Genomic DNA, 143,258 nt, shown 5'->3' with positions numbered 1-143,258 from the left:
GGTTGCGTCTTTTGGCTCCACACGCTCCAAGAGTGTGAACCCAGTTTTCGGGTGACAATGCCACTCCAGGAAGGGCCATGTGGGGAAGCACCAGGTTGGGTGTCAGGAAGCAGAAGGGCACAGGGGGAAACCCCAGGCAGGAATCTTTATTGCTGTTTCTATGAGAAAGCCAAGGGCAAGGCAGGTAAGCAGGCTGATATTGACTCATTGAATAACTGTGGCCAGCTCTGGGGCATCGGGGCTGTCTCTGGTTGTGCGGTTCCTGGCCCTGGGACAATCACAGCCGAGAGACGGTGCCTCCCACCATGTAAGCCAGGCAGAGGAGTGGTTTGGAGCCTGGGCCCTGGACTGGTGAGTTTGCAAGTGGAAGGCATGTTTGCCATCTCTAAGAATGGGCTGGCACTGGGAGGAGGGTCTCTCCCCCAGTCAGCGAGGCCCAGATGCCACAACATCAAGAATACAGAACCTAGGCTTCCCTGATGGCACAGTGGTTAAGAATCCGCCTGCCAATGCAGGGGACACAGGTTCGAGCCCTGGTCCGGGAAGATCCCACATGCCGCGGAGCAACGAAGCCCGTTCACCACAACTACTGAGCCTGGGCTCTAGAGCCTGCGAGCCACATCTGCTGAGCCCACACACCGCAACTACTGAAGCCTGCGTGCCTAGAGCCCGTGCTCCACAAGGAGAAAAGCCACCACGATGAGAAGCCCACACACGCACAGAAGAGCAGCCCCCACTCTCCGCAACTAGAGAAAGCCCGCGCGCAGCAATGAAGACCCAACGCAGCCAAAAAAAAAAAAAAAAAAAATACAGAACCTAAGAAAATGTAGTTAATACACTAGGGTGAGCTCTGGACTCTGGAGCTGAAACAGGAGGGAAGGGGGCAGGGCACAACCTCTAAAAGAATGACATAGCCCTTGAGGTTAGGCATAACCTGCCTAGAACCAAACTGGTCAAGACGTGGAAGATTTGGACTTCCAGTAGACCTTGAGCCTCATTTTAAACTGATTGTAATGCGCTAGCATATGCTAAATGACACACCTACAGGCACCATGACAGGTCCGAGGCCGACCATAAAGGTCAAAATTGGGCAATGACCCAATTCTGGAAATCTCTTCCCCTTCCCCCAAATAGTTGGAATAATCCTCCCACTCATTAGCCTATGAAATTATCCAACCCATAAAAACTAACCACCCCATATTTCAGGGTCTCTCGACTTCTGAGATGGCCCACCCTCTGTCTGTGGAGGGTGTTTCTCCCAGGGCCGCTCTCACTTGCCAGATGACCCCACGCCCTGGCGTCGCTCTTGCCTTTTGAGACAGACTGCATTCTGTCTATGCATTGTGTATCTCTCTAAATAAAACCACTTCTTACCTATCACTTTGTCTCTCACTGAATTCTTTCTGTGACCAGACATAAAGGACCTGAGCTTCATTAAGTCCTGAGACCAGGTGTGTGATCTCAATTAAAAGACAGTGGGTTCGAGTTCCAATCTGGGTTGTGGGTTTCAGAGCCACACGTCCCGGGTTGGATCCCAGCGCCTCTGATGGCCGTATCACCTCGGAGTGACAAGTTAGATCAACCCTTGGACTCAGTTTCCCCATTTCCTCAAGCAGAGACGTGATCGTAGTAACCATGTCCAAGTGATGTTAAGGGGAGTCAGCAGATTGGCCCACACGGAGCTGAGAACAGGGCCCGGCGTGCGTGAGTGTTCAATAAGAGTTTCCTCTTTGATACTTACCCAGGATTCCCCTGGCCCTGCTGGAACAGAAGCTGGTGGGAAAGTCCGCTTGCTCTCATGACTAACGGACTCCGGGAGCCATTTTTATGGGATGAAGAATCTAGTTTGAAATCCTTCCGTATTTACAAAGTTGCTCCATCCTTTTGGGAACAGGCTTTGGGATGTTTCCCAGTTTCAGAATGTCTTAAGAGACAACAGCTGAACTTGAAGCCTAGATTACAAGTTTCATTTTTTTTGTTTACTTTTAATTAGAGTAGGTTATTTACTTATTTTTTGCTTAATCTTGGGAATAGCCAAGATTTTTTGAACCTTTAAAACACTTCGGGCTAGTGTCTTCAAAACACTAGAAGATCCCCTAGATTCTTTCCTGGGCTGTCCGGGTGTCATTTGACTTTTTAATCCTCAATCCTTGTCTGGTTTGAAGCTCACCTCGCTGTCTTCGGGTCACTGAGCTGACCCATCTGACAGCCTCTCAGGCTCCACCGGAAACAGCTCCAGGCCACCTGGACAGTCCTCCCCCAGGAGGCCATGGAAGTGTGTGCTGAGTTTCAGGGCTAGTCTGTGAGGGCTTATCACTGCTCAGAATCCCCACCCACAGAAATAACTTCAAGCCTTACCCTCTTCCCAGCCAACCTTCATTGGAAGTGTTTCCTCTCTCTCCCTAGTGATACTCTAATTAAGAAAAGATTCAAAATCTGGGCCAAAACCCAAGAATTTTAGACCCTCAAGGGGCCTCTTGGGGCAAATGATTCACCAAGAAAGAAAAGAGAGAGAGCAAGGGAATTCTCTCTTTTACTGTGAATTCATCTTCCACGGGCGTTTGGATTCTCCTGCCATCTAACTGGAAGCAAAGTTTGCTGTCCTAGATGGTTTGGGATTAACTTTGCTGCAACGGCTGCTTTTCTTTCTATGCACTGTGCCCCACAGAGTTTCTTAAACATCATTCACTGTGTCTCTAGTGATAAGAGAAACTCGTGTTGTAGAAAGCTGGGGAAGATTACAAACACTACAAAGAAGAAAACCAAAACTCCTCAGCGTCCCATTATCTTGAGGGTGTGTAGCTTTCTGGCCTCATTTCTATGCATATCTGCCTGGTTTTACATGATACCTGGTAAGTATCTGACACATGGTAAGCGCTCAAGAAACATATTGATGTTAGATATTTTAAACATTGGGATTGTAATGTACTATATGTATATGTAATATTATATTTTCTTTTTCTTTTTTTAATTTTAATAGATCTTTGTTGGAGTATAGTTGCTTCACATTACTGTGTTAGTTTCTGTTGCACAACAAAGCGAATCAGCCATGTCTTCACACTATCAATGGTTTCCTCCAATATTTCTCCGTAGTCTTTCATGGCTACATTATTTCCATCATATGGAGTTACAAGAATTTCTTTAATCCTCTATTATTCGATAGTCAGGTTGTCTCCAGCTTTTCAGTGTTATAAATATTTCATTGGACTTACTTGTAAGTAAATCTTTGTGTGAATTTCTGGTTACTTTTTAAAAAAAGATTTATCAATTTATTATTTTTTAAATTTTATTGAAGTATAGTTGATTTGCAATGTTGTGTTAATTTCTGCTGTACAGTAAAGTTACTCAGTTATACATAGTCTTTTTCATATTCTTTTCCATATTCTTTTCCATTATGGTTTACCACAGGATATTGAATATAGTTCCCTCTCCTATGCAGTAGGACCTTGTTGTCTGGTTACTTTCTTAGCATAGATTCCTTGAAGTGGAATGACAGGTAAAAGGGTAGTTTATCTTAAATTACTAATATATATTGCCAAATTATACTCTAGGAAGGTGTGTAATTGACACTCCTGTCAGCAGCTGATGATAATTAGCACAGACTCGTCAGGACTAGGTATCTGTATTTTTAAAGAATCCTTGAAAATTGGAAAATAAAAAACACATGAGACATTTTTAGATAAGAACTTGTGTAACGTCTCCCTAGAGTTTTATAGAAGTTATATGTGCAAATAAAAGGGATTGATCTAATTGTAGAAGCTGGATTTTTAGAGTGCTAACCAAGAATTCCAAGAATGGAGACATGGTTGAAATAAAGAGGAGTTTATTTGGGGTTTGTTAGGACTGCAGCCTGGGAGACACAGATTCAAGAAGCACTTGAATTGTGTTCTGCAGGACTACAAAATGGGGGAGGCTTATAAGGGCCCAAAACCGCAAGGTTACAAAACTTGTTTGCCAAGAACTAGGACTGGATCTGGCTAGAAGTAAGGGTGCTTGTTAAACAGTAATTGCTTGGGGGGCATCCCTGGTGGCACAGTGGTTAAGAATCCACCTGCCAAGGCTGGGGACACGGGTTCGAGCCCTGGTCCAGGAAGATCCCACATGCCACAGAGCAACTAAGCCCGTGCACCACAACTACTGAGCCTGCGCTCTAGAGCCCACGAGCTACAACTACTGAGCCCGCATGCCACAACTACTGAAGCCCATGCGTCTAGAACCCGTGCTCTGCAACAAGAGAAGCCACCGCAATGAGAAGCCCGTGCACCACAACGAAGAGTAGCCCCCACGCGCCACAACTAGAGAAAGCCCACGCGCAGCAACGAAGACCCAATGCAGCCAAAAGTAAATAAATAAATAAAACAATAGATCACTAGGTAAAAAAATCAAATCATCTTAAAAAAAAATAATTGGCTGGGGTTCCAAAACGATTGCAACAGTTGAGAAATGGCGGGACTTTGAAACTACAAGGTTGCTGCCGGCAGCTGTTGTTTTGGAAATGGTTTGTCGTGTGCTTGAGTTTGATACAGTTCAAAAATTCAGGTTCTCAGTGATGCAGGAATGTTTCTGAAGCCACATCCACAATGGCCACCCGGCTCCATTTTGGATGCCTGAACCATAGTTACTCCATTTAAATTTTATTTTATTTTATTTATTTATTGGCTGCGATAGGTCTTCATTGCTGCACACAGGTTTTCTCTAGTTGTGGCGAGCGGGGGCTACTCTTCGTTGCAGTGCTCGGGCTTCTCATTGCGGTGGCTTCTCTTGTTGTGGTGCACAGGCTCAGTAGTTGTGGAGCACGGGCTTAGCTGCTCCGCGGCATGTGGGATCTTCCCGGACCAGGGCTCGAACCCGTGTCCCCTGCGTTGGCAGGCAGATTCTTAACCACTGCGCCACCAAAGAAGTCCAGTTACTCCGTTTAGATTTTTAAATGATCTTAAATGTGTCATCAGAAGCTACAGGGTCTTCTGTTCGCTTCTGAGATTGTGCCAAACAGGCCAGTCCTCCTCAGCCCAGGGCTGACCCAGACCTGGTCATGCAGCATCAGAGCCTACGAGAGCCACTGGCTCACACAACTGCAGTCCTTTATTAAGGTCTGCGCTGGCCAAGGTGCGCCCTCAGCTCAGTAGCACCTCATCTGGAAAACAGGGGTAATAACAGCATCCCTCCCACGTATTTCCTGGGGGAATCACATGGGGGCACATGATAATGCTGGTGGTTAATAAAATCAGCTTCCCCCACTTGACTGTTAACTCCATTAAGGCAGGGACCAGTGCCGTCTGTCTTACACCACAACATCCACACTGTGCCTGGCCGGTGGTAGTCAATAAACGTTGGATGCAGGGAGGGAAGGAGGGAGGAGTGGAGGGGTGGATGGATAAATCAACCAACTGGTAATAAAAAAGGCAAGTCTCAAAAAATTAAATATAAAATTACCATACGACCAGCAATCCCATGTCTGGGTATATGCCCCAAAGAATTGAAAGCAGAGACTCAAATGGATATTTGCACACCCATGTTCCATAACAGCATTATTTACAAAGCCAAACAGTGGAAACAACTCAGATATCCCTCAAGGCATGAATGGATAGACTAAATGTGGTGTATACATAGAATGGAATACTATTCAGCCTTAAAAAAGAAGGAAATCCTGACGTACGCAGCATGGATGAACCTTGAGGACGTTATGCTCAGTGACATAAACCAGTCACAAAACGACAAATACTGTATGATTCCTCGTACGTGAGGTACTTAGATTAGTCAAAATCGTAGAGGCAGAAAGTAGAGTGGTGGGTGCCAGGGGTGGGTGGGAATGGGGAGTGAGTGTGTAATGGGGGCAGAATTTCAGGTTTACGAGGTGGAAAGAGTTATGGAGAGGAACAGTGGCGATGGTTGCACGACATTATGACTATTTAATATCGCTGAACTGTATACTTAAAAATGGTTAAAGTGGTAAATCTACATTCTGTATACTTTACTGCAAAAAAAAGAAAAAGACAAGCAAGCTCACTGCGTTATCAAATGTCATGAAAGCAAACTCTCCGTTCTAGGAGCCGACACATCAAATTTAAGCAGAACAAACCGAGTGACAAGCCAAGGGTGGTAAAACATAACGTTCATTTAGAACAAAACTCAAAGCTAGAGGTGTGGCCGGGGGTTCTGATTCATTCCAGATGCTGGGAAGCTGAGGCGGGGCGTGGACACCTCACCCCAATCAGAGGGCCCCCCGAGCGGCTGGGGGGGCCTGGTGCTGAGACCCGTTCCTGCTCCTCTTGGCAACCAGTCTCCAGAGGGTGTCCCCAGCTGTGAGGCCCCCGGACGGAGGGGGACACAGGGTGCTGTCTCTGGTGCTGCACCCTCAGCTTCCCTCCCCTTCGTCTTCCCCATCCTCTTCCCAGTGACTTCCCTCCTTTCTCAGAAGCTCCAGCCTGGCCTCCTTCCTCCTCTGACCCGTGCTGACTCTCCTGCTGTCCAGCTCCCGGGGCACCAACACAGGGCGCCCGTCGGACAAGAGGCAGGCGCGGCCTCCCGGGCGGGGCGTTCGCACTGGCCCGCAGGCTCCTCGACGCGGGAACAGCACCCGGCGGCACCCCCGTGGCCCATGCGTCTGTGACCGGGGCTCTCAGGCTCCGCTGGACGCTGCCCAGGGCGAGCCAGGGGCTCGGCTTGTAGCGCGGGGCTGCCTTGCCACTGGGTGAGGACCAGGCCAAGAAAGTGTGGGGCCAGCCAGGCCCTGCCCTTCGGAGCAGACTGGAGGGGAGGCGGCAGAGGAGTTTTTTTCCCCAGACAACACTGGTGCCCGTCACAAAGGTCACAGACTGTAGGCTGCAATTTCTACGAAACGTCCAGAATAGGCACCCTCTACAGACCCATAGAGACAGAAAGCAGATCAGTGGTTGCTCACGGCTGAGGTTTGGGCAGAGAATGGGAGTGATGGCTAAATACGGACGTGATTTTGAAGGGTTATGCTGAAATTGTTCTAAAATTAGATTATTCTATGGATGCACAATTCTGTCAATATACTAAAAATCATCAAAATGTACATTTTCTTTTTTTTTAAATTTATAAACATTTATTTATTTTTGGCTGCGTTGGGTCTTCGTTGCTACACGTGGACTTTCTCTAGTTGCGGCGAGCGCGGGCTACTCTTCGCTGCGGTGTGCGGGCTTTTCATTGCGGTGATTTCTCTTGTTGAGGAGTACGGGCTCTAGGTGCGCGGGCTTCAGTAGTTGTGGCACGTGGGCTCAGTAGTTGAAGCCCGTGGGCTCTAGAGCACAGGCTCAGTAGTTGTGGTGCAAGGGCTTAGTTGCTCTGTGGCACGTGGGATCTTCCCGGACCAGGGCTCGAACCCGTGTACCCTGCATTGGCAGGCGGATTCTTAACCACTGCACCACCAGGGCAGTACCAAAATGTACATTTTCAATGGTTGAACTCTGTCATATGAATTATATTTCAATAAAGCTGTTTTTAAATTTTTTAAGAAAAGGACATTCAAAGCAAAACAAAAAGAAAAAAGAAAACTGAATTCTTCAAGGAAAAATCCAAACTTAGAAAAGAGATGCACAGGGAGGTCATTCTTTCAAAACTGTTTTCTTTCTTTTTCCTTCCTTCCTTCCTTCCTCCCTCCCTCCCTTTCTTTTTTTCTTTCCTCCCTCCTTCCTTCCCTCCCCCCTTCCTTCTCTTTCTTTCTTTCTTCCTTCCTTTGTTGTCCCTTTCTTCCTCTCTTTCTTTCTCTCTCTCTTTCTTTCTTCTTTCTTTCTTTCTTTCTTCCTTCCTTCCTTCCTCTCTCTCTCTCTCTCTCTCTCTCTCTCTCTCTCTCCTTCCTTCCTTCCTTCCCTGAGCCTGCCTGACCAAGGGGGAGGGAAGCCCCCAGCTTGCTGTCCCAAGTGAGGGGAGGAAGAAAAGACCCAGAAATGCTTCTGAGTGGATACCCAGAGAACTTCTCTTAACATTTCTTGCAAGGCAGATCTACCAGCAACAAATGCCCTCAGGTTTTGTTTGTCAGAGAAAGTCTTTATTGCTCCTTCACTTTTGAAGGAAGAGTTCACTGGATATGGAATCTCGTTGGTGGTTTTTTCTTTGAGCACATTGGATGTTTCACTCCACCCTCCTGCTTGCGTGGTTTCTCAGGACACGTCAGATGTAATCCCTATCCTTGTGCTTCTATAGGTAAGGTGGTTTTTCCCTCTGACCTATTTTAACGTTTTCTCTGTCTTTGATTTCCTGCAGTTTGAATATGATATGCCTGGGTGTAGTTTTTTCTGGCATTTATCCTGTTTGGTGTTCTCTCAGCTTCCTGGATCTGTGGTTTGCTGTCTGTTATTGATTTTGGAAAAGTACCAGCCATTGTTACTTCAGTTATTTCATTTGTTCCTTTCTTTTGTTTCCTGGTATTTCCACTGTGTGTGTGCTACACCTTTTGCAATTGTCCCACGGTTCTTGGATCTTCTGTTCAATGTTTTTCATTCCTTTTTCTCTCTGCATTTGAGTTGGTTTCTACTGACATAACTTCAAGCTCATTGAGTCTTTCCTTGATCACGTCAGTCTACTGATGTCCCCAGGTGCAACCTCTGTGTGGCCCTGTGTGGCAGCCTATTCCTGTTTGGACCTCTAAGTAATGGAGGGTCCTGCCTTTCATCTGCCTGAGGGTCAGTGTGTTGTGTCCCACCATCAAAGAAAATCTTTACATCTTATAAAACACTGATAAAGGACCAGTGTCCAAAATACACAAAGAATTCTTAAAACTCAATAATAAGAAAACAAGCACTCCAATTAAAAATAAGCAAGGGAATTCTCTGGCGGTCCAGTGGTTAGGACTCCACACTTCCACTGCAAGGGGTGCGGGTTTGATCACTGGTCAGGGAACTAGGATCATGGTGTGGCCAATAAATAAATAAATAAAATACAATGGGCCAAAGATCTGAACAGAAACCTCACCCAAGAAGGTACGCATGTGAAAATTTCTCAACATTGTATGTCATCAGGGAAATGCAAATTAAAACAACGATATCACCTTTTAGAATAGCTGAAGTCCAGAACCCTGACAACACCAAGTGCTGACGAGGGTGTAGAGCAACAGGAACTCTCATTCATTGCTGGTGGGAATCCAAAATGGTACAGCCACTTTGGAACACTGTTTGGCTAATAAAGCTTAATAAAGCTACACATAGTTTTACCATACAATCTAGCAATTGCATTCCTTGATATTTACCTAATAAGTTGAAAAATTATGTCCACACGGAAACCTGTACACAGACTTTATAGCCGCCTTTTTTTTTTCTGGCCATGCCACACAGCATGTGGGATCCTAGTTCCCTGACCAGGGATCAAACCCACACCCTCTGCATTGGCAGTGTAGAGTCTTAATCACTGGACCACCAGGGAAGTCCCTATAGCAGCTTTACTCACAATTGCCAGGAATGGAAACAACCAAGACACCCCTCAGTAGACGAATGGATAAACAAACCAAGGTATGTCCACAGAGTGGACTGTTATTTAGAAGTTAAATAAATAAGCTATCAAAACACAAAAAGACAAGACATGCAGGAAACTTGAATGCATTGCTGAGTGGAAAAAGCCAATCTGAGAAGTCTACAGACTGTATGATTCCAACTGTGTGACATCTGGAGAGGGTAAGACTACACAGGTAGTAAAAGAGAATCGGTGGTTGCCAACGGGGAGGGGAGAGAGGCATGAATAGGCGGAGTGCAGAGGATTTTTAGGGCAGAGAAACTACTCTATGTGAGACTGTAAATGGTGGACGTGTGTCATCACATGTTTGTCCAAATCCACAGAATGTACAACACCAAGAGTGAACCCTATTGTGAACTATGGACTTCACTTAATAACAATGTTATAACGCTGGTTCATTAATTGTAACAAATGTACTACACTAATTCCAGAGGTTAATAATAGGGGAAGCTGTGTATGTGAGAGGTGGTGGATCAAAATTCTCTGTACTATCTGCTCAATTTTTCTACAAACTTAGAACTATTCAAAAAAAATAAGATCTATGAATTAAAATGACACAAGTTTATAAATAAAAATCGTGTGTAATTCTATGACCCATCGGTAACATTTTGATTTAAATCTAGAATTTTTATGTTTTTTTTAAGAGTTGAAGAGTCAGATCTCTCATGCTATTTTATAACCTACCATTTTCATTAATGCATGACTGTGCGCATCTTTCCACATCAATAATTATTTTATATCAGTATTTTTCATGACTGTATTTTACTCAAATAGAAGGATATTTAGTTTTTTCTTCAGCACATCCTTGTCTCAGTTAATGGATGTTTAGGTTGTTACTTTTTCACAAGAGTAGAGTCTCATTTAAGCTGCGTGATTTCAACTCCAAGTGCTCAGCCTAAGAAAAGAGAGTGAAACCACCTATTAAAGAAAGGAAAGGCAAGACATGGAAACAACCTAAATGTCCATCAACAGATGAATGGATAAAGATGTGGTACAGGGACTTCCCTAGTGGTCCAGTGGTTAAGAATCCTCCTTCCAATGCAGGGGACGCGTGTTTGTTTAATCCTTGGTCCAGGAACTAAGATCCCACATGCCGCAGGGCAACTAAACCCGCACGCTACAACTAGAGAGCTTGCATGCCACTACTACTGAGCCTGTGGGCTCTCGCCACAACTAGAGAGGAGCCTGCAACGAAGACCCAGCATAGCCAAAATTAAAACAATGATAATAATAACAAAAAGAAGATGTGCTACATGCATGCAATGGAATATTACTCAGCCATAAAAAGAATGAAATAATGCCATTTACAGCATCATGGATGGACCTAGAGATTATCATACTAAGTGAAGTAAGTCAGACAAAGATAAATATCATATGATGTCGCTTATGTGTGGAATCTAAAAAAAAAAAAATACAAATGAACTTATTTACAAAACAGTAACAGACTCAACAGACATAGAAAACAGAATTGTGGTTGCCAGGGGCGAGTGCAGTGGGGGAGGAATGGAGTGGGAGTTTGGGATTAGCAGATGCAAACTATTATGTATAGGATGGATAAACAACAAGGTCCTACTGTATAACACACAGGGAAGTATAATCAATATCCTGGATAAACCATAATGGAAAAGAATATATATATAAAAAGAATGTATATACATGTATAATGGAATCACTTTGCTGTACAGCATAAATTATCACAACATTGTAAATCAACTATACTTCAGTTAAAAAAAAAAAAAGGAAAGGCAGTGGGTGTGGGTGTGGCTGGTAGTCTGGGCCAAGGCTGGTGTCCCTGTGAGAAGGGGGCCGCCTCCCACGACCCCACCCCCAAGCTCCTCTCCCTTCCCCTGATTGCCCAGGGGCAGCGCAGACCAGCTGAGCCAGTCTCTCGTGTCCAAAGACAGACTTTCTGAGCAATGTGGCCTGGAAACACAAGTCAGACATTTCTTCTGGCCATCGACCAGAGTGACAGTGCCCTGTCCCAACATTAGAGGGACAGCCTTCGTGGAACTCCCAGGCCAATTTTGGTTCAACCCAAGTTTCGCCAGTGAGGTAACTATAGACTCAGCCCCTGAGTTATGAACAGCTCTGGGAGTGCAAACTTGCACAGCCTTTGCACACCGTCCTAAGTATTGCCTAATGTCAAATTCCAAGCAGTGGAATTTTGGGGTTAAAAGGTGTGCACATGTGTGAGAATCTGGATGCATATTGCCAAACCATACTTGTATAAATGTGTGCCAAGGAAATGACTACCAGCTGTGTATGAGAACCATGTGGAAAAAGGCAACATCTGAAACGAAGTCAGTGGGGGATTTGATGGGAGATTGGACATGGGCATGATGAATGAATGGGAAGACATTAACAGGAAATGTCCAAGCCAAGCACACAGAGAAAACGGAGCTTTTAAAAACCACAGGGGGGGAGTTCCCTGGTGGCGTGGTGGTTAGGAATCCGCCTGCCAATGCAGAGGACATGGGTTCAAGCCCTGGTCTGGGAAGATCCCACATGCCGTGGAGCAACTAAGCCCGTGCACCACAACTACTGAGCCTGCGCTCTAGAGCCCTTGAGCCACAACTACTGAAGCCCGCATGCCTGGAGGCCGTGCTCTGCAACAAGAGAAGCCACCACAATGAGAAGCCCACACACCGCAACGAAGAGTGGCCCCCGCTCGCCATAACTAGAGAAAGCCCGCGTGCAGCAGTGAAGACCCAAAGCAGCCAAAAATAAATAAATGAAATATACTTATAAAAACCAAAAAAACAAACAAAAAAAAACCATAGGGGGACTTCCCTGGCCGTCCATTGGGCAAGACTTTGTGCTCCCAATGCAGGGGGCCTGGGTTCAATCCCTGGTGAGGGAACTAGATCCTGCATGCCACAACTAAGACCCAGCGCAGCTTAAATAAATAAATAAATAAATAACTATTAAAAAACAAAAACGAAAGAACAAAAAACCATGGGAGCTAATGAGAACCTACTGCATAGCATAGGGAACTCTACTCAGTGCTCTGTGGTGACCTAAGTGGGAAGGAAATCCAGAAAAGAGGGGATATGTGTATACATATAGCTGATTCACTTTGTTGTACAGTAGAAACTAACACAACATTGTAAAGCAACTATACTCCAATAATATTTAATTATAAATAAATAAATAAAAACCATAGGAGGAGCTTAAACGACACGTGGAAGGTAGTGAGAAGGCCCAGTACATGAGTAAAGAGCCCTACATGGACAGGAGAGAGAATGGGGTGGGAACAATATTTGAAGCAACAGTAGCTGAGAAGCTTCCAAAAGACACCAACCCATTAACTGAAGAAACACAGTGATCCCCAAGCAGGACAAATAAAAAGAAAACCATCCCCAGGTCCACCCTAGAATAATCCTCCCCACCCCACGACCTCCCAACATTAGGGTCTTCCGTGACTTCCTGTGGACAGTGGTGCTCGGCTGGGCGAACCCAGCTCGGGGTGCTTTCTACCCAGCAAAGTGCAGGGTGGTCTCACAGACACAAAAGATCCTGGCACATTTTCAAGTGTGCAAAATTTTTAAAATTATGAGCCTAATCTAGATCCTAAGTGTGTTTTACATCTAAACACTGTATGGGCTGAACTGTGTCCCCCCAGAGCCATATGTTGAGGTCCTGAAACTCCAGTGTGCTGTATTTGGACCAGGGAAATAATTAAGGTTAAATGAGGTCATAAGGGTGGGGGCCCTGATCCTATGGGATTAGTGTCCTTATAACACTGGAGAGCTCTCCCCCCTCCCTCCACCATGTGAGGTCACAGTGAGAAGATGGCCATCCATAAGCCAGGAAAAGGGGCTTACAAAGAACCCCTTCTGTGCTGGCACCCAAACCCTGGACGTCCAGCCTCCAAAACCGTGAGAAATGAATGTCTGTGGTTTAAACTGCCCCGTGTGTGGTATTCTGTTCTGGCTGCCTGAGCTGACAAATATAAACACAAAGACATTTTTGCATGGTTTTAACATAATTTTCCAGGAGTACAAATGCCATGCAAATTGACAGATTACATTTTGTTTTGTTTTGACCTTTACCTAGAGTTGCTCACCATTTCATAAAATCATGTTTCCAATGGCAACGTCAGATGGGACCTGAGTGGTCCATTCCGTGCGTCTGTATCTGCGTCTGTGGCTTTTGTAATTGTTCGTTTTGATGGGTCTGTGTGTCAGCCCAAGCATGGCCCTCACCCATGCATGTACATGTCAAAATCAGTTGATGTAGATATAAATGTATTTCTCCTTTATATTATAGTCAGGGCATAATATTAATTTTTAAAGTATATGAATGTAGTGGGTTCATTTCAGGATGGAGGTGTTCAGTTTTTGTTGTAAAGGGGGACTTGGGTCTGACAGGAGGAAATATTTTATTCAGGAATAACCTCCTCCCCATCAGACACAGGATCCTAAGAAGCTCACCTCCCAAATTTGGCTCCATCCCAAATGCAGGCATTTCAAAACCTGCAAAAAATGCAGGTTTTGATGCATTTCAGCAAATCTTCGTTAAGAGGGAATGCAGACAGGCAGTTATGCCACGGCCTGCATTCAAAACCAGCCTCACCACTCACTAACTTACACGACCTTTCTCTGCCACAGTCTCCTCAGTTGTTAAAATGGGGTCTATAGTTTTTTTTTGTTTGTTTTTTTTAAGAGCAGGTGATATACAAGCTGGCTTTTTATTTTTTATTTTTATTTATTTAAACACTATTTTATTTATTTATGGCTGTGTTGGGTCTTCGTTTCTGTGCGAGGGCCTTCTCCAGTTGTGGCAAGTGGGGGCCACTCTTCATCGCAGTGCGCGGGGCCTCTCATTATCGCGGCCTCTCCAGACGCGCAGGCTCAGTAATTGTGGCTCACGGGCCCAGTTGCTCCACGGCATGTGGGATCCTCCCAGACCAGGGCTTGAACCCGTGTCCCCCGCATTGGCAGGCAGATTCTCAACCACTGCGCCACCAGGGAAGCCCCTGGGGTCTATAGTTTTGAGGGCTGCTATAACAAACTGGGTGGCTGAAACAACAGAGATATGTTCTCTCTCAGTTCTGGAGGCTGGAAGTCCAAGATCGAGGTGTGGGCAGGGCTGGTTCCTTCTGAGGCCTCTGAGGGAGAATTTGTTGCAGGCTTCTCCCCCAGCTTCTGGTGGTGTGCTGGCAATCTTCGGGGTTTTTTGGCTTGTAGAAGCATCACTCTGATCTCTGCCTTTTTTTTTAAATTTAATTTTTGATTTTTGGCTGCATTGGGTCTTTGTTGCTGCGTGCAGGCTTTCTCTAGTTGAGGCGAGTGGGGGCTACTCTTCGTTGCGGTGCGTGGGCTTGTCATTGTGGTGGCTTCTCTTGTTGCAGAGCACGGGCTCTAGGCTCGTGGGCTTCAGTAGTTGCAGCACGCAGGCTCAGTAGTTGTGGTGCACGGGCTTAGCTGCTCTGCGGCATGTGGGATCCTCCCAGACCAAGGATCGAGCCCGTGTCCCCTGCATTGGCAGGCGGATTCTTAACCACTGTGCCACCTGGGAAGCCCCTCTGCCTTCGTTTTTACATGGCGTTCTCCCTGTGTGCCTTGTCTGTGTCCAAATGTTCCCTTTGTATAAGGACACAGTCATAATGGATTAGGGCCCTCCCTAACGAGCTCATCTTACCTTGATCATCTGCAAAGACCCTATCTCCACATAAGGTCACAAACACAGGTGCTGGGGGTTAGGACTTCAGCATTATTTGGGGGACACAATTCAATGCATAACATGGGTTTAATAATATGGGGGATGAAAGCTATTCATGACATGTATCACAGCTTGCTTTCAGTCTACTGCTAAAATCACACGTACAATGTTTGTGTGATAACTGGATATGATTGATAATGTGTATCACCTATAAAATGCTTCCCTGACAGCGTATACCATTTGTGTTTGTCAACTACCTCAATTAATTACCCCAAACAAGGATAACTAGGCAAATCTATTCCTATTAAAAAAAAAAAAAAAAAAAGAAAGGAAGAAAGAAAGAAAGAGAGAGAGAGAAAGGAAGAAGATAAAAGTAGTCATAGCACCAAGGGACATGACGGAGCAGGCAGGCGGCAACCACCATCAAGGGACAAATATTTTAATTATCAATGCTTTCTATCAAAAGATTTATGACCAAAGGGGGGAAATGATAGAAGAAATTTTCACACATTGATGTATGGGAAATCGTTCTGCCTTATACATGAGTTAACTTGAAGTTTATGCTAACTAGAATAGCCTATTTGTGGTCTAAAACATATATTGTACATCTGCTTTAATTATTAAAGAAAAGGGCACACTGACCAGAATTAAAGAATGTCCATATTAAAAATAAAGATTAAATGCCTTCCTTCCTGGAAAGCCAAAGCTGGTACTCCTTCCATGATAAGATTCCCTTCCCAGGTGCCAAGGCCACAATGACTCGCTGTGTATGTGCTGGCCTGCTTTTTTTTGAAACCTTCAAGGAATGTATCCCTGACTCGTTTGATGTTCTTTATTCTGAGAGGAAACCCTGCTTCTCCAGAGCAGTTCCTCAGCGTTATCCGAGAGGCTGTCTTCTGGGCCAGAGTCCTCACTTTGGCTCAACTAAAACTCTTTTCTATTCCTAAAAAACCCCAATAATAATAATAATAATAATAATAATAGGGGCTTCCCTGGTGGCGCAGTGGTTGAGAATCTGCCTGCCAATGCAGGGGACACGGGTTCGAGCCCTGGTCTGGGAGGATCCCACATGCCGCGGAGCAACTGGGCCCGTGAGCCACAATTACTGAGCCTGCGCGTCTGGAGCCTGTGCTCCGCAACAAGAGAGGCCGCGATAGTGAGAGGCCCGCGCACCGCGATGAAGAATGGCCCCCACTCGCCGCAACTAGAGAAAGCCCTCGCACAGAAACGAAGACCCAACACAGCCAAAAATAAATAAATAAAATTAAAAAAAATAATAATAATATGGGGGATGAAAATGGGATGATTTGAGGTTGATTTCATAGACTCACTGGGCTCCCAGAAGTCATCTCAGATGCACCTATTCAAACAGTTCACGGAAGCCGGAGGCAAGGGTGGGGGTCTTCGCTCATCTGGGAGGTGCCCATGGAGCCCACGGCACATTCCCAAGTGGTCCCAGGATTCAGAACTGGCCAGGAAGAGCGGGAAGGCCTTCCAGCCACAGGATCCCCAGGAACCCGGTGGGTAAAGAGCACAGCGTGTTTGGGGAACAGAAGGTGAGCTGTGTAGTTAAGACGGGGTAGGTGAGGCTGTGATTGAGTGCGGGGAGCTCGATGGCTCCGAAGGCAAAGAAGGGGGACTCTGTCCAGCACCTTAGGAAAAACTTGTGGCATAACACACCTGAGTGCCATCCGGTCTCATCCCCATTCTTTGCAGCGTTTTCATTGGCAGATTTCACCACGTGTTTATGCAACCATCATTTAAGATAAAGCTGCCAGCTTAACTGTGTTAAAAGTAAATAGCGTTGGGACTTCCCTGGTGGCGCAGTGGTTAAGAATCCACCTGCCAATGCAGGGGGCACGGGCTTGAGCCCTGGTCCGGGAAGATCCCGCATGCTGCGGAGCAACTGAGCCCGTGTGCCACAACTACTGAGCCCTCGTGCCAAAACTACTGAAGCCTGCATGCCTAGAGCCAGTGCTCCGCAACAAGAGAAGCCCGCACACTGCAACGAAGAGTAACCTCCACTCGCCGCAACTGGAGAAAGCCCGTGCACAGCAACAAAGACCCAATGCAACCAAAAAAAAAAAAAAAAACCAAAATAAGTAAATAGCGTTGGCAGAATTGCTCCTGGGGAAGAAAGAGCAATGTCTCCTCTCACGGACAGGAAGCCAGTTATTGGGGAAAAGTCTGAGCGTAGAATCTGCTATCTTTTTGGAGTCACTGTCAGTGTGAGCCACGGGCCAGGACATCTGCGTTGTGACAGCTACCAGTGGCGTTCGAGGGAAGGTGCCTATAAAACAGGTTTCAAACCGCGAGCTGCCAGTTGAGTATATTGTCAACTTTTATTCTTAAAATCCTAGGTTGAGAAGTACTAATAGGATTTCAAGATTGACGGCCTTGGAGACGGTGTGGAGAAAAGGGAACCCTCTTGCACTGTTGGTGGAAATGTAAATTGGTACAGTCACTATGGAGAACAGTATGGAGGTTCCTTAAAAAACTAAAAATAGAACTACCATACGACCCAGCAATCCCACTACTGGGCATATACCCTGAGAAAACCATAATTCAAAAAGAGTCATGGGCTTCCCTGGTGGCGCAGTGGTTGAGAATCTGCCTGCCAATGCAGGGAACACAGGTTCGAGCCCTGGTCTGGGAAGATCCCATATGCCGCGGAGCAACTAGGCCCGTGAGCCCCAATTACTGAGCCTGCATGTCTGGAGCCTGTGCTCCGCAACAAGAGAGGCCGCGATAATGAGAGGTCCGTGCACTGCGATGAAGAGTGGCCCCCACTTGCCGCAACTAGGGAAAGCCCTCGCACAGAAACGAAGACCCAACACAGCCATAAATAATAAATAAATAAATAAATAAAATTAAAAAAAAAAAAAGAGTCACGTACTACAGTGTTCATTGCAGCTCTATTTACAATAGCCAGGACATGGAAGCAACCTAAATGTCCATCGACAGATGAATGGATAAAGAAGATGTGACACATGAATACAATGGCATATTACTTAGCCATAAAAAGAAACGAAATTGAGGTATTTGTAGTGAGGTGGATGGACCTAGAGACTGTCATACAGAGTGAAGTAAGTCAGAAAGAGAAAAACAAATACTGTATGCTAACACATATATATGGAATCTAAAAAAAATCGTTCTGAAGAACGTGGGGGCAGGACAGGAATAAAGACGCAGACGTAGAGAATGCACTTGAGGGCACGGGGAGGGGGGAGGGTAAGCTGGGACGAAGTGAGAGAGTGGCATGGACATATACACACTACCAAATGTAAAATAGATAGCTAGTGGGAAGCAGCTGCATCTCACGGGGAGATCAGCTCGGTGCTTAGTGACCACCTAGAGGGGTGGGATAGGGAGGGTGGGAGGGAGACACAAGAGGGAGGAGATATGGGGATATATGTATACGTATAGCTGATTCACTTTGGTGTACAACAGAAACTAAAACAGTATTGCAAAGCAATTATACTCCAAAAAAGATGTTAAAAAAAAAAAAAAAAAAGAAAAGATTGACGGCCTGAAGCCTTAGTCAGCTGGCAGTGACTAATGCCAGGAAGAACTGCAGTCGGTTTTAGATGGGGCCGCAGAGGCCATGAGTCCTGGGAACAAAGGGCTGTCCAGGCATCTGATGAACACGAGGCTGAACTGAGCCTAAATGCAGGCGGCCCGGCCCCCGTGCCACTTGCTTCCACGGGCTGAGTTCGGGGCTCAGTGAGAGCTGCTTCCCCAAAGGGAAACGTACCGTCAGAACCCGCAGAGGGGGGACGGCTGAGTCAACCAGAGTCCCGCCCACCTGCAGCCCCTGCCGTCGGGACTAGAGCAAGTCCCCCTGCCACGCACACGCCAGGCCCCGGCTCCTGCCCTCGCCAGCCCCCGGCAGCCAGGCCCGTCCTCGTGGGCAGTGTGGGGACAGCCCTCTTCGGGTAGCTGTTCCCAGAGAAAGGTCAGAGGGCGCCGAGGTGCATACACCTGCTGGCCCTGAAAGGGACCTCCCTCTGGAAGCCCCTCACCTGTCCCTTCCCCCCAAATCCTGTCGACAGAAAAGTTAATCAGTCGATCTAAGAAAGAAATGGAAAGTTTTGAGCCAAATTTGAGGACTCTAACCCGGGAAGAGCATCTCAGAAAGCTCTGGGGACTGTTCTGCCCATTAGAAGTCAAGGCACAGTTATGTAAGGTTTTTGAGACAGAGGGCTGTACATCAAATGCCCTATTATTGACACTTTACGTAATCCAGGTCTAAGCATCATTGTGCTGGGCCGTGTGGTCCCTGACAAGATCAGGAAGGAATGTTGTCTTTAAGGAGTTGTCTTGTGGATGCTGGAGAATGTTGCTCTTCTTGGCTGAGCAGGAATTTCTGCCGATGGGGAGCCTTGGTCGATTCCTAACGCGGATACACGATGCACAGTGCGGGTGGGCGAGAGGACGCCAAAGGGCAGAGAAGAAGCTTTTGTTTAAATTTTTCTTGTCTTACCATAAAATATGGATGTTATCTCACAAGCCCCACAGGGAGTGGCCTCAGGCCTGCTGCTCGACCAGGCTGGGAGCTGACGGTGCCGGTCGAAAGGCCAGTCCGTTTTGTAAGTCAGGTGAGGACCAGGCCCGCCTGCCGCCTGGCTCCCAGCCCCCGCGGAAGGAAGGGCGAGGTGGTCTTGGGGGAGACAGAGGGCCCTCCCCTCTGCCAGCCTCTGCGGGGCCTTTCCTTCAGCGAGGGAGCTTCGGGGGCATCTTGAGCTTCTGCACGTGGCCGGGGTGGTGACGGCGCAGGGTGGGAGCTGGGCCTTCTCCCACCTTCCGAACCCCCCAGCAGGGTCACTACCTGAGTGTGCAGACCTGGCTCCAGCAGGCTCTGCAGCCTCAGCAAACAGCGCTGAGCCTTGTCACTTCTCTGCATTCATACTGTGCTTGTAAACAGAACTTTGACTTGGCTTCTGTTTCGTGTATTTAGTCAGGGTGCTGGTAAAATAATCAAGTTTATTGCAGGGTTCCGTTGACTCCTTGCACAATCCAGCCGCGTCCGGGCCTGCTGCCCCGTGTGCTAAGCCCAGAATTTATCCGACGTCCTAGGTGGATCCACAGCTTAAAGATGAAAATCAGGTGATAATCTGTGCATGTGGAGGCAGGACCTCTTGGGGAGATGATTTCTTTGGGGTCTGCCATGTCCCCACGGTGCCTGGTTCAGCGCCTGGCCAGGTGAGAACTGGCCTCCTCGTTGGGTTTGTTTCCTCAGAGATAGAGAACTGGGCCAGACCGTGCGCCAGTCCTGGGCTGCCCCTGGGCCCAGCTCTCAGAGAAAACCAGCCTGTGCTCTGGGGACCCAGTCCTGGCTCTGGGCTGGGGGAACTCATCTTTTCCTGGAGTTGAAAATAAAGCCTTTCACTGTATCAGCTTCCTGAGAAAGCTGGAAGGCTGATGTTGGAGATCACGGCAACTGGCCCCCCAATCCAAGGCTTCACCTGGCCAGCGATGCCGGGGGCTTCCCACCCTGGGGTCCCGAGACCAAGCAGAAAGGTCACAACCCCTGCTAGACCATCCCCAGAACAATCACAGTCTACCTGGGAACTGTAGGGTCAAGCTTAGACACACTCTTCCCAAATCCAAGGTCGTGAGAAAAAAGTAAGGGAGGAGATGCTCCAGAATAAGAACCTTTATGACACGATAAGCAAATGCCAGGTGTGATCCTTGGTGATTTCCTGGTTAGAAAAAGCATGTCTGGGGACAACTGGAGGGAAATTTGACCGTGGGCTTGTGTGAGAGGATTCTGGGGATCTCATTTGTGTTGGCGGGACTGCGGTGATGTGGTTACAGAGAGCGTCACTCCCCGGCAGAGCAGGCTGGGCTGTTCGGGATAAAACGTCATGTTGCCCATCATTTGAGAGGGTTCAGTCCAAAAGAACATAAACAAACCCGCGGCCAATGTCAGCATCACTTCACTCCAGACGGTGGCTCTCGGGGAGCTTGTGGGGTTATTTGTTCTGCTCTCATGTAGCTCAAAAACTTCAAGGTTGAGGGGAGGGCTGAGGCCCAAGGCTCCGGCGGGGTTTCCCTAGCTTGGACCTGGTGGATGCAGAGCAGAGAAAACCCCTCTGCTTTTGTGGGTTTGCAGCTGGGGTCGACTCAGGTCAGCGCGTTTGCCGAGGAACCTCCTGCGTCGAGAGCCCTGCGCTGACGCTGATCTGTGCACCAGGGCTCCCCCCACTGCGTGTGCCCTAATCCCCTGGCGCCGATTCACTGGGCCTGGGGGCGACTAACCCCTAACTGCCAGCTGGGGTCCACACCGTGGGGTCAGGGTTTGGCGGCGTGGGGGGCAGGTGAGCTGGGATCAGAGCCCTGCTCTGCACGTGCGTCTCCAGGCCTCATTTCCTCGTCTGTGACGGGGACCCATCACAATGTACCTGCCGGGACGCTGAGGACCGGATGCAGGGACACCTGTAAGGCACAGAGCCTGGCAGAAGAGAGGGCCCCCCGGGAGAAGCTCCTACACCTCCTGGGGCTGGAGGGAGACCCAGGCTTTTGCCCCGAGCAGCAGAGTCCCCCTCTGTCCGAGTTTTAGAAGGTGCTACCCCCAGAGCCCTTACACCAGCACTCCAGCAGCCCTGGCCCTCCCTGTGCTCCCTGGAGCTGTGGAAGCAGCGAAGGTAAAGGTTACTCTTCAGCTGCCGAGTCTCCCAGGAAAAGCTCCTCCACCCCAGGGCAGCAGGGAGCTGGGAACTGCCAGGCGGCTGCCGACACACTGAAGCCGTCCCTGTGAGGCGTGGGTGCGGCCGCAGCTCCAGCGCCACGGCTTCCACTTTTCTCACGAGCTTCTGTACATATTATCAAACAAACGCTTCTCAGTTTGTCCTAAGCCCTTTGATCAATCTCTAGGGACTCTGAATGGTTCTTTACTAAGTGTGACCAGCTTGTCAGGTCTCTCCTGGGAGCGGTTTCCCTGAGCTCCTGGCATGACTGTTCTACAGGTCCCAGCTGTCCTGGCTGCTCTTTCAATTCCCTGCACGTGCACCTGCCCCAGGGCCTTTGTACGGGCTGTTCCTTCTGCTGGCTATACTTTCTTCACATACCATGGCTCACTTTTCAATCTCTTTCGGTCTCTGTTCAAATGTTTCCTTCTTCCTAGCAGAGTCAGGTAAATTAGGAAAAAAACAGTTTTATTTTTTTGGCTGTGTTGGGTCTTCATTGCTGTGCACGGGCTTTCTCTAGTTGCGGCGAGAGGGGGCTACTCTTCGTTGTGCTGTACAGGCTTCTCATTGCGGTGGCTTCTCTTGTTGTAGAGCACGGGCTCTAGGTGCATGGGCTCAACAGTTGTGGCACACGGGCTCAGTAGTTGTGGCTCGCGGGCTCTAGAGTGCAGCCTCAGTAGTTGTGGCGCACAGGCTTAGTTGCTCCGCGGCATGTGGGATCTTCCTGAAGCAGGGCTTGAACCCGTGTTCCCTGCATTGGCAGGCGGATTCTTAACCACTGTGCCACCAGGGAAGTCCCACATGCTTTATTTTTATTCCCCGCTTTCTTTTTTTCCACATGGAGCTCTTGTCCCCAGGTGACAGGCATGCATTTTATCCGTTTGTTCACCCCCCTCCCCCCGGCCCCTGGGTCAGCATCGTCAGGCACTGACTTTGTCTGCGTTGACTGTTGCCGCTGCAGCATGGAGCACAGAACACGGCCTGGCACACAGCAGGCACTCAACATTTGCTGAATGAATGAGTGATTTGCTATAGAGGATACACAGTGTCAGTACTGGAGGGAAAGATACCCATTTCGCAGTCTTTTTATAGGGCCGCGTTGTGCGACTCGCAGGATTTTAGTTCCCCGCCCAGGTGTCGAATCCTAACCACTGGACCGCCAGGGAACTTCCGAAGTCCGTCTTCTAAGGAGGGTGGCTCCTGCAAGCCTATCGTCTGCCACGTAGGAAAGGGGAGGGCACTGAGCATGCCAGGGGGTGCTGACAGGAGCTGAACAGATGGATGAGTCTGTGGGTGAGGGCGTGGGAACTGGCTCAGAGCTGTAGGCATGGACACGGTGAGAGATCCCCAGAAACCCCACCCTGAGAACTGCCGTGTTTCAAGGTGATCTTAGGTAGTGGTGGCTGAGTGACGTAACCCTGCCCCTAACCCCGAACCTTCAAGAACAGGTTGGCTCCCTGGTGCCTGCAGCATCTCAGGAGGGGTGGGCCGGGCTCAGGCCCCATGCCCCACAGTCAGGTGAAGGGATGGGGAACAAGACACAGGCAGAGGCGGACAGCGGGTGTGGGCGCCCGAGGACACAGACCCCGCTGGGACTTTGCATTCACCTCGGGGAGAAGTCCCCACTGGCACCAGGCAGACTGGAAACCTTGGCTGACATCTGAGCTCCATTCATAACAGCAAGAGCCTGGCACCAAACGCCCGTCGCTGGAGGAACGGCTGGATACAGGCATCTCGTGGTCCTGCTGCTGAGACGGGGGTCGGGGAGGACGTATGAGGGCGTGGGGGTCTCACGGGTGTTCCAGGTGTTATTTTATGGGTTAAGTGACCCTCTGTGGACGTGTCTGGGATCCAACCCGCGACTGAGGAGCGTCTGTTCGGGGAACACGTGTGTGTCAAGGCCAAGAGCAGATGGCGGTGTCCTGCTTGCCTGGGCGCGGGCCACGCTGACGCCCAGCAGGACAGGGCTGTCTACCCTTCCCCTCGGGGAAGGTGAGCCGCGGCAGGCAGCTCTCCGCGGTGCAGATGGAAGTCCCCGCCCAGGACACCGGCGTCCCCTGCAACCATCCTCACGGGCCGAGGCCTGAGGAGCAGGTGCTTCAGGCCTGGCAGTGAGGGTGTCTGTGAGCAGCCGCAGGGCAAGCCTCGCCACACACCCCCTTGCCGGCTCTGGGTGGCGGACGCACAACAGAAGGACGGGTGCCCAAAGACGCTTGTTTTCAAACACTTACCACTGTCCCCAACGTCGGCGAACCCCGGCTGCATTCTAATAGTTCCCAAAGAGGCGTATTTTTACATACGCTGACAGTCAAGATCAAGTACAAACCTGAGGGCAAAGACTGATTTTTTTATTGGATTTGGCTTTGACGAGTACTGACAAACCCTGCAGACACGAATACAAAATGATTGTAAACAAACAGGCCTTGCCAGCAGTCAGGAAAATTCAGAGAGAACACACACACACTAGTCAAAAGACAGAATCAATTCCATATTCCTTCCAACACTAGCAACTGCCTCCTGATTTTCTTTATGCTTTTCTTTGTGCTTTCAGTTCAGCAAAAGTTAGAAAGGATAATACATTTGCAAAGTGTGATACCAAATTGTACAAAACTGATCAGTCCTATGGGGTAAGAGGGAAGATGATCATTTTACAAAAGACTGTAAGATCACCAGCATTAATTTAAATTATTTCCTTTTCTGGACTTCCAAGTCCCCCTGGCAACTTTAGCTAGGAAAATAACATGCATCCAATAGAAAACTGGTATTCTAAAGACATTTCCTTATGTGATACATTCTTGGAGTGTATGGAATGAGAATTTTAAAAAATTGTATTTTTTCTTTCTTTGTTGCCAAAATTTAGGCATTAGAAATAAGCCACAGTAAACCTACTAAGCTTACCCACAAAATGGAGTAAGTCAGGACAGATTCAGAGAAAGACAGATGGAATCCAAGACACACTGTCACTCCTGGGCTCCAGTCCCCAGGCAGGACATCCCCAGGACACCACACTGGGCCCTCAGGAGCGACAGATGACATATCAGAGCGAGGAAGAAAGCCCCCGCCCTCAATTGCAGGACAAACGAGCCATTTTTGCCGTTGGATGTCTTGCTAAGACATCTTAACATCGTTGGATTATACGGCCCATTTGGCTATATGACCCATCTTGAACGCTGAAATAAAAATTGTTAGAAAAATAATTTGACCAAGGATAACGAAACATTTTTTTTAAAAACAAAAAGTTAAAAATATCTGAGTATTCAAATCTAACCTTTTCACACTATCAGTTTTGGTTTCGATGGATTATATCAAAGGCAGCACACTAAAAACCATGCAACCACCACAAGGTTACAATGACTATTTAACAGCATGATGTTAATGATTTCTTTTCTCGTGGCCTGATTATGATAAAGCTTTATTAGAGAGCGGGCAAAGAACAAAGTTCACACGTCCTCCTTCTCACCAGGGCCCCCGCAGGCCAGCCCACCTGACCTGCAAGTTGTCAGCTGTGGTCTCTGCAGAGGACCCCACCCTGATCACATGATTGAGGAAACCAAAGTCACATCAGCCCTGAAACCCCAGTGAGGCCCTGTCACCCCAAGTCGCAGCTGGGAACACCAAGGCAACGCTGGGGTCCTCTGCTGGGGAGTAGTGAAGGGGGCTGGCTTGGGTTGTGGTGAGAAACTGGGGCTCCTGCACAGGGGGAGGGAGAAGGCCCGAGGTCCCCTGAGCCAAGAGCTGAAACTATGTTCCCCGCAAATTCTGTACCACCTCCTTAGGGCTGTAAACTCCAGACAGAGCTGGGAGGGGCCCCAGGGGCTTCTCTAAGGTTTCTGGGTCTGTGTCCCACCTGCCACTCAGGCTCGAGGGACAGACACAGCTTCCCAAGACAGATCAAACGCCTAGCCAGCACTGCTCTAAGCTGCATTTGTTTTTCCAACTGAAGTCTGAGCGCCTTCCACCCCTGATTGCTGTAATTAAAATTAGAGCTTTATAAAGATCTGTAAGTGCAAGCTTCAACATTTGAAAAAAGGTAGCTACGAACAAATAAATAAGCACAGACAATTCTTAAAGGCTGCTTCTTTTGCCTTCCAGCAGGAACCCAGGTTTCAGACACGGCGGCCACACCTCTGAAGATGTGAGTTGGGACTGAAGATGGGGAAGCTGCTCTTGGGGCCGCCAGCCAGGGAGGGTGTCGGCTCACACAGCACGAGGACCCGGGCGCCCAGGGAGGACACTCTAGGCTGGCCCAGAGGTAGGAAACCAGGGAGGAGACCAGGCCAAGGTAGAGGGAAGGAAGTGCCTGACCCCCTGAGGGCAGAGGCTCTTCTCTCCAACCCCGGTGCCCCCAACTCGCAGGGTCACCCCCGCTGAGCACGCACTGAGAGTGCGTAGAAAAAGCGCGGTATTGCTGATGTGGTTACAAGTCACCTCTACCCCAAACTGCCAAACACCCCCAGAACACGGGAACAAAGCCCTACATGCTTTGAAAAAGAAAAAAGACAGACTGTTAGACCCAAGACCACCAGAAAACCAGCCTCGCTTGGCAGTTCCACACGTGCAGGGCGGGGCTGGCGAGGAACGGAGCCCCGGGATGCCACCGCGCGCGGCATCAGTGCAGGGGCACCGGGCAGCGTGCTCTCAGCCCACGGGCCTCGCCGCCACGGCGGGGGGCCCTGAGGTCGCCCACAGCTGGGAACACCCGGGGAGTGGAGAGCTCGAGCACAGACGTCTGCAGCAGAAGCTCAACCCAGACGCCCGCGGCCCCGTGGCTCACCCAGAACCTCGTACACACAACTCACAGGAATCTATAAAACAATAAAAAGGCCCCACCTTTTAAACGTTATAATTTATAGAATACTCTGTACAAAAGCAGTCTCTGAAAGGACTGACTACCCTAGAAGAAGTCTATAGCCGTCGGCCTCCTCTTTGGCACGCTGGTCAGCGGCTTCTTGGTCCCCAGGGGCGTGCTGGCCGGCGAGCTGCTGGGGGTCTTCAGCACTCCGTGGAGGGGTCTCTGCTCAGGGTGAAGGCCACCCGGGAGGGGCCCGTGGACTGACCAAGATGCTCTTGTCCGTCTTCTTGAATTCTGGCCCCGGATGAAAGCAAGGCCACAGGTTAAACAGGGTCCGCACGCCTCCTCTCTCCTGCCGGCAGCGCAGGCTCCCGCAGCCCCGAGCTCACTCCCGGGCAGGGCGGTGCCCTTGCCAGGCCCGCAGAGAGGGCCCGAGAGCCCGGGAGGAAATGGAGTCACCAGGGAGGCTCCCTCCCTCGGACTTTAATCCTCCACGGAAAACGCCCTGAGGCCGCCTGCATGGACGTGGGGGAGCGCCAGGTGGGCCAGGTCGCGGGGGGTGGTTACGGAACATGGGCACTCGGTGAACCCCCACTTTGGGTCTGGGATGAACCCCAGGTTTAGACAGTTGAAGGAGGAGCCTTTCCTTCTTGGATTTGTTCCCCCCATTTTCTCCAGCGCTGAAGATGAGAGCGTCTCAGGTCCTCTCCAGACAGCCCCTCCCTTCTGCACGCGTGCGTGTGTGTGCACACACACACACACACACACACACACGCACGTGCGCGCACACACAGTTTACTTGCGGTTCTTAAAAACAGGACCTAAACTCATTATGTACTTGTAAAAACCTTAGCTTCCTCCTTTGAAAGACAAAGCAAAGCAAGTGAATCACACCCGTACTGAAAGCGGTAAGACAAGCGTGCCCCTCTTCCCCTCTCCCCCCGGGCAGGCAGCCTGCAGACCCTCGCGGAGGCAGGACAGACCGCCAGACCGCGGGCTGACAGGGCTTCTGCATCAGGGCAGGCGGGCCTGGAAGCCGAGGCCCTCCCGCCGCCCCGTGAGCAGCCCAGCCGGGGGCTGCCCGCTGACACAGCAACGGGCCCAGGCCCTCCCCGCCCCGCAGAGCGGACGCCGACTCACCCGCCGTCGTGTTCCTGCTCAGCCCGAACGTCACCTTTTTGGAGCTGGACGGCGTCCCGTGTGGCTGCGGAAGAAAACGACACCGAGAGGAGTAAAGGATAGCGGCCGAGCCGCCCCGAGAGCCCATGGGGCCGCCTCGCAGGCCCAACACTGGCGGGCCAGCCCCGCTCTGCAGTAACTGCCTGTCACTGGGGCCCCAGGGAGGAGAGCAGAGCAAAATTACGGTGCTTGAAACCTCCCGGGAACGAGAGAAAGCTCACCATCAACTCCATCCACCTCGTCCCAGAGCCCCGCCGTGACCGCGTAAGGGGAGCGATGGGCCCGCTCCCGTCATGGCACCTGACTTCTGGGGGCAATGGACGGGCACTTCCCAACTTCTTGTGCAGGCGGACTCCAAGCGGATTGGATCTTCTAACAATTCATCAAAATTAAATAACTGCTTCCTATCTGCCAAATTCCTAGAAGCGTCCCCCTTCTGCGTTATGAAGCACTTAATCAAATCCTTCTCAGAATCCTAAATTTGTGTGAATCCCATAATCCTACTTTATACCATTTTTGCTTTAATATCAACATTTTAAGAGAGGGACTTGGCTTGTGTGAGCCTTGAGTCATTGAACTAATATCCCTAAAATACCTTAAAATAAACACAGGCAGGGGCTTCCCTGGTGGCGCAGTGGTTGAAAATCTGCCTGCTAATGCAGGGGACACGGGTTCGAGCCCTGGTCTGAGAAGATCCCACATGCCGCGGAGCAACTAGGCCCGTGAGCCACAACTACTGAGCCTGCGCGTCTGGAGCCCGTGCTCCGCAACAAGAGAGGCCGCGATAATGAGAGGCCCGCGCACCGCGATGAAGAGTGGCCCCCGCTTGCCGCAACTGGAGAAAGCCCTCACACAGAAACGAAGACCCAACACAGCCAAAAATAAATAAATTAATTAATTAAAAAAAAAAAGAAGAACCTCTGCTTTAAAAAAAAAAACAAAAAAAAAAAACAAAAAAAACCCACAGGCAGCGGTCACCCTGCTGGTTCGAGTGGATGCTATTTAAATGTGAACTTGCTGGGGTGTCCCCAGCAGGGCCAGCTCGGCCCGCCCGCCACAACGGCTCCGCCAGGACCTCTGTCTCCTGGGGGTGGGCCGGACGCACGCTCAGAGGCCCGGCCTGGGCATTGGCACGGCTGGCCCTGCCTTCCTGAGCCCTGAAACAGGGACCGCCCTCTCCCACCGCCACGACTCGCTCTGACCGCTCCCCTCGTGTCCCAGGCGGACCTGCAGACCCAGACTCCCCAGAGCTGCCTAGTCCCGCGACTTCCCGGACATGGAACCCCAGGCCCGCCGACGCGGAACGGTGTCACTGACCGCACCTCAAGCTCCCCGCTGAGCCCTGGGGCTGTCCGGGGCCGGAATGGCTGCCTGAACAAGGCCGGCACGCCGCGGGAAGCAGCAGAGGCCGGAAGCGGGGCCCCTGTCCGTGCCTCGGGTGGCCGTGGTGGGCCGGGGGGCAGAGGGACAGCGGGGCGGTGGGGCGGGTACCTGCAGCCTGGGGCCTGGCAAGGTGGCGGCCCCGCTGCCCTTGGCCTTCCTGAAGAACAGGGGCTTCGGGGAGGAGGCGGCGTCAAACTTCACGAAGTCCTTCTGGGTCCTCAGCTGCTTCTTCAAAGGGCTGAGCGCCCCACCGCTCCCCTGCGTGCAGAGGGCGAGATGCGGGTCACGCCACCCGTGAATGCGGGAAGCGAGCAGACACAACGTGGGACCCGCTTACCAGCTCACCCCAAGCCCCCTGTTTCCTGTTCCAGGTGTGCAAACACCTCGCTTCCTGAGCAGACGCCACACACACACACGAATGCCCGCCTCCCCACGCTGGCACCATGCCGACGGCTAGAGGTCTACCTTCTCAGCTACGAGAACCCATTTTTACCCATCTTCAACTTATGCCACGTTCTGAAGATTTCTGCCTTTCAGACACCATCTACTAAGCGGTAATTCACTCTCTCATTTCTGATCAGACATCGCTGCCCACGGAAAGCTTGGCACGGGAGGGAGAGTGTGAGGCTACCAGGTTCTGTGGGTCCGTGACAGGCAGACACAGAATGTCCCCTGGATGTTTCACACTGACAACCCCACGGCAGCCCCGCTCTATTCCTGGGGTCTCAGAGGTCTGGGAAGCCCAAGGCAGCCCACTGGTGGTTTTGGCAAGTCCGTGGTGTTCCTGGCCAGGACCCACGGTGTCGCAGACATGGACAAGACACGCCGCCCCTTGGGGAGGAAAACCTCCCTCGACCCTGTGACTTATTTAGCAGCCACTCCAATCCTCTCCGAGGGCTACTGGGGGCCAGAGAAACGAGACTCAGAGAAGGAAATTCCTCTGATATTCTTAGTGAAGAAAGAGCATCAGTGACTAGTGGGTGAAGGGCAGAGGCTGCAGAGCCCAGAGAAGGTGACACAGGTGACCTGGCAGTCAGGGAAGGCCTGAGGTGAGAACAGACATCCTGAATCCGAGCTGAGTGCCCTGCTGCCCTGGCTCAGACCGACTACAGACCCACTTCGGGATCCTGCACTCTTGAGGCCTGAAAGCAGCGTTTAACCCTGTCCACACAAGCTCCGTAGACAAGGGCCTTGACGTCATAACTGCTGCAAAGCAGGAGATGCAGATACACGCGCCGGGCAGGGGTCAGCTAGCTTGTTCTGGAAAGGGCCAGGGAGTAAACGATTCTGGCTCTGCAGGCCGTGAGGTCTCCGTCACACTCCTCAGCTCTGCCGCGAGACGCAGAAGCAGCCAGGTCGGCACGGGCGCCGCTGGCGGGCTGTGTGCTAGGGAGACGTCTGCCAACCACTGGCACAGACGCACTGCACGTCCAGAGAGGAGGGTGCGAGACGCAGACCTAGAGCCCAGGTCCCCGTCTATAGGTGGCTCTAGAGATCCAAGTGGACAAGAAGTTTTTCATTCAAAACATCAGTGAGATAGAGAATTGGGGCTTCTGCCTTTGCCAAAGGAGCCCAGGGCTGGCCATGAGTTGAAGAAGAAAAATGAGATCAGCGTGTGATGGAGACACACACCTGCCTGCTTATCTGCTAGGACTGGCCACTGGGACAGTTCCCCAGCCTGAGGCTGGCCCCGCCCTGGCCTCTGCGTAGCCGGAGGGGTGGGGGCTGGGGGGGAAGCAGAGGAAGCCACCAAGGTGGGTCACTGCTTGCTCCTTGGTAGAGGCTGTCCGGAGCCATGACCGCTCCCTGGGCCAGGGGCTGGCTGTCCCCTGCCCTGCCCATCCATGCGGCTGAGGAGGTAGGGCGCTGACACTCCTGCCGGGGAGCTCCAGCCCCCCCGCCCTGGGCGCAGCCGCCTTACCAGAGCCTGGACGAGCTTGACCCCTCTGTGCTCTGCCAACTTTGACATCTCTTTCATTTTCTTCCTTTTTTCAAAATGGCAGCTTTCTGAGCAGATGGGTCATAGAGGTCAAGGCCGCCGGGCTCCCCCCTCCTCTTCTTCAGTTTCCCCGCCCTGGGCGGGAGGGCAGGGCAGTCCCCTCTGTCTGCTGGGCTTGCTGGAGGGCCCTCCCTCCGGGGCAGGGGCCAGGCCGGCGTGGGCGGGCCGCTGCCGTTGACCAGGAGGGCCCCGAGCTCCCGCCTCCTCTTCAGGACTGGGGCGCCGCCAGCCGGGGCCGGGGCCGCTCCCTCCGGGCCCTCCACCTGGACCCTCAGGCTCCTCTTCCTCAGTCGTTTCCTCCGGCTGTGCAGGGAGGTGGGCTCCAAGCCGCTCTGCTCCTGGGGGCCGGGTGTGGCCACCGTCCCCAGCTCAGCCGCACCCGCTTCCCGGGCTCTCCCGGGACCGGCCTCCGGCTCCCGGCTGCCGTTCTGCTCCGGACACGTGGCCTCACCACCGGGCCCGAAGTGTTCGGGCCGGAGGTGGTTCTTCTTCTTCTTTTTCCTTTTTCTCTTTGGAATACTGCCAGCGCCCTCCTCCTCTTCGGCAGGAGAGAACTTCGTTCCTAGAGACACAAAACGGTCAGTGAGCGCCCCGGCGCCCAGGCCGCCCTTGCGGGGGATCCCAGGGCACGTCCCCACGGTCTCCCAGCAGGTCCTCCTCCGTGCCCTCGAACCCCACGAGCTTTCTCCCCTGGCCCCATCTCTTCCCTGCGCCAGCTGTGACCGGAAGCCTTCCTGAGGCCAGCTTCGATATAAATGGATCTGAAATAGTGTTCAGACTTCTACTAATTTTCAGGCCCAGATCCAGTAATAAAACAAATGCTCCGAAGGGCAGTGTCCACCCAGCATCTCCACGTCCCCACATCTCCACGTCCCCACCCACTTCCTCCACTAGGAGTCAGTAAATGCCTTTACTCTAGGGAGGCTCAACGTGGTTCCACAGGGAACAGCAAAACACTCGGACAGACCTTCTGTCTCAGCCAGCCCCTCAGAGCGACGGCTTCCGCTCTGCGATGACCCGGGTGGATGGCAAAGGCAGTCCCCGCGCCGCCCCCCTTTCACCCCCGCCCTCGCAGGCTGCGGGCTTGGCGGCTCACCTCTCCCTCTTTCCATGTCCGTTTTCTCCAAAAGTTTGTTCCCTTTCTTCTTATGCCTCCCTTGACTGAGGGTTTGGTCATCTTCATCAGCCGAAGTGTCCTCAGCAAAACTGAGGTGAGAGATACTGCCTGCTGGACACCAAAGCCCCTTCTGGTCAGCTTTCTGAGACCGGCACCGCTCTGTCCCCAGGGCCTCCGCGCCACGCCCCTCCCCACATCATGCGGGGAGAGTTTTAACCCTGATTTCTGCCATAAGGCCCTCACTACTCCTCCGACCCCAACCCGAAAGCTGGGACACAGGAAGTACAGACTTAAAAACGCTTTGTGGGGACTTCCCTGGTGGCGCAGTGGTTAAGAATCCGCCTGCCAATGAAGGGGACACGGGTTCGAGCCCAGCTCCGGGAAGATCCCACATGCTGCAGAGCAACTAAGCCCGTGAGCCACAACTACTGAGCCTGCGCTCTAGAGCCCGCGAGCCACAACTACTGAGCCCACGTGCCACAACTACTGAAGCCCGCGTGCCTAGAGCCCGTGCTCCGCAACAAGAGAAGCCACCGCAATGAGAAGCCCGCGCTCGCCGCAACTAGAGAAAGCCCGCATGCAGCAACGAAGACCCAACACAGCCAAAAATAAATAAATAAATAAATTTATATATTAAAAAAAAAAGTTTTGTGGATCTCTCAGAAGAAGCAAGGGACTGCAGACCTGGGGTGACACCCTCCACACCTCAGCCAGGTCTGCAGGGCCCTCCAATTCTAAGCCCCCCCGCGTGCACGAGGGATGGGGGCAGCAGACCATCCACTTGGCTCAAATGTAACCAAGCTCACAGGCAGCAGCTTCCCCTGGGGGACGACTGATCACACAGCAAATGAAAGGGACTCTGAGAGATCAGCTTGTCTTCTTCATGAAGAATCCACCCTGCCCCAGGGGCTCGAGCCCTCGCCCTGGCGCCCACAGGGAGAGCCCGCGTCTGGCTCCGCGCTGGTCTCTGGACGGGAGTGGGCGGCGGGCTGGAAAGACCCGACGCCGGGTTCCTGCGAGGGCCCTCTGCTCAGCTGAGCAGGCTACTTTCTCATGCTTTCAATTCATGTCTCTCAACCCTGTTTTTCAATATTTGGCACAAGCGCCCTCTGTGGGGTCCACGCTTATTGAGAACATCACCAATTATAATCTTCTCACTTTCCTCACCTTCAGAGAGATCTTGGAATCTGAAACAGAAAACAAGAAAGGTTCCTAGAGAAACCCTGTCTTTCTGTCTTCTATAAACATATGCACTAACCTTTTAAAATATAAGTGATACTTGTCTTTTCTTAAAGTAAAATCTTTATTGAGATATAATTCACATACCAAACAATTCACCCATTTAAAGCGTACAACTGAATGTTTTATTATCAATATATTTTTACTGAAGTATAGTTGATTTACAACGTTATTAATTTCTGCTATACAGCAAAGTGATTCAATTATACACATATATACATTCTTTTTTTACATTCTTTACCGTTAGGTTTATAATATGATACTGAATATAGTTCCCTGTGCTATACAGTAGGGCCTTGTTGTTTTCCATCTTATATATAGAAGCTTAAAGGGTAAGCGACATTTGGAGTTTGTTAACTCAGCTTCCTTCTCTTCCAGAAGGGGAGGTGGAAGAGGAAGGTGGTGTGAGGCAAGGGCGAGAAACAAAGGACAAAACTCCCCTCAAGTGTCATCATATCATCAACGACACAAGGATCTAAAGATTTGTCTTGGCACATCCAAGTGAAAGGGAGAAATTAAAATCTTCTTCTTGTTTCTTAAGGCTGAAAAAGCTTACATCTCTACTTACATTCCATTCTCTGCTTTGTTACCAAGTGGAGACAGCCTAGCCGTGTTTTGCTCTACACGACAGCTGCGTTAGAACAAAAGGAGGTGTGGGGCGTGTGCCGTGAGGAGGCGTGTGCCCTGAGGGGGCGTGTCCTGTGAGGATGCGTGTGCTCTGAGGGGGCGTGTGCCGTGAGGGGGCGTGTGCCTGTGGGGGGCGCGTGGGCTGCACGGCAGCGCCGGGGAGCAGACAGGCCCGCGTCCAGCTGCGCCTGGCGGCTGCGAGCCCGGGCCATCGGTCGCCTCCCGTGCCCCAACTAACTCATCTGTTAAATGGGGCCGTGACAGAAGCTGGCCTGGGGCGCTCTCCTGAACATGAAACGATTTACGTGCAGTGCTCAGAACAGGGTCGGCTCACAGAGTGTGTGATCAAGGCCAGCCGTTACCTGTCATCAGTCACAAGCCCCGGGGCTGCACGGTGAACTACCTGAATGGTTGTAATGGTGTCACCACCACACTTCTGGCAGACAAACTGGGAGCTGGGGGGTGGGAAGGGGGAAATAGCTGAACCGCTACCCCAACCACACTACAATTTCTTGATTAGTAGCCTTTACACATTCTCCACAGGCTTCCTTCTACATCGTCACAAAACAGCTAAGAGGTGGGTTTAGCCGCCTCCGCAGAATGAACCTGAGGGGCAGGGGGCGGCTGTGTTCACAGACTCTTTCAGCGTATGGGCACTGCAAGGCTATGAGTGATAACATTAAAGGGCCCAGAAGAAAGCTAAGCACGGGGACAGCTCATCTCACGCCAAGAAACCAAAGCGCTGGACTTGAACACGAACGAAGATCAGGTGAAACCTTCTTCCCCGATCACTTACTTTTTGATGAGCTTGGAGAGACGTTTCCTGTTGAAGGGAGGGATGTTTTTCCTGTTGGTTATTTCCAGGAGTCGGTCAGCAACTGCCTTGTAGTCAAACTACGTGAGAAGAAAAACTGAACGTCAGCCCGAAGCACAACGCTGCCTGGCTTGGAAGTCACATCAACTAGAGACAGGAAACCCAGAGCTCAGGATTCTGGAAGCATCCCCCAACAGGATGGTGCGCACAGCATGCCTAAGGCCTGCCAGCCAGAAGCCTAAGCACTGCCTTTGAAAACTTCCTTCTATTTTTTCTCAGAAGAAGCGACTCTATTTGTTCTATTTCTTCTTCCTGGAAATTTAGTTGGGTATGCTGTTCTGTAAATTTAATCTAGATGTTCAATTTGTACTTGGTAACGTAGTAAACCTCCTTTATTTGAAAAGTACCATTGGGCTCGCTTTGTTGTATGGAACAGAACAGATCCTCGTAATTCAGGCCAGAACGAAGACTGACATCTTTCAAATTGCCATCGTACTTAAATCTCTTTGTCTCCAATAAGCTCATTACAAGAAAGGCGACACCAGTGACTGAGGGATTAAAAAAAAAACCTTATGCATAAGGCATGTGGTTTAATCAGCTCTGACCCCAATTCCCCAGCAGCCAGGCGGCTCCACAGCAAACCTATATTCTACAAAAAGCAACACCTGCTACCAACCTGGAGAAGCAGCCCGGCGTCCTCCACGCTTCCGCCGCCGTCCCGTCCGCCTTCCTCACCGACTTCCTCTTTTCTGGAGTGATATCTGCCCAGTGCTATCAAGGAACACATCCACAGACACAACTCAAATACATGGCCATGGCTACCCCCAAAGGAGCCACCTACCATCCAATTAGGTGCCTCTTAGTGAAAAACAACATTTCTTTTTCTTTTCTTTAAAAAGAAAAAGTTATTTATTTATTTGGCTGCGCCAGGTCTTAGTTGAGGCACTTGGGATCTAGTTCCCCGACCAGGGATGGAACCTGGGCCCCCTGCATTGGGAGCTCGGAGTCTTATCCACTGGACCACCAGGGAAGTCCCAAAAAGGACATTTCTTTACAGACAAAACCCTGCAAGTACATTTATAATCTCCCCAAGATGTTTTGGTTTTTTAGTCCTGGGACATAAAAAAAAAAAAAAAAAAAACCTGGGAGAAATCACACATTTTGCCTTTTAATTACATCATAGACAAAACCCCACTGTGGAGTGCAGTGGAGGTGGACGGGAAACCTGTGGGCCGGGGCTCAGGCCAGGGGGAGGAGGGCAGACAGGGTCTGTCCCTAGTCTCAGGAAGCTGAGGCTGTGGTGAGCTCTCTACAGTAGGACACTGACTCTCAGGGGGCCGCCTCAGGAAACACAACAGGCTGATGTTTACGTGACTCTGGCATTTAAGAAATAATCCAAAGAGCATTAAAGCCCATGGAGAAGCAGAGAGAAATTACTACTGAAATCACACAAGCTCTCAAAGGTGTCCCGTCTCTGGAATCCTATCAGCTCCTGAGTGGTGTGGCCTCAGGGCAGAGCCCGGAGAAGACTGGGCGAAGACTGGGCGGGTCCCACAAGCGTCTGATGAAGAACCTTGGGGGGAATCTTGGGAAGCGCTCAGGGAAGAGGGGGAACGGCTCTAGTTCAGACACAGATGTGGCGGAAGGAGCGGGCCACAGCCAAGTCAAAATGTGCTCAAGGCCATTCAGTGAGTTGTCTCTCGTGCTGAACTTACAATTAGAATATTTTATCTTTTCTTTTTTAAAGATCTGTCTTTTCCTGACTAAAGAATATATGATCATTGAAGAAAACTTAGAAAAAACAGACAAAAGTACAAAGAAAATAGAAATCACCCACAATTTTGCCACGCAGGGCTAGCCCTTACCACCTTGGTGTATATCCTTCCAGATACATACATACGTGTTTATATGCATATGTTTAAATATACAAATCAGGCACCTTCTACACAGTTTTTTGGTCCTGCTATAAAAAAATTTAAAAATTATATTTTCTCTATTAGTTTTTGAAAACTTTCCTTTTCAATGGCTCTAGAACATTCAAAAGCAGGGGTACAACCTGAACTAGCCCTTTACCTGACACCGTGGCACCAAGATGCTGAAAACCACCGTGAGTTCTGATGAGGCTGCATTTTAAATGCCCCGCGCAATTCCCACGGATACAAACGGCGCTGAGAACAGGGCCCATCCACAGTGCTTATTTATACACCCGAAGAAAAAGAACCCTGGAGGAACTCGGAGACAGAAAGGAGGGCTGCACGAACAAGCATGCGTTCCCAATGCAACAGTAAATCAGGTCTCCCGTCAGGGACCCTCTTACAGACACGAGGCCACATTAGGATTTTTAAACACATCAAAAAAGCCGAAGGAATTCCCTGGCAGTCAAGTGGTTAAGACTGGTTAAGACTCGGTGGTTTCACTGTCGAGGGCCTGGGTTCAATCCTGTTCGGGGAACGAAGATCCACAAGCCTTGCACCGCAGCCAAAAAAAAAAAAAGCCGAAACAACAAAAACACACAAAACCCAAAGCAACAGCAACGAAAATGACAAAACCCTCGAAGAAAGCCCTGCGACCCTGGGAACTGCAGAACTATGCATGAGCCCCAGTGTAACCAGGGGCCCTGGACCCCACGAGTGTCTAAACACAGCCCTACTTCCTTTCTCAGGTGGCGGCCAAGACAGAGGAACCTCTGATGAATTCCAGGGTGTAGTCAGTGAGCTGGCAACAAATGTATTAAAAAGTGTTCCTTTGAGTGAACTTTACCTAAGAAAGGCTCTTCAGGTAAATTCTGTTACCTGTTTTCTTTCTCCTGATTGCTTTTCTCCACGTCATCTCCTTTCCAGACGTCTCTTCCTCAGAGAGGTCACTGTCACTCACTTTGGTTTTCTGTTCCTCGACCGTCTCTTCAGGTGCAAAAGGAGACTGATCTACAATGACTTCAAAAACACCCCTAGCTATAGTCTGTACCAGAGTCTGGCTGAGGGCGGAAGCACAGCAGAGAGAGTGTGGTTAACAGTCGGCCTGGACTTGGTTCCCTAAAGGAGCACAGAGGGCCGGGAGGCGGAGGAAGTCACCGCACACCCCGTCCAGCCCCCTGGGGACCCGCTGGGACCAGCGGCTGGCACCCGCGTTTCTAACCACACCCCCGCGCCAACCAGCTGCAGCCGCCAGGGGCCAGCTCGGCGCCGTGTGCCGAGGCGGAGGGCCCAGGGGTGGGAGGAAGCCCGGGCGATGGGAGGGCGAGGTCCCCGGAGCCGCTGGGGGGCCCAGCCATGACTCAGAGCTTCCTTCCAACGCCGTGCAGCTGTTCTTAGCTTTGGAGGGCCTGTGCGCCATGCTGCACCTACAATTTTACCACCACCTCCCATAATGAAGCACCAACCGAAGCAGTAAAAACACACGTGGACTACTTACTCCTTAGTCTTGGCGGCCACCTTGCAGAATGGGTCAATAAACTTGAGGTTCTGATTGGCCAGCAGCTGTAATTTAGAAAGAGGAAAAACAATGAGGGGGAGAAAAAGAGCCTTTCTCCTTTCTGATGTGTCCTTGAGAAAGGAACCATTCGCGTTTCTCACACAGACTGAATCAGACCCACACGTATCTCACAACACCCGAAACACACTCCGCTGAAGGTCATGGCCGCCATCCAGCCACCTGGGCATCTCGGCGCAGTGACCAGAGAAGACTGCCCCTCCCAGCGTTCCCAACACATACTCCCTCCTCCACGGAGAAGTCCTACTCAGACACTCCCAGACACTAAGGTGAAGGAGTTAAAAAACAAATGTTCACCGCAGAACACTCGTGAAAGAAGAGAGTAAACCACTGCTCCTAATCCCAAATTCAGATAATCACCGGCGTGCTAAAAATTGTGTATTTCCTTTCTAGCCCTCTGTCTGTTCACAGATGAATATATACTGAAAAAGCCACGCCATTTGCCCAGCTTTGTCTGTGGCCTTTTTCCCTACTGCTTTTTATTTTTATTTTTTGGCTGCACCTCATGGCTTGCGGGATCTTAGCTCCCCGACCAGGGATGGAACCCGTGCTCCCTGCAGTTGGAAACGCCAAGTCCTAACCACTGGACCGCCAGGGAAGTCTCCCTACTGATTTTTAAAAAATAATTAATTAATTAATTTATTTTTGGCCGCGTTGGGTCTTTGTTGCTGCGCGCGGGCTTTCTCTAGTTGCGGTAAGCGGGGGCTACTCTTCGCTGCGGTGCACAGGCTTCTCATTGCGGTGGCTTCTCTCGTTGCGGAGCACGGGCTCTAGGCGCGCGGGCTTCAGTAGTTGTGGCTCGCGGGCTCTAGGGCACAGGCTCAGCAGTCGTGGTGCACGAGCTTAGTTGCTCCGCGGCATGTGGGATCTTCCCGGAGCAGGGCTCGGTCCGTGTCCCCTGAGTTGGCAGGCGGATCCTTAACCACTGTGCCACCAGGGAAGTCCCCCCTCAATGCTTTTTAAAAACTCAACATCACGAGCATTTCCTCATGTTACAGAATCCTTCGTTGGACTGCATAAGCTGTTTTCAATTCTGTTTTATAAGACTGCCATGTACACCCTTACTGCATAAATCTTTATCCACACGACCCATCACCTGCTTAGGACACATTCCTAGATGGGGGAAGAACTACGTCAAAAGAAAGGCTGACCCATCCGTGCTGCTACTGTGGCTGGTAACCCTGAGCGCCAGCAAAAAGCATTTTCACCCCCAGCTCACAGAACATTCAGAGCAGGGCCAAGGCCCTGCCTGTTCGGGGGAGCTGTGGCCACATTACACTGCTGCAGGGTGTCTGCCCACTTCTTACCTCTTTCCCTCCCACCTTGGACAGTTCATCCAGATAAATATCAATGAAGTGGAATTTCACTCCATTCGGAGACTGACTCTCAGGATGTAGGATCTCCTTCATCAAGACGTCTAGGAAAAGCTTGATTCGGCTAAAGGAAACAACACACACGGTTCTGTTAACCCCAGCTGCCAACATCCTCTCTTCCCCCAGAGAAACTGGCAACACTCTCATGCCCCCCTGCTTAACCAGCAGTGCGAGGCGGAAAAAGTTTGACAACCGCTGAAAGGAGTATAAAATGCTAACTGTCACGTGTGCTCAGCTCTGCTGGATTTGAAGTTCTCCACGCGTAAGGATGTCTTGCTCTTGGTACGCAGAGTGGAAGGCGTGGATCAGGCGATTCAAACTTGTTAATTGAAACACCTGAAACCACACTAGTGCCTTAAAAGTTTTAAGGCCCCCAAACGCTAACCCAAATAGTTTACCAACCTTTCTTCCCAGCCGTTTCGCTTCAGAACTTCAAAGGACTGCCTCAGGACCAGACGGATCAGCTATAGAGACAGACAACTTTTGTTACAAAGAAAGGGAAAGCGAGAAATACCCATCAGCTGAGCGGAGTGACCGGTATAGCCTGCATCCCCCAAGTGAAAAAGCTTCCGCAGTAATCACATTTAGCTTCTAGAACAAAAACTGCTCACTAAGGATCCCCAAACTCATCCCCAACAGCTGAAAGAGACAAAACAGACGGATCTGAGCACATCTTCCAACGCTCTCCGCTGGTCACCTCACCGTGCGCCGCACCAACCAACCCTGGCACGGTCCGCCAGCCGCCGCCCGCCCCCGAGAAAAGGGGCTGTGGCCGGGCCCTCACCATGTGGTACTTGTCCAGGCGCAGCCCGTCGATGTCTGGCCACTCCCGGTTCACGGTTTGCCAGAAGGTCTGGAGGAACAGGTGCTCTGCAGTGAACAAGAGGCTCTGAACGCTTGGTTTACAGGGTACCATGTTACCACAGAGCAAGAAAGTAACGAAGGGAAACAGACTAGGATTGTTTATTCACTCTTCTCAAGAATTCTTGGGCAGCTAGAAAATCTGGTCAGTAACTAACTATGCTCAATAACTTCTTTTACATTTAAGTAAAAGCATATTTTAATAACAGGAAGGCTGGTAATATCTTAATGTTCAACTCGAATGCTGTCTGGAGAGTGTTTCATTATCCACTGCAAAGCCACGTTTCTGTTAAAAATCAAAAGATTTCCTGAGCCACAGCTACTGGCCCTTTTTCAAAGCCCATCTCTACCTAACAGTCAATCCAAAGCCATTAATTCTGATGAACACTTGGAGGATCCATGTAGAAACTCAGCTTTTTTTTTTTTTTTTTCATGTTCAGTGTCAGCTGGGTGAGCTCTAACAAAACATTCTAGTCTTCTCTTCTGAGCCATGAAATTAGCACTTTTTCACCCCAAAATAATTTGGTTTTTTTGATTTACTTCTTTTTGCACAATTCTCTCTTGATATATGAAAAGCTACAGTATACTCCATGTGTAGAATTTTGGTCCTTACGAAGTCAGCTGAGACCCTGCTAAAATCCAGAGAACCACTGAGGGTTAATAAGGCCAGTGGATGGCTGTGTTCTGAGGAGGGCTGAGCAAAAGAAGCGAATTCTGCTTTCTCTTCCTCTGTAACTTATCAAAGCCTGAATGTCTCAGAAATAACTAATTCCTCCCTTTGTTTATTCTTTTTGGTCAAGAGGGGTTACTTCACAGCTTGTTACCAGTGATGACCTTGAACGGCTCTAGCCTTAAGGAGGATAAGCCATGCCCTACATCCAGAGGTTACTGCAAACACCAGCACAGTCACACACAGCCTCTAAGAGTGCTAAGGTAACTCGGGATTTGGAAACTCTGGAGGACTGCTATTTCTTAAAATATTTTTTTGAAATTTTTGAGATGCCAAATGTGGTGTCCCACAGGACACCTCCTTCGTCACCCTCTCAGCGTGTTTAACACAGCTTCCCCATGGGATGGTTTGTCTCCTGACATTTACACACTAGCAGCCCAGGTTCACGTGAAGCTAGCCCATTGGAAAATGGAAACTTTGAAGGAAGGAGAAGAAACAATATTGACTAGATTTCTTAGGCAAGTTACCAAATCTGATGAACAAGGAAGTTTTGAAAGTCATGAAAATATCAGGACTTACGAGCCTCTGAGTTGTTAACAACATGGATGAGTTGGGAAATAGTGTTCGCTAGCTCCTCCTGCAAAGGTGGGGTTGGGGAAAAACATCGGGGTTATTGCGTGGTACCACTGAGACGACAGCATCACGGCCTGAGGGGAGGGGCGTCTCTAGCTCTTGTTCTCAATGTCACTTCCACTAAGAAGAGTGTATCTGGATATCTGGATTTCACCAAATGTGAAATTCCCAATTTCGACGGACCACTGTGCCAACTCAACATGCCTTTGAGAACTGTCTAAGCCGCACGCTTACGCAAGTCATCTCTAGCTATGCGCTCAAATGACCTACAGAAGAAACACACTAGCTGTCAACAAGTCCTGGCTGTCAAAATACAACTTGAATTGAGATTCCATCCAAACCCCCAAATAATGGAAACACAGGTGCCAACGAGGGGGAGTTGCCGGCAGGCAGACGCCGGGACTGTCGCTCCACAAGGCTCCGTGTGGAACCCAGAAGTCCTCTCGTTGGCCTGCTCAGAGACAGGCCGCAGAGGCAGGGCGGTGGGAAAGGTTAAGGGCATCCAATGCCACGTGCAGAGCCCGTCCTGCCGAGCCACACAAGCTCGCTGGGGAGAATTTGGTGTCTCGGTCTATGAAGAAACCTGCCTTGGGGAGGGTCAACAAAATAACTGTTTACGAGTTACAGAAAGAAAGAACAATCCTTGTCGATATTACCTGGACTCAAGTCTTTCTTACGCATTTTGAATGAACTCCCAGACTTGCAAGTGATGTTCCTTTTCATCTGTTTTCTTCCTCCACTAAAGCTGTTGGTTGTTACTTTGAATGTAACTTAAAAATATTTTGCTCCGCTATCCTACTCAAAACATGTTCAGTGGAATAAAAGCAATAAATCAAAGTGAGTCATTACACGGCTTAGGGGAAGTGGCAAAGCCGCATGGTAAAACCCAGCCGAGTAAAACCTACCCACGACGTGTCAGGGGGCTGCAAACAGCGTTTCCTAAGGCTGACCCTCTACTGTTGCAAAGGCAGGTCTGCTTTTACACGTCAGAACAAAGCTCTTAAAGAGCCTAAACCGTTTTCTCTGATAGTTTCGGTGGCGGGGCTCGGTGTGCTCGGCAGACAGGGGTCCAGGTGAGCACGCGCACCAGTGATCAGTCTCCACTGCCTTTGCGGGTGACGCCATCAGATCCGGGGCCGCTGCTCACTCTACAAAGACCCTGCCCCCAGCACGGGGGCTGCCCAGTCCCGGGCACCCACTCAGCTGTGGCAGAGGTGGGCCTGGAGCCGGGGTAGCTCACAAGGTCTTAGACTAGTGCCATGCTGTTTCTGACCACAAATAATAAAAGATATAACAGAAACTTTAAAATAAGTAATGTAAATAAAACCTACTGTGGAACCTATGAAACTGTGACAGAGAAACAATCTAATTTATGTGTCTTCTTTGCTTTTTGAAGAGATAATTAACCTCACTGCTTGCATCCCCTTCTACACGGACAAGAGGTCAGAAAGTGAACCCTTGAAGCAATGGTTTTCAGTTTGTTTCCGTACATTAGGGATGGATACAGCATAAAATGGGCAGGTCTCTTATCCACCTGTGCCAAAAATCCAGTCATATGACAAAGGGAACTGTAGATTACCTGTAGAAGGGGTTCATCCTGCACCCACATGCAATAGAAGAGCCCTTTCCATATTTTTAGAAGTTCTTCTTGGCTGAAACCTCCTAGAGGGTAAAACAGCATAAAAATCTTATTTTAGAGTCCAAACATTTCCTGTCTAAGTTTAGAACTGCCACATAAGCCGTGAAAATAATACTGCATACGTTTTCATTCTTTCACTTGCAAATGTCTTTTTAAATGTGAAGCATACATTTTCTTGCTGTTACAAAACAAACACACATAAATTAGGCAGTTTTATCAGCTATGGGGCAGGGCGGTAGTGGTGGCGTGTTCTTATTATCTGAGGAAAGAAGCAAATGTCATCACAACAAGACATTAACTAATTCAGTGGTCATTTACGAGTTCCCCCAAGTGGCCCTCTGCCTAAAACTAGCACCTCACCCTGCACACCAACATTTTCACTGGTCTTGCAAAGCAAAACCGCAAATCCTACAAAAGATGAAGGATTTGCTTAGGTCCCGTACAACTAGCCCAGGGAAACTGGCAAAGCTTTGGGATATTTTTGCAAAGATGACCTTTTTAAGGATCGGACGTTCGGCTGTACCTTGATCCCCCTCTCTCCTGGTTAGTTTTCATTTACTGGGGAAGCGTGGTCTTGTTTTAAGTGGCATCACCCTGGTCAGCCTTGTTCTCGCTCATTATTCAAGCCCCCCACCTCTGCCTGAACCGCCTATGGCCAAGCCACAAGTTGCACACAGACTTCTGTCTCCTGGGTGGACCCCAGGTGTCACGGAACAATTGCTGAGTAACAATAAGAACCCACAAAATCAGGTAAGTGTAGTGTACACCCTTGCAGGTTCCAAGCCTATGGAGAACAAACAGAATCCTCAAGCCTTGATGACTGTTACAAATGGTCTTTATTAATATTTCACTAGAAATATTACTAGGTACTACGAAGAACCTTTTGGAGGAGCAAAGGATAAACTAGGTGAGTGTAAACAAGTATGTATTTGGAATCAATGTGATTTCAATACTCCAAAGCATAATTAAGTTAAAAGTGATAAAGAGATCCCTTTTGATAGAATGAGGTTTATTTATTTTATTCAGAGTAATGCTTTAGAGCTTTATAGGTGTTGATTTCCAGGTTACTAAAGACCTTTCTCATACCAACAATTTCATTATAGTGCATTTTGATTCTTTGTGATAGGCTCTCACTTCACCAGAAACTACAGTAACGTTGGTTTATTAAAGTGCCTTTCCTTTAGGGGTCGGGCGAATGATGTGCCAACCGGTTTCCTCCCCATCTTGTAATAAATAAGCCACGCCCGACTACACAGCTATAGCGTAAGTGATAAGTGCCACCAGAGCAGAGCCAACTGCAGTCACGACCGTAGTAACTTTGTCGTAGTCACCTGTGTTTATAACCAATCATGTTAAGACTAATGAATCAGTGGATCTGGGTAAGGATCATCAATGGCTGCTAAAACATTAGGTGAAAAAATATTGAGGAGCGTATGAATGATGAATGGATGAATGATGAATGGATGAGTCAGACCAACAACACCCAAGCCCATTAGATGTCCCGTGTGATGCAACAGGAAGAACACAGCATCACTTGTTAAGTATTCTCTCAAAAACGAAAAAGCTCATCTACACCACTTCAAGTCTTAACTATTAATACCAGTTTGCAGGAAATATAGGGGTCAGAGGAACATGTCAAATGAAACCATGGGATGCAGCCAGCAAAACCACAGATGTCGGAAACTCTGTAGGACAAATGACCCAGTTCCTCCAATGAATAAACTGCACGGGAAAAAAAGGAGGATAAGCCTGCTGGAATTTAAGATATTTGTAGACCTATCGACCAAACGCAATGGGTGGTCTTGTCTGGATTCTGATTTGTCATAAAGAATCTACGGAATGATGGGGAAAACTCAACAGACTGGATACTTCATATTAAGGAAAACTGTTCAGAAGGTGTGATAACGGTGCTGTGGTTAGGTTAGAAGGGCCCCTATCTTAGAGATACACGCTGAGGTATCAGGAGATGAAATGAGACGCTGGGGATTTGCTTCGCAGGAATCTCGTGGGAAGGAGGAAGTGGGCCAATTAGACGACCCGGCCAGGTAACTAATAGATACTGAAGCTGAGCACTGATATTTGAAATTACGTACTGGAATATTCCTTAGTTAAAAGAAGACAAAAAAGAACTGCATGAGATTGTCAGAATGTTATCACGGGCTGTTTTCCTTCTTCTTTTTACTGTTTAGAAAACTCATCATAATGAAACTGGAAAAGCATGACCACTGATGAAACAGGATTTAAATGACACCAGTTCCTGCATGAGGCTTGGGACTGGGCATCCCTGTTTTTGCCAAGCAGCTACACGGTCTCCCCCTCCAGGGCTGCCCCCCTTCAAGGCGGGGCTGGGCAGGGCTCACCTACGTGGCGGGAAGCAGCCAGCTGGGCTTATGCCAAAGCAGCAGGAATCCCCGTTCCCACAGGGCTGGCGTGAGAAAGGACCGGTCACGCCACTGCTGGACAAGATCCTCCTGCTCAGGCCTCAGGAAAGACTCGTGATCTCTCCCGGGAGACCTGAAGAGAAGACACGGTTTGGACCCCGCCACACGGCTGGGAGCCTGTCTGAGAATGGAAGCATCAGGGGGCAGCAGAGTTGTCTGCAGAGAAGCTGGGCTCTGGTGCCATCAGTGGAGCTCCTGCATAAAGCTGTGCTTTGGGTTTTTTCCCCTGAAAACTAGTGTGGCTTGGATATTCTGTCAAGTTCCAACTGAAAAAGAGTCCTAACCAATGAAAAAGAATCCTAACCAATAAGAACATTTATGGCAAAGAAGTCATATACTCTATCAGAGTACGCAATTGAAAGTGGCTTATTCACTGCTTCCCAAACCAAGTCCCCCCCCCCCCCCGAGGGACCACTGCTCTCTGCCTGGTGGCATCTTTCCTGTGTATGTTTACACAACACTCACGTGTGATAGAGCACGTGTGTGCTCCAGCTCAGAAGCCTTCTCACTAAACAGAGCACAGTGTGTGTTCACCTCCAGATGGCTCCGCTAGGGGCAGCAACACGTCAGACCACCTCGAAGTGATCCTGGGAGGCGCTCAAGCATCTCTGGATGACCCACACCTGCACCAGGCAAAGGTGTGCTAGGGTGCACTACAGAGGCCTTTGTGAGGGAAAACAGCACATTTCGACAAAGAAACAGGTGAGAGCAGATCCTGGACAGCGGGCAGGAAAGGGGCTTTCCTTGAAAGCCCCTTTTTACGTGAAAGCGTATTCTGACTTTCATCCTACGTGGAGCAACCAAGTACAGCGGAAGTGAAGCATGGTCAGGCCCTGGTCAGCTCCTTCCTGGCTGTCACTCCTAGAAAGGCCTTGAGCCTCCTGTTCCTCACCTGTGACACGTGTCAGGTTCATGCTTAGGGTCAAAACTAAGTGTACAAATGAGAAGCATGTTGTAAGAGCAAAGCACTACGTGGTGGGCGGGTATCACTGTGATCGTCCCATGTTCTCTACCCATAGCCTAGTAGAGCTCTTCTCCCTTAAAAAACATCTGTTTCCAACATATATATATATATATATCCCTCATTTCCACCCAGGAATTTAACTGGTAAAAACAAGGTACCAATCTTTGAAGCATGTAAAGCAAAACAGAGAAATGCTCATCATCTAATTTCCTTCAAGACACTGAAGATGAAGTACGACATATCTGAAGCAGTTTTGTCCCACAATTACTTTTTGGATTTGTCTTTTTTTCTTGAGGGTTGACTTTCTTAAACTTAATACAACTAAGTTTCTAACAACAATATAGGTTTAGTTGCTCCAGAATGAATGAGGTGAGCACGAAAGTGAGACGTGGATACAGCAAGTCCAACAGCTGCTCTCATCACGAATCAGCCCAGGAGGCAGCTTAGCCGGTAACACGTGACCCCACGCCTGTGTGGAAACAGCCACAGCTCCCCGTTTCTCTAACTACTGAGTTGAGAGACCCCAACCCTGCCAGTATGAAGAAACACTTGTTTCCCCCATAACTGCCATTGGCTCTAAGACACCATCAACTATAAGATGTACTGCTATCTTATGTGCTGCCAAGAGAAAGCAGGAACGCAAACGAAACTGTCACAAGGTTGATTTTAAAATTTATCCCAATTTTGGATGTTAAATGCTTAAAGCTGCAGAATGGATAAAAGAGGCAGAGACGCTTGTCTGTTCTGTTCACTGCTGCACTCCCAGTGCCAAGAGTAGTGCACGAAATAATAGTAGCACAGAGGAGGCGCTCCACACGTTTGCTGAATATATGAACGAATAAACAGGGACGAAATGAGCCCTTGTGAATAAAACCATGGTTATTCTACAACTGTGAGTGATCAATAGGAACACTTAAAGTAGCAGAGCAACACTGAGTTGCTTTAAGTTCTACAAAGATTTTCAATTTGTTTTTGAAATCACGAAGCTCTCTGTGTTGCTAACAGACAGCAAGAGTAAAATTTCAGACTGCCTTTACTATGCCGAAGACGACACAGAAAACTTGAGTCTGTCAATGAGATTCACTGTCAGGCCAAGTTATTTCCAAACTTGTGTTTCTATTCTGACGAGCACAGCTGTGGCAGATAGTTTTATTTTGTCCCATCATCACTGTCTAGACATTCACTTTGCAGTTACTTTTTGGAAGGCCCGCTACATTCCCTGCAGTGTGGGCGTGGTGGTGAAAAGGAGTACAGGACAAGTAACTCAGGTGGGATGGGCGCTAACCAGACCAGACCCCGGGCACTGGTACACACCCCCGGCCTCCTCCCTCAGCATCACCTTGGCATTTCGGACCCTGAGCCTGTTCACCAAAGGGGTTTGAGCACCAGGCTCTGTCTGGCTGCCTCAGCCCGAATGTACTGCATCTGGTCCCTCTTCTGTTCCTGTACACAGGAAGGCCCTCGTATGTCTGGGTGTGCGCCCACTTCCGGCTAGGAAAACAGACGGAAGCTTACAGTGTTTTGGGGGGAGAATGGCACATCTACTGATAATACGAAACAGTGTAGCTAAGTGCCACAACAGAGACATACTGGATATCTCCAAATCCTAGAGGAGCAGGATGAGGTGATAGGTAAGGAATTTAGGGGCAAGCGATGGTGAACTGAATGCTGGGAGTGGATCAAGGTTGGGAACCTTTTCTGAGTGAACAGGAAAAGTGAAGGTAGAGGTGATAAATGGTGCACTGTACCCAGGAATCGGTGTGGAGCAGTCACATAGGGGCTGAGGTGGGGAGAAAGAGAGGACACATCATGGTCCGCAGACCTGGAATTCCAGGTGGTGATGTGATCCAGCTGTTTTAGGAAGATGAGCCCAGGCTGGTTTGTGGAGCATGGGTTCAAGGGGGGCCCAAATGGAGTTGTTAGATCAGCCAGGAAGTAAGCAAGTGCATAAGTCTAGATGAGATGGAGGGGCCTTCAGTCAGGGCAGAGTAATTCAGGAGAGGAGACAGGGAAGACCAAAGGACAGTGGATGCAGGGTGCAGGGAGAGGATGAGGAAGAGTAGTCCAGGCCAATGCACGTGTCCAGCTAGAGTCTGAGTGGAGGATGGGAACTGGCATCCAAAATAAAAGAGCACGAGAGACTTCCCCGGCAGTCCAGTGGTTAAGACTCCGCCTTCCAATGCGGGGGCTGTGGGTTTGATCCCTGGTCAGGGAACTAAGATTCCGCATGCCGCGCAGTGCGGCCAAAAATTAAAAAGACCACGGGCAGCAGAGAAGCACCAGAAGAGGAGGTTCTGGAGGAAAGAAAATGAGTCATTTTTGGGCATTCTGAGTTTGAGGACATGCAGCTGGAGAAGTCAGGTGAGTAGGGCCTAACTGAGCTGAAAACAGCAAAGGTCTGGGATAGAAGGTTAAGGTTAGGAACCTCTAGCATACGTATATGGGATAAGAATAAATTAAATCTGTCAGGGAGACCCCTAACAGAATCGAAGTCAGAAAGCTTGGCTTCATTCCTCTTTCTAGCAGACTTCCCATGAAACTATATTTTCTTTTTCCTGGGTAGTCTTTTGTGATTTCTCGTCAAAATAAAACAAACTAAGGATGTCAGTATAGGGATAAACAATATCAATTCTTTCAAATAGACTCCAAGTATTAATACTAGCAATAAACAAATCAGACTTTATCTTAGTGCAATAAAAACCTCCACTGCGTACAGTAGTTCATGCCTTCAAGGGTTTACAGATCAGGTAACAAAATCCGGCAATGGCACCCCACTGCAGTTAAAATCCAAACCACAAAGCCCCGTGTGACCTGGCCACTGCCTACGTTTTCAACTTCATCTGTTAACACCCTCACCCTCTCTTACTGACCTTCCAGCTCTTCCCTCTCGCCTCCTCTCAGACCTGTTGAACGTCACCCCGAGAGGCCTCCGTGGAACAGCCTGTATAGAGGAACTCTCTCTTTCCTTGGTTTTCGTTTTCTTTACCTCACCTATACGAGCTCTGTTTCAGTTATCTATTCCTCCCTGGATTTCCCGGGACAAGTTCCTCGAGGGTCGGGTTTCTATCTTCTCTCCTGTAACCCCAGCACCTAAAGGTGTTAGTCAAGTGAGGACGTAACTCAATGAAGAGCGCACCAGAAGCAAGCAGGAGAGTCCACTGATCCAACCGGACAGAAAGGGTCTATTCTCAGCTTCCCCACTCGCTGTGACTTTCGGCAGACCACCTAACCCTGTCGGCCGCAGTCCCTCAACCGTAGAACCGGACGAGACCCAGCAGGAAGCGGACACAGAAGCACATGCAGGAGTGCGAATCAGTGCCGCACGCTCCCCCAGCTCCGCCGGCGGCTCCCCCGGCCCGGACCCCCTCCCCGCACGCCCCGGCCCACCCGGGGCTCCCCAGCCCCGGCCGCCATGTGCACGGCGGACCGCCGGGAGCCCACCTGTCTCCCTCTGCGTCTTCACGCTGATATACTGGCGCAGCTTCTTCACCGCCCGGTCCCGGATGCCCTTCTCGTGGGACGCCAGCCGCTGAGCGAACTGGATCTCGGCCGGCTGCATGGCGGGGGCCATCGCGCCCGCTGGAGCATCCCCGGCAGCAGCCCACCGCCGCCGAGCGCCAGCCGCCGTGCTGCCCGGGCCGCGACTGCGCAGAAGGCAGCGGGGCGGGCGGCGGCGCGCGGGTTGATGGCGTCACAAAGGCGCCGGACGCCGCTCGCAGCGCGTTCTGGGAATAAGCGCGGCTGCCTGGGCAGCGGGCGGACTCGCGCAGCTCGGGTTCGCGTCGCGCCTTCCTGGCTCCGCAGTCTCTCGGTCGCCAAAGGTCGGGGCCGTTGACTGCGAGGTTAGCCGGCGTTGGGTGTTGGCCAGGAAGAGACGGATGGCCAGTGTTACGTCATCTAGCATTTTTGCGCCCACTCCCCGAAGTCCCCATCCGATCGGCAGCTGTTCCCCGGGATACGCGGCACCGAGTCTTTAATCGCATTGGACTCCTCGGGCCGCCTGGGCGGGGTGGAGGCGGGGGAGAGAGACCGCCCTTGGGGATTTTGGCGGGATGTTGCGGGCAGCTCTCTCTCCGGCCGCCCTGGCGGGGGCCGGGCTTCACCTCTCCGACCGGCGACCGCCAGTGCCCGGGTCCCTGCCGCGAGGATTGAGAGCGTGAGCTTGTGGGTCCGCCCGCGGGCCTGGAGGGCACGCACGCCGGGGACTCGGCGGTGTCGGCTCGCGGCCGGCTTCAGACAGACGAAGTCCTAGTTGTGCGGGAACCGTTACCTTTGAACGCACAGGCTGCACCTTGTTTTGCGAACTCTGTGGGCGTGTAGGGACAGGGCAATGGACTGGGTGATGGCTCCCAGTTCATGGTGGTCGTCTCAGTTACGTAGCAGCCGGCTGCACGAAGGCCCCCTACCGGGCCAGACCTCCCGAGCGGCCTGTGGTCGGAAAGCCTCGGCCTTTGCTCATGGAGCTTGGGCTGAGCGCGGGTGCCGGGCCGCCGGCCGCTGGTTCCCTCGAACGCATCGCCCCTTGGTCTGACATCCCCCGCCAAACAGGAGAGGCCTGATTCGATTTATTTCACAGGACACTTACACGTGGGTCTCACTGTCCTTCTACTTCGCAGTTAACAAGTTTACAATCCCGGCTAAGCCAGAAGAGCCAACGCGGGATCTTGCCGACCGAGACCCCGGACTTCCCGCAGAGAAGGCTGCCCAAACTCTGCGAGGCCTGAACCTCGCGGCTCTGCGTGCCCAACTCTCGCGGTTCTGCGTGCCTGACTCTCGGCGTGGACGCGTTCCCGCGCTTTCTGGCGTGAGGGTCAGAGGGCACGCCGCCGCGCAGGCGCACGGAGCCGAGGCTGCGGCGGCCATGGGGGAGGCGGGCGGCGCTGAGGAGAGCTGCAGGGTCAGTGTGGGCGCCCGGGCCGCCAGCCGCCCGCGGGTCCGGGCTGTGGCGCCCTCCGCTCCCCCGCGCTGAGCCGCACCGCAGCCCACCTGGGCCTTGCGCAGTGTGCCCGGGAGGGCCTTGGGCGTCGTCCGCGGACAGCATGGCCTGGGCCGGGGATGGGGGGCAGCGACCCCAGCCCCGGAAACCGCGCGTGCGTGTCCGGGAGGCTGCGCGGTGGGCGGTGGGCTTGCTCCTGTGCCTCCTGTGTCCCCGCCCGCGAGGCCCTGTCGCCGGGTCGGGCGTGTTCCGCCTCACGGTTGCCCGGCTGTCACAGCCGCCGCACGTGGTGGTGCCCGAGCGGGGGGATGGACTTTGGAGCCGCATCCGGGTTCAGATCCTGCTGGTGTCCCCTGGTCCTGGGGTTCCTGAGAGTCACCTAGCCTGCCTGTGCCCCCGTTTCCCAGCGGGACAGCCTTGAGGGCTGTGGTCAACACGAAGCGCGCTGGCTAGCAAGGGGCTTGGCGCACCCAGTAGGAATCCAGTCAGATTCCTTTTCTTTCTGATTAGCGTGGCGCCGGCGGAACGTTAAGAAGAAGTTGCTGGTGTTTCCCTGGGCTTTCAGCAGTAGGGCCTCGTTTGCGCTTGGAAAAACTGGCTCGCCATTTGAAGGCCGGGGCTTCACGCTCTAGCTGTAATGGACATAGTGGAGGGCACGTTAGGTGACGACGTGCTTTTGAAACAACTGTGAACGCAGGAGGTGTTGAAGGAGGCAAGCTCACTTGGGCTGCTGGTCTTAGTCATCTGAGATCAAGTGTAGTAATCTTAAGCTGTGCTTGTTCTTTTAGCATATGGGAACTAAAGAAGAATTTGTTAAAGTCAGAAAGAAGGACCTGGAACGACTGACAACTGAAGTGATGCAAATACGGGACTTCTTACCCAGAATACTAAACGGGGAAGTGCTGGAAAGCTTCCAGAGATTAAAGATTGTAGAAAAAAGTGAGTGTTACTTCATCTTTAGCAGTGTCTGATGGTGACAGCAGTCTATTTCAGCAGGTTTGCCTTCCGTTGCTGTGAAGTGACTATAAATAAACGTTAAGGTACTGTTACCGTCTTTGTAATTACGTTTGGGAGAGTCTGATAAGGCACAAGGGAGGGAGGTGCCCACGATGAGCAACTTGGCTGTGTGCAAATTTTGCTGCCAGCTTTCTGAGTATCTGCTACCAGCTCTCCTTTCTCCCCCTTTCATCTTTGGCGGAAGAATTTTATGCTTTATCATTTAAAAGCTCTATTCCAAAAATTAAGTCTTTTTTGTGTAACTTAAGGATCTTGCCATGCAGCAACCTTGCAGGGGGTCAGGTGTGTCTATAGAGATACTTCTCTCGATGGAGGAACGGGTCAGTTCTGGCACTGATTTAAGTTGCTAGGACTTGTCCATTCAGACTCTGAGATTTGAGCTTGGCCATTGTGTCAGGTATCAGTCTAGGAGTCCTACTGAAGTTCCTGGAGCTGTTTCGGATTGATTCAGTACTTGCCTGATCGAGGCCGAGTTACTATCAAATCAGCCTTCAGTGGTTAAGGCTAACTTACCGTTGTGTTTGATTGTTTGCCATCACTGCTTGGCCTCTAGAAGAGGTGTATCTCGGAGGCCCAGGTCATGTCTTTAGTGCTAGTCCAGACAAGAAGGTATCCGGACTCAACAGTATAAGTTTCTGGTTTGTGGAAAAGTATCTGGTCAAGGGGGCAGCCATATCCAGTTAGAGGGGAGAACGCTCATGGTTGCCATGGCTCCCTGCCTGTATTCTCTCCTTGGAACCCTCAGATCCGCTCTCGGCCCGGTGGTGTGCTCTGGGAGGTCGGCTCCTGCAGGCTGCCTGCCTCTTGCCTCCTTGCTGGCTGCCAGCGGTGCTCTCCGATAGAAGGAGTTCGGGGTGTTTCCTCCTGCTCCCTCCACAGCTATGACTCGCACCCAGGAGTCACTCGCAGCTCTCACTGGGCTCCAGGAGCACTGTTTCCCCCCCTCATTCTTTCAGCTGGAGGGCTGCTGCCAGTTGCTGGGTGCCTTACCATCCCTTTTGGGTCTCTGACCCCTGCTCTCCCCTCTGTAAGTAGTCCTTTCCATAAAGTGCACACCAGGGTTCCCTTGTTTCCTGCTGGGACACCGCCAGGTATGCTCTCTGTCACTGGTTACTGTAGCTCCAGGTCATGGTCTTCTTAATTTCCTTAGTCCTGATCTCATGCTCATTTAGGGAAGGAAAGTGCTGACCAGCAGCTGAGTATGTCAGCCTGCTGGGTAGTTGTATTTCTCACTGAAAATTAGTCAGTTGGCATTCTGAAAAATACATCAGGGTCTTCTCATGAGTTGGTGAGCGCAAGTCAATTTTTGGAGATTAGTCCTCTGTCAAAATCAGGCTGGTGGTTACAAAAACGAGGCCCACAAATGACTCCATGGCGACCTGATCAAAGTGAGGCTCTAGGAGATCTTGCCTCACAGTCCTTGGCCTTCCCCAGCCACGCCATCACCTCTTTTCCATTGATCTTCTCGGTCTGCTTTGCTGAGTCAGCCTTCTTTGCAGCAGCCTTTCAGCTCGTGGAGGTGCTCGAGGCTCAGGCCTAGGCCCCCTTCTCTCCTCACTCCGTGGCCTCTCCGTGGGCAATCTCTGCACACACATAGCTTCAGTTGCCATCTCGATGCCAGGGTCTCATAGGTTTTTCTCTAGCCTGACTTCTTCTCCAGGCTCAGGGCCCTGTATCTGACTCCTACTTGGCATTTCTTCTCGCTTGTTTCACATTCATTTCAAATTCTAAGTGTTTGTCTTAGTGTTATCAGGCTGCAGCCATCAGGAAGGACCTGTATTCTGACAAGGGCAGATTATTGGCTCATTGCAGTGAGCGAGACCACACACCAGAGGGACTGTGGGCATCTTGCCAACAAAGGAAAGGACAGAGTTGCTGTAGGATTTGAGGCAGGGCCAAGTTCAGATGAAGTGCAGATGGAGCTGTGATTTCATGGGCTCCAAGCAGAGCAGGTCTGTGTGTGAAGGGGTCAGCATCAGGTCTCACTGCAGTGGCCCCAGGTCCTGCTTCCTTGAAAACTACAAAATTTAGGTAGATGGTGGCACATCAGGTCTAGAAATCCTTTATTTGAAGCTCTGCAGCTGGCTGGCTATCAAGGCTCTGCTCTGCTCTGTGTCACAGTGACTGTGACCCTGCAGGCGAGAGTGGATGTTTCCTCCTTCTTACTAGTATAATTCCAAACAGCACAATTTCTTATAGTCTAGGATTTTAAAGAGTAAACTTTCTCTGAACAAGAAATCAGTAGCCACTGAAAGAAGGGTTCATCATGACACTTTACTCTTGCAGTGTGTCCTTGGGAGAAATGTTGTTTCCTGTTAACTTGGCAGCCAGCTTTCTGTGTCTGTTATCCCAGCCTAGCAAATTGCAGGACAGATTTTCACTTTCTCAGAGCAGGCTAATTTTACTTTCTCACATCTGACTCATGCTATCCCGCCCCTACCTCACTGGACACCGGGCTTTCCCAGCCTCCCCAGGGCACCACCATCCAGACAGAGACCTGGGATCCTCCTTGTTGCCCACCTCTCCTCTCACTGTTCTCTCCCCTTCCAGCCCCGGTCTGTCTCCCCGTAAGTCCTGTACGTTTCCCCTCATGGATGCATCCAGAATTCATCAGCCACCTCCATTGCCACTGCCTCCACCGAGTCCAGGCCCCTGTCATTTTGCCTGAATCTCTGCTCCTGATAGCATTAACTCATTGCCACTCACCAGTCTGCTTTGTATACTGTAGCCTGAGTAATTTTTAACAATTCAGTCTGATTATGTCATTCCCCTGCTTAAGTCAGTTTTCAGTGGCTTCTCTTTGCTCTTAGGATAAAGACCAAAAAACAAACAAAACCCTGACCCAAACCCCCTACCACCCCAAACTTTAAAACTGTACCGTGGCTTGAAAGGATTTGTATTATTGGACGTAGCTCTGGCCCAGACTCATTTCCTTATCTGACTGCCTAGACAAGATTTGTCTTCCTGTTGGATGTTGTCATAGCATCCTGTACTTTTCCTTCAGACAGAATGGTTTTAGTCCCATCTTACAGTATAAATTGGTGGAAGGGCAGGGTCTCCCGTTATATTCTCTGTGCCTGGCTGAGTATTTGGTCCTAAGGGACCACCCAGCCTCCCGTTCCTGCATGCTCTTTTTTTAAAATTGCTGTGGTATCTCGTGAGGCTAGTGTGTGCTACAGGTCACTGGGTGTATAGGAAGGGAGGGTCGAAGTGGACCGGAGTGCTTGTGGGAGGCTTCACTGTGAACCTTGAACACGAGCTGGCCCTTGAAGACTTCTGCTTCTCTGGTCTGAGGCCTGGCCTAGAAGATGGCCTCCTAAGAGGCATCTTTCACTTAATTTTGGCTCTTGAATTCTTTTTTTTTTTTTTTTTTTTTTTTTTTTTTGGCTGCACTGCGCAGCTTGTGGGATCTTAGTTCCCAGACCAGGGATTGAACCTAGGCCCTTGGCAGTGAAAGTGCAGAGTCCTAACCATTGGACTGCCAGAGAATTCCTTGGCTCTTGAATTCTTATCACTCAGGTGACATGAAAGAAAACAAAAATCAACCCCCCCCCCGCCCCTTTATCTTTTTGTGAGGACTAGGTCTGATGGCCCTTCCTCGGCCTTCCCAAGGGCCTGTCTTCCCAGAGGGATTACACAGGGGCCATTGCTTTGAGAATGGGTCCCTTAGAGTCAATCCAAGGATCACGCGGTGGCAGCAAGAGCTGTTTGACCTGTGGGTTCATCCACCCTCTCCCTGGCCTGTGGTCCAGGACGGTTCTTGGCTTTGACCAGTATCAGAGTTGCTGTGTGCCTCCTGTCTTAAGCAATGAGAAAGGGCAACATAGGAGTGGATGCAGGCAGGGAGGAAGGAGAGGGAAGCCATACACCTGACTTTAGGGCAAGTTTCTTTAGGAGAACAGGTGTGGATCTTTGGATGGTGTGGATGGGCTCAGGCTGTACAAGCCAACCAGAGGACTTAGGACGGTGTGATGGGTGTCCGGTCGTGAATGGGACTTAATTCTGCCTCTAGCACGGTAACTTAGTTTCCTTTGGGAAACTGGGCAGTAGGTGGTGGAGTTTGGAATAATCCTCCAAGGGTGTTGCCTGAGAATCTTTGGGGAATAGATGAACCTTGAGGGCAGAGGCATGATTTATTAGAAGGGAAATGGAAAGATGTTTTAGGCTGGGGTAAGGCATGTAGGAAAGTCACAAATGGGAGCGAGCAGGATTGGTTGTGGGTTAATAAGCTAGTTTTTCTGCTTGACGTGGAGCAGAGATTGGGGTATAGCAGATGTCAGTGAATGTGAGCAGTTTATGCAAGACAGAATAATCATGGATTATTGTTTTAAATTTGGAAGGAGAGGCAGTTGGAAATTAGCACATGGAAATGACTTCAAGATAGTGATTAAAATGACATTTTCAGGGGAATGATTTTTGCATCTAAGTTAGGATAGGTTGAGGGCTTGGTTGGAAGGTGAAGAAAAATTAACGTAAAGTGCTCATCAAGGAAGGTGTGGACTTGACGTTAGGGTGTGGGCTGTGGCTGCATGGGTGGGGTGGACAGGACGTGAGAAGAAATGGTTGGTCTGGTTAGGCTCCGCAGTGGGCGCAGAGCTCAGCCGGGGAAAACGGGGAGGTAGGAGCGGTCAGTGCGCTGCTGCTGTCGGCCGTCTCCGCTATTCCCCTGTCTAGAACGAGGACAGCCGCGCTTGCCTCACTGGAGGCATCAAGCTTTACAGTGAGCTCCCCTTTGGCACGTGCTTGGTACAGGCAGGGCTGGGGCGCCCTCCACGGAGAGGACGAGGACGTCCTCAGGTGGAGGGGCCCCGGACCCTCGCGTAGTAAGCGGGTCCCCGTGATGCTGCAGCGCTGCACGGCCCTCCTCGCGGTGACTGCAGAGCTATACTTCGGGGGCCGGGGTGGGATCAGCACTCATAACTCCCGTGTTGTTCAGGGCTCAACTGTACTCGGTAAAAGTTCGCTCACCCCCCTTTTCTCTCATCCCTTCTAGTGCTCATTCTTCCAACAGTGAAGGACTTATTACTACATCAGCGCATGGCACGAATTTGTTTTAAACTGGGAGAATCCTGCTTTTTTTAAAAAAATAAAATTTTTTATGGTATATGGTTGTTCAATATGTAAAATAAATGAAAGTTGTATTTCCTGCATAATTATTTTAAAAATTCAGTTTTATAACATTTACTTTTAAAATCAGTGGGTACAATGAAGGTGTGTTTTTAAAATTTATTTATTTATTTTTGGCTGTGTTGGCTCTTTGCTGCCGCGCGCGGGCTTTCTCTAGTTGTGGTGAGCGGGGGCCACTCTTCATTGCGGTGCGTGGGCTTCTCATTGCGGTGGCTTCTCTTGTTGCGGAGCACGGGCTCTAGGTGTGCAGGTTTCAGTAGTTGTGGCACGTGGGCTCAGTAGTTGTGGCTCGCCGGCTCTAGAGCGCAGGCTCAGTAGTTGTGGCGCACGGGCTTAGTTGCTCCGCAGCACGTGGGATCTTCCCGGACCAGGGCTTGAACCTGTGTCCCCTGTATTGGCAGGCAGATTCTTAGCCACTGTGCCACCAGGGAAGTCCCCAATGAAGGTGTTTTGATGAAAACAAAAATTTAACATTAGACATTTTGGAAGACGGTTGCAGTACTATCCTCAGTGTCCAGTTTCTATTTTCATTTGTGGTTGTTAAGTAGCAAGAAAAAGACAAATCCCAGAGATAAGGAATTGCAAATGAGAAATGTTTTAAACAGCTCACCTTTCAACATGAGGACAGGTTTCAATTAAACTGCTCTTGAAGCTTGAAATCAGAGGGGTCAGATATTTTTGTTTCGCAATTAAGTCACCAAGTCTAAGAATTTCTTGCCTTTCTTGGTTGGCAGGTGTTCATTTTGGAGAGAGATGATGGCAAAGCCACTCAGCCCATTTAAATTTTCATTGTCTTATAGAAAACACTTTCCAAATGAATTACGTTGCATTTGAGATGTTAAATGATATAATTTAAAAACAACTTGCCACCTTAGTGGCAGTCTGTCAGATATTCACTCAGAGTCTCAGAGGCGTTGGAATTATTTAATTTTACATGTTGACGCCAAACATAAACTACAGTGTCATTACTGACATTTTAAAATCTGCAACATTAGTTTTAACTTAAAAAATTTATTTGTTTAAATAAATATACTTAAATGTTAGTAGAGTGCATATCAGCAATGAATACAAAGAAGTGCAGCCATGATATACTGGAGAGATATTTGACTAGGTTTTTAGCAGAGAAAAAAAGTTACTTTGTGTAATTTGAAATCTGTACAGCAGCACCTTACCTCTGTGAGCATAGTCCGGTAGAACCTTATGTGGTGATGAAGGTGTTGTATGATCTATGCTGTCTACGTCTGTTTTAAAAATAGCCGCTAGCCATCTGTGGCCAACTGACCCAGTGTCATTTATTGAAAAGACAGTCTTTCCCTCCTGTGCTGCAGTGTCTTTTGTCATAGTAGCTGGTTTTATGTGGGTCTGATTCTCAGTTCTTCATTAGCTCTGTTACTTATTTAAAAATTTTTTTTAAATACTAGTATTTATTAGTTTTTGTGGTCATTTTCTACTAGGTTGTTTTTTATTCTTGCTCCCTGGTGAAACTCTCTTGTTGTCTATTTCTGGAACGTATTGGTCACAGTTATTTCAGAGTCTAAGTCTGATAAATCCATTGTCTGGATCACCTGTTGATCTGCTTGTATTGTCTGTTTTTCCTGTTGGTAGTTCTGGTAATTTTTTTTATTGATTAATGGATTTTAAAAAATGAAGTGTGTAGAGGCTCTGGATGTTGATATTTTTCTCCAGCAAGGACTTTTTCCCCCTGGCTTCTCTCAGTCAGTTAGAATGGAGTCAGAGTAGTTCACCTAAATCCAGTTAGGGATTGAGCTGGTCCACGGCTGATTTCAGTCTTAGTTCGAGCTGGCCTGTTTCTAGTTCATTCTCCCTCTTAGGGTTTTAGTTCTTCAAGGGGGTCTAACTGAGAGCTTGAGTCATTTCCCAGAGTCCTTCCATCTAGGCGGGCCCTGCCTGACCTTCAGTTCTTTTTTCTTTTTCTTTTCTTTTTTTTTAATATTTATTTATTTATCATTTATTTATTTGGCTGCACCAGGTCTTAGTTGCAGTATGCGTACTCTCAGTTGCGGCATGCATGCGGGATTTAGTTCCCCGACCAGGGATCAAACCCAGGCCCCCTGCACTGGGAGCGCAGAGTCTTACCCGCTGGAGCACCAGGGAAGTGCCCTGACCTTCTGTTCTGACCTCTCCAGTGCCATGAGGTTGATGACAGCTCTGCCTGGCCTCCTGGCCTCTCTCCACTCACTGCCCGCCTGCCTCCCTCTGCAGCCCCCCTGCGCTTTCCCTGAGCTTCCACCTCCTCCAGGATCATGGCCTGCCCCAGGGCTCGGCTGCCTAGTAGCTCTGTACTCCGTGGCGAGATGCTCTGCTTAGCTTCGCTGCCGCTTTGCCTGTGCTGCTTTTGAATATGCAGATGCCTTGGGGAAGAGTGGGCTGGAAAGTTGGGCTTGCTCACTTCAGTGCATTTCCCTCTTCTCTAGGTCTTGGCTCTCAAGGCCTACGTGACTTGGTAACTCTCAAGTAACTTGAAACAACTTTTTTCTGGTTTGTTCACATTCTGCTTTCCTACTTATTCTTGGGGGGGAAGATTGATCTGCTACATCACCATGCTAGCTGGAAATGGTTCTTCCATGTATGTTGTTATGACTTTTAAATTGTTGAAAATGTATTGTGATGTCATACAGAAAGGACAGGCTATGGAGATGTTCCAAATTAATGGAGACTAAAGATACATGACAATTAAATGCAATACCTGATCCTAGACTAGATGCTGTACCTTGAAGGAAGAAAATGCTGTAAAGGGCAATTTTAGATCACTTGACAAAATTCTAATGTCCATGGTAGATTAGGTAAAGGTATGTTAATTTTTCTGAGGTTGACAACTGTGTATACTGGGTAACTAAGACATTATCCCTATTCTTGGAAAATGTTCACTGAAGTATTTAGAAGTAAAGGACCATGATATATGTAACTTACCCTAAACTGGCTGAAAAAATGTACTGTGTGTATGCTTGTGTATGGTCCAAATGATGAGCAAATGTGGTGAAATGTTAAACAGTACGTAAGTGTGGGTAAAGGGTATGTGGGTATTCGTTGTATTATTTTTATTCATGCAACATTTTGTAAGTTTGAAATTATTTCCAAATAAAACAGTGAAAAACATATTGTAAAATGGAAATACTAATTAAATGTTTACAGAACCATAAGCATCCCTGAGGCACTTGGGTTCTTAGCAGTGGGGTTTGAAAAGCACTGCACTACGTGATTTCTAAAGCATTTGTGGGGTGTTTTGAGATTAATTTCCCAAGAGTTTGATATTAATGAGAAGAGAGGGGGACCTCTGTTTCAGCTCAGAGAAGAATTATTCTGGCCCATAGAAATATGAACTAGGGACTTCCCTGGTGGTCCAGTGGTTAGAACTCCGCGCTTTCACTGCTGAGGGCGCGGGTTCGATCCCTGGTTGGGGAACTAAGATCCCACAGGCCGAGTGGTGCGGCCACCAGAAAAAGGAAAAAGAAAGAAGAAACATGAACTAGAGAGAGAATCGTTAGAGAGTGGGATAATCATTAAAGAGTGAGTGCCAAGAAGATATTATTTAATTTGACCAAAGGTTTATTGTGGCCCATATGAGATAATAAATACCAGAGTGTATCCAGTCCAGCTCCTGGCAGGAAACAGAAGGGGTAAACGGAGCATATCATGAAGAGATGACAGACCAAGGTGGGCAGGGTTTGGGGAACCAGCACAAGGGAGGCGAAGGCCCAGAACCTGGAAGAGTGGGGCGCCGTGGCCTCCCAGCAAGCGGCCAGACTGGCAGGAGGGTGGGTGCTGGGCAGGACCATGCCTCAGCTCGGAGGAGGAAACCACTGCTGCTTGAGCCTGGCAGGGGTAATGTAGTGGGGAAGTCGATGTCCCACCCTGCCTCCTGTCCTTGTTTCCTGTGGGGACCCACTGTCCAAATCCAACAGGCAAGGGAGCCGGTCGCTGTGGAGGTTGAGTTCAACCTCTTACCTCTCGGGACAGAGCAGGTTGGAGAGTGGATCTGAAGGGCGCGTGGAGACTGTCCAGAATGCTGGGGACTGGGAAAGGAGAAGATGGACTACTGCTGGGGGCTTAGTGGACTGAGGGGCAGAAAGGTAGCCAGGGTGGAGGGGTGGAGACATATGTTACTTGGACAGATCACTACCAACCACCCAGTTGTTAACATTGTATTTTATGCCAGTCAATGAAAAGCGGAAGTCCCTGACTCTTTGGTTTGGGAAATAACTTTAACAGAATTCGTTTGAGTTCAGCAAGGTTGATCTTAGTTTTCTGCGATAGAACTCAGTTGAAAATCAGTCAGGTAGGTATTCACTATATGCCTGGTATGTGTCAAGCTCTGCTAGGTGACGTGGGGATATAAAAAGGATAAGATCAGATCCTTTTCCTTGATAATTCACGGGCAGGCTGAGGAGCTCCAACGTGGAGGTGTGAAAAGGTAGTGCCAAGTACATTGACGGTGCCAGCATAGGACAGATTTCTATTAGTCACACGTTTTCTTCCTCTTATGAAAGAGTGCTCCAGTGGCCTTTACGTTAGAAAAAGAAGCAGATTTTTGGCAGCGCAGGAAAAAAAAAATTCTATTTCCATATTCTGGTTCCAACTCTCCTCCCCCACTCCCTTTGGTTTGTTTTAAAAATTTGACAGCTAATTAAAGTGTCGTTTGGCTGGAAATGCATTTAAACTCTTTAACTGAGGTTTTTTTGTGTGTTTAAATGAATCCCGGAATATTCTCATCTTTTCACTTTTTCAACTTACATTTTTTGACAGGCCGATTAAGTTAAAATGAGGTCTTTAGGGTGGGCCCTAATCCAATGTGACTGGTATCCTTCTTTTTTTTTTTTTTTTATTTTTATTTTTTATTTTTTTTTTTATTTATTTATGGCTGTGTTGGGTCTTCGTTTCTGTGCGAGGGCTTTCTCTAGTTGTGGCACGTGGGGGCCACTCTTCATCGCGGTGCGCGGGCCTCTCACTATCGTGGCCTCTCTTGTTGCGGAGCACAGGCTCCAGACGCGCAGGCTCAGTAATTGTGGCTCACGGGCCCAGTTGCTCCGCGGCATGTGGGATCTTCCCAGACCAGGGCTCGAACCCGTGTCCCCTGCATTGGCAGGCAGATTCTCAACCACTGCGCCACCAGGGAAGCCCTGGTATCCTTCTTAAAAGAGGAAATTTGGACACAGAGACAGAAGTACACGGAGGGAAAATAATGTGAAGAGACAGGGAGGAGGCCAGACAAAGGCAGAGGCAGGTTGGGGTTACACTGCTGCAAGCCCAGGGACGTCTGGGGCCACCAGAAGGTGGAAGAGACGGGGAAGGATCCTTCATCCACAGATTTCAGAGGGAGCATGTCCTTGCCAACAGCTTGATTTCACACTGTAGCCTCCAGAAAGATGAGAGAATACATTTCTGTTCTAAGCCACCCAGTTTGTGGTACTTTGTTATGGCAGATCTAGGAAACTAACATACCCTCCAAATCTCAGCTCATAGTAAAGATGGATTCCATCAGTAGCTAATTCTAAATTCTAAACCTATTAGTGAGAAGAATGTAAAAGTTGATGGCTATTAAAAAGCCCTTATTTTGGATTTGAGACTCTTTACTGAGCTATTTTGATTAAAAACAAATATTTTCTTTTTTCTTATTACATGAAATATCTGATAATTTATTAAATATTACAATTAATAATGTATTATAAACATGCCAGGTGGTAAAGGGTAGGAGAAATCGATCCCTTTTTTTATACTTTAAATTTCTTTAGCTGGGTTTTAGTCACCCCGCTTTTCATTTATGGCTCTCTGTACCCTTCCTGTGAATAAGTTGATAGTCATTCCATGTTATTAAAGCTATCAAAAAAGGATTCTAAGTTTCAGAAGATATATAGATGTTGAAATGGCCTGTGATTTAGGTTGTTTCTATATACTGATAGTCTGTCTAGGCCACCCTTTTACTCAGATTTCTCCTTCATTTTGAATGCTAAAGCTTAGCAGGTGAAATACAGTCTAGGCTGGGTGGCATCCTCTTCCTCGTTCTAATACTGAGGCTGGGTAAGGTAATGACCATGTATAATGTACTATATATGTATTATTTCTGTCCCTGATTTTTTAAAAAAATTGCAGAAGCAATATATCCTCTTGTAGAAGAATAAGACATATAATCAAAATAGCTGAGTTTTTTTCTTTATCCAAGGATTAGCTCTGGCTGTATAAAGAAGTGAAATTCATTTACGTGACAAGTATTTATAAAGTGCCTGCTCGGTGCCGTGTACTGTTCTAGGCTCGTGAGATGCATCAGAACACGTGAAGATCCCTGCCCTCACGTTTTAGGCGGCAGGCATGCCGTGTGGGCCAAGTTGAAAATGCAGGAAGGTGGTGGCAGTGCTCCCCTCTCGCCACAAGGCGGTGGCCTTGTTCAGCACAAAGCCACCACCTGCCTCCCGGAGAGCCTGGGGTGGGTGGGTTGACCACCCTGATACTGCCTTTGAATTCTGGGGGGTAGAGTGGGATGGTTTAACCCCGTCCCTTTGTTATGTTAACTTACAGTAAGGTCATAAGCAGCTCTATAGAGTGAGAGATTATGAAATTACCATAGTGAGTCTTTTGGGTGGTCATAATTAATTCCTACATATTTTTACACGTGAGCCATGTAATTTCCTGTCTTCTTTACCATGTTTGAGTAATATACAGTTTAGTAATAGAAGAGAAGAATTAAAAATTAACTGCAAAGAAAAAGTTTTACGCCACCAATGATTTTATCTCAGTTTTTGTTCATTTTTCTTTTTGTCTGTGACCATTTGCAGTTCACATGTCATTCATAATTATATATGTTTTCCTTTAACATCGTTACAAAAGGCAGATATGTATTTTTCAAAGTAAGCACTTGATTGATATAGTTGGTTTCTTGGGTGGCCAGAATTAGTGGGACAAAATAAAGAATTCCAGTGAAAGTCATGTTGTGGCATAATACATTCCACCCCAGCTTCTAAGAAACCCGTTTTAAGAGAAGCTTTGCCAGCTGTTTCACAATCGTTAACTGAATATTTAGCTTTAGGTTTTAATCTCCCTTCTAGGGCAAAGGGTCTCTAGAAAATGTAGGACTCCCTTTATTGTTCCAGAGCTTTTGGAATGCCTGCATTGTTCTTGGCACTGATCCCCGCCCCTCACCGCCAGTGTCTCTCCTGGGCTTTCCTTGCCGTCCCAGACCCCCAGGTCATAAAGCCACACCCTTTCTCTTCTGTCGGTCGGAGCTGCTTCTCGGGGCTGCCCGATGCGGCGCCCTCAGGGCAGGCTGCCTTGCACTGCCCTCCATTCCCCCCCGCTGTTTTACACCCCTGGGGCCGGGCTCCGGGCTCCGTTGTTTGCTGTTGCTGGCTGTGTGCTGACCTCGTTTTGTTGGTGGTGAGAGATGTGCCTGTTGCCCCGAAGCAGTCACTCTCAAAGTCTGTTCCCAGGCCAGCGGTATCAGCCTCACTGGGAACTTGTTAGAAATGCAGATTCTCAGGCCTACTTCAGAGTCCGAAACTGAGGATGGGGCCCGGCAGGCTGTGCTTGGACAAGCCTTCCAGGGGATTCTGATGCACAGGGAAGTTTGAGAGTCACTGCCCCCAAGCAGTGCTACTTTAATTAAGAAGTTACACCAGTAGCTCTGAGCACAAGCCCCTCCTTAAATCTTGGTATATGTTAGCATTAAAACTGATGATATCTTAGTCCTTGACGTCAAGGCACTTAAAACTTTAAAGTACCTGTTTCTTTGCTTCTTGAATGTCAGTATTTCTGTAGCATAATATTTTTTATTTAGAGTTGACAGTACGGTTGATTTCAGATTTATTAACATGGATGTCTTTCGGGACTTTTGTTGGCCCTTTGAATCATCACCTGAAGGAATGTGGTGGAGCGGGAGCGTTCCCGACCTCCCATCTTTCACTGTGGCCACCTCTTGTCTCCATTGCCGCTGCTTTCACTTCTCCATTGACTGCGGCGGCAGCTGTTCCCGTGCAGTCAGTCTGCCCGTGGTGAGACGAGCTTTGTGAATCAGCCCGACTGGCACCGTCTCCTCACTGAGCTGCCTTCTGCTTTTTATGGAGCAGATACAAGTCTGTGCCATGAGACAGTCGGCTGCTCAGCCCTGCCTTCAATCCTTTAAATAACATGCTTTCTTAAAACCTTGAGTGCAAGTCTGGCAGTAAAATGAAGTCTTAAGAACAGAAAACAGAAAACAAAAAGGTGCTTTCTGCCATGGGCAAAAAACTGACAAAAACTTAAAAAACAGGACTTTTAGAATATTGGTTATTCAAGGACTGGTGTTATGTGAATAATCCTATCTAAGAAATCAGGTTTTCCTAAGAGAAGATTAAGCAAAATGGATGCTTAGGAGAGATTAGTGATTTGAAATACTGAGTATTCTTATGTCTCTTCTAGACCTGGAAAGGAAAGAGCAAGAGTTAGAGCAACTGAGAATGGATTGTGAGCACTTCAAAGCCCGCCTGGAGTCTGTGCAAGAGGACAGCGTGAGCGAGAAGAAGGTATGATGCTCACAGGGTCCGTGTAAAGTGCCAGCTCTGTGGCCGTGACCACAAAGCGGTGCAGGCCACACTCCAGCCCTTAAGCCTCAAGACATTGCATTTTTACATGTATTTATCCCGAATGGATTGGAAAATAGTTGATCGTTTGGATTTACAACCATTTAATGTGGGGGATTATTTACTTGGTGCCTTTTAATAGTCACTTACTGTTAATTCAGTGTCTAAAAGCCCGATCCAAGTTATTAAAACTCATAATAATCTTGAAAAAATCATGCGTACGATGATTTATAATCAGAGATAGATATATTAAATAGAAATATTTGTAATCAACTTCGCACATCATTTACTGATATTTTAGAAATAACCAATTATATTTCATTTTAATATTTGGGGAGACTAATAATATTTCTTAAAAATTATACATTTTTTTGCATGGAATAAATTATTTCCTCTTCTATAAAACTAGAACTCTTCTGCCACTTCTGCTGAAATTTGGAGCTTGAATGAATTTTTATTTTTGAAGAGTAAAGTAGTAATAGTACTAGTGACAGAAGCTAGGATGTGTTGTTAACTGTGTGCTGGCAGGTGGTCAGCAGCTGTCCATGCATCTCACTTGTTTCTCCCAGCACAGCTGGATCAGCATGTGTGTTAGCCTGCAGGAGTGTGAGGAGGCTGGTCCCAGGTCCCACTGCCGCGCGCTAAGCTTTGTGTCGTGCTACCTCCTCATGTGGAGGAGTTCTGAAGGTTTGTGGCTACAGTGGAGGTTTTCCAAAACTGGTGGATTTTGTATAGCCTTTATTTTTCCCCCACGTATTTGTTAATTGTTTATTTATCAAGAAAAACTATTCCTTAGCCCAGATATTCATAGTTCTTAGTTTCATAGTTTAGGAACACAGGTAAGTGACAAACTGCCATGGAAATCAACCCAAAGACATTCTTTACATTTCCAAAATCATTTTGCACTCTGAAAGACAGTAGCTTTCCTCATCGCCTCAAAATCTTTTATGGAATCATAAATTCTGTAGAAATCTGCATATGCCTTCTTTCTTGGTTCAGCCACAGCAAACTTACAGAAAGCTGCAGCTCCCAGAGATACAGTGAATGCTCCAGCAATATGAAATCGCAGACACTTGGCCAGAAGGCCATGCATCTGAGGTTTCATCAAAGAACTGGAAGCCATGGTAGTTTTTCTCCTTGAAAAAGAGGGCTCAACAACGTCTTTCCAGACTGATGGAGAAATGGGCTGTGTAGACTTTAATACCGAGCAAGTAGAGAAGACCAGGGAAAGGGTTTTAGTCTCGAAACTGAGTTAGGTTGAGTGTCACACATTGAAAGCTGAAATTCTAGCTCAGTCATGTTCTATTCAGATCATGATATATTAAGATGGACGCATGGTTAATTTGTCTGGACCTAAAAGTTTCATTGCCTGAAGGAAGTTGACCAGCAGGCAAGAAGGAATTTGATAAATGTGAACAATGCAATCCATTGGTTCTGTACTCCTTAAAATGCCAAGACATTCTTGTTAAGGTTGAAGCCTAAATTGGGCAGAATCTTAGATATCCTATTTTTTTAAATTGATAAGCATAGGAAAAAATGCATGTTTGGCTGGCATTTTAGATGTAATGCTTAAAAATAAGCCATTCAGGGAAAATGCCAGGATAGAGGAAGAAATGGCTGTGGTAAAGTAGTGTCAGATCATCAGCATGTTATTGCCCAGACACTTTGACCTTAGTTAAAATGTGGGAATATTTTAGGTTAAACCATTACCTATTTCCAGTTAAGTCTCCTGCTTAATAGTCCCGCCAATTTAATACAGGTTGGAGCCCCTGCAAGTCTGCTGTGACAAGGCCCTGTCTCTTCCTGCTGTAGGGAACTGGCAGTTCCCTTTTCTGTGGCCTTTCTGCCCAGGTCTGTACAGATCGTGAGGCTGGACTCTGGAAGCTTATTTTAGAGTTGAGGAACTAGGAAAGAATCCAGGGCTAGATACTAAATTACAGTATTGCTAGTAAGGACTTCAGCTGGGGTAAAAGTCATTAAGGAGAAGGCAGACATCACTGAATCCAGCATGTAAGGAAAGATCAGAAAACAAAGTGTGGACTCAAAATTACAAAGGAGATGCTGGGTGAGAAGCAGCGCCTAACCCTCTAGAGGTTCGTCACTGGGACAAGAAAAGCTTGGTTCGTGCCCTCCGTTGAGGTGTTTCCTCAGTGACAGTCGAATGGGGTCAGTTTGGGCCTAGTTGGGCCTTGTTGTGATCTAAGGGGTGGGCCGGGAGAGTCCTGGCAACAGCAGCCTTTGAACTCAAGAGAAGAAAGCGCCAGTGAAGCTGTTGGAGGATGTCTGAATTTCTATTTGAAGGACTGTGCTGCTCCTGTAGGGTTAGCTGAGGCCTTCCACAGCGTCTCTGCTGGCACAGCATGTAGTGCCTGGCCGGCTTTCCCGTGCGCGTGGACTTGGTTCAGACAACGGGCAGAGTCGCAGCCTTCTCTCGAAGGAGCCGTGTTTCCCCGGCTTACCTATGGCTTCATCCTCTCTGTGTTTTCTCAGGGCGGCATCTTTCCTAGTCAGTAAACCAACTTAAATATGCCCTGCTGTTTTTTCATTATCTATATTTTTAATTTGTTAGGAAAGAGTTGCTGCATTTGTGATGAGAAATGGGAAGTTGTTGCAAACATTGTATATTATTTCAGGAAAGTTTTTAAAGAAAAATTAACTGATAGTATAGTTCAGTTATTATAATCAGAAATGAACTACAGGGCTTCCCTGGTGGCGCGGTGGTTGAGAATCTGCCTGCCAATGTCGGGGACACGGGTTCGAGCCCTGGTCTGGGAAGATCCCACATGCCGCGGAGCGACTGGGCCCGTGAGCCACAATTACTGAGCCTGCGCGTCTGGAGTCTGTGCTCCGCAACGGGAGAGGCCGCGATAGTGAGAGGCCTGCGCACTGCGATGAAGAGTGGTCTCCGCTTGCCACAACTAGAGAAAGCCCTCGCACAGAAACGAAGACCTAACACAGCCATAAAATAAATAAATAAATAAATTTTAAAAAAAAAGAAAGAAATGAACTACACAAAGATTTTAAAGGAATCTTTAAAATTTTGTGCTTGCTACCCTGTTATGTATGAGTATTCGCTTTAGGTAGATACATCAGAGTTTGATTATTGTTTCTTTTTAAAATATAGCTTTATTGAGGTGTATTTTGTATACCATAAAATTCATCTGTTGTAAAAGTCTAGTTTGATAATTTTTACTAGTTGTATGCAATTGTACAACTGTCACCCAAACCAGTTTGTGTTTTAGTTAAGACATTTTTTGAAATAATTATAGATTCACAGAAAGTTGCAGAAAGTCCAGGGAAGCCCAATACCCTTTACCCAGTTTCCTCCAGTGGTAAATAGCTTTCACAGCTACAGTGTAGGGAAACCAGGAGACTGACATCGGTGCCATCCACAGTGCTTGTGCAGGTTTCACCAGTTTTACCTAGACTTGCTTGAAGTTCACCAGTTTTGCCTGCACTTACTTATGTGTGTGAGCATAGTTCTGTGCAGTTTTATCATGTGTAGATCCATGAACTCACCTCCGCACTCAACATACAGCACCGTTGCATCACCACAGAGACCCCGTCGCGCTACCCCGGTGCACCCATGCCCAGCCGCTTCCCCACGCTTGCCTCCTGGCAGCCACTGACGTACATAGTTGCCACACGGTATCTGTCTAATTCTCTTATTTCAAGAATGCCGTAGAAATGGGATAATTCCGCCTATAACCTTTTGATATTGACTTTTTTCACTCAGACCCTTCCAAGCTGTTGCATGTATTAATAGTTTGCTGCTTTTGATTGCTGCATAGCATCCCAGGGTATGGAAATACCGCAGTTTAAATATTTTCCCATTGAAGGACATTTGGGTTGTTTCCTTTATTTTTTTTTATTTTTTTATTTTTTTGCTATTGTGAACATGTGTGTATAGGTTTTGGTGTGAATATATGTTTTCATTACTCTGGGATAAATGCCCTAGAGTGCGATTGCCAGGTTCCATGTCAAGTGCATGTTTAGTTTTGTAAGAAATTACCAAATTGTTTTCCAGAGTGGCTGTACCCTTTTACATTCTCACCAGCAAAGCATGAGTGATTCACTTCCTCCACACCCTAATTAGCATATGGTGTTCTCACTATTTTTTATTTTAGCTGTTCTGATAGATGTGTTGTAGTGATTCGCATTTCCCTGTTGGCTAATGATGTTGAACATCTTTTCATGTACTTATTTGTTGTCTATATATTCTCTCCTGTGCAATATCTGTTTGTGTCTTTTGCCCATTTTCTAGTTGGATTTTTTTAACTGTTAAATTTAAAGTGTTCTTAATATATTCTAGATAAAAGTCCTTTATTGGATATATGGTTTGCAGATATTTTCTCCCAGTGTGTAGCTCGTCTTTTCTTCTTCCTCACGGGATCTTTCACAGAGCAGAAGTTTTAAATTTGGATGAAGTTCACCTTGTTGATTTTTGTTTTCATGGATTGTACTTCTTGTGTTATGTCTAAGAACTTTTCACCTAACCCTAGGTCCCAAAGATTTTCTCCTGTTTTTTTTCCTAACAGTTTTATATTTTTATGTATTTTGTTTATGATTCGTTTTGAGTTAATTTTTGTATAAGATGTGAGCTTAACATTGAGGCACATTTTTTTCTTTTTCTTTTCTTTTACTTTTTTCGCCTATGATTGTCCATGGTATTTTTGGTCTTTTAGATTTTAGCCATTTTAGTGGATGTAATGGTATCTCATTGTGGTTTTAATTTGCATTTTCCTCATGACTAATTTTCTTGAACATTTTTTCATGTGTTTATTATCCATTCATATATTTTCTTTGGTTAAATGTTTATTTAAATCTTTTGCCTTTTTAAAAAAATTTTCTTTGTCTGAGTTGGGTCTTCGTTGCTGCGTGCAGGCTTTCTCTAGTTGCAGCGAGTGGGGGCTACTCATTGTGGTGGCTTGTTGCAAAGCACGGGCTCTAGGCGTGTGGGCTTCAGTAGTTGTGGTATGAGGGCTCAGGAGTTGTGGCTTGCAGGCTCTAGACCACAGGCTCAGTAGTTGTGGTACATGGGCTTAGTTGCTCCGTGGCATGTGGGATCTTCCCAGACCAGGGCTTAAACCTGTGTTCCCTGCATTGGCAGGCGGATTCTTAACCACTGCGCCACCAGGGAAGTCCCGCCTATTTTTAATTTAATTTAATTTGTCTTATTTTTGTGTTGTAAGAGTTCTTTATATATTCTTCATACAAGTCTTTTTTTTAGATATAGAAATATTTTCTTTTAGTCCATGGCTTGTCTTTCTACCTTCTTACTCGTGTCTTTTGAAGAGTAAAAGTTTTAAATTTTGATGAAGTTCAATTTATGATTTTTTTTTTTTGGCTGTACTGTGCTGCTTGCAGGATCTTAGTTCCCGGACCCTGGCAGTGAAAGCACTGAGTCCTAACCACAGGACCACCAGGGAATTCCCATCTATTTATAATTTTTTAATGGTATGATTTTGTTGTGATATCTAATAAACATTTGCCTAATGCAAGGTCACAGAGGTTTTCTTCTAGAAGTTTTACATTTAGGTCTGTGATTCATTTTGAGTTTTTTTTTTTCACGTATGAATATCCAGTTGTTTCAGCATCATTTGTTGAAAATACTACTTTTTCCATTGAATTGCCTTGGCAGCTTTTAAAAAATCAATTGCCATATGTGTCAGTGTTTCATTGATCTATACGTTTATCCTTATGCCATTACCACAGTGGTTTGATTTCTGTAGATTTATTTTGTTTTTTTTTTTTTTTTTAAATCAGGTGGTGTTAGTCCTCTAACATTGCTTTTCTTTTTCAAACTTTTTTTTTTTGCATTTCCATATGAATTTTAGAATCAGATGATCACTTTGTGCAAATAAGCCTGCTGAAATTTTGATAGGGATTGTGTTGAATCTGTAGATCAGTTTGGGGAAAATTACCCTCTTAACAATATTGAATCTTCCAACCCTTGAACATGGTATATCTTTCCATTTATTTGGATCTTTACTTTTTCTCAATAATGCTTTGTAGTTTTTGCTGTACAGGGCTTGAACTAATTTTCTTAAATTTGTTCCTAAGTATTTTCTCGTTTTTGGTGTTATTGTGAATGGAATTATTTTCTTTGAGTTCCTCTTGATATCATTGTACTGTTTGTGCAGCCCTGTGTCAGGGCATATCTGCCTGTAACCACCAAATGTGACCATAGAAGACAGTTCTGACGGTCACTCTCAACAGTTCTTGCTGATCTTAGAGAAGAGCCACCGTAACCAGACTAATCAGAATGCAGCCTGCTTCAACTGTGAGAAAAGCCAGAATTCTGAAGGAAATGCTGTGATATAGTTTTTGCATATGTCACCTCGGCTTGAGTGGCTGAAGCGCAAATCTAGGAATCTAGGCAACTGTTGTGATGAAGCCAGATATTAAAAACCCAGAGTTGATAAATCATGTAAAGCAGTTTTAGCATGTGTCGTAGGCTCAGTGACCGTTTTGCTCCTAAAGTAATTGTGATTATATGTATGAAGGTGGATGAAGCTCTGATTACCAAATGCACTGTCGCCAGGTAGATATGAATGCCACCCTAGGCCAAGTTACAAAGTCAACAAAGTTCGATTTGTGGTCTGCTGCTCCCTTTTCACCACTAGGCGAAAAGCCCCCTCTACTTTAATTGTCCTGCACTCACCTCTGTAGAAGAAAAAGCTAAAACATCTCATATGCTTTAACTTTGTGGGCTATTGAGCTAATTATACTTCGGTATAAATGTAGTTAGGTTTTTGTGTGTTTTTTTTTTTTTAAGGCCATAGGCACGGTTGCAGGAGAGGGATAGCTCTTTCTTTTTTTAAAAATTAATTAGTTTATTTATTTTTGACTGCATTGGGTCTTCGTCGCTGCGTGCAGGCTTTCTCTAGTTGCGGCGAGCGGGGGCTACTCTTCTTTGCGGTGCGCGGGCTTATTGCGGTGGCTTCTCGTTGTGGAGCACGGGCTCTAGGTACGCGGGCTCAGTAGTTGTGGCACGAGGGCTCAGTAGTTGTGGCTGGCGGGCTCTAGAGCACAGGCTCAGTAGTTGTGGCGCACGGGCTTAGCTGCTCTGCGGCATGTGGGATCTTCCCGGACCAGGGCTTGAACGCGGGTCCCCTGCATTGGCAGGCAGATTCTTAACCACTGCGCCACCAGGGAGGTACCAGGTTTTTGTATTTTTGAGTTTACCTATTATTAAGTAGGAAATGCTCTCATCTTTTAAGGGAACTTCAGGTAACATGGAATAGTGAAACTGGTGTTGACAGTTGGGGCGGGCAGGAAGCCCCACATCACCCAAGACCCACCTGAAGGTGAACCTTTAGGAGTGCTTGTGTGGTCAGAGGTGACATCAGGGGGACAGTTCACTTGTTAAGAGCCCTGGCTTCAGAAGCCCAGTGCTGGGGGGAGGCTGAGAAATCTTGCCTGGCCTCCGTCTTCTTGTTACGCTGGTGCTTAGCTTGCTGGTTCAGGGCACGCCAGGGAGGCCCTTCCTTCTCACTCCTCTCCTGCCTCTGCTCCCGTCTTCCCTGCCTGGTCTTGGCTGTGTCACGTGGCGCTTTTATAGTGGAGTGAGCCACTTGGCGGCGGCCGGCGCCTTTTTTAGGAATACTGCTCTATGTGGGGACTGCTGTGCTAGCGTGTTACTTTCTTCGGGTGTCCTAGGTGGTGCTGCCCTGGGTATAGCCACCCGGGACCCGAGATGCCTCACTGTCCATCTTACTTAAAGAAGATGAATTCAAGTCTTTGGCGGTATTTATAAACGCTAATGCGGTAGTATGTTCTTTTCTGTGGCTGTTATTTTTGCCTCTGAAGTTTTTAAAAAAATTATGCATTATGCCTCTCTAAGGGCTAGTTTACATTTGCCAACTGTTTACTATATTCTGTGTGCATTTCTTTTTTTTAAAAATATCTTTGAAAGAGGAAACACAATAGAGGTATTTTGAGGTTGAATGCTGTCCATTTTTCTGATCTTACTTTGTTTTGATTTCAGGAGAAACTGGCTCTTCGACAGCAGCTGAATGAAGCAAAGCAGCAACTCCTGCAGCAGGCAGAGTACTGTACAGAAATGGGCGCAGCAGCCTGTACCATTTTGTGGGGTGTCTCCAGCAGTGAGGAAGTGGTCAAAGCCATTCTGGGAGGAGTAAGCACGCCCGCGGGCTGTCTGGACATTGTTGATTAGTGCTTATGTAACTTAGAGGACACAGTGCATCTATTAAGGTGCCTACAGACTAAATCCATTTCTTTTGTTCATCAGATAGTTTTGGAATACCATCTGTGTAGGGCCCACTGTAACTGGTCTCCGGGGGATATGTAAAATGAATGAAATAAGATCCCTTCTCTCCCAGAATCTGTATGGTGTTTGTGGAGATAGTTCCACTTCAGTATTATTACTTGACATTATATGCATTTAACAAAGTTTAAAGTGCTTTTGCGTATGTTATTCCAGGGGTAATATAATATTCAATTGCCTGAATGTTATATGTTATATGTTAATAGCATGTGCGTGCACACAGACATCAAAGAACTTCACAGAGGAAGAGAGATTTTAAATGAACCTTGATTAACTTGCAGAGGCAACAGTGGCAGGAAGTGAAGAGGGTCCCTCAGGAGGGGAGAAGTAGAGCAGTCAGAGACCTGGAGTGAGACATAGGGACAGTGTGTGGGTCATCTGACACAGGGTGGAGGGTCAGTGTGGTTGATGATTTGTCCAGTGGGTGCTAGGATGGGATTCCTTAAGGCTTCTTGAGTGAAAAAGTGATAGGACAGGAGGGGAATTTGGGCAGCTCAACCTGACAGTGAGGATGGAGGGAGGGTGGGGTTGTGGGTGTGGAGACTGGCCAGGAAGACTACGTGGAAGGCCGCCCCCCAATAGAATAGGGGGTGGGAGAGCTGTGTGGGTGAGGCAGGACTCGTGACAGGGTGGTCTCCATGGCGGAGAGGACAGAAGGAGCCCGGGAGGACTGTTATCTGACTCTGGGAGAATCGAGTGGTCCTGAATGGCAAACCATCCGTCAAGGGCGGATGGTTGGCGGGAGGCCAGTAGTATGTTACTCATCATTTGCAGAAATAAAAACAGTGGAGGGACTAAATGTATTTTAAAGTTTCTCGAGCTTTCTTAAGGTATAACTTACGTGTCATAAAATTCATTTTTTTGTAAGTGTACAACTTAGTGTTTTCTAGCTAATTTTTGGAGGTGTGTAATTATCCTTATAATCCAGTCTTAGGATATTTATATCACCCCATGCAGTTCCCTTGTGACGTGTAAATGCATTGGTTTTCAAACTATTCCTTAGAACCCTGCCCCCGCCAAGGAAGCGCTTTCAAGGTTCTGCGAACTTGGAAACTCTTTTTGCCGAGTAATGGAGACTGAAACTGTCAGATGGGCCTGTTGCTGTATTTTACATGTTGCGGTTTCAGTTAAGATTTTATTTGAAAAACAATTCCTGCCAAAGGTTTGAAAACCTCTGGTTTCATGCCTAGAATAGAGAACATATTTTTCTAGTATATTTCTAGTATATTTTTGGGTGAATTCAACCCAGTACTTCTATCATTGTATAAATTTGAACTGTTTCCCTCATGTATTTTACTATATCAGTCTTCAGGGTAATTTTTCTACATGCCCCAAACTTCTTCTTTTTTCTCATCTTTTCATTGGGAAGTTTTAATGAGGGAATAGATTTAAAAACATGGCTTCTGTAATTAAAACCAGAGTCTTTCCTCTGTGTCCTGCACTTTGAAAGTGTTTTCCTACTGGTATTTGTGAAAGGGTGTGACATTTCCATTTCTGAACTTTCAGGATAAAGCTTTGAAGTTTTTCAACATCACTGGTCAAACAATGGAGAGTTTTGTGAAGTCACTGGATGGGGATGTCAAGGAGCTGGATTCTGATGAAAATCAGTTTGTTTTTGCTTTGGCTGGAATCGTAACAAGTGAGTAATTCTCTTCAAACGTAGTGACTTTCAGAAGTGAGTTCCAGAGCAGTGATCACAGTCGGGGTGTGTGTGCATAAACACCTCTCAGGAACTTTTCAAATAGGCTCATGCCCTGGAGAATCTGACTCAGTAAATTGGGGGTAGGGACCAGGTGTGTGTTGTGGAACATCACTCCAGGTGATTCTGATAAGTGTCGGTGAGTAAGAACGAGTAGTCTTAGGGAGCACAGGAAGAGTTTGCATGTTCTGTTCAGTTCTCTACGTTGACAGAAGTCAAAACTGTAAGTTTAGCTACTTGTTATTTGGAATCATCATCATTTCCTAATGTCTAGCTAAAGTGAAAGCCTTAAGCAGAGCTTAAGTTAAACTCTTGCTGTTGTTTTGGTGTTGTAACTAAAGAATTCCAAAACGCTAAATTGTCTCTTTAATAAATTTTTCCCAAAGATTATAGTTAGATAGAATTCTATGGCAAAACTGCTATAAAGGATAAAGCCAGACGGCTATATAATGAATACTAATATCTTCATATAGTAGGAGGTGGTATATACTAGGGAGTATTAAGGCTTTTTGTTCTAAAGTCAATGACATAGTTAAATATAGAGCTATGACTTATTTTTTTACATTGCTTTTTCATCTCTGCTGTATGCTATGCTGTTCTCTGCTGTTAATGAGAGGGGAAATGTTACATTTCTTCATCTACTGAAATCCTCACGAAGTAGATCTCATGTAGACGATTTCTTCATAATCCCTTAGAAATTGGTGATATTCTTCTGGGGCAGACGTTGAGACCCGGATGGTGTGCAGGCCAGTCCTGATTGAGCCCGGCACTTTACCTGCTGGAGGACGGCAATAGGCACTTTCATCATAGCGCCTTCAGCTGGTGGAGGCTTGCACTGCTCCACCTTTTAATATTCCTTCAAGGTCTCTTTTTTAGCAGAAGGCATTTGCAGATTTGATGGTTAGATTTTCTGCTATTTGCAAGTGACCTTAGAGGTCTGTGATGTATGTGACTTTTCATTCTGCTGAGTTGTGAGTTTGAGCTGCTTGAATTGCCAGCCTGTTGCCCAGCAGACAAGCTCAACCTGGCTTTGTTTTTCCTTGCCTGGTCGTGGGCATGTCCACGTTCCCCTTACACGCTGGTGAATCGTACGGGATGATTACGCACTACGTTGGTGCTGCTCTCCAGAGGCGTTGGGGCCTTATGTGTGTCAGATACCAAGACTCTGTCCCGTGGGGAATAGGCAGTACAGCAGACACCTTGGTTAGCTGTCAGATAGATCCTCTGCCTTCTAAAACAACGATTCTTCTTCAAAGTTTACCTACAGTAAACTCACCCATTACAGTTTTTTTCTCACCTTTTTGCAGTCCTGTGAGTTTTGACAAATGCATGCAGTCATGTCACCACCACAGTGAAGACATGGAACAGTTCCGCTACCTCCGCCTCATCTCCCCATCTGCCCTACCCCTTCCTTTTGTAGCCAACCCCTCTGCCCACCAGCAGCCCCAGGCAGCCGCTCGTCTGGCAATTTGCTACACCTTTTAGCTGATTTTTCTGGCTGGCTTATCTGGCATCCAGCGCCTGCCCCAGGTGAGCAAGTGCTTGCCTCACAGCTCTCCTTGCAGCACCTGCCTTTTCTTATTTTTCATATCAGTTGGTCGACCTTCAGCCTCAACTCTGATGTGTTCGAGATAAGTTGTGATTTTTTGAATTATCTAACCTGCCCCTTTTAAAGAATGGAGGTGTAGCTCTTTTCAGTTTACTGTATCCTAAGCAAAAACTGGATGTCAAGGATTTGTTTAAACATTGAAATTATGAAATTTCTTACTCATCCATAGTCACTGTTCTTAATAATAGATTAAAATAGTATAAAGTGTCTGGATTTTCAGGCCCAGCTAGTCCACTTCCCAGGATGTAAATTGTCTGGACTTTATTTTCCTTATCTGCAAAGTGGAATAGTAATACCTGCTCTGACTACCTTACACATTGTTGTGAATGTTACTGAGCTATGGTGAAGTGGTAACACATTGTAAACCAAGGTCTTGTTTGACATGGGGGTGCGATTGTTTCCAACCACTCTTTTGTAAAAAAATAAATTTATTTATTTATTTCTGGCTGCATTGGGTCTTTGTTGTTGGGTCTTCATTGCTGCATGCAGGCTTTCTCTAGTTGTGGCGAGTGGGGTCTGCTCTGCGTTGTGGTGCGCGGGCTTCTCATTGTGGTGGCTTCTCTTGTTGCAGAGCTTGGGCTGTAGGCGCATGGGCTTCAGTAGTTGTGGCACGCAGGCTCAGTAGTTGTGGCGCACGGGCTTCAGTAGTTGTGGCACGCAGGCTCAGTAGTTGTGGCTCGCGGGCTTTAGAGCGCAGGCTCAGTAGTTGTGGCGCATGGGCTTAGTTGCTCCACGGCATGTGGGATCTTCCCAGACCAGGGCTCGAACCCGTGTCCCCTGCATTGGCAGGCAGATTCTTAGCCACTGTGCCACGAGGGAAGTCCCTCCAACAACTTTTATAAGTGGACAAATATAGAACTTAAAAGAAGATGGTAAATTATTATCACAGCCCTGTGAAGATTAACTTGCTTAGCTTGCAAGTGGAAAACTTATTTTTCGAACTACTTTTTGACTATTTGAAAGTCATAATTGCACTCCTTGCCTCTTAATTCTGGGTTTATTCATTCAAACGATGTTAGGTAACGATTACAGAATCAAAATTACCTTTTTTTTTTTTTTTTTTTTTCTTTTTTGCCACACTGCGTGGCTTGCAGGATCTTAGTTCCCCGACCAGGATGGAACCCAGACCCTGGCAGTGAAAGCACCGAGTCCTAACCACTGGACCGCCAGGGAACTCCCCCAAATTACTTCTTGATTGTTGATAATTTATGGCAGGACTGGATCCAGCTTATCTTTTGTGGACGTAACAGTCCCACAGAGTTGACAGCAGAGCACCCTGGGTCAGTGAGCAGCAGTGCTCCTGGCTCCTCCACCTCAGGGGAGCAGTGTGGTGGGTGGGTGGGATTGAGGCCCAGTGTCCAGTTCTGCTTCTGCCACTGACCGGCCCTGTGTTCTTGACTCTGTGACCCTCAGGTTCATCTTCTGAGGAAAGAGTCTTAGACCCCAGATGATGATTAAGGTCTGCCCCAGCCCTGGACTTGTGTGGCTGCTTTGAGAAAAGGGGGCCGTGAGCCTTGCCTCCTGGATCAGGTGACAGGCTCTGAGCGGCAGTGGGTCTTTGGTGTGTGCCATGTCATTGAGCTAATGTCCCTAGAGCAGTGCTTCTCAGCCTTGGCAGTAGAATTCTCTGTTATGGAGAGTGTTCTGTGCATTGTAGGAGTTCAGAAACATCCCTAGACTCTACCCGTTAGAGGCCAGAAGCAACCCCCAGGTGTGACAACTGAGAATGTCTCCAGATGTTGCCAATTGTCTCCTGGGGGCAAAATCATCCTCCCTTGCCACTTTGAGACTACTGCCCTAGAGCAACGCCTTAACCCGTCATGTACATAGACAGAAAGGTTTATGATACTCCTGGATATTAGAGGTAATTGTTGAGAGAGATTTTGAGATTGCTGAAGGCTGTTTTGGTTTCTCTGTCCCCTGGGCATACTTCTGACATGTTTGATTTAGTCTAGTCATATAACGGTCTTGCTAATTCAGGAGAATTTGGTATCTGTTATCTACAATATCCAGTTAATCACAGAAATTCTCTTAATCGTCTTTCAGTGGTTTGTCTTGGATAATTTGGGTTACTGTGTAATCTTTCCTTAGATAATGCCCTTCCTTCAGTTGACAGAGTGTGGCCTAGATAATGAGCTGTTGTTTTGTGGAATTGGAGTGTTTCTTTGGAAGCTCATGTCCCTTTTATCTAGCTCAGTGAGGAGATAAACACAGTCAGCCTTAGAGTTTTCCAGACTAATGGAATGTAAGAGGAGGTTATGTATGTGTTGGATCAGAAGGACCTCACAAAGAGCTCCATTGTATCCTTAAGATCTGGGATTAAGACTTGAGAGAAGTAGGATAGAACTTCAGTGAATCCCTGGGGACATAACTTTCAGGGTGAATTGTTGATTTTTCTAGGTGAAGGCAAGTAAATTGGCCAATTTTATAGAATGTGACACTAAAGAGACCTGAGCATTAATCTGTTCCTGTAAAGAAGTGGCTCCAGGCAGGACAGAGAAGAGGAATTGTTCACAGATTTTGGACAAATCCATATCCTCAACCATTAGAGTTTTTTTAAACAGGTAACATTAAGCGATTGTGGGGCTGGTACAAGGAATTACTAGTCCTTTTTCTATTAAGCTGGTCATTGGTGGCCTATGGCCTTCCGTGGCTTCAGCTCTAGAGAAGATGAGGTAAAGATGAGAAGAATCATCTGGAGTCTTTTGGCTTTTACCCCAATTGTTTAACTCTGTCCATAGAATCTTTTACTGATAGGGATTCTGGGACTATAGTTAATTTTTTGGTTATTTCTTGAATCATACATAGTATGGGCAAATAATATTTAGAGAGACTATAATTTGTGTATAGGAGAATTTTCTGGGACTTCTAAAAATTATCCTTCTGTAGTGCCTTTTCTTTATCTGTTCCATTTACAAAATAAACATCTGTCCATTAAACTTTGCAGGGGCTATGTCCCAGAGAAGGGAGGAGTATCTTTCTGATAATGGTCTCAGAGTCACAGTTACAAGTTGGGAGAAAAGAAAGATGCTGGGAGTCTTTCTTTCCTGAGGGTGCAGTTGCATGTTAAGGGAAAGAATGTGAACAAATTGAAAGAACAGGAATTATGCTTGTAGATGAGCCGTAGGAAAGTTGGGGGTTCTGCTTGGAGCTGTTTCCGTCATGGTGGGTCAACAGGTGATAACGTTTGGCTGGCAGTGGCACTCTGTCACCATAGGCCTTGCCCTTGAGTTTTCTGTGACTGGGCGTCCTAACAGTCAGAGTGTGCTCACTCCACGGTGGAAACTTACCCAGCCCGGTGAGGCAGGTTTGGCAGGTGAAAGCGCGAGGAGGTTGTAGGAGGTATGGGAACATTTCCCAGGAGTCATGTTGACACTGCAGACTGACAGCAGCAAGCAGGGAAGGACAGTAGACTCACCCCTTTCAGCTGGCCCTCAGGTTACAGGGTGTTTCTCTCTAGCCTGACTTCTCACCACAGAAGCCAGATCACTCAAGTGGGAGAGAAACTGGATTCTGGGAGCCACTTCCCAGTGGGACTGGGCATTCCCTCCAGCTCTAAGGGGGTTTCCATACATAGTGTACAGAGGCAGTTTCCAGATTGAGATTACCCATGGCCTTTGGCCCACTCCCCACCCTGACAGCCAAATAATTGACTTGATAAGAAAGTACCACAGCAAATGCAAAGAAACAAAAACCAAACAGTAAATCAGAGTCACAGTATTCATAGAGGAAACTTTCTTATGTTTCTTTCAAAAAATGTGATGTAGTGTTAGTGCTTCAGATGAGTGGTTTATAGAGAACAGGTCCAGAATGAGCAGTAGAGACTGAGTAATCCACTGAACATGACAATCATATCCCCACTGTTATTATTACTATATTTACTTTTTAACAGCTTTATTGAGATAAAAATATACCATACAATTTGCCAACTTAAAGTATATAATTTGATGGCTTTAGTACATTCATGTAATTGTGCATCCATCTCCACAATCAATTTTTAAACATTTTCATCACCCAAAGAGAAGCCCTGCTAACCTCAGCCATCATTCCCCAATCCTGCCATTCTTCTAGCTTTAGGCAGCCAATCTACTTTTTGTCTCTATAGATTTGCCTGTGCTGGACATTTCATATAATGGGACCATATAACATGGGGTCCTTTGTGACTGGCTTCTTTCATTTAGCATAGTGTTTACAAGGTGTCCATGTCATAACATGTACCAGTATTTCATTCCTTTCTATGGCTGAATAATATTCCATTGTTTGGCTATACCACATTTATCCACTCATCAATCAATGGACATTTGGGTTGTTTCTACTTTTGGTTATTATGAATAATGATGCTGTGAAAATTTGTGTAAAAGTTTTTGTGTAGATATATGTTTTCATTTCTCTTGGATATACAGCTAGGAGTGGAATTGCTGGGTCATATGATATGACTTTTAGCATTTGAGGAACTATCAGACCATTTTTTGACAGTGGCTGCACCATTTTACATTCTCACCAGCAATGCATGAGTTTTCTCCACATACTTGCCAACACTTTAAAATTATTTTTTTGGTTATAGCCATCCCTAGTGGGTACGAAGTAGTACTTTGTCATGGTTTTGATTTGCATATCCCTGATGGCTAATGACATTGAGCATCTTTTCATGTATTCATTGGCCATTTGTGTATCTTCTTTGGAAAAATGTCTATTCAAGTCCTTTGCCCATTTCAAAATTAAGTCATTTGAGGGACTTCCCTGGTGGTGCAGTGGGTAAGACTCCCTGCTCCCAATGCAGGGGGCCTGGGTTCAATTCCTGGTCAGGGAACTAGATCCCACATGCATGCTGCAACTAAGAGTTCTCATGCCACAACTAAGGAGCCCACATGCCGCAACTAAGGAGCTGGTGAGCCGCAACTAAGGAGCCCGCGAGCTGCAACTAAGACCCAGTGCAACCAAATAAAAAGAAAAAAAATTGTCTGATACAGCCACTGTGGAGAACAGTATGGAGGTTCCTTAAAAAACTAAAAATAGAACTACCATACGACCCAGCAATCCCACTACTGGGCATATACCCTGAGAAAACCATAATTCAAAAAGAGTCATGTACCAAGATGTTCATTGCAGCTCTATTTACAATAGCCACGACATGGAAGCAACCTAAGTGTCCATCAACAGATGAATGGATAAAGAAGATGTGGCACATATATACAATGGAATATTACTCAGCCATAAAAAGAAACGAAACTGAGTTATTTGTAGTGAGGTGGATGGACCTAGAGTCTGTCCATACAGAGTGAAGTAAGTCAGAAAGAGAAAAACAAATACCGTATGCTAACACATATATATGGAATCTAAGGGGGAAAAAAATGGTCATGAAGAACCTAGGGGCAGGACAGGAATAAAGACACAGACATAGAGAATGGACTTGAGGATATGGGGAGGGGGAAGGGTAAGCTGTGACAAAGTGAGAGAGTGGCATGGACATATACACTACCAAACATAAAATAGATAGCTAGTGGGAAGCAGTCACAGCACAGGGAGATCAGCTCAGTGCTTTGTGACCACCTAGAGGGGGGGGGGAGGGGGGGGGGGGGGGGGGGGGAGATGCAAGAGGGAAGAGATATGGGGACATATGTATATGTATAACTGATTCACTTTGTTATAAAGCAGAAACTAACACACCATTGTAAAGCAATTATACTCCAATAAAGATGTTAAAAAAATTGTCATTTGTCTTTTTATTATTGAGTTATAAGAGTTCTTTGTATATTCTAGATACCAGTCCCTTATCAGGCATATGATTTGCAAAACTTTTCTCATTCTGTAGTTGTCTTTTCACTTTCTTGATAGTGTCTTTTGAAGCAAAAAAGTTTTAATTTTTGATGATATCCAGTGTGTTTTTTCTTTACTTGCTGTGTTTTTGTTGTCATATCTAAGAAACCATTGTCTAATTCAAGGACATGAAGATTTACTCCTGTGTTTTCTTCCAAGAGTTTTATAATTTTAGCTCATACATTTAGGTCTTTGATCCATTTTGAGTTAATTTTTATGTATGGTGTGAGGTAGGGGTCCAGTTTTTATTTCTTTGCATGTGAGTATTCAGTTGTCCCAGCACCATTTGTTAAAAAGATTATTCTTTTATCCTTTCTGCATTCAGTTGTCCTGATCCCCTTCTTGAAAATCAGTTGATCATAAATTTGAGTGTTTATTTCTGGTCTCTCAATTCTACCATTGATCTGTATGACTGTCATTATGCCAGTACCTTATTATTATTTCTATTGTCGAAAATAAGACAGAATTATTACAACCTGAAGCAAAAATATCAGACATAATATGTCTCAACTCTTTATATTTTTTATCAGCATACATAATTCACACTAGTTTCATTTCTTAAATTATATAATTACTATGGTAACTTCTAGAAATATTTATAAACTTTAAAGAAAAATGAACCTAGAAAAAAAAAGTACATTTTAACAGAAAATTAAACCAGCAATCCTTTGTAGTCCTGTGGTTGACTCATAAGCATCCCAGACAGACTGACAAATACTGGAGCTATCTGAGCAGGAATTTAGTCACGTTTATTTTACTTCATAGTTTGCTTGGAATGTAGCATTGGCATTTGCTATTATAATACTGGATACATGATAGGGGACTTCATTTACCAGTAAATTTGTTGTGTTTTGTTGGGTGTTGTTGCCTGCTCTGATACAGTGTACTTTTTTTCTTCAGTGATGTATTAGTGATGTTCCTGTTATCTGTTGCTGGGTAACAAACTGCCCCCAAACTTTGTCTTTAAACAACAGTAGTCATTTATTTTGCTCGGGAACCTGCAACTTTCTCAGGGCTTGGCAGGGAGGATTTGCTGCTGCTCTGCTGTCTGGGGCCTCAGCTGGGGTGACTCAGATTGCTGAGGGATGGAACAGCTGGGGGCCCGTGGGACATCTTCCTATCCTAGTGTAGTCTCAGGCTTCTCCCACTGTGTGCTTTTTCTGTAGTCTGCATCACGGCAGCCTCAGGAGAGTCAGATTTCTTTCCTAGCGATCCAGGGCTCCTAGAGCAAGTGGCAAGAGACGGAGGTGGAAGCTGCCAGGCTCTTTCTGTCTTGCCTTGAAAGTCACGCAGCAGCTGCGCTGCTTTCTGCTGGTCACACTTGAGTCTTAGGGCAGGAACAACCCAAGGTCTGCAGACCAGAGCCGTGGTTTGCTGGGATGTCGTCTCTGGAAACTACTAAAGTATGTAGCTAGAATGTATGTTTTCCTGGGGGGTTCCTGTATGTAGTCTTAACATGAAGAATGTCTTCCCCAATAAACTACCTTAAAATGACTTTGAGTTTATGATGCCAAATGCTTCATTTCCCCCCAAGTATTTCTTTAGTAAAACTAGAGTGTTTCATATGGTAGAAAATAGAGTCACCAGGTTCAAATTCATTGAACACAGAAGGTTACATTTGTATCAGTTAAGGGTCCTGTCTTCAGTAAAGTTATAGCTGTCATGAAATTATATACCAAATAGCACCAATGCAAGGAAAGAGGCAAAAAGTGCTGGAAGGACAAGCAGAAATGGGAAAATAAAATCTGTTAGGTTTAGGAAACTTTAAGATATCTCTTTTTGATCCTCCTCAGCTCAGATAAACAAAAATAAATAGGAATGTCCAGGATCTGATTCCATAAAGTTGTTTTGGTAGCATAGATGAAATTTTATATTGTGCCATTAGGTTACCGTTAATCAAAGCAGAACAAATCAGTGATAAAATTCATCTTCCATTCTCGATAGTTATTAGCAAACTAAAAATAGAAAACACTTCCTTAAACTTGTAGAGGGTCTCTGCTGGAATCATCCAGTAGACAGCACACTTAAATGTGAATTGCTAGAAGCATTTCCACTGAAGTCAGGAGAACGAGGCTGCTGCTGCCCTGCTCGTCTCCACCCTGGCCGGCTCATTTGGGTTAGGAATTGTAGTCACTTTGAATCATGCTTTATTGTTAGACCTAGCTAAAGAAAAACCTTACCGACACATACGTAAATATTCTGGACCACTGACGTGTCCTCACAGGTATTTGGGAATGTGATGGAGCCAGCGTTATCTGCAGCGGTGTCCATGGGAGCCCGTGTAGTGACTTGGTCTGGTCCCCATGCTGTTTCTGTGGGGCCTCAAGCATGAAGAAACGTGATACTTGCTGACCCACAGCAGGATGTACGGTTTAGAAAAATTTCTTTTTGGAATCAGTTTTTGTATTCTCTCTTGACCTCATGATTTCAGTTTGGTATTCTGGTTTAGAGTCATTAGGATTTCACTCCCAGGGTTGAAAGAGGATTTTAGTGTCCTTGGTCCCAGATAAAGTAATCAGCCCCTGCCTTCTGTTTGGACCCTGACTGCCCATAGCTGTTTAATCCAGTATTCTGGAGCCTGGTGTCCACTTGCTGTGCTGTGGTCAGGCTGCAGACATATTTAGACCCAGTGCTCTGTTCCACTACCGAGGCATTTGCTAATCACAGCGGACGTCACTCACCGTTTTAGTAACTGCTGTGGTTGTCAGTTACCCTATCTGGGCTGTCAGCTCTGTGGATAACTATTCTGTGTGTTCATTAGGTCTGCTAGGAGAAAAACAGCAACACATCCTCTATCTTGGACAGACTTTTGACGCTTTGTTTCATCTTTATGTTGCAGATGTAGCTGCCATAGCAAGTGGTCGTGAATTCCTGGTTAACTCGAGTCGGGTGCTCTTGGACACCATACTGCAGCTTCTGGGAGACTTGAAGCCGGGACAGTGCACCAAACTCAAAGTGTACGGTGGATAATATTTAAAAGTTCATGTTTATTTACATAGTAATTAGAATTTGCTGATTGGGCCCCTTTTTCAAGCAAATGCACTTAATTTGGCTATAGTTCTAAAAAATAGAAGAAACAAATTTCCCGGAGAGTTAATAAATTCTAAATTAATAAATTTAATTAATAAATTAATTTAATAAATAAATTAATAAATAGAAGAAACAAATTTCCCGGATACACTCTCTATTCAGTACTATTTTAGGAAAATAATATAAACAAAAGGAATGTTCCCGCCTTAGGGCAATCACTGAGTCCCAAATGCTATCATGGGTGAACTTCAGGGTGAACTTAGAATAGGTGATGGTTTTGACAGCACCCCACTTCCAGGAGCCAGAATCCGGACTTATTTTCCACTGTTGTTTAACAAATTACCACAAACTTATTGGCTGAAACAACACCTACTTCAAGGTCTGTAGGTCAGAGGTCTGAGTGGGCTTGGTTGGGTTCCCTACAGTGTCTCAAGTGGCCCAAATCAGGGGTTGTCCAGGCAGGGCTCCTTTCCAGAGGCTCTGCACAAGAATCTCTTCCACGTGCATCCAGGTTCCTGGAAGAATCCAATTCCCTGTGTTGATAGGACTCTGGTCCCTGTTTCCTTGCTGGCTGTCAGGCGGGGCCACGTTTAGCTTCCAGGGCTGACTGAATTCCTTATCACGTAACCTCACCCCATCTTCAAGTCACAACAGCTCGCCGAACCTTTCTTACACTTCAGAACCTCTTGGATTTCCTCTTCTTTTACCCGCCAGAGACAACTCTCTGTTTTTGATGGGGTCACGGGTTTATATTTGGCATAACTGGATAAACTCCCTTTTGATTAACTCAGCGTCAGCTGATTAGTAACGTTAATTGCATCTGCAGAGTCTCACTGCCTTGACCAGGCAACTTAATGTGACCAGGGTGTTTTATGTCTCTCTCTGTGTGGGTCAGGGCCACCCTGGGTTTGGGGGCTGAGTGGTAAACTGTTGGTTTGGTGGTTCTTAAAATTCTGGTCTTCTTCCCAATCCACCTGCAGAGACATTTACTTGCTTACTTGACAGTCTTCCATCTGACCCCCGAGCACAGCCGTGTGCGGGCTGTCAGCCTCAGACCCCTCTTGGGATCCCTGTGCAAAGCGGCCTGAGGCAGGTCTTGCCGCTCCGTTCTCTGTGGCCACCTTCTGATATGCACACTGTTTACCCACTTTCTCCATCGCTGCTAACGTCCAGCCTTGAGTCCTCCGGAACTAGGACCCTTCTTGTACTACAAGCAAACTTCCTTTTCTTTTTGGCCTCTCCACCCCTTGATTGTAGTTTGCCTTTTTCTTGGGGATTTTGCTTTCCTTGCCACCTTCATGATCAAAGGCTGCTTATTTTCAGCAGCTTGGGTGCCTCAGACCCAGAGATGGGGATTTTTAAAAATAATTATTTAGAGCAGTTTTAGCTTCACAACAAAATTGAGAGGAAGATGCAAAGATTTCCCATATACCCCTCTCCCCCCGCCCCCCATGCGTAGCTTTCCCTGTTATCACCATCACTCACCAGAATGGTGCATTGTTTACCGAGGGTGAACCTACTTTGGCACGTCACAGTCACCCAAAGACCATAGTTTACCTGAGAGTTTACTCTTGGTGTTGTCCATTCAGTGGATTTGGACAGGTACATTGTGACACACATTGATTATTACAATAGCATACAGAGGGCCCTGGGTTTATCATCACGTGATCTCCGGCCTCTGAGGTGGTGGCCCCGCCGTGGTCCTTGGACACGTACTCTCTTGCTCAGCTCCCTCCTCCCACCACTCCCCGAGCCTCGCTCAGACGCCTGCTGCTCCCTGCTTCCCTTTCGTCCACGGCCTCCCCTCTGCCCAGCTAACCTGGGTCCCTCACCGCCACCTCCTGATGCTCTGACCCTGGACCAGCCATCCACCTTCTCCCTTCCTGGTTGCGGTGATGCTTGAGGAGAAGGTTTCAAACGTACAGAGTCATGCCGTTTCACCCTCGCCTGGTCCTGAGTCCCCCTGGAACCCTTCTCTGCATCCTTATCAGGGCCACTTTAATCTCCACAGTGGCTGGGTCAGACTCAGACTCTCTCTGTGACGCCAGCCACTGCGCTGTTCTTCGGTCCTCTGTGGGGCGGGCGCTGTTATCCCAGCAGGTGGCTTTCCTTCCTGCTCCCCAGGGAGAACCGAGGGCTGTGGGCCTGAGCTTTCTCATCTCACTGCCTCACTTGTTTACACCCTCTCACCCTCACTTTCTTCTCTCATGGGGCCTTTTGGGGTTTCCACCTTTAGTTTTGATTAGCTGTGCTTTTGATTAGTTGCCCTCTGGGATTTTGCTCTATTAGTTGTCATCTCTTGCTTCGGCATTTCCAAGTTCTCCCTCCCACTGGCTCCTTTTCAGCCGACTTTCTCCCAGTTGTGCTGTGATCACCTTCAGCAGCGCCCTAGGGTCCATATCAGAGCATTTGCCAGCTCTGCTAGGATTTGGGTGGCTTTGGATTTTCCACGACATGACACATTTTCCTGGAATGAAGGGCTGGCTTATGTTGCCCTGTTCCTTTTGCTTCCCTTGAAGTCCCTGTGGGCCCTTGGGGTTAGTGGCCCCTTATAACAGACTTGATTCTACCGAGGGGCCCCAGGGCCACCTCTTTGGTGACAAGTGGGACATTGTGACTTGGCCTCTGTGAGTTCTTTTAGGGTTATGTCTTCTCAGGCCATTTAATTTCTCGATAGCTCCAGTTTATCTGCCTTTTTTTTTGGAAGACCCTTTTTTTTTTTTTTTTAAATTTTTATTTATTTATTTTTATTTATTTATGGCTGTGTCGGGTCTTCGTTTCTGTGTGAGGGCTTTCTCTAGTTGCGGCAAGTGGGGGCCACTCTTCATCGCGGTGCGCGGGCCTCTCATTATCGCGGCCTCTCTTGTTGCGGAGCACGGGCTCCAGACGCGCAGGCTCAGTAGTTGTGGCTCACGGGCCCAGTTGCTCCGCGGCATGTGGGATCTTCCCAGACCAGGGCTCGAACCCGTGTCCCCTGCATTGGCAGGCAGATTCTCAACCACTGCGCCACCAGGGAAGCCCTGGAGGACCCTTTTTAAACTCTCCAAATCTAGAAACTTCCAACATCTGGTGGTGAGACACCAGCTGGCCCTGAAGGCCTCTCAAGGTGCTTTTTGCTGCCAGCAGGAGGGCTGGGTCGCTGCTTGCTGTGGTGGTGTGTCTTTTAAGCCTTGGCTTCCGTACCTCCAAGGGGTTGACCTTCTTGCTACACCAACCAGGTCTGTGTTCTCTGTTGATAATTTTTAACATTCACATCAGCCTCTCAGGTGTCTGCTCCATATGGCCACTTGATAGGACTGTGGGCAACCCCAGGCCGGCCCTAGACCAGGCTCTGTCTGCCAAGGCTGGGGAAGTCAGTGCTGCCTGGCAGGGGCTCTTGTCCACCTCTTCTCTGTGCATTTCTTCTTACTTAGCCAGCACTCGGGGCGTGAAGTGTCCAGAGATTCCCCGTCCTCACCAGCATCGGTCCTTCTCCTTCCACCTCCAACCATGGGGCGTCAGCCTGGCACACACAGCGTCTGGTACAGGCAGCTTCTGTGCTGTGTCTGGGGTTGCACGCTGACCTTGGGATTCCGAGGGCCACCAGGTGTCATGCTGGCCTTGAGCCTGGTACGATGGACCCTCAGAAACTCCTGGTTGTGGCTTGTTTCCCCACTGCTGTCATGTGACACTGGTGTTGCCGTTCCCCTTGACACTCGGTAAGAGCTGAACAAACACAATTTTTGTTTCTCATCGGAGATCTGGATTTCAGGAATTAGGATTACTTCCAGACTTTTAAATTCTCCCTGGTTTCTTTTGCACTTAACTTTCTCATTAACTTTGTCTCATTGCCCATCCTTCATTATGATTTTACCAGTCCTTATTGACACAGGCCTGGGACAGGTAACCCACTTCTGCATACTTACTCCAGGGAAAGTTCTACCCATAAACCCCAGGACACGTGTGCAGAAGCCTCATAGCAGCTGTGTTTGTTATAGCACACACTAGGAACTGACCTAAACCTCTGTCAGCTGGAGAATAGAGAAATAAATTGTGATCAGTAGGTTGGGACACATCAGTGAAAATACATTCGAGCTATACAAACCAACACGGACAGGCGTCTCACGGTGGTGGGGAAGGTCACTGCAGTAGGCGCTGCTGATACAAGCGGCGAGCAGGATCGTCAGGCTCTGTGCATCTGCCGGAAAGGTATGTGGAGATGCACGCCTCTCTCCCGCAGCAAACGAGGATGGTGGTTCCCACCCGCCTGACGTCCGAGTTCAGATGGAGTTCACGAAGGGGATTTGACTCTGGTGAGGAGGTTTCTTTCTTAACCAGGGAGGTGGGTGTCGTGTTGTTCTGCCTTTTTGTGTGTCTTCTCTGTTAAGTAGTGGATAAAAATTAACCTAAGGTACTTGATTAGGATTACGTTTGGTATAGGCCACAGATTTTTAAGCTCTGCCTTGACTGGGGAGGGGGCCCGAGTCTAAAACAAGCATGTTCACTAGTCGGTTACTGTATCCTCTTTAAAAATCGATGGGCCTCTAACTGCGAGTTGCTGTCCATCATTTGGTCTGAAGTGTCTGCCTGTGTTGCTCTGCCAATTGCTTCTTTCTCATGTAACATGTGCAGTCTTCTCTAAGAATTTTATTACTCTTTGTTCCTTAAAATTACTTGATGGTGCTAATTTGGCTACTTTAGATTTTAGTCAGTTTTGGATGACTGATTTGTGGGTTTTGTTTCAGGCCAGTAGACATCACAAGTCATGCCTTTTGGTTTATTTTTATTGTTGGTTTGTTTTGAAGTACTGGGTGTGTTTATTCTTTGTTGCTTCTAGGTTACAAGTTATAATTTCTTTTACAGTGAAGAATAAGGTAGCTCACTTGCATCACCTTTACTTTGAGTGCCTCAGCCTTGGACTTCAGACTGTCTGGAGGGCTTTCTGACTTCCCACCAGGAGAGCCAGCTCAGCTTCCAGGCGCAGGCCTCGTGTATCTAGGTGGAGAGAGGGCCTTGTCTATTCAAGGAGAGTTACTTTCGTAGCATTTTAAGTTTACTACTACCTTTATTTTAGCATTGCTTTCAGTCCTTTTGTTATCAGTGTCAGATGCCTCTAAAATTCTCAAGACTGCAGAGATGGGGAAATTGCTCTTTTGCAGCCCATTAATCCATTTATAATGTATCTTCTGCTTAGGTTCATGGTAGGAAGCAGAATTTACCTACTTTTTTTGTCATTGGAAGAAAAAAATGACTCCTAGTACTACAGTAGTTTGGGAAATGACATTTCCTTTTAATACTGAAGTAGCAGAAGAGTGAATTGAATGGGCGGTCTCTTTTGACCTGACAGTTGGAACTTTGATATATTATTTACAGAGTACTTTTGGTTGGAGTAGAAATGTTGGAATAGAAAGCATTTGCATAAGAAACAGGAAGTGGTTTAGGGTTTGTTGTTTGCTAAGTCGTGGTGTGACCTTGGAGGAGAGTCTGGTCTTCCGAAAAGATGTAGCCTGGCAGTAACATGAAGTCAGGTGGCACCATGGCCGTGGCAATTACTTTTGTTCCATTTTAGCTTCTTTTTTTTTTTTAATATTTATTTATTTTGGCTGTGCCGGGTTTTAGTTGTGGCACACGGGATCTTAGTTGCAGCATGTGGGATCTAGTTTCCCGACCAGGGATCAAACCCGGGCCCCCTGCATTGGGAGTGCAGAGTCTTACCCATTGGACCACCAGGGAAGTCCCTCATTTTAGCTTCTTAAGGTTGGCTGATTGTGACCAAATATGAAATTTTAGAGACATTTGTCAATTTGTGTTTTTGCCATCTCAAAGTTAAACAGCAGTCAATGAAGAATTTCAGCTAGACATATTATCTGGAGTTTGCCCCATATGTCAGTTATCACCCAGATATTAACTTTGCCTTTTAAGATCTAGAGAAGATTGGCTTATTTTCTTTTCATTCTCTAAAGCAGGGGTTGGCAAGCTTTCCTCTAAAGGGCCACATAGAATATTTTAGGCTCTGTGGACCAGGCGATCTCTGTTGCAGTGACTCACTCCTGCTGTTGTAGCCTGAAAGCAGCATAGGAAATACATTGAATTTTAAGGAATTCCAACTATCTGTGTTGGTGATCTGAACTTTTCTCTTCTTGAGATCCTGGATTAGAGATCTCAGAAAATTCTAGTTAATGTGTTGAATTTTCCTCATGAATATGACATTTGAACATCCCTTAATAACTCATTAAATGGTTACTAGTGCATAGATTTTGGATATGTGTAAAAATTGTCAGGAAAACTTGAAAACATTTGTAATTTTGGCTCATTTTGTGGCCTGTGGGGAGGTTGAAAATCGTAATTTGAGGCCTGGGCATTACTGTTCTCAAGGGTGCTAGTCTGGTGTTATCTTCTTGGACGGTAGCATTGCCTTGACTTTGAAAATGCCCATGGAAATAGGAGGAGAGACAGACTGTCTCCACACGCTGCCCTGCTGAGGCTCTCAGTCGCTGGGAGCTGGTTCGCTTTCCATATTGAACCCGAGCGCTTCTCATGTCCCAGGTACTGTACCAGCCTATGTGTCTGTAAAGACAAATCAGCTGTGGAGATTGCTTTCGACAAACAAAGCTTAGTGGGGAAACCAGCTATTTTAACAGAAAACTGTAATAAACAGTTTTCATGGCATGCATGTATGCGTGTACCATAATTTAATTGATCCCTTCTTAATGGACTGAATCGCTATTATTGATTTTCCTTTTGCCTCAGGCTCTAATATGTCTTGGCATGGTACTGTTACTGATCCCATCTTGATTTTAAATTTTGATATATTGCTTATTATGGAATTTTTGCAGTAGTTCTGATTTTAAAAATTTGCATTACAATATATTTTAAAAACCTTGGTTACTAAGCTTTTTTGGCACCCCTTACATTTGCAACCAAAGCAAGCGCCTTGCTCTCCTCACCCTGGCCGGCCCTGCTGGTTAAATGTTCGGTTGTGCACACACAGGACACTGCAGGAGATGGGCTGTGGGCTGTGGGCTCTGGTACCTTTTCCTGAAGAGAACTGGTGTTTGTCCTAACAGGCAGTTAGCTCTTCCTGACTCCTAAACCCTGGCTCCCCTGAGGTGGTCAGTGCCAAGTCTGTGCCTCGTTCCGTGGTTTCCTCTCACCCTCCACCGGGCTCCTTAGTGTCTGCCTCGTCCAGTGGCCAGGTCAGGGCCGGCCGCAGCCTGGGCAGATTCTGCATGCTCGCTAGTGCTCCCCTTGTCTGGTACCTGCCTTTCGGGGCTTCCTCCTCCCTAGCTTTGCTCCATTTGCTGCAATTTCTTTAGCTCTCTTTTTAAAAAGTTTATTTAATTTATTCTTTTTTGGCTGCGTTGGGTCTTCGTTGCTGCGCGCGGGCTTTCTCTAGTTGCGGTGAGCGGGGGCTACCCTTCTTTGCGGTGCGTGGGCTTCTCATTGCGGTGGCTTCTCTTGTTGCAGAGCATGGGCTGTAAGCGCCTGGGCTTCAGGAGTTGTGGCTTGTGGGCTCAGTAGTTGTGGCATGTAGGCTCAGTAGTTGTGGCTTGTGGGCTCTAGAGCGCAGGCTCAGTAGTTGTGGTGCACGGGCTTAGTTGCTCCGCGGCATGTGAGATCTTCCCGGACCAGGGCTCGAACCCGTGTCCCCTGCATTGGCAGGCGGATTCTTAACCACTGCACCACCAGGGAAGCCCTTCTTTAGCTCTCTTTTCTGTTTAGTATTTCTCCTTTCCCAGGTGTCAGTTACCCTTGAGTTTTACAGTTTGATTATTAAAGTTTTCATTCTTGTAAGTTCTACTAGGTTCTTTTTTGAGTTGCCTGGTTATTTATAATACTCAGTAGCTCATTGATGATGTTTTAAATTTCTTTTTTGAATTATTTATACCTATTAAACATAGCTGTTTTCTATTTGGTAATTGATACTTGTATCTGATAATTTTTTTTATGCTGACTCTGTCATTGGTTCTTTGTGCTGTTACTTTAAGGTCTTATTTTTCATGTGTTTTGTGATTTTTATTATGAACTTAAAATTGTTAGCACTGTATTTGTGAGAATTCTTTGAGGACCCAGTTGAGGGTCCTTTCCTTTAAGAGAATGTTTCTTGTGGCTGGGTGGCTGGAGAAGCTCCCATCCCAGGTCTACTTTCTTATTAAAATTATTGGCTTGTGGATTTTCAGGCCATACAAAAAGTATGCATTCATGCCAAGCTTGACAGTTCACTCTTTCCTGGCTTTCTGAAGGGGTCTGTGCTCTGAAGTCCTGTCTTGTGTTGGTCTGAGGCTTTTCTTTCTGTCCCTCTGCACAAAGGCACTAACGCTGACATTCTGTGTCTCTGGAATCTGTCATCTTTAGGGCTCACCTTTCTGAATTTGAGCTCTCACTAAGTTCCTGATTAGAGATGTTTTCCCTTCATTTCTTGCAAGGTCATTCATTTTTTTCAAGACTGCAAAATATTTGTGTAGCCTTTTCTATTACTGTACAGTATGAAGTTTTGGGGGTCTCTGTATTCAGCAGTATTATCAGAAACCAGTCCTATAGTTTTCCAGTTTTTAATAATATTCGACTCTGTATTACTAGTTGTGGTCAGTTCCCAAGACCACTTGTAAAACCCTATTTAACTCCAGGTCTGTAGGATTGTTGGTTGTTAGGGATGGTTGGATTGTGGTGCTCTTCATCCCTTTGCTGTGGATTAAACAGGATCGTATGGTCTGACCTGGCCACCCAGACATCATCGGTAGCATTCATTGAATGAAAGGTAGGATTTTAAACAGTGAATTGAACTTTTAGAGTATAGTATACTTATGAATGGAGGGTTATCTGTATATAAATGCAGGATTGGTACTAAAAGAGATTACTCAATAAATTTGGTTTTGAGGTTTCCTGTGCCCGTTTTGCATATGTGTCTCTTGATTATGTGAGCTTATAAGAGGTGGTGTTATGTGGCAGTATTGCTGAAGTTTCCCATTTTCAGGTAGCCTCACAGAGACAAATATTATTTCACATACTTCTGCTTACTATACCTGTCATCCAGATTGTGTTAGACTTGGACATCTGAAGTGTAAGGGCACCCCTAAATATGTTAAGGTCCTATGAACCAGGAGATATATTTAGGGTGATGCAGTGTGGAGGGGCCAGCGTGTCAACACCATTTTCTTTTACATTTCAGGTTAATGCTGATGTCCCTGTACAACGTGAGCATCAATTTGAAAGGCTTGAAGTACATTAGTGAGAGTCCAGGATTCATCCCTTTGTTGTGGTGGCTTCTGAGCGGTAAGGAGGGGCTTTACCTGTGCGTCTCCTTATACACCTGTTCCCCTGTGGCGGGAGGAGGTCGTAAAGTATTAGAGATGAGGGTTGGTCATCCCAAGGTGTTCTCATGCCTTCTGAAAAAAAGATTTCAAATTATAGAAAACTCACTGGTATGCTAAGTTATTTCTAGTTCTGTTTCTGAAGTATTGCTTTCAATTTAGTTATGATTCTGTGACACAAAGAAAAATTATCTAATAAAACAGCTAGTGGGCTTCCCTGGTGGCGCAGTGGTTGAGAGTCTGCCTGCCAGTGCAGGGGACACGGGTTCGAGCCCTGGTCTGGGAAGATCCCACATGCCACAGAGCGACTAGGCCCGTGAGCCACAACTACTGAGCCTGCGCGTCTGGAGCCTGTGCTCTGCAACAAGAGAGGCCGCGATAGTGAGAGGCCCGCGTGCCGCGATGAGGAGTGGCCCCCACTTGCCCCAACTGGAGAAAGCCCTTGCACAGAAACGAAGACCCAACACAGCCATAAATAGATAAATAAATAAATTAATTAATTTAAAAAAAAAGCTAGTAAGTGGCGTTAACCTGTCCCTTTCACTGTGAACGATACAGCACTATGTATGTTGTCTGTGGCTCTGAACATCAGGTATAGGGAAATCCCGTCGTTAACCAACGTGGGGAAAAAAGAAATCTGAGAGATTGCAGCTCTGAAGTTCCATCTGTCTATCTATCTATCCATCTGATGTGTTTTTTTGTTTTCTTTGGAATAAAAAGCTGTCTTTACTGTTTCTCCTGCTTTTCTCCCTAACCACCAATTTAACCTAAAATTTTGTCCCAATCTGTTCATCATACTTTTTTTAAAAATAAATTTGTTTATTTTTGGCTGCGTTGGGTCTTCATTGCTGCATGCGGGCTTTCTCTAGTTGTGGCGAGCAGGGGCTACTCTTCGTTGTGGTGCACGGGCTTCTTATTGTGGTGGCTTCTCTTGTTGCGGAGCACGGGCTCTAGGCGCGCGGGCTCAGTAGTTGTGGCTCACGGGTTCTAGAGCGTAGGCTCAGTAGTTGGGGCTCATGGGCTTAGTTGCTCCGCGGCATGTGGGATCTTCCCGGACCAGGGATCGAACCCGTGTCCCCTACATTGGCAGGCGGATTCTTAACCACTGTGCCACCAGGGAAATCCTGTTCATCATACTTTTTAATACCATGTCTTCAGTAGGAACATACTTCATTCAAGTGTGCAAAAAAATTACCTTTCCTTATTTTTTTGTAATTCAGATCAATCTCTATTTTTGAGCTTCAGTTCCATTTGGTAGTAAATGCTTATTTTTTGTAACAGGTTTTTTGAGGTATAATTGACATGCAATAAACTGCACACATTTAAGGCAAACGACTGATAAGTTTTGATGTAAGTTATACACCCGTAAAATCATCATCACAATCAAGATAATGAGCATACCTGTCACTCTCGAGAGGTACCTTGGGCTTCTTGGGTCCCTCCTTCCCGTCCCTCTGTTCCCCTCTTCCCAGAAAATCGCTTGCCTCCTTTCTGTATTACAGGTTAGTTTTCATTTTCTACAGGTTTATATAAATGGAACATGCACTGTGTATTCTTTTTTGCCTCTCTTCTTTCACTCAGCATAATTATTTTGAGATCTATCCATACTGTGTGTATTAATAGTTGATTCCTTTTTATTACTAAATAGTATTCTGTTATGTGGAGAGACTGCAATTGCTTTATGTATTCAGCTGTTGATGGACATTTGGGTTGTCTCCAGGTTTTGGGTCTTATAAATAAAGCTGCTGTGAACATTCTTGTATGTTTTTGCCTGGACACCGGCTTTCATTTCTCTTGGGTCAGCACCTGGGAGTGGACTGTCTGGCTCGCGTAGTAGGTGTTTTTGTTGCACTGCCAGGCTGTGCTGCAAAGTGGCGGCCCTGCTTTGCACCCCCAGCCCCCGCCCGGCAGAGAGTTACCGCCTCGCTTGTGCATATCCTCGTCAGTGTTCGGCATGGTCCTTCTTCTTAATTTTAGATATTCCGGGAGGGGTGTGATATACCTCACTCACTTTGGTCTTAATTTGCATTTATGTTATGACTAATGATGTTGAGCATTTTTTCCTGTGTTTATTTGCCCATCCATATATCTTCTATGATTAAATGTCTGTTCACATCTTTTTGCCCATTAAAAAAAATTGGGTTATTACTCAGCCATAAAAAGGAACAAAATTGGGTCATTTGTAGAGACGTGGATGAATCTAGAGACTGTCATATAAAGTGAAGTAAGTCAGAAGGAGAAAAACAGATATCGAATATTAACGCATATATGTGGAACCTAGAAAAATGGTACAGATAAACCGGTTTGCAGGGCAGAAATAGAGACACAAATGTAGAGAACAAACGTATGGACACCAAGGGGGGAAAGCGGCGGGGGTGGGGGTGGGGGTGGGATGAATTGGGCGATTGGGATTGACATGTATACACTGATGTGTATAAAATGGATGACTAATAAGAACCTGCTGTATAAAAAAAAATTGGGTTGTTTCAATTGAGTATTGAGGTTCTTTGTATATTCTGCCTACAAATCCTTTGTCAGATATGTAGTTTGCAAATAATTGCTCTCAGTTTGTTGCTTGTCTTTTCATTCTCTTAAGAGCATCTTTAAAGAACAGAAGTTCTTAATTTTTTTGGTGAGGTTTAATTTATTGTTCTTTTTCTTCTATGAATCATGCTTTTGGTATAGAAATTTTTGCCACACGGATTTTTAAAATGTGTTTTCTTCTATTAGTTTTATAGTTTTGCATTTTACATTTAGGTCTGTGATCCATTTTGAGTTAATATTTATATATGTTGAGTGGTATGACCCAAAGTTGTTTTTTGTTTTTTGTTTTTTTTTGCATAAAGCCACCTAGTTGATCTAACACCATTTGTTTGGAAGACTCTCCTTTCTCCACAGAATTGCCCTTGGACCTTTGTTGAAAATCAAATGACATTATATGAGAGGGTGTAGTTTTTGGACTCTATTCGTTTGTTCTGTGGATCCATTTTTGTAGCATTATGCCAATACCATACTTTATAATAAATCTTAAAGTCAGGTAGTGTAAATCCTCCAACTTTGTTCCTATTTTTCATAGTTGTTTTGACTCTAAGTCCTTTGCATTTCCATACGAATTTGAGGATCAGCTTGTCACTTTCTAACAACAACAAAAAATCCTGTTGGGATTTTTATTAGGATTGTGTTGAATCAACAGTTCATCTTGGGGAGAATTGACATTTTAGCAATACTGAGTCTTCCAGTCAATGAAATAGTATATGTATGTCCATTTATTTAGATATTGTTGGGAGAGCAGAGGAACTGATCTCCTTTGTTTCTGGTTATCTTTTCAAGGCTGCTTATGTAGTAAATACCCATGAAGGTAGAGATACTGTCTCTCTCCAGAACAAAGGGTGGGTTTGTTTACACTCATGCAATAGGGATAATGCTTCCCTCTGGGGAAAAGGTCTGGCAGGATTACTCCCATTATGAACGATTTGGGTTCCCTGAGCTTGGGGTTTCTCTTCTGTAATGCAACCCATGGCATATGCCTGGCCCTGTGGAATTGGGTCTCATTGAACTGTGCTGACCCTCTGGATATGGCTGTTGCCGTGGAGGAATACTGTTCTTTACCTTGGACACAGGGGTCTTGTCTCTCCTGCCAGCATCCGTGAGACTCTCACATGCTGGCTTATTAACTTGCAAGTAGGGTAAAACCCCAGATCTTCCGAAGCTGTAAGGAGGTGGCCGAGAGGGCTGTGTTTGTATTTTAGGAGGCCTCCTACCCACTAGGGTTGGATATTTGACCAGACAGCTTTATTCTCTTGAGAATGTGAGCCAAGGAACCCATGGAATCAGAGGTGGGTCTCGGGCTAGAGGTGGGTAGCTATCCCGGCTGGTCGCTGTGGGCCACGTGCAAGCAGATGGTGTCAGTCGGCGGGGGTGGGGGTGGGGAGAGGGTGAGGATAATTAAATAAGGGTCCCTAACACTCCTGGAGTGCCAGGCAATGTGTATTTACAGATTTACTTCCCTAAATACCCTTATAAGGCAAATATTACAATTTATGTTTTATATATGAGGAAACTGGAGCACGTAGGGGTGAAGTGACTTCCTCGAGGTCATACAGCTTCTGGGTGGAAGTCTGGGCAGTTGGGTTCCAGGTCCCTTCTCCCAGCCACTCTGTGGACCTCCGCTCCGCAGGAAGTGCCTCTGAGATGGATGCTTAGTTCCCGGTGACCTCTCTCCTTTCCTTGTGTCCTGGTGTGGCGTGGCTCAGACTTAGAGATAGATGTCCTGAAACCTCCGCCCCTCTCTGCTAGCTCGCAGCCAGCGATCCTCCAGCACCTTTTGCCATTTGTTTACTTCTGCGTAAAAAGCGGGCCTTAGGCTGAATGTTCTCTAGGGCCTTTTCTAGCTCTGGTGCTCCAGAAATGTTCCAGGGCCGAGTGGCAGTCCTTACAGTTTCATTTTAATTTAGGCAGCTCTCTAGGTTGCCAGCAACCCAAGAGTATCGGTTCCTGACCCTCACCAGGGATGGCGCGCTTTGACCAGGGTGGATTGTTCCTGCTTGAACTTTGGGTTCTGTACGGTAGGGGCTGGGGTGAAGTTGCCTTAATGCCACTTTTTGCCCCGGGGCCACCAGGCTTTCTTGCTTATGAAGACAGTTACTGGGTCTTTTGACAGTGTGCACAGCCCAAAGCCTAATAAATCTTTTGAAAGGTCATCTTACTTGATGTTATTTGCTATCACAGTCAAATAAAGACAAGGTCTATCAAGCCCAGCATGTTTGTCCCCTGATTTATCTATGGAATTAATTTAACTTAAAAATTGAAATTTGTTATAGAATTTGGTGTGTCTTTTAGCAAGGTGAATATATATTTTATTATAGAATAGGAAAATAGAAACAAAAATAGTTCTCTGAAAAAAGTATGTGCATCTTGGTGCCTGGCGGTGGTGGTGTGATTGTTTTCATAATTCTAGACTATCATAACTGCTTAGGACTAAGAGAATTTTAAAACTGGCTTATTCTTCTTTGCTTTTAGGTAGATCTGCTTTATGAAAATATACTAGAAAATAAGAATCTCTCTTAACTTTTAAAAGATTTAGGAAAAAAGATTCCATTACTTCTTTCAGTAATTGGTTCCTATATTTGTCAGTTTTCATGTTAGGAAATTTGATATGTTTTAAAGAACATGGACTTTGGATTCATTAGACCCAGATTGAAATTACAGCTTGTCTACTTGGGAACTTACCTTTTAGGATCCCTCTTTTCTGCTCTGCAAAATGGGGATTTCTACCTCAAGGGTCTTCGTGTATATTAAAATGCAGTAGTGCCTGGGCCAATACCTAACATAGTAGGTGTTAAAGAGGTGTTAGTTTCGCTTTTTATTTATAATCTAAATCTTTTAGGCCACTATGAAAGCTCATTTCCTTTTAATTCCTTTGACCTAAAGGTGGCAGGTTGCTTTCAAGTATCCGGACTTCTTTGATCCAGAGTACAGGACCAGTTGCTGTTAATCATCCCTGACTAAATAATCTCATTTCCTTTAACCTTTGCTGGGTTTCATGTTCCTTCCCTTTATTCAACTGTGTGGCTGGCTTTTTCCCAGGCTTTCTCCAAATTCTTCACATTCCTCTTAAGCCAAAGAACTGGCATGGAACTCTAGCAAATAGCTGATGAGGACAGAGCGTTTTGGGAGGACGGCCATATGTTATGTAACCGTTAATGCAAACTGGTGTTAAGATCACACCTGTAACTTTTAATGCTGCATTTCCTACTCATATTTACAATGTTGAACAGACATATAGGCATTTGCTTCCCATCTTACATTTATTTGGTTTATCTAAGTAATATGAAACATTGATAGTTCTACCCAATTTGTATTAATATCTTTAGCCCAGACCTCTCTCCTGAACTCCAGACTCATATATCTGACTATCTACTTGACATCTCCACATGGACATCTAATAGACATTCAGACTCAGTGTGTTCAGACTAAATTCCTAATCTTCCTCCATTTAACTCTACCCACGGCCTTCCCCGTCTTAGTTGATGGCAACTCTATTTTCCCAGTTTCTCAGGCCTGTAAAGACCTTGGAGTGATTCTTGTCTCCTTCTTCTCTGACACCCACGTGCAGTCTGTAAGGAAATTCTGATGGCCCTGCTTTCAAAATGCATCCATAACCTGACCACAGTCTACCGCTACCACCAGGTTTTGAGCCTCCCTCATCTTCTGTTTAAAAACTTCAAGTCACCTCCTGCAGATCTCCCGTCAGTCCATCCTTGTAGACCAGGAATTGGGAGGCAGGGCTATGACGGCATAGGTCCTGGACAAGTCTCCTTACTGAAAACAGTCAAAATGTCTGGTGAGATATAAAAAACACTTTAAAAGTCCTCCTCTGAGCTAGAAAAATAGTGATTATACCCAGAGCACAAAAGCCAAGTGAAAGTGAGATGCCAGAGAGGTTAACAGAGACCTGAGCTAACTCCTGTTCTGAAGGCATTTGTCAAGATGACCTTTAGTTTCCGTGTCCTAACAGGGTGTGAGGACAGGAAACAAAGCTCAGTTACCACCCTAAATGAGTAGCCGGGTAGGGGACTCCCAACGGTACTTAACCAGCATTGTCAGGGTAGACTGAAGGTACTCTTCCGGCCCTTGGAGACTACAGGAAGGTGGCCTGTTTGACCTTAGGGACTGAACACAGTGGGGGAAAATCTCTTCTGAGAATAACCATAGGTTGTAGTGGAGGAAAAATGTCCTCTGAGAATTAATCACTGTAGACTGGTTTTCACGCAGCTTCGAAGCCTGAATTCAAACCACCCAGGCGGTCCTCGTTTAGAGAACAATGCACATCCTTTCTGGAGGATTCTTTGACTCCAACCAGTTCATACAGATAAGGTTCCAAGAGTCAGAGCTCACATATTAAAAATTACAAAAAGCATGGGAAGTATCATTAGTGAAATAACATGACATAGACCCTAAAGAAGATTTCAGATCTATGAGTTATCAAATCAATATAAAATAAGTATGTTTACTGTGTTTAAAGAAATAAAAGAAGGGATTAATATATGAGTAAAGAGTGAGAGATTGTGAAAGTGACTGGGCAGATCTGAAAAAGGGTCAAATAATATTTCTGGAAGTGAACAATATAATGATTGCAATTATAAATTTATTAGACAGCTTTAACAGCAGATTAGACATAGTTGAAGAGATAATTAGATTGATGCAGACAGTTCTGAAGAAATTATCCAGAGTGAAGCACAGAGAGGCAGAGATGGAAAATTGGAGTGGGCAAGAGACACAGAGGAGAGACTGAGCACACGCATCAGCGTTCTGGGAAGGGAGGGGAGAGTGGGTGAGACAGAAGCAGCGTTCGAGGAGGTAATGACTGAGAAGCTCCCCCCCCCACCTTGTTTACACTGAATCTGAGAAGTCCACCTGACTGTAAGCAGGATGAAGGGCAAGGAATCTGCACCAAGACACATTGTAATGAAAACCAGAACATTACAGAGAGGAGATCTGAGAAGCAGGCAGACAGAAAAGATGTATACCTTCAAAGGATAGACACGTAGACTGACAGTTGACCCCTTCCCAGCAACAGTGCAGTATCTTAGCACGGAGAGAAAATAACTGTGAACACGAATTTGTATGCTTCTTCCCCCCCGCCAACAAATAGCTTTCAGAGCAAGGGTGAAATAAAGACATTTCAGACAAACAAGAACTGAGAGAGTCTGTCACCAATAGACTTTCCCAGTAGGAGCTTCTAAAGGGTGTATATATATATATATATATATATATATATATATACACTTCAGGAGGAGCTTGATCTCAGATGGAAAGTGTGAGATGCAAGTGAGAACAATGATCAGAGACGGTAGCATATGTATCAATAAGTCAAAATAAACACTGACGAACAGAAAACCCAAACAGTAGAATACCAAGAGCAGAGTAATAGCATGTGCACTGGGAGGAGGATAGGCAGAGCGGCGGCATTGGGAGGTCCAGCCCTGTTCAAAACTGAGAGCCGAGATAGTGGCTAATTTCAGACCTTGATAGTATGCAGGTGAAAATTTCTAGGAGCACGTGGAGATAATAGAAGTAGACCATATGCCTATAACGTTAATACAGGATAAAATGCAATGTGAAAAATAATTCAAAAGATGGCAAGAAAGAGAGCAAAAATGAAAAAATAAGATGGAAGCAATAAATCCAAAAATATGTACAGTTACAACTATAAATGGACCAAATGACCCAGTTAAGAGATAGTAATGTCAGACTGGATTTAAAGTAATCATCCAGTTATATGTTGTTTATAAGAGATTCACTTAAAACGTAAGAATACAGAAAGGTTGAGAATAAAAGGAAAACATACTAGGCAGATTCTCATCACCAGATTCTGTATCACCAGGATATAACATTTTGAACTTATATAAACACTTCCTAATATAGTCTCAAAAATGAAACAACTAAAAACAGTATAAGAAGGAATTCATAAATCCCCCATGATCAGGGACATTTTAACCCACTTCACTCAATACTTGATAACTAAAAAAGAACAAACACTCAATAAGGATATGAATGGTTTGAAAAACACAATTAACCAATCTGCCCCACTGGATGCGTAGAAGACTCTAACTGTACACTTGTCTCAGTTACACATGGAAAAGTTATGAAAGTGATCATTTTCTGGGGTTTGAAGCAAGTCTCACATTTCAGATGATAAGAATCGTATAGGATATCTTCTTCGACCACAATACGGTGAAGGGGGAAATTAATAACAAAGAGAATTAGTAAAATCCTGCATGTAGAAATTAAGTAACCCATGAGTAAAAGAAGAACTCATAATAGAAATCAGATATTTTGAACTGCATAATGAAAATATTACATATCAAAAATGGTGAAATGCATTTAAATCAGTATTTAGTAGAAAGTTTATCAATTTAAAGAAGAAAGCAGAAAATGAATGAGCTGAACATCTACATAAGAACTTAAGAAATGGAAATAACTCTGGGCAGGCTCAACAGCAGATTTGAGCTGGTAGGAAGAATCAGCAAACTTAACGCTAGGTAGAGATTATCTGGTCTGAACAACAGAAACAAAAAAGAATGACGGAAAATGAACAAAGCTCAGAGACCTCTGGGACATCATCAAGCATGCCAACATAAGCACAGTATGAGCCCCTGAAGGAAATACTTGAGAGAAAGGGGCAGAAAAAATATTTGAAAAGAGAACATCTGAAAACATCCCAACTTTGATGAAAAACAATCCATACATCCAAGAAGATATGTGAACTTCAAGTAGGATAAACACAAAGATCTACATGTAGACATGTCACAGTCACACTGTTAAAACTTAGGACCAAGAGAACATTTCGGAATCAGTGAAACACAGACAAGGAAACCACAGATTGACAGCTCACTGCTCTTCAGAAACAGTGGTTCTAAAGCGGAGGGATGATGTGTCCAAAGTTCTGAAAGAAAAGACCGCCTACCAAGAATTCTGTGTCCAGCTAAACTAGTCTTCAAAATGAAGGCAAAATACATTCCTGGATAAGCAAAGACTGAGAGATTTTATTGCTAGCAGACTTTCTTTACAAGAAAGGAAGTTCTTAAGCCTAGGAGAAAATGACCCCAATGCATAACTCCAATCCAGGGATATTGGTGGAGGCCACCTTGCCATGGGCTCAGTATGATTCATGGGTAAGGCTGGTGTTTCAGAGGCGCTCTCTGTTGAAACTGTTGTTTTAAAAGACTTCTAGTAAGAGTGAAAGATTTTATCCCATCCCTGGGTACATATCCAAAAAGAATTGAAAAAAGGATCTTGAAGAGATATTTGCATACCCATGTTTACTGCAGCATTATTCACAATAGCCAAGATAAGGAAGCAACCTAAATGTCCATCGACAGATGAATGGATAAAGAAACTGTGGTCTGTACGTACAGTGGAGTATTTTTCAGCCTTAAAAAGGAAGGACAGTTTGACACCTGCCACAACGTGGTTGAACCTTGAGGACATCGAGGTAGCTGAGTGAAATAAGCCAGTCACCAAAAGACAAATACTGCACCATCCCCCTTATATGAGGCATCCAAAGTCATCAAACCCAGCGACTTTGAGCACCGCCTCATTCGGTCCACCCTTGCTGTTCTGCTGTCTCTGCAGGCTCAGCTCGGGTCATGCCTCTTAGGAGCTTTCTGCTGCTGCTCTAGCCCACGTCAAGTCCTGTCTCCTTTGGTTTCCCATTTTACTTAGAGACATATTAATTTAACATTTTCTTGGTATCTTGTTTCATAAATATCAGTCATATCCAACTAGACCGTACGTTTCCTTTTGTTTGGAACCAGATCTTAGGTTTCCACGCAGTTCCTGTTGTCGAAAGCCTGCCTGAAAGCCTGCCTCTGCCCTTGCCCTTGCCCGTGGTCTGCATTCCACCCGCTGCAGGAGCCGCCCTGCGCTGCTCCGCGTCTGTTAGGAGACGGTGTCCGGTTTCCCTCAGGCCATTCATGCATCCTCTAGCTTTCCCCGTGGGCTCCTGCCTCTGTTCTGGATTTGCTTTCCAGTTCTTCACTGAACTCAGCCCTGACTGGGTCTCTGAGGCTCTTCTGCATCCCCACCACTTTGCCCAAGCGTCTGGGTCTTTTTGTCACGACCTGCAAGAAGTTAGTGGCCACCTCTGGCCCAACATTGCCTGGACGCTCCTCCTGTTCTGTACACTCCTCAGGTTGGTCACCAGCCTAGGCAGAGGTGGGGTCCCCAGGTTCACTGTTGGTGGCGTGGTTGGACCCCGGGCTTGACTCAGTTTCTGTGGGGCTGTTGCTTAGGTCTGCTTGGCATGCTCCTGCCTTCTGCCCTGACCACTGGTCAGCGTGGGGCCTGGTGGTGCCATGGCGACGATCTCAGCGAAGGGCACGTGGCCTGAGCCAGACCAGAGTCGTCCTCCGGGAGTGTTCTGGCTGGAGCTGCTGAAGAGGAGTATTTTTCCCAGTCTGGGCCATAGAACCATTGGGTGTGATCCAGAGCTGCCTGTGGCTGTGTGGCTGGCCACCTGGGGGAAGTGGATCTGTGCTGTCGGTCACTGAAGCCAGGTCAGAGTGCTGACACAGGGACGCAAAGAGGGAGCCTCCAGTTTGCAGTTGCCTTCACCCTGCCCTTCCCAAAGCTTGGTTGTTTAGCTTTTTCTCAAATTTTGAGTTACTCCAGCAGCTTCTGTGAATAGCTCCTCTCGTTTTTCTAAAGTTAGTTTAAGCATCATTTTCCTTTCAGTTAGTTTAAGCATCATCATTTCCTTTCATCATTTTCCTTTCATCATTTTCCTTTCCTTTTCCTTTCAGTACCTCCGTCCTCTAACTCACACCTCCCTACCCCACTGTGGTGTCACTTTCTCTTTTCCCGTGGCACCAGTCACCTTTTGACATACTGTGTAATTCCCCTGGTTGGTCTGCTTGTTGTTTATTGTCTCTCTTCCACACGGGAATGAAAGCTCCAAGAGGGCAGGGATCTCGTTTGGCTCACAGGTGATCCCAAGCACCTGTAACATGTAGGAGGTGCTCAAAAACACATCTCCAATGAATGAATGAAACACTTCAGTTTGTGTGCAGCTGTCCATCATCTCACACAGAGATGCAACGCTCTTATTTGGACTTTGGTTATATCACAGAGAATATTTGGCATTTGGTTATATATATTTGGGTCATATGCACAGAGAAAGGCTGAGAGGTTTGCATGCTGGTGAAAGTTTAGTTACGTATCTTCAGCATTTCTATTAGCCCAAATAGGTGGCCTTGCAAGGGTTATGATTCTAGTAAGCTACATCTTTATTACGTGAACAATGATGGTAACCATGTGATCAAAAAGCAAAACATTTAAGATGGTTATTTACAAAGATTTTCAATATAACTTTTATTATGTTGGTTAGATATTTCTCCTAATACTTTGCATTAGCCCAGTGTTCAGATTGTCAGTGCAACAGGTGTGGTATTTGTCTTTAAAAAAAAAAAAAAAACATGGAAAACTCTCAAATATTATTGACTTGACACTTGGCCTTCAGGTCCAGTAGGACAAAGAAGTCAACCTCCCCACAGGATATTGTGGGGCCTGTTCTCTTTGATTAATCAAACCTTATGTAACAATTTTAACCAGAAACACAGTCTAAATGTTTGATTTTTAGGTGTTGATAGAATTGAGTGGTCAGATGACTACTTCGTATCTTGAAGGATGTCAGAAAACATTTGGCTTACATATGTCAAATCCAACAAGCTGAGAACAATCGAAAATTTACTCTAGTCTGATAGAGGTATAATTAATTCATGGTCACAATTTAGAAAGGAGAGGTAGTTTATATGGAAAGATGAGTTTGGTGTGGGACATGCTCCGTTCGGGGTAACAGTAAAAAAAAGAAAATATCCGAAGGGAACTATCCAACAGGTCACTGGAGATGAGAAGCTTGGAGTTCATGTGATAGGCCAGAGGCATGGGTTTGGGAGTCATTATTAGAGAAGTAACAGAACAGAGGACTGGGAGTGTGGAGACTGTCATGCAGCAGAGCTGGCTCTCCCAGGGCCATGGGGAGAGGCCTGAGCCCCGAGGAGGGGTCTCCGGGAGCCTGGAGTGAGGAGAGGCAGGCCGAGGGCAGAGGTGGGCCTAGCCCCTCTCTGGCAGTTTCCTGGTTTGTGGTTCTGCACGAGTCCTTTAGATTATATGACAATCAGGCTTGTCATCTACAGAGTAGAACTGCAAATGTGTCTCTGCTTTCCTCAAAGGGAGGCCATGAGAATTTAGTGTAACAGTAAATGGAAATGGTTTATAAATTTAAAAAAAGGAGAAAATAGTCATTTGTGAAGAAAGGAGTCTAATAGTGTCAGATATATGTTGAAGATCAAGAAAACAGGAATGGAGAAAAGGCTTTGGTGATCTTTGAAAAGATTTTCTGTAGAGTACAGAATTAAGGACAAAGGAGATTGAAGGAGGGGATGGGGAAAGGAGAGCAGTAGTGAGGGTAATGCTGCTTGGGCGGGAGTTTGTTAGTGAGAAAGGGGGGCTTCGTGTGTTGGTATTAAGGGTGTTAAGGGTAATCAGGTCCTAATTTTCAGGTTTTGAATTTCAAATAGAAAGGAAATAATTAAAAATAAGAATTAGGGACTTCCCTGGCGGGCCAGTGGTTAAGACTCTGCGCTTCCACTGCAGGGGGCGCGGGTTCCATCCCTGGTCAGGGAACTAAGAATCCTGCATGACGAGTGCTTGGCCAAAAAACAACAACAACAAAAAACAACAAAAACCCCCAAGAATTAATATATCTTACTTTACAACACACTGTGACCATAACATTTTCTTGGGCAAGGAGTTATTTTCTCTTGCAGTTCATCTTTAAATGGTGAGTTCTTTTCTGGCATAAAAGTAGGTTACTAAAATGTGATACTTACTTCATTTTTGGTGGTTTGTTTTCATATAGTCTGCTAATATTAGAATAGTTTTTATAATCGTTCTTTCTATATGAATTCTGCATTATTCTTTAAGAAAAGACATCATTAAGTATTTTTCACTAATTCACTGATGGAAGATCCAATGCTTAGGATTATTGTTCTTCATAAGATTATTCAACCTCAGCTAATGAAATTTCCCATATGATTTGTAAATGTTCCAGCGGTGAACACACTCTACTGATAACACGAGTTACGTAACATCTTGGAAGCCAGTTTATTCAGGAATCAAAAGAAAGCCTTTAGAAGATGAAAATTGGGAAGTTAGTGTTTATTATATATTTGCTGGGCTATATTTTGTGGACACAAATGTAACATTTTAAGTGCTAAAATTATAGAGAAAAACTTGCATGTCCCAAGGTCATATGGCTCCAGGAGAGAGCCTGGCTAGAACTTGAAGGTACACGACCAGAGCATCTTCTAATCTTGCCTGCATTACCCTCCCAGCCAGAATGTCCACCAGGCCACAGAGGCTTCTGCAGAGCAGGGGCAATGCCAGGGCACCAGGAGGCCACCGTGACTTCAGCTCAGGAACAGCACAGAAGGCAGGGACCCGTCCCCCCATTTAGCATGGGAAGGTGCCCGTTAGAGCTCTGCTTACGTTACGTGCAAGGCACAGGGTTCTTGAGTCATCTCTTACAGTTGGATCAGATCATAGCACTCAAAGATTATTGCCCCTGTTTTACAAGATGTGAAACTGTGCACTACGCAGTGCTGAGAGTGATGCAGTTCCTGAGCCTGTAGCACTTGGGGTTGGAGCCACTTTGCCTTTCTGCCATGATTTCTCTGGTTGTGTCTGTATATTCTGGACACTGTGCATGACTTATCCAGCACCCCATGTCGTGTCGCTCGTATCTGTTACTCAGGGCTTCACTCTCCCTTTCATGGACCGTATGACCCCGGGAAAGAGATTCTAAACTCCAGTAGGGGCTTTTGTGGGAAAAAAAGGAGAACATACACACGCACAAACCTACCTGTGCCCTAATATTCAAGCTTGGGTCCCCATCCATAGAGGTTGTAATTTAACTGATTGGGAGTGGGACCCAGATGTCGAGGTTTTCACACCTTCTCGGTGACTCTGATGCGAAAGACAGGGTTGAGGGTTAGTGGTCTGAGGCAGTCATGGCAGTGCTGTCATCGTGCCAGTGACTGGCTTAGGGTTCAGGGCTTACTCCACTCAGTGCGGGGCCTCCTTCTGCCCACGGTCACTGGCCCGGAAGTGGATGCCTGAGCTAAGTTAGGCCCGTCCAGACCCCAAGGAGGGTGGAGAGGCTCTTCCCTCACCGGACGTGAACAGGGAAGCACGTAGCCCGGCATGCTGCTTGCGCCTCCCTGTGACTGAGTGCGCCAGCCTTACAGTGACGCTGTGTAGCGTGGAGTGGGGGGAAGGCGGACCCAGGTCTTCGATGGCATGATTGAGCCAGTGAACCCAGCTCTATAATGGACTCGATATGACATCATCAGTGTTATTAGTGCTTAAGCCAGTTTGAGTTGTAGTTTTGTATTTTTTGCTAAGTATTCTGACTCACTGTTTCTGTAGTAAAATTCAGTAGAATTTCCTAAATCAGTTCCAAGTTTCTCGATACGCAGAATGAAGGGATACAAAGAAGGTGTGATAGTCGGAGGTAACATCTGCATTGCCTTGAAAGTGTACCCTGCCAGCATCAACGTACCTGCTTTGCTCTTCTTGACAAAATGTGAAGATTTAGCAGAGTTCTTTGCGTGTGGTTCAGAAGTGCCGGTCGTAGGTTAGGGGTGCAAATCCTACTTGTTAGTTGTTGATCTTGAGCAAATTCGTTGACCAGCCTCTGCTCCCACTCTTCACCTGTAAAATGGTGACAGTGACATCTGCTTCGGGGCGGTTACAGGGATTCAGTTAGTCCATCCATGGACACAGGGCACCGGCACAGTGCGTGGGGCTGGGGCTAGCCTGAGCCACGTGGAATTGCCAGTGTTTGTCCATTTTGCACCTATAAAAATGACAGTTTCACATGGTTCAGCTGAACACATTTTTAATAATAAGTGAAAATTGGGAACTGAGGATGTCATCAGGATAATTAAAAGCATTATTTTGGCCTCAAATAATGTTCCGTGAAAGTTGGTTTTTTTTTTAAATGGAGTTAGCCATGTTTCACTTTACTTCATGGAATTTAAAACCTCAGCCAAAGAAGTAACTTACATGTTTAATTTTCAAGGCTGTGCACAGAGTACTTAATTCTTAGGAAGACAGATTATAATTATACCATTCTTTAAAAGGTTCAGCATCACCGAGGCAGGGTTTTCATCTGTGAGACGTGATAGTGGAGGGTTGCCTTCTATGTACTGTTCTGTCAAATATATGTGACTGGCTTATTTTTAATCCAGGGGCCACACCCACGGTGCTTCTGTGGTGAGCAGCAATGGAGCACGTGGGTACAGCACGTTCTCTGTGCACTCGCTACGTGACGGCCACTGGACCAAAGTCTGTGCTTACTGTGCTTTGTGTAGTCTTTACAGCAGGTATATTTTATACACAAAGATGCTAAGGCTTATGGAAGCGTAGGGTTCTCTGAGGCCACGCAGCTAGGAGTGTGGTGCTTTAGAATGCGAGTTTAATGCTGTGGATGGTCACAAAGGCGTAGAACGAACAGCAAAACCTTCACTGCTTCTCCACTTGGAAATTTAAGTCACTGAGCTCTGGACCCAGGAGGGCAGTGGCTCTGTCTGAGGTTGGTCTCCTTACGCATAATTGCACATGGGGACCTGAAAGTGACTTTTGAGTTCGGATTTGAATATCCTTAGGACCTGCCACTGCCTCTCAGTGGGCCCCAATCTTGGCCACTCTTCACCACAAGTAGGAAGAAAGCTCCTTAAGGAGTTTTCTTATTCTGCGGCAGGGCTCTAGCAGTCCGCTCCATCCTCCTGAGTCAGGGAGGAAGGACATCTGACTTTGGCAGGCTGACTTGACAGCAGACGGTAAAGAGATGTTGCCCCAAAGTAAAAAGGCAGTACTGGGTGTGAAAGCACTGAGTAAGGGGTGAACTGCTCGTCAGATGTAAGTTGTTTTTATCGTTATCTCCTTCTGGAAAGAGTCAGACCTGCACCGGGTGGCCAGTGCTACACTTGGTCCTGCAGCAGCTGGGGTTCAGCTCCTCCCGCCTCACGGCTGGAGAGATCCAGTGTTTTCTTGACTCCTGAAGGGAGCCTGAGAGCCCAGGTGAACGATGGAATCCTTGCGGCAGGTTTACGGCTTCTCCGTGGAAACACGCGGGCTTTGAAAGAAGTTGCTCTTATTTTCAGGGTAGAGAGGTGGTTCTCTAGCACCTAGAAGGATGAGGTACCCGTGGGTCTGAACGAAGCTTTGTATCTTCATATGCTGTGAGCTTTGTCAGTGGCTGATGGCCTGTTACCAGCGTTGTGATGTAAACACTGTAACATTTGAAAACTGCCAAACCCTGGAGGTTCAAATATTTTGAGTCTGATTTTTAAATCAGAAAGAAAATATGAATAGCCTATTTTAAAAGCACCATGGGAACTTGATTAGAAATGAGGAAGGGGAGCGAAGTCCTCCTGTGGCTCCTGCACTTGGACTGTCCCATGCACACCTGTGGGCTCCCCAGGCCCGGGAGGAGAGAAGGAGCAGAGGGGGTGCCCGGAACTCTGCGTGTCTGCCGGCTCGTCCTGCTGCTCCCTTAGCCACTCCCTAAGCAGGAGAGAAGGCGGAACAGCTCTGATTGGGCCCTTTGCCGGCAGGCCCAAGGAAGGCATCCGTCTCCCAGCAGGGAGATCTGTCCAGCAGACTGCCAGCTTCCTCCGAGGGGGGGGTGTGTATGTGTGTGTGTGTGTGTGTTGGTGTTGGGGAGGATTAATTCACAGCTTTTATCAGAATTTGAAGAGGGTTTTTTAACTCAAAAAAAGATGGTAAGAACCGTTGCTTGCAAGATAAACGCCCAACTTGTAGATTTGCTGGGTGCCTTCAGAAGAGTCAGCAGGTATGGGGCAAGAGCATGGTTGTTGGTTTGTATGGAATTTAAGTGCTAGATAGGATCACGGGTTGAAAGGGCCTGGTGAGTGACCTTGCTGTTTTCCAGGGGAAGGCTTGCTGGAGCCCGTCAGCTGAGAGACCAGCTGGGCCCGCGGTCTGGGCCTCCCCCCTCTTTCAGGGCCCAGGATGCGCTGGATACTGAGGGCCGCCTCTGGTCATGCTCACTCACAGGAACTGGGTCTGCAGAGCAGGGAGCTAGTGGAGTACTGGACCTCGGGGCGCTCCTGGCTAGTGGCTGGGATGCTCTTGTCCCCACCCAGAGCGCCTTCGTCCTGATTTCTGAGTCCTTAGCAAGCCAAACTATGTGTCACAGAGCTGCCCTGGGCGTAAGAACAGAGGGAAGGATGTGCAGAGCATGGACGCAGATCAGCTGAGAACCCTCGGGGTCCCCCGTCCCTCGGCGGCGCTCGGCTCCGGAGAGGGGCCCATGGTCTACACGGTCCTCAGCGCCCCCCTCACCCTGCCTCTCTGCCAGCTCCTGCCACGCTTGAGCCTGGCCAGCCCCTCCATTCCCACGGTCCACCTCCCAGGGTGCCTGCCACGACTGTCACACTGTCTGTGCCCTCTGAGGGCGGAGGTGTCACGTCCTGTTCCCTGCCTGATACCCGGCCGTCACCTGCAGTTAGATCAGAGCCCCATCGGCATTTGTCAAATTTGGGAGGGAATTTGGGTCTGTCCTCTGGAGGCTGCAGCAAGGTCCACGACTCTCTGTTCATATGTTTTCACTTAGGTTCCTAATCTGTACATTCCAAGTGTGCGGGTTTTCCTCATTTCACTCTGAGAGGGCAGCGTTGTTTACAAGTCCTTGGGGGAGCCCCGTGTCCTCTGGGCCGTGGCCTGCACAGCCAGTTTATGGAGCTGCGGGCCCACTGCACATGGGACTCACCCTCACAGCCACGTGTGGAGCGGGCCGTATTCACCCCATCAGTCACCTGGGGGAAAAACGTGACACCAGATAGTGTTTTTTTCTGTAGTCACAGTGCTAGCAAGTGGGGGAACCCCGATCGAACCCTGGTTTTGTGGCTCCCCCTGCAGGGGTGTGGCAGGTGCACGCTCACCCTACAGTCTCTCGCTCATGGATTCATTCATTCATTCTCTAGATGTTATTGAGCGCTTACTGATTACCAAGTAGGCTCCTGGCGCAAGAAGTGAGGTGAGGAAGGCGGAGCCTTAACGTGTCCTCTCTGTTCGGCTGTAGTTGGGGAGAGCGGGGTTGGTGATGGATGTAGGGTTGCCCTAGGGAAGGGAGAGAGCTGGGCCAGGGCATCCTTCGAGAGTCTGAGTAGGGCCATTAGATCCAGTGTCCAGATGTCCCTGGAGTCCTCGGGAAAGCACACTCAGTAGAGTTGTGGGGACAGAAACTGTGCTGGAGGGCTAGGGGTGGAAAGGTGGAGGGAGCACCCCAGGAGCTGTGTAGGGGTGGGGATAGGAGAGGAGTGAGCCCGCGGGAGGGAGAGGCAGTGACGGAGGAGGCCAGAGCGTCGGGGTGCGGCCTACAGGACCTCGTGGGCCTTCTGGGGTCTGCAGGTGTATCTGGGTGGCCTCTTGAGGACCCCTGGATAATTGGCAATGAAGAGAATGCTTATACATCTGTATGTTTTGAGTATATACGAAAAATCTATTACGCCTGAGTAACAGTACAGAACGTGATGTAGCATGTGAAGTGTTTCTAACTACTGGGGATTGTGATGACACCTGATTCTTTAATATGTTTGTTGTATGGCACATGTTCTAATCTAAGGTGACGTTTAATTTCCAAATATTTGGAGATTTTCTAGGTATATTTCCGGTTTTGATTTCTAATTTAATTCCGCTGTGGTCAGAGAACATACTGTGGCAGATTCCAGTCCATTTAAGTTTACTGAGACTGGTTGTATAGCGCCAAGTGTGGTCTCTCTTGTCAGTGTTCCACTGCACTTGAAAAAGATTGTGTATTTTATTGTTTTGGAGTAGTGTGTTCTTTAACTGTCAGTACTTTCAAGTTGGTTGATAATGTTGTTCAGGTCTTCTGTATCCTTACTGATTTTCTGTATCCTTACTGATTTTCTGTTTGTTCTATCAGTTATCAAGAGAGGGATATCGAAATCTTTGACCATCACTGTGGATTTATTTTTCCTTTCAGTCTGTCAGTTTTCACTGCATGGGTTTTGAAGCTCTATTATTAAGTGCATAAACATTTAGAATTGTTATGTCCTCTTAATAGATTGACTTTTTTTTAATCATTACAAAATGTCCTTCCTCATCCCTGGTAATAATCCTTCCTCTGAATTCTGCTTTGCTTGAGGTCAGTATAGCCACTGCATCTTTCTTTTGATTAGTGTTAGTGTATTTTAATACATATGTAAAATATACATATATAAAATATACTTATATATAAAATGTTAAAAAATATATTTCCATCCTTTTACCTACCTGTGTCTTTATATTTAATGTGGATTTCTTGTAAACAGCATGTTTAAAATTAATCTGAAAATCTCTGCTTTTTTAATTGTAGTCTTTAGATAATTTATATTTAATGTATTTATTAATTTCTGTGGGTTTAAGTGTCATCTTGCTATTTGTTTTTTACTTGTCATATCTGTTCCTTGTTCTTTTTCACCCTTCTTTTTTTGGATGAATTTAGTATTATTGTGTGATTCCATTTTATCTCCATTATTGGCTTATTAGCTATTTCTCTTTTGTTTTTTTTTAAAGTTCATTTTGGGGGTGAAATTTTTAAAATTTATTTATTTATTTTTGGCTGTGTTGGGTCTTCGTTTCTGTGCGAGGGCTTTCTCTAGTTGTGGCGAGCGGGGGCCACTCTTCATCGCGGTGCGCGGGCCTCTCACTGTCGCGGCCTCTCCTGTTGCGGAGCAGGGGCTCCAGACGTGCAGGCTCAGTAGTTGTGGCTCACGGACCCAGTTGCTCCATGGCATGTGGGATCTTTCCAGACCAGGGCTCAAACCCGTGTCCCCTGCATTGGCAGGCAGATTCTCACCCACTGCGCCACCAGGGAAGCCGCTATTTCTCTTTTTAAAAAAATATTTCTTTTAGTGGTTACTCTAGGGTATAAGATATACATATTTAACTTATCATAGTCCACTCAAAATATACCACTCATGTGTAGTGTAAGAAGCTTACAGCAGTAGACTTCTTTTTCCCCTTTCCATTCTCTTACAATTGTCATGTGTATGTTGAAAACCTCAAAATACATTTTTATTATTATTGCTTTAAACAGCTACCTTTTAAAGAGATTGAAAAGATATGAAAAAAAAGGTCCATGATTTACTGTTTCTGGTGCTCTCGTTCCTTTGTGTAGATCTCAGTTTCCACCTGGTATCACGTTAACATTTCTTGGGGTGAAGGTCTGCTGGTGTAGAATTCTCTCAGTTTCTGTTTGTCTTACAAAGTGTTTACTCATCATTAGTTTTGGAAGATATTTTTGCTGGGTATGGGACTTGAGGTTTCATTACTTTAAAGATGTTGCCCCCTGTTCTCTGGTCCACATGGTTTCTAACCAGGAGTCTGCTGTCATTCTTACCTTTTCTTTCTACCTCATGTTGTTTTTCCCCTCTTGTTGCTTCTAAGAATTTCTCTTTATCACTGGTTTTCAGACATTTGATTATGATGTGCCTTTACCTTCTTGGATCCGTAGGTTTGTGGTTTACCTCAAATTTGAATATTTTAGGCCATTATATCTTCAAAATGTTTTTATGTCTTCCCCCTCCTCCCCTTCTAGGACTCCAATAACAAGCTTGATATTGTTCCACAGGTCACTGGTGCTTTTTCCTTTTTTTTTTTCTTTCAATATTTTTTCCTCTTTGTGTGAGGGCAAAAGTTCATCGAAGAAAATTACAACATGAGGGAATTCGGTAGCTTTATGTTCTCCCTTGGGCTTGTGGCCATCCTGCTCCTCAAGAAGTACTTAGGAGCAGGCTGTCTGGGCATCCAGCTCACAGCGTCCTCTTCACATCCCTGCCACTGCTTCTCCCCGCACTGCATCATCACAGGAAACAGAGACAGCTGCTGGCACAAACCCTTATGTTTAAAATTTACTGCCCATAAACTAATCTTTCCAGAAAAATAACCCAAAAGGTAACTCTTGGAAAGATCTTTCAGATAAGATGCCTAAATTCTGTCAGGCCATAGGTGTGAGATACTCCTCATGGCTGAAGGAAGCACAGCAGCCGGTCAGAGTTCCAGCAGCTACGCGTACTGAGCCCTTACTCTAGCCAGCACGTGCTTACGTGCGTTCTCTAATGCATTCTCTCAAACCCTTTGATGTGGTGTGTGTCCTGATTTACTGACCAGGAAACCAAGGCTCAGAGAATGTGAAATCCTTACTTGGCAAGGCCGGGCAGTTAGGAAGGTACCATATTTGGTGTTCATATCCTGGCCCTCTGACTCCAAACCCTGAGCTTGTGTGTTTTCTCCTGGGCTATGCTGGCTTTATGATTTAAACCTACATTTAATTTGAAATGTGAAAATTGTGTGTGGCCTCCATTTAATAGATTATATACCATTTTGAGAAGTCTGTTTTCCAGTGGTATTGCTGTTACGGTTACTAACATCTGCTTATTTTCATGTCTTTTGACATGTGTTGAAGTGGGACTAATTCGGTTGTGATTCAGGCTCTGCGTATGTGTCAGAGCTGGCCCATCTGCCGTGCAAGTATATTTTAGAAAAGGAGCAAATTCCTAGCTGGGCTAAGTAACCCTTTTTCCACTTCCCTCTGTGTGTGATCTGTTGTCTAAAGTATTGTGTCGAGAAAGTTGAGAAGTGATTTTGGAAAGAGGGAAATGAGGAATCTGTGTTGGAGTGTGACCCAGAAACAGATGAGCTGATGGAAGAAGCCAAGATGCTCACATTCATTTGGAGGGAGTTTTAATTGGTAAAGGTTGAAGTTATAACATGATTTTGGAGAGAAGAAATTAGAAATGTGATAAATGATTAGACACATTACGTTCCCAGATCTTTAAAATCCAACTAGAAACCACTCTCTAGGGAGCCTTTCCAGATGTCCCACCCCCAAGACTGATCATTCCTTCTTTAGGGTCTCATGGTAGATATTACAAACAGACTCATATTCGTACTTTCTAATCTATTGCTTGTTAATGGCCTGGAACTATTTTATTGAAAAAAAATCCCAGAGTAGTTGAGAGAGTAGAGACTAGAGGTCGTATTTCTTTTGTCTCCCACAAAGTACACTGATGGGGCTTGGCATCCCCTCTGCAGACTCTGCTGCTGAGCTGGGGGCTTTACCTGCCCCCCTGGTGGTTCAGGGCTTTACCTGCCCCGCTGGTGGCTGGCGCCACGGGCAGGGTGCACTGCAGCTTGGAGCACTCGGGAAGCTCATATTTTACAGGTGTTCCTTGAGCGCCGAGCCTGCCCTAAGAACTGGAGGTTCAGAAGTGAACAAGACAGAGCTCTTCCCTGTGGAACTTATATTCAGGTGAAAGACTTGACAACCAGCAGGATGGCGGAGATCGTGTAATACAAATAAAGATGGGGTGGTGTGAGGGCCTCGAGGCACAAGGTGGGGCTGTTCTGTGGGCGTGTGAGTGCAGACCTGAGTGAAGCGGGGGACAAGCCATCAGAGGTCTGCGAACAGAGCATCCCCGGCCGAGGAGGGGCAGTGGGAAGGCCCTGCGGTGGCCACGGCCGTGAGAATGTAGGGGTGAAGCGGCGGTGTGGTGGAGAGGTGCAGGGGAGTGTCAGGAAGGAGGTCAGGGAGCCCGTCGGGCCGGGTTCCCTGGGGCCTGGAGTGGGCTGTGAAGGCAGAGCAGGGCAGCCCTGGTCTGAGGGGCGGTCACAGGGCTCCATCTGGCTGCCGTGGCTGGGGCCGGGGCCTGGGGGGAAGGTGCAGGGTGCGGGTGGGAGGGTGTGGCGGCTGCGGGTAGCAGCAGCAGCGACGGTGATTGACGTGCGTGGATTCAGGGTCCATGTGGAGGGGAGGGGGATATGAGGGAGGGCGGGCCGAGGTGATGCTTGAGTTTGGGGCTGAGTAGCTGGGTCCCTGGTGGTGCTATTAGGAGGACTCGGGGAGGAACCAGTAGTTTGGTGCACGTGAAATTCGAGATGCCTGTTTGACCTTCCAAGGGGGGTGCGGAAGTGCATGGTTGGGTTTCTGAGCCGAGTTCACGCAGAGGCTGGGGCTGGAGACCACTCTGTGAGCCGTCATGGTGTGGGAAGCACGTGTGGCCCTAGCAGTGGACCGCATCATTCCGGGAGTGACAGGGCTCTGAGGACGGGCCTGGGCCGCTCCGGCGTCTTCAGTGCAGGAGGAAGAGGAGGGGGAAGCGAAGGAGACGCTGAGGGAGCACGACGGAAGCGGGACGAGGGGGGAGAACCCGGAGGACGTGGTGTCCTCGAGGTCCCTGAAGGTCGTGAGCCCGGAGCGACTGCGTCACACGCCCCTGAGCAGCCGAGCTGCAGTCGGGGCAGCCTGCAGGCCAGGAGGGGAGAGGGCCCGGCTGGGGGGCGCTCGGGGGGGAGCCTGAGGCTGGGTCGTCGGCGGCTCCTCAGCAGGGCTCGCGATGAGCGGCCAGGTCAGTGCGGCCTGACTCAGTACACAGCGGGCGTCAGAGTCCTTATGCGGATGTGGCGTCGGAGTCTAAGGCGGTGACACCGATGTTTGGGAATGGCTCACAGATTGGCTCTGAAGGCAATTCCAGGAGGCGTTCCAGAAACCTTCTGAACAATGACGGTATTTCTGGAACGAAGCTGAAGCCCTCCCAGCTGACTGCTTCGGTGGAGAGCAGGCTCTGGGTTGTGAGAGTTCTGGAACTTGGTAGAATGGTTCCTCTCCTTGCTCTGAAGTGCCCTGGAGATGCCCTGTCTGGGAGGCAGAGCCAGCTCTTGGAGCCAGGGAGTGGGCAGCTGCTGACCCCCAGCCTCTCCTGCCATGTTGAACTATATTGACGGAGGGACCAGTTTCCTTCTGTTTGGTTTTGTTGCATTCAGTAGATTAGATTTTCCTGGAGAGGAATTGAAAATCAAATTATATTTTAGTTGTTCTTGTAATTTAACAAGATTCTATGGTCAAACCTTTTGTAGTCACCTTGAAATTCATGTCTTATCAAGCTCTCTTCTTATAGTTTACTCCAAACAAGCCAAAGCACGCTCGCCCTCCCTGTTTCCTTGCTCGCTCGTCCAGATGACTGCTCATTTCCCCAGGCTCCCCAGGCCTGTAGGCTTGTCTTTCACCCGCTGTCTGCGGGAAGACAGGGCAAGGTGCTGGGCTCTCAGAGCTCAGGCGCTGCTGGAGCCAGGCGGCAGGAGGGTGCTGCAGCTGGAGGGTGCTGAGACGCCGCCAGGAGGAAAAGTGTTTGCTCGCTGGTTTATGTTAGAGTGCTAAAGGGACTCAAATACTGTTTCAGGATGAGGCTTCTGTGGCGATATTAAATGTCATGAATCTGATCTGTCTTCACGGTTAAGGCTCAATAGCTATCTCCTGGTTAGAGAATCAGAGAATAAGTTTTGGTTGATTTGTGAAGATGGATTTTGTTTAATTTTGATGGGATTTTTTCCTTTATCCAGTGAATTCCTTCTTTACCACAGAGAAGTAATTGCAGAGAAATCCTCAGTGTCGTTTCTCTTGCGAGTTGCATACGTTTGCATTTAGGTGAAGGCCGGTGGTGCTGTGAGCACTGAGGGATGTCACCAGCTGATGTCACTGCTGGGGGGGCAGTGCAGGGACGGCCGGAAGGATTCATAGAGGACGTGAAACAGTAGAAGAGTTTGTAAAATGCTCACTTGTCACTTGGGACAAGTAGCGTACACGGCACGAATTGAGTTACTCCTACTTAGATTTTAGCTGATGACACTGGTGGCCTGAGAGATATTTGTACCTAATAGTTTAATATTCAAGGCACCTATTTCTTTAACTTAAGGAAAAAAGGCCTACAAGCAACAAAGGAAAACCAAGTAAGTATTTCATTTCTTGGCTGGCTGAGCTGCTGCGTGGTGTGTAGCTTACTTTGAAGGCATGTTTGGCATTATTTCTTTTCAGAATCTGTCCACGGTCAGACTTGGGTCTAATAGACAGTCAGTCTGGGCCATGCTCCCAGGAGCAGAGGCCCCTCTGCAGGGTATGAACCACGGCTCTCCTGCCTGCCTGGGAAACTGGATGCACTTTGTATACAGTGGGACTCATTGTGATGCAGGTGCATCTGCGGACCAGCAAGCTTTGCACAGCACATGTGCTGGGTACTCAGGTGCAGTATCCGCCAGTCTGCAGAGACTCCCGGTGAGCATCTGGGGTGCGCATAGCACTGGCTCTGGGTCTGTGAGGGTTACTGCCTTGTCTCCCATGTTCAAGAACTTGAAATTTGCAGGGAACGTGTATTAGGGTTCTCCAGAGCAATGGAACCAGTAGGATGGATAGATCGATAGATATGAGGAGATTTATATGGAGGCCGAGAAGTCCCATGATCTGCTGTCTGCAAGCCAGAGAACCAGGAAAGCCAGTGCTGTAGTTCAGTCCCAAGTCCAAAGGCCCAAGAACCAGCAGCGCCATGTCCAAGGGCAAGAGAAGGTGGACGTCCCACTCAAGCAGACAGAGCAAATTCACCCTTCCTATGCCTTTTTGTTCTATTCAGGCCTTCAGTGAATTGTTGATGCCACCCACACTGGTGAGAGTGATCTTCTTTACTTGGTCTGTGGATTCAAATGCTGATTTCTTCCAAGGAAACCCTTACAGACACACTCAGAAATAATGTTTTGCCAGCTCTGGGCATCTCTTAGCCTAGTCGATTTGACACATAGAATTGACCATCACAGAAGGCAAGACTTAAAAGAACTAATTTGAGATGGTACAGAGTACTTGATGAGATGCTGATGTAACTAACCTTTCTGAGTGCTTGCTCTGTGCCAGGCCTTATCCTGAGCTTGTTACATGCATTTAACTATATCATCCCCTTGCCGGCCCTGTGAGGTCACTACCAATGCCACCCAGGGATCAAGTGGTCAGGCTGGGACCTGAGCCAGGCAGTGGCACTCCCAGCAGAGCAGGGGTCCAGGGAGGAGAGAGATCCGTGTGGGCCCGAGTGGGTAGGCGGGGTGGACCGCAGGAGTTGGGGGGCCTGGGAAGAGCGTCTCTGGATTGACTTTGGCAAGTTGTTATTTTTCTTTCTCTCCCCCTCCTTGCCTTCTCCCCTTTCTTCCTCTTTCTCTTCCTTCCTTTATCAAAATAAGTTTAACAAGTGTAACATATTTAGAGAAAAGTACACAAAACGTACAGGCCAAGCTGAGAGAATTGTTGCGAGGAGCACTTATTAAAACCGCCCAGGCTGAGGAGTGGGAAGTCGCCAGCACGCTGGGATCCCTTTATCCCTCCTGACCCCTACTGCTCCCTCCTCCATTGAACGTGACGTCAGCGGAGTCTCATGTTTTGTGTCGGCGTCCTCATTTATGTTTTGTTTGTAGGTTCCTGGTGCTGTTGCCTGTTCATTGCCGTATCGCCACTAGGTGCCTGTAGCACCCCCGCCCCCAGTTGTGACAACCAAACATGTTCCCTGCAGGGCTAAGTGCCCCACCCCGGTTGAGAACCACTGCTGTATAATATTTCATTATATGAGTTTATCCATTTACCATTTGGATTGGACACTTGTTTCAGGTTTGGAGGTTTTACAAATAATGCTGCACCAAAAATTCTTGTGCCTATCTATGGTAAACATGCATATTTTCCTGTTGGGTGTCTACTTAAAAAAATGGAAGTTTCAGGACTTCCTTGGTGGTCTAGTGGTAAAGAATCCACCTTCCAATGCAGGGGACACGGGTTTGATCCCTGGTTGGGGAACTAAGATCCCATGTGCCACGGGACCCCTAAGCCCGCACGCCACAACTACTGAGCTCGCGTGCCTCAACGAGAGAGCCTGCATGCCACAAACTACAGAGCCCACATGCTCCGGAGTCTGCATGCTACAACTACAGAACCCATGTGCCCTGGGGCCCACGCACCACAACTAGAGAGAGAAAACCCACACGCCACAACTAGAGAGAAGCCCGAGTGCCGCAAAGAAGAGGCTGTGCGCCATAAGGAAAGGTCCCGCAGGCCGTAACTAAGACCCGACGCAGCCAAAACAATAAGGAAAATAGATAAATAAAATAAATAAATATTTTTAAAAAAATAATGGAAGTTTTGATCTATGGAAGTGTGTGTCTTCAACTCTATAGCTTGTGCAGGGCTGTTTTCCAAGATGGTTGTACCCAGTGTAAATTTGACCGACAGCATGTTAGCCTTCTGGCTCCTTTCCATTCTCACCACCCCTGCTACTGTCAGCCTTCTTCACCTTAGCCAGTCTGATGGGGGTTATTTTATTGTGGGGTTTTTTTTCTTTGTAAATTTATTTATTTTAGGCTGCATTGGGTCTTCGTTGCTGTGCACGGGCTTTCTCTAGTTGTGGTGAGCAGGGGCTACTCTTCATTGCGGTGCGTGGGCTTCTCACTGCGGTGGCTTCTCTTGTTGCGGAGCATGGGCTCTAGGCGCACAGGCTTCAGTAGTTGTGGCACGTGGGCTCAGTAGTTGTGGCTCATGGGCTCTAGAGCGCAGGCTCAGTAGTTGTGGTGCATGGGCTTAGTTGCTCCACGGCATGTGGGATCTTCCCAGACCAGGTCTCAAACCTGTGTTCCCTGCATTAGCAGGCGGATTCTTAACCACTGCGCCACCAGGGAAGCTCTATTTTATTGTGGTTTTATTTTATTTTTTTAATTAAAAAATTTTATTCCAGTTTTATTAAGATGTAGTTGACATACAACGCTGTATAAGTTTAAGGTGTACAGCATAATGATTTGACTTACCTCCATCATGAAATGATTACAGTAAGTGTAGTGAACATCCATCATCTCGTACAGATATAAAATTAAAGAAAGAGAAAAAAAAATTTTTTCCTTACGATGAGAACTCTTAGGAATTTCTCTCTTAACTTCCATATATAGCATACAGCAGTATAAATTATACTTATCATGTTGTACATTATATCCCTAGAACTTATTTATCCTATAACTGGACATTTGTACTTTTGACCACCTTCATCCAATTCCCCCTTCCTGTACTCCCTGCCTCTGGTAACCACAAATCTGATCTTTTTCTATGAGTTTGTTTGTTTTTGAAGTATAATTGAGGAGACAAAATTTCTAAGATATCTTATGTCTGAAATGTCTTTATTTTACCTCACCTATAATAGTCAGAGTTTGGCTGGGTATAGAATTCCAGGTTAGAATTACTTTTTATTTCTGAATTTTGAAAGCAACATATACCATGTTAATGGATTGGAAGAATTAATATTGTTAAAATTTCCATGCTACCCAAGGCAAGGTACAGATTCAGTGCAATCCCCATCAAAATTGCCGATGGCATTTTTCACAGAACTAGAACAAATAATTTTAAAATTTGTATGGAAACAGAAAGACCCTGAATAGCCAAAACAATCTTGAGAAAGAAGAATGGAGCTGGAGGAATCATACTCCCTGACTTCAGACTATATTACAAATCTACTGTAATCAAAACAGTATGGTACTGGCACAAAAAGAGACACATCAGTGGAACAGAATAGAGAACCCAGAAGTGAAGCCACACACTTATGGTCAATTTATCTATGACAAAGGAAGCAAGAATATACAATGGGGAAAAGACAATCTCTTCAATAAGTAGTGCTGGGAAAACTGGACAGCTACATGTAAAAGAATGAAATTAGAATATTTTCTTATACCATATACAAAAATAAACTCAAAATGGGTTAAAAACCTAAATGTAAGACTGGAAACCATAAAACTCCTTGAAGAAAACATAGGCAGAACTCTCTTTGACATAAATAATAGTAATATTTTTTTGGATCTGTCTGCTAAGGCAAAGGAAACAAAAGCAAAAAAACCCCGAATGGTACCTAATTAAACTTAAAAGCTTTTGCTCAGCAAAGGAAACTGTTGACAAAATGAAAAGACAACCTATTGAATGGGAGAAAATATTTGCAAATGATATGACTAATAAGGGATTAAATCCAAAATATATAAACAGCTCATACAACTCAATATCAAAACACAAAGAACCCAATTAAAAAATGGGCAGAAGACCTGAATAGACATTTTTCCAAAGAAGACATACAGATGGCCAATAGGCCCATGCAAAGATGCTCAGCATTGCTAATCATCAGAGAAGTACAAACCAAACCACAATGAGCTATCACCTCACACCTGTCAGAATAGCTATTATCAAAAAGACCACAAATAACAGATGTTGGTGGAGATGTGGAGAAAGGGGAATTCTTGTATGCTTGCTGGGAATATAAATTGATGCAGCCACTGTGGAAAACAGTATGGAGGTACCTCAAAGCTAAAGATATTGGGTTGGCCAGAAAGTTCGTTCAAACAAACGAATGAACTTTCTGGCCAACCCAATAGAACCAGCCCATGATCCAGCCATTCCACTCCTGAGTATATATCTGAAGAAAACAAAAACACTAATTCAAAAAGATATATGCATCCCAATGTTCATAGCATCATTATTTACAGTAGCCAAGATATGGAAGCAATGTAAGTGTCCATCGACAGATGAATGGATAACGAAGATGTGGGGTGTATATATATATATATATACACATACACATACACACAATGGAATGAAATTTAGCCATTTGCAAAAACGTGGACGGACCTGGAGGGCATTATGCTTAGTGAAGTAAGTCAGACAGAGAAAGACAAATACTGTTTTATCACTTATATGTGGAGTCTAAAAAGTACAACAAATGAATGAATATAGCAAAACAGAAACAGACTCACAGATATATAGAAAAGAATAGTGGTTGCTAGTGGGGAGAGGGGCAGGTTAGGGGCAAGATAGGTGTAGAGTTTAAAAGGTACAAACTACTATGTATAAAATAAATAAGCTACAAGGATATATTTAACATCATAGAGAATATAGCCAATATTTTATAATAACTTTAAATGGAGTATAATCTATAAAAATTTGAATCACTATGTTGTACACCTGAAACTAATATTGTAAATCAACTATACCTCAATAAAAAAAATTCTTTATATTTTTTTTAAAAAGGACAAACACTGGAAAAAATGCCAATAGGAATTTTTTTCTCTAAAAGAGATTTAGTTATTTATTTTTTATGGGTTTATAACATTATATGTTTCACGTGTACAAATTTATATTTTGACTTCTGCATACACTACAGCGTGCCCACCACCAAAAGTTTAGTTTCCATCTGTCACCATACAGTTGACCCTCTTTACCCATTTTTCTCTTCCCCACCCACTTCCCCTCTGGTAACCACTACTCTGTTCTCTGTATCTATGTGTTTGTTTTTGTTTGGTTTGGTTTGTTCATTTAAAAAATTGCACATATGAGAGAAATTGTACAGTATTTGTCTTTGTCTGACTTATTTCACTTAGCATAATACCCTAAAGTCCATCTATATTGTCTCAAATGGCAAGATTTCATCTTTTTTTATGGTTGGGTAGTATTCCATTGTGTGTGTGTGTGTGTATTTATATATACACACATATATTATATATATATATGTATATATATTATATATATATATACATATATATATATTATATATATATACATATATATATATATATATATATATATATATATACACACACACACACACACACACACCACATCTTATTTATCCATTCATCTGTCAATGGACACTTAGGTTTCCATATCTTGGCTAATGTAAATAATTCTGTGATGAACATAGGAGTTCAGATATCTTTTCAAATTAGTGTTTTCCTATTTTTTGGATAAATACCTAGGAGTGGACTAGCTGGGTCATTTGGTAGTTCTATTCTTAATTTTTTGAGGAACCTCCATACTGTTTTCCATAGTGGCTGCACCAGTTTATATTCCCACCAACAGTACATGAGAGTTACTTTTCTCTGCATCCTCACCAACACTTACTTCTTGCCCTTTTGATAATAACCATTCTAACATGCACGAGGTGGTATCTCATTTTGGTTTTGATTTGCATTTCCCTAATAATTAGTGACGTTGAACATCTTTTCATGTGCCTATTGGCCATCTGTATGTCTTCTTTGGAAAAATGTCTGTTCAGCTCCTCTGCCTATTTTTAAATCAGGTTTTTATGTGTGTGAGTATGTGTGTTATATTCAGTTGTATGAGTTCTTTATATATGTTGGATATTAACCACTTATCAGATATATGCTTTGCAAATATCTTCTCCATTTGGTTGGTTGCCTTTTCTTTTTGTTGATGGTTTCCTTTGCTATGCGTAAGTTTTCAGTTTGATGTAGTCCCATTTGTTTATTTTTGCTTTTGTTCCTTTTGCCTGAGGAGACATATTCAGAAAGATATTGCTAAGGCCAATGTCAAAGAATGTACTGTGTTTTTTTTTTTTCTAGGAGTTTTGTGGTTTGAGGTCTTACATTCAAATCTTTAAGCCATTTTGAATTGATTGTTGTGTGTTGGGTGAGATAGTGGTCTAGTTTCATTCTTTTGCATATGGCTGTCCAGTTTTCCTAACGCTACTTATTGAAGAGGCTATCCTTTCTCCATTTTATGTTTTTTGCTCCTTTGTTGTAAATTAATTTTCCATATTATGTGTGGGTTTATTTCTGGGCTCTCAATTCTGTTCCATTGGTCTATCTATCCATTGATTTTCTGCCCAAACCATACTGTTGTGATTACTATAGCTTTGTAACATAATTTGAAATCAGGGAATGTGATACTTCCAGATTTTTTCCTTTTCTCAGGATTGCTTTAGCTATTCAGGGTCTTTTGTGTTCCCATATAAGTTTTAGGATTGTTCTATTAATGTGAAAAATGTCATTGGAATTTTGATAGGAATTGCTTTAGGTCATATGGACATTTTAACAATGTATAACATTCCAATCCATGAGCATGGGATATCTTTCCACTTCTTTGTGTCTTCTTCAGTTTCTTTCAACAGTGTCTTATAGTTTTCAGTGGACAGGTCTTTCATCTCCTTGGTTAAATTTATTTCTAGGTATTTTATTCTTTTTGTTGCAATTGCAGATGGGATTGTTTTCTTAATTTTTCTTTCTGATAGTTTGTTCTTAGTGTAAAGACACCCAACAGATCTTTTAATATTGATTTTATACCCTGGAACTTTACTATATTTGTTTATTATTTCTAACAGTATTTTTTTTTTTTGGTGGCATCTTTAGGGTTTTCTCTATATAAAATCATGTTGTCTGCAAACAGTGACAGTTTTACTTCTTCCTTTCCAAACTGGATGCCTTTTATTTTCTTTTACTTGCCTAATTGCTCTGGCTAGGACTTCCAATAGTATGTTGAATAAGAGTGGTGAGAGTGGGCATCCTTGTCTTTTTCCTGATCTTAGAGAGGGATAGCTTTCGGTTTTTCACCAATGAGTATGATGTTAGCTATGGGTTTGTTGTAAGCCTTTGTTATGTTGATTTATGTTCCTTCTCTACCCATTTTATTGAGAGTTATTATCATAAGTTAATGTTGAATCTTGTCAAGTGCTTTTTCTGCATCTACTGAGATGATCATATGATTTGTACCTTTCATTTTATTAATGTCATGTAACACATTGATTGATTTGCAGATGTTACACCATTCTTGCATCCCTGGAATAAATCCCACTTGATCGTGGTGTATGATCCTTTTAATGTATTTTTTGTATTTAGTTTGTTAATATTTTATAGAGGATTTTTGCATCTGTGTTTATCAGAGAATATTGGCTTGCAGTTTTCTTTTTTGTGTTGTCCTTGCCTGGTTTTGGTATCAGGGTAATATAGGCTTCATAAAATCAGTTAGGAGACATTCCCTCCTCCTCAGTTTTTTTGGAAGTGTTTGCATCCCTTTGTCTTTTGTACCACTTTTGAGAGATTTCCTCTACTTTATTTTCCATACTGCCTATTGAAGTCTTCATCTCTACTATCATGCACTTAATTTCCAGCTGCCTTTTTTTTTTTTTTGGAATTAAAAAAATAGCATCCCATTCTTGCTTAATGGATAATACAACTTTTAAAAAAATCTCCTTGAGTAGGAGATTAATAAAGTTTAAAAAAAGTTTTCTTCTCTTGCATAGTCTTTCTTTTGCCCTCCTTTTGTTTTTGTTGAAAATGATAATTATCTTCTTCTCAGGTGTCTGGTAATACATCGTTTTTTGCTTGTGTTTAAGGGTGGGATTTATAATGCCGATTGGAAGCCCTGAGCATGTGAGTGGGGCTTGTGAACTTCACTGTAGTGTGAGCTGGCTCAGCCATTCTCAGCCATTCACTGGGAACCCACAGGTCAGTATCTTTAGATGTTTCCTCTTGGGTTGCTCAGATTGCCCAGAGAAGACTCATCCAACTCTAGAAACGGAGAAGGGGAAGAAGGAGCATCTTAGAATTTGTGGGTATGTTTTAGCTTAATCCAATGTGTTTTCCAGACAGAACCTCCATCTTCAATTGTTCCTAATGTCCCCTGCTCCAGAGATTCTTTTTTTGAACGAATCTTAGTAGTTTCTGTCTTCCAAGCAGTTTGTCCATTCCATCCAAGTTGCAAAATTTATGGGCACAAATTTGTTCATAATATTCCCTTATTATTCCTTTAATATCTGTAGGTTCTATAGTGATTTCTCCTCTTTCATTCCCCAAATTTGTAATCTGTGTCTGTCTTTTCTTCCTTCCCCCTTTCCTTGTTTAGCCTGGCTAGAGTTTTATCAATTTTATAGATTTTTTTTTAACAGGGTCACTTTTGGGGTTTACTGTTTTTTCCCCAGTTGTGTTTTATTTGTCCTCATTTGTATTGATTTCTGCTCTTTATTATTACCTTCCTTTGGCATGTTTTGGGTTTGATTTTTTCTTTTTTTTTTTTTTAAGATGAAAGCTAAGGTAACTAATTCGAGACCTTTGTTCTTTTCCAGTATGAGCATTCAGTGCTATAATTTCCCCTGATAAGCAGTGGTTTAACTGCATCTATAAATTATGATACTGTGTTTTCATTTTCATTTCATTCAAAGTATTTCCTAGTTTTCCTTATGACTTCCTTCTTGATCCATACATTATTTAGAAGTGTGTTGTTTTACTTCCAAATATTTGGAGATTTTTTTCGCATATTTTTCTGTTATTTATTTTGTATTTCTGTTATTTATTATGTATTTCTGTGATTTCTAACTTAATTCCTTGTGGTCACAGAATGTACTTTGAATCCTTTTGAATGTATATTTGGTCAAGTTGGTTGATAGTGTTGTTCAGGGATTCTGTATCTTCACTGATTTTCTTTCTTTTTTAAAATCAGTAATGGAAATAAAAGTATTAAAGTTTCCAACCTCTGATTGTGAATTTATTTGCACTTGGATTTCTAGCATATTGTGCTTTGTTTCTCTTGAAACTCTGTTGTTAGGTACATACCTAATTAAGACTGTCATGTCTTTTTGATGCATTGACTTCTTTATAATTATACAATTATAATTATAATTATACAATTATAATCCCTCCTTATCCATGGTAATATTTTTTGTTCTGAAGTCCACTTGTCTGATAATAATATAGGCTCTGCAGACTTCTTTTAATCAGTGTTTGCATGGCATGTTTTTTATTCTTTTATTTTTAACCTATGTCTTTATATTTATCTTGGGTGTCTTGTCGACAATGTATATTTGAGTCTTGATGTTTTGTGCATTCTCTGTCTTTTAATCAATGTGTTTATACAGTTTTCATCTAATGTATCTAGAAATACAGAAATATTTCTAGTTGTTTCTTTTTTCCTCTTTTTTGTCTGCTGTTGGATTGAGTATTTAATGTTCTATTTTATCTGCACTGTTGGCTTATCATTTACATTTTAAAAACTCTTTTTAGTATTTTCCCTAGGGTTTACAATACAATCTTTAATTAACTGTGATTAATTAATTATATTAATTAATTAATCACAGTTAAAGATTTTCAATTGAAACATTAAAAATCTTTAAATAATATTGTACTGCTCCAGGTATACTGAAAGAACCCTAAAACAGTGCTTTCCCATCTATTAATCATATTTATTTCAGATTCCTTTTCTAATTGTTTCTAAATCTGGGTTATCTCTGAGTCTGGCTCTGCTGATTACTTTATTACTGCAGTGGGGTTTTGTTTCCCTTGCTTTGTCATTGTAATTTCTGATTGAGTGTTGGACATTGTGTGGAGGGCAGTAGAGCAGAGGTCAGCAAACTTTTCCTGTAATGAGCTAGCTATTAAATACTTTGAGCTTTGAGCGTCATGTGTGGTTTCTGTTGCATATTATTCTTCTGTTTTGTTTTCTTTTAAGATAACTCTTTAAAATGTAAGAACCAACCTTAGCTCACAGCCTGTGCAGAAACAGGTCCTGGGCTGGATTTGGCCCTTGGGCCGCAGTGCACCAACCTCTGCAGGAGAGAATGAGGTACATAGAGAGTGTTTACACCTCCTGTTCTGTGGGGCTGTCGGTGTGGGCATTGGGCTGGTATGGGTTTTGTCTCTGTGGTGACCTCTGTGCCGCTGGTTTCCAGTCTTCTCCTTCGTTGTGCTGCGGGTGAGGACTGAGTTGCCAGAGTCCTTTGTCAGCCTCCACCCCCAGCTGCGGGCCTTTCCTCTGGGTCTGTGCCTCGGAGGGGTCTCCTTCCATCCTATTGCCCCTCCCGCTGCTGCTGTAGACTGCTTTTTTTGGCCGCTGGGTGTTTGCTGGGCCGCTGGAGGACGCAGGGGAGTTCTCTGTTGTTTTGGTTCGGCTCCCATCCACCTGCATCTGAGTGGCGCCTTCCCCGTGATCCTGTCCTCCTCCCTGTGGCAGCCGCTCTGCCTGTGTCTTTGGCAGTTCTTGTGCCAGAGCAAGTTTCCTTCCCCTTCCCCAGATAGGAGCGCTTCAACGGTCTGGGCCCGGGTAGGGCAGGCTTGTTTTCCGCTTCCCAGCACAGCAGTCTTCCCTGAGCCCTGGCGGCTCTCGCTCAGCGGGGAGGGGCTCCGGGGCCTTGGTGCTGTGGCAGTTCCCACTGAGGGTTTGCTCAGTCTACTCTCTCAGTCCACTTACTTCTTAAAAGGTTTTTAAAGTGTAGTGCTAAGAAGGAGGTACTGATTTTGAGTCTGGTTCCAATTACAATATCTAATCAAGAATCAGTGGCATGTTAAAGGCTCCCAGTAGAGAGACATGGTGAGGAGAATTGGATCCCCAGTGGTTAAAGGTTATAACTTGTGTTGGGCTGTTGTTTCAGTCCAGCTGCTTTTTAGTGGTTGCTACAGTTGCTACAGGGCTGCCAGGTTCTGTAACTCCAGAGAGCATTCACACGGAAAAACGGAATTCACTTTGAGTGTTGCAGCTGTGACTTTGCGGAACTCAGTGGCCTGAAGAGATGCCATATCTGTATGTGGTCTCTCAGGGCTTGGCTGCACGTGGAGTGAAAATGAAGTAATACCTCTTAAAACAATCTTATGACTGGGCAGAATTACAGAAAACTACATGAAAAGCCCTCGTATTTTTAGTTGAGCATTTTAAAGTTATGTGATTGTAACATTGGAAGGTGGAATGTTACTAGGGGGTGACATTGTCATGCTCCTCGTATGAGCTAAGCTTTTGCATCAAGAAGTGGCACTGGAGGAGGGGCAAGATGGCGGAAGAGTAAGACGTGGAGATCACCTTCCTTCCCACAGATACAGTAGAAATACATCTACACGTGGAACTGCTCCTACAGAACACCCACTGAACGCTGGCAGAAGACGTCAGACCTCCCAAAAGGCAAGAAAATCCCCACGTACTTGGGTAGGGCAAAAGAAAAAAGAAATAACAGAGACAAAAGAATAGGGACGGGACCTGCACCAGTGGGAGGGAGCTGTGAAGGAGGAAAGGTGTCCACACACTAGGAAGCCCCTTCGCGGGCGGAGACTACGGGTGGCAGAGGGGGGAAGCTTCGGAGCCGTGGAGGAGAGCGCAGCCACAGGGGTGCGGAGGGCAAAGCGGAGAGATTCCCGCACGGAGGCTTGGCGCCGAGCAGCACTCACCAGCCCGAGAGGCTTGTCTGCTCACCCGCCGGGGCGGGCGGAGGCTGGGAGCTGAGGCTCAGGCTTCGGTGCTAGCCGGGAGGGAGTCCGGGAAAAAGTCTGCAGCTGCCGAAGAGGCAAGAGACTTTTTCTTGCCTCTTTGTTTCGCGGCGCGCAAGGAGAGGGGATTCAGAGCGCCGCCTAAACGAACTCCAGAGATGGGCGCGAGCCGCGGCTATCAGCACGGACCCCAGAGACGGGCAGGAGACGCTAAGGCTGCTGCTGCCGCCACCAAGAAGCCTGTGTGCGAGCACAGGTCACTCTCCACACCGCCCCTCCCGGGAGCCTGTGCAGCCCGCCACGGCCAGGCTCCCGTGATCCGGGGACAACTTCCCCGGGAGAACGCACGGCGCGCCTCGGGCTGCTGCAACGTCACGCCGGCCTCTGCCGCCGCAGGCTCGCCCCGCCTCCTCCGTACCGCTCCCTCCCCCCGGCCTGGGTGAGCCAGAGCCCCCGAATCAGCTGCTCCTTTAACCCCGTTCTGTCTGGGCGGGGAACAGACGCCCTCAGGCGACCTACACGCAGAGGCGGGTCCAAATCCAAAGCTGAACCCCGGGAGCTGTATGAACAAAGAAGAGAAAGGGAAATCTCTCCCAGCAGCCTCAGAAGCAGCGGATTAAAGCTCCACAAACAACTTGATGTGCCTGCATCTGTTGAATACCTGAATAGACAACGAATCATCCCAAATTCAAGACGTGGCCTTTGGGAGCAGGATATATTAATTTTTCCCCTTTTCCTTTTTTTGAGAGTGTATATGTGTATGCTTCTGGGTGAGATTTTGTCTGTATAGCTTTGCTTTCACCATTAGTCCTAGGGTTAGATCTGTCCATGTTTTTTTGTTTGTTTGTTTGTTTTGTTTTTACTTAAAAAAATTTTTTTTTCCTAATAAATATTTTCTTAATAATTTTTTCCTTATTTTCTATTTTTAGAAATTAAAAAAAATTTTTAATAAGTTTTTTCATATTTTTTATATTAAAAAATTAAAAAAATTTTTTTCTTAATAAATTTTTTATTATTTTTTACTATAAAAAATTAATAAATCTATTTTTAAAAATTAAAAAAGAATTTTTTTTCTGAATACATTTATTCTTAATAATTTTTTTTCTTATTTTTTATTATAATAGCTTTATTTTATTTTATTTTATTCTCTTTCTTTCTTTCTATTTTTTTCTCCCCTTTATTCTGAGCCGTGTGGATGAAAGGCTTTTGGTGCTCCAGCCAGGCATCAGGGCTTTGTCTCTGAGGTGGGAGAGCCAACTTCAGGACACTGGTCCACAAGAGACCTCCCAGCTCCACGTAATACCAAACGGCGAAAATCTCTCAGAGATCTCCATCTCAACATCAAGACCCAGCTTCACTCAACGACCAGCAAGCTACGGTGCTGGACACCCTATGCCAAACAACTAGCAAGACAGGAACACAGCCCCATCCATTAGCAGAGAGGCTGCCTAAAATCATAATAAGGCCACAGACACCCCAAAACACACCACCAGACGTGGACGTGCCCACCAGAAAGACAAGATCCAACCTCATCCACCAGAACACAGGCACTAGTCCCCTCCACCAGGAAGCCTACACAACCCACTGAACCAACCTTAGCCACTGGGGACAGATACCAAAAACAATGGGAACTATGAACCTGCAGCCTGTGAAAAGGAGACCCCAAACACAGTAAGATAAGCAAAATGAGAAGACAAAAAACCACACAGCAGGTGAAGGAGCAGGGTCAAAACACACCAGACCTAACAAATGAAGAGGAAATAGGCAGTCTACCTGAGAAAGAATTCAGAATAATGATAGTAAAGATGATCCAAAATCTTGGAAATAGAATAGACAAAATGCAAGAAACATTTAACAAGGATGTAGAAGAACTAAAGAGGAACCAAGCAACGATGAAAAACACAATAAATGAAATTAAAAATACTCTAGACGGGATCAATAGCAGAATAACTGAGGCAGAAGAACGGATAAGTGACCTGGAAGATAAAATAGTGGAAATAACTACTGCAGAGCAGGATAAAGAAAAAAGAATGAAAAGAACTGAGGACAGTCTCAGAGACCTCTGGGACAACATTAAACGCACCAACATTCGAATTATAGGGGTCCCAGAAGAAGAAGAGAAAAAGAAAGGGACTGAGAAAATATTTGAAGAGATTATAGTTGAAAACTTCCCTAATTTGGGAAAGGAAATAGTTAATCAAGTCCTGGAAGCACAGAGAGTCCCATACAGGATAAATCCAAGGAGAAACACGCCAAGACACATATTAATCAAACTATCAAAAATTAAACATAAAGAAAACATATTAAAAGCAACAAGGGAAAAACAACAAATAACACACAAGGGAATCCCCATAAGGTTAACAGCTGATCTTTCAGCAGAAACTCTGCAAGCCAGAAGGGAGTGGCAGGATATACTTAAAGTGATGAAGGAGAAAAACCTACAACCAAGATTACTCTACCCAGCAAGGATCTCATTCAGATTTGATGGAGAAATTAAAACCTTTACAGACAAGCAAAAGCTGAGAGAGTTCAGCACCACCAAACCAGCTTTACAACAAATGCTAAAGGAACTTCTCTAGGCAAGAAACACAAGAGAAGGAAAACACCTACAATAACAAACACAAAATATTTAAGAAAATGGGAATAGGAACATACATATCGATAATTACCTTAAATGTAAATGGATTAAATGCTCCCACCAAAAGACACAGACTGGCTGAATGGATACAAAAGCAAGACCCATATATATGCTGTCTACAAGAGACCCACTTCAGACCTAGAGACACATACAGACTGAAAGTGAGGGGATGGAAAAAGATATTCCATGCAAATGGAAATCAAAAGAAAGCTGGAGTAGCAATTCTCATATCAGACAAAATAGACTTTAAAATAAAGACTATTACAAGAGACAAAGAAGGACACTATATAATGATCAAGGGATCGATCCAAGAGGAAGGTATAACAATTGTAAATATTTATGCACCCAACATAGGAGCACCTCAATACATAAGGCAAATACTAACAGCCATAAAAGGGGAAATCGACAGTAACACAATAATAGTAGGGGACCTTAACACCCCACTTTCACCAATGGACAGATCATCCAAAATGAAAATAAATAAGGAAACACAAGCTTTAAATGATACATTAAACAAGATGGACTTAATTGATATTTATAGGACATTCCACCCAAAAACAACAGAATACACATTTTTCTCAAGTGCTCGTGGAACATTCTCCAGGATAGATCATATCTTGGGTCACAAATCAAGCCTTGGTAAATTTAAGAAAATTGAAATCGTATCAAGTATCTTTTCCGACCACAACGCTATGAGACTAGATATCAATTACAGGAAAAGATGTGTAAAAAATACAAACACATGGAGGCTACACAATACACTACTTAATAACGAAGTGATCACTGAAGAAATCAAAGGGGAAATCAAAAAATACCTAGAAACAAATGACAATGGAGACACGACAACCCAAAACCTATGGGATGCAGCAAAAGCAGTGCTAAGAGGGAATTTTATAGCAATACAAGCCTACATCAAGAAACAGGAAACATCTCGAATAAACAACTTAACCTTGCACCTAAAGCAATTAGAGAAAGAAGAGCAAAAAAACCCCAAAGCTAGCAGAAGGAAAGAAATCATAAAGATCAGATCAGAAATAAATGAAAAAGAAATGAAGGAAACAGTAGCAAAAATCAATGAAACTAAAAGCTGGTTCTTCGAGAAGATAAACAAAATTGATAAACCATTAGCCAGACTCATCAAGAGAAAAAGGGAGAAGACTCAAATCAATAGAATTAGAAATGAAAAAGGAGAAGTAACCACTGACACTGCAGAAATACAAAGGATCATGAGAGATTACTACAAGCAACTCTATGCCAATAAAATGAACAACCTGGAAGAAATGGACAGATTCTTAGAAATGCACAACCTACCGAGACTGAACCAGGAAGAAATAGAAAATATGAACAGACCAATCACAAGCACTGAAATTGAAACTGTGATTAAAAATCTTCCAACAAACAAAAGCCCAGGACCAGATGGCTTCACAGGCGAATTCTATCAAACATTTAGAGAAGAGCTAACACCTATCCTTCTCAAACTCTTCCAGAATATTGCAGAGGAAGGAACACTCCCCAACTCATTCTACGAGGCCACCATCACCCTGATACCAAAACCAGACAAAGATGTCACAAAGAAAGAAAACTACAGGCCAATATCACTGATGAACATAGATGCAAAAATCCTCAACAAAATACTAGCAAACAGAATCCAACAGCACATTAAAAGGATTATACACCATGATCAAGTGGGGTTTATTCCAGGAATGCAAGGATTCTTCAATATACGCAAATCAATCAACGTGATACATCATATTAACAAATTGAAGGAGAAAAACCATATGATCATCTCAATAGATGCAGAGAAAGCTTTCGACAAAATTCAACACCCATTTATGATAAAAGCCCTGCAGAAAGTAGGCATAGAGGGAACTTTCCTCAACATAATAAAGGCCATATATGACAAACCCACAGCCAACATCATTCTCAATGGTAAAAAACTGAAACCATTTCCACTAAGATCAGGAACAAGACAAGGTTGCCCACTCTCACCACTATTATTCAACATAGTTTTGGAAGTGTTAGCCACAGCAATCAGAGAAGACAAAGAAATAAAAGGAATCCAAATCGGAAAAGAAGAAGTAAAGCTGTCACTGTTTGCAGATGACATGATACTATACATAGAGAATCCTAAAACTGCCACCAGAAAACTACTAGAGCTAATCAATGAATTTGGTAAAGTAGCAGGATACAAAATTAATGCACAGAAATCTCTTGCATTCCTATATACTAATGATGAAAAATCTGAAAGTGAAATTAAGAAAACACTCCCGTTTACCATTGCAACAAAAAGAATAAAATATCTAGGAATAAACCTACCTAAGGAGACAAAAGACCTGTATGCAGAAAATTATAGGACACTGATGAAAGAAATTAAAGATGATACAAATAGATGGAGAGATATACCATGTTCTTGGATTGGAAGAATCAACATTGTGAAAATGACTCTACTACCCAAAGCAATCTACAGATTCAATGCAATCCCTATCAAACTACCACAGGCATTTTTCACAGAACTAGAACAAAAAATTTCACAATTTGTATGGAAACACAAAAGACCCCGAATAGCCAAAGCAATCTTGAGAACGAAAAATGGAGCTGGAGGAATCAGGCTCCCTGACTTCAGACTATATTACAAAGCTACAGTAATCAAGACACTTTGGTACTGGCACAAAAACAGAAATATAGATCAATGGAACAGGATAGAAAGCCCAGAGATAAACCCACGCACATATGGTCACCTTATCTTTGATAAAGGAGGCAAGCATATACAGTGGAGAAAAGACAGCCTCTTCAATAAGTGGTGCTGGGAAAATTGGACAGCTACATGTAGAAGTATGAAATTAGAACACTCCCTGACACCATACACAAAAATAAACTCAAAATGGATTAAAGACCTAAGTGTAAAGCCAGACACTATCAAACTCTTAGAGGAAAACATAGGCAGAACACTCTATGACATAAATCACAGCAAGATCCTTTTTGACCCAGCTCCTAGAGAAATGGAAATAAAAACACAAATAAACAAATGGGACCTAACGAAACTTAAAAGCTTTTGCACAGCAAAGGAAACCATAAACAAGACCAAAAGACAACCCTCAGAATGGGAGAAAATATTTGCAAATGAAGCAACTGACAAAGGATTAATCTCCAAGATTTACAAGCAGCTCATGCAGCTCAATAACAAAAAAACAAACAACCCAATCCAAAAATGGGCAGAAGACCTAAATAGACATTTCTCCAAAGAAGATATACAGATGGCCAACAGACACATGAAAGAATGCTCAACATCATTAATCATTAGAGAAATGCAAATCAAAACTACAATGAGGTATCATCTCACACCGGTCAGAATGGCCATCATCAAAAAATCTACAAACAGTAAATGCTGGAGAGGGTGTGGAGAAAAGGGAACACTCTTGCACTGTTGGTGGGAATGTAAATTGATACAGCCACTATGGAGAACAGTATGGAGGTTCCTTAAAAAACTAAAAATAGAACTACCATATGACCCAGCAATCACACTACTGGGCATATACCCTGAGAAAACCATAATTCAAAAAGAGTCATGTACCAAAATGTTCATTGCAGCTCTATTTACAATAGCCAGGACATGGAAGCAACCTAAGTGTCCATCGACAGATGAATGGATAAAGAAGATGTGGCACATATATACAATGGAATATTACTCAGCCATAAAAAGGAATGAAATGGAGGTATTTGTAATGAGGTGGATGGAGTTAGAGTCTGTCATACAGAGTGAAGTAAGTCAGAAAGAGAAAAACAAATACAGTATGCTAACACATATATATATGGAATCTAAGGAAAAAAAAATGTCATGAAGAACCTAGTGGCAAGATGGGAATAAAGACACAGACATACTAAAGAATGGACTTGAGGATATGGGGAGAGGGAGGGGTGAGATGTGACAGGGTGAGAGAGTGTCATGGACATATATACACTACCAAATGTAAAATAGATAGCTAGTGGGAAGCAGCCGCATAGCACAGGGAGATCAGCTCGGTGCTTTGTGACCGCCTGGGGGGGTGGGATGGGGAGGGTGGGAGGGAGGGAGATGCGGGAGGGAGGAGATATGGGAACGTGTGTATATGTGTAGCTGATTCACTTTGTTATAAAGCAGAAACTAACACACCACTGTGAAGCAATTATACTTCAATAAAGATGTTTAAAAAAAAAAAAAAAGAAGTGGCACTGTTTGGGGTCAGCTCATAGTTTACTAAACTGTCACATTCATCGTTCAGAGAGGCCAAGAACCCCTGAGGGGTGGATTCTGCCCCAAGGTCCCTGTAGAAGGTTTTATTCTAACCAGAAGTGTTACCTCTTCCCCTCTAGATCCAGACACAGAGGTGTGTCTTCACGTGCTGCGCCTTGTTCAGTCTGTGGTTCTGGAGCCAGAAGTCTTCTCCAGGTTGGCCTCGGAGTTCCGGAGTTCCCTGCCCCTGCAGCGCATCCTGGCCATGGCCAAGAGCCGCAACCCTCACCTGCAGGCCGTGGCCCAGGAGCTCCTGGAGGACCTGCGCACTCTGGAGCGTGATGCGTAGGGGTGCTCAGCGCCGGCATCTTCTCCCTGGGTCCCCACTTTGTCTTCTAAAGCCACCAGCTGTGTGCCATGTGTTACAGATAGCAAATGTGATGCCTAGAGATGGCTGTGTATTGAGATGTATCTATCTGACTTGCTCCTGGAAGTGAACATGCTTGTGGGTGGTTGGTTAATCTTGCCAGAGGTGAGCCTGAGAAAGGGTCCATTTTTCTGTGAAGACCCACGTCAGCTGCATCCGGAAGAGGGCCTTCTCAGAGCGGCTCCTGCTGCCCAGGAGACCCTGAGACCTGTCGGTTCCCCCCTAAAAGCGGAAGGTTGAATAACCGCCTACCCCATTGGTCAGCGTTTTCCTGAGATACCTTTCTTGAAAAACAATTCATTCACTCTCTAATAATTATAATTAATCCCCCCCCAACCCAGTTCAAGTTTACCTTTAAATCTTTCGGTGAACCTGCTATTTCAGATGATATTGGACATTTTAGTTCTGTATTTTTGTGCCTCTTTTATTTTTGAGTAAAGAAAGTCACAAGAATCATTGGTGTGCTACAACTATTGTTTTCTGAAATATTATAAACTTGATGTTAGGAAGGTATATATTACAATGCATACACGTGGTTGGTGGAAAAACCTCTCCTTACATTGTTCTGGGTCCTTTGGCTATAAGCTCAGGAGTCCAGTTTTTCATATAACAGTATCATGACAAGGGCCACATGGATCAGAGCACATGCAGCTGCTTGGAGTTCTTTAAACAATGTGCACGGGTATGTGTACCAGGTCCCCTCACCATGTGTCCTTCTCAGCTGCAGAGGACAGAGGAGGATGTGCTCCATTTCTCACAGGTGTCACGACGTGTGAGTGCGGTTCCCTCTCTGGCACTCCTTAGAGTCACAGCAGCGCGTGCTGTGTCCCTCAGGATGACGCTGCAGGCCCGTGGTCTCTGGGCATCCTGTAGGAGCAAAAACACTTGCAGGCGTCCCATACACATTTGTATGCTGTTTCTGCTGTGCGTGGCAGTTTGGAATAACTTCATGTTTCTTTTATAGGCAATGTGCAGTTTATGGCTGAGGCTGAGTGAAGGAGCTTTCAGGAAGGCACAGTTGCTTGAATTTCACGAGCCGACATATTGTGGAACCTGGCTCATCAGAACCAGAGAAATATTGTAAAAGGCAGTTTAAAATTCACAGAGGCAGAAATTGGTCCATCTGTGCTGTGTGGCTCTGTAGGTCCTGTTGATTGGCAAATAAAATTGAGGACGTTGTGTTTTTGTTCTTTTCTAGCATAGTATCATTTTCGTTTTGGTTATTTGTTTGATAAGGTAACAGGAGATAAACTAGTATAATTAGTTGTGCTGCCTCTAGAAATGCAGGGTCTTTTTCCTGCCAAAGATGGGATCAGTGGCATATAGAGAAAAATGAAACCAGGCCAAACCCATGAATGTTGCATAGTTTAGGTAATTAGTAGATGGATGTGATTAAGAAGGATACTTTTTTTCCCTCTTAATTTTAAAGTGCTAAGGATAGCAAGAGTTCTTATGAAAACTCCTTAAGCAAGAAACATATGTCATATATATGGAATCTAAAAAAAATGGTTCTGAAGGAGCTAGGGGCAGGACGGGAATAAAGATGCAGATGTAGAAAATGGACTTGAGGACATGGGGAAGGGGAAGGTGAAGCTGGGACGAAGTGAGAGAGTAGCATTGACATATAAACACTACCAAATGTAAAGTAGATAGCTAGTGGGAAGCAGCCGCATAGCACAGGGAGATTAGCTCGGTGCTTTGTGATCACCTAGAGGGGTGGGATAAGGATGGTGGGAGGGAGACGCAAGATGGAGGAGAAATGGTGATAGATGTATATGTATAGTGATTCACTTTGTTATACAGCAGAAACTAACACACCATTGTAAAGCAATTATACTCTGATAAAGATGTGAAAACAAAGAAACATATGTCAAATACATGTTTTGAATGTATATCACAGGAAAAGTACTTAAGGCCAGTTTTAAGGAGTGACTAGCCTTTCTAATATTTTTGCTCTTCTTATGAAGGTCAGGGGGAAAATGGGTTCTTCACTTTTTTTGCATCTAAAGCTCTAAAGAAAACTCAGTTTAAAAAGTATGCATAAAAGCATGTACGTGACAGTATCTGAGGTCTCTTGTGAATTTTAAAATCAGAAACAAAAATCA

The 143,258-nt window shown here is 45.9% G+C and overlaps 3 protein-coding genes across 5 annotated transcripts; 1 reads left to right on the top strand and 2 right to left on the bottom strand.

Moving 5' to 3' along the window:
• Positions 1 to 24,155: 24,155 nt before the first annotated feature.
• On the bottom strand, positions 24,156 to 50,680 carry RRP1B (ribosomal RNA processing 1B). Its single transcript, XM_036849927.1, is given in 19 exon segments — positions 24,156 to 26,846; positions 26,849 to 26,869; positions 26,872 to 26,907; positions 27,754 to 27,817; positions 29,284 to 29,433; positions 31,097 to 31,167; positions 31,170 to 31,736; positions 32,271 to 32,402; positions 33,459 to 33,478; positions 34,954 to 35,051; positions 35,648 to 35,742; positions 37,764 to 37,945; positions 38,383 to 38,447; positions 39,768 to 39,897; positions 40,236 to 40,297; positions 40,618 to 40,703; positions 41,944 to 42,001; positions 43,577 to 43,659; positions 50,483 to 50,680. Coding segments are annotated over 19 exon segments (2,181 nt in total). The 5' UTR covers positions 50,613 to 50,680; the 3' UTR covers positions 24,156 to 26,715.
• Positions 50,681 to 50,774: 94 nt separating this feature from the next.
• On the top strand, positions 50,775 to 142,473 carry LOC118894138 (heat shock transcription factor 2 binding protein). 3 transcript variants are annotated; one of them, XM_036849928.1, is made up of 9 exons: positions 50,775 to 50,883; positions 51,658 to 51,938; positions 52,766 to 52,916; positions 66,528 to 66,631; positions 74,679 to 74,828; positions 76,485 to 76,617; positions 86,943 to 87,060; positions 96,282 to 96,385; positions 140,867 to 141,609. In XM_036849928.1, the coding sequence occupies exons 2-9, from the start codon at positions 51,903 to 51,905 to the stop codon at positions 141,073 to 141,075; spliced, it is 1,005 nt and encodes a 334-aa protein (XP_036705823.1). In that variant the 5' UTR covers positions 50,775 to 50,883; positions 51,658 to 51,902; the 3' UTR covers positions 141,076 to 141,609. The 3 variants fall into 3 exon arrangements, with proteins under 3 accessions (XP_036705823.1, XP_036705824.1, XP_036705825.1); XM_036849929.1 differs by lacking the exon at positions 50,775 to 50,883 and adding an exon at positions 142,118 to 142,473 and having other exon boundaries at positions 50,926 to 51,938; positions 140,867 to 140,942; XM_036849930.1 differs by lacking the exons at positions 50,775 to 50,883; positions 140,867 to 141,609 and adding an exon at positions 97,016 to 97,205 and having other exon boundaries at positions 50,928 to 51,938.
• On the bottom strand, positions 67,584 to 67,811 carry LOC118894139 (cytochrome c oxidase subunit 6C-like). The gene has a single exon (XM_036849931.1). The coding sequence runs from the start codon at positions 67,809 to 67,811 to the stop codon at positions 67,584 to 67,586; it is 228 nt and encodes a 75-aa protein (XP_036705826.1).
• Positions 142,474 to 143,258: the final 785 nt, after the last annotated feature.

This window comes from Balaenoptera musculus, chromosome 4 (genome assembly GCF_009873245.2).
Source record: "Balaenoptera musculus isolate JJ_BM4_2016_0621 chromosome 4, mBalMus1.pri.v3, whole genome shotgun sequence".
Taxonomy (NCBI): Eukaryota; Metazoa; Chordata; class Mammalia; order Artiodactyla; family Balaenopteridae; genus Balaenoptera; species Balaenoptera musculus.
This window is presented reverse-complemented; position numbering and strand designations above follow the sequence as displayed.

Excerpts from the sequence above, each read along its gene's own strand:
- LOC118894138 (XM_036849928.1), top strand. The coding sequence starts at position 51,903 with ATGGGGGAGGCGGGCGGCGCTGAGGAGAGCTGCAGG. Across the intron at positions 51,939-52,765 it reads GCGCTGAGGAGAGCTGCAGG|CATATGGGAACTAAAGAAGA; the intron begins GTCAGTGTGGGC and ends TTGTTCTTTTAG. Across the intron at positions 66,632-74,678 it reads ACAGCGTGAGCGAGAAGAAG|GAGAAACTGGCTCTTCGACA; the intron begins GTATGATGCTCA and ends TTTTGATTTCAG.
- LOC118894139 (XM_036849931.1), bottom strand. The coding sequence starts at position 67,811 with ATGGCTTCCAGTTCTTTGATGAAACCTCAGATGCATGGCCTTCTGGCC.